We start from the raw sequence: 144,179 nt of genomic DNA, 5'->3' as shown, positions 1-144,179 counted from the left end.
AGCCCAGAAACTACTTTAGGTCTGGCTATCTGAGAAAGTGATGGCCGGGTAAAATGTGCAGCTGCTCTGAAGGATGGATTAAGCGCAAGTTTGTTGGGCTTGTGTCACCAGGGGAGGCATAGCTGCTTAGCACGGTGAGCATGGAGGTGGTGACACACGAGGTGAGGTCATGTCATCATTCAGGCTGCACATTAACAGAACCAAAGTCATGCTCCAGATGAAGCATTAGCCTGAAAGAACATAAATCTGTTGTCCAAAGGCCTTGACATCCAATTAACTCTCAGACAAAGGGACAAGTGCTGAGGCTTTGGAAACCAAAACTATAGCTTTTTCTTTTTTGCTAGGTTTTAAGGTCTTCCTGGTACGCAGCAATGCTGTCATGTTTACAACATGTCATGCTCCTGCGAGAGCAAATTTATGCATGATATCCTGCATACTACACAAATGAAGTGAATCCTGCATTTAAATGACCTTGAAAAGCATTGTTTTCCTTATTTGCATGGCACACAAAATATTACACTGTAGCTCTATAAAATATGAAGATTATCAAACATGAATTTTCATATCCCTAATGCACCAATTTATACTTGAGAGACAAGTTTGCACAAGCAATTATGAGATGATTATTGATAAAATCCTTGGCACAGGAAGCAAGAAAGGTGCTCAGTTCCCTTCATAAATGGATGGTCTAGTTGAACTTTATTTTAAGTGGACTGAGGTCAAAGTAGTGTTTTGCAACCTTGAGCAGAAAAATCAACCTTGACTGAGAGTTTTTTTCAGAGAAGTGCACTTTGCATGAGGACGATTTGATACACTAACAGATGTGTGGCGAATGCAAATGTTTACTTAAGAGGAGGTACATGCATCCTTGAGAGCGCAGACTGGCATGGTTTCATATCACAAAGGCATCTCTGGGTGGAAATACCATACAGAAATCTCCACTGATCACAACATATGACATCTGCAAAATGGGATGCTTTATCTGAGAGCACCATGAAAGCCATTATTCCCAACAAATCTGCACTTTGAGATCAGATTTTTTCCTGCTCAGTGCTGCAGAACAGATAGCACTGTCCTTGGTTATCACATCATATTTTTTCCTCCATACATCACAAATGGTTAAATGCCAGATCACATCATTTTGACAGCCTACTCAAGCATTTATAAACCTATTCATACCATCTGTTAGCGGCATGCAGCATTCTCTGCTAGCCTTGTATTTACTACCCTGCTCTGGCCCACAGCCCCCATACTCATGTTCAACCCCATGCTCCCATTCAGCCATTGTTATTTCCATGGCTTACAGAAGATCCCTTTGGACAGTCAGTTGCCTCAACATCAATGACTGGAAATGACAATGAGGCCACTGTTGACTGGACAAGAAGAGCTGCTGGTCTGGAAAGTATTCTTGGTGTTTTATGTGATAGGATTTTACATTACTGGTCAAACACTAGACAGAAATAAAATGTAAAACTAACTTATACAATCAGTGCATCTCACCATTAAATACAAAGGAGAGGTATCTCAAACAGACTCTGATTTTCATAGTATAGTGTATGGTAGAAGATGGCTGCACGATTATGGCTAAAATAATAACCACAATTATTTTGATTTGTCCTTATTTACAGTGCAAAATACAAATAAAACTATGCCAAAACGTTTAACCCAAAATTAAAACAACAGTGCACTGCTTTCACTCACTGCTTACCTTTGGCCAAATTAAATGTGATTGCATTTATTATTTGAGTCTTGCTTTCGCAGCTGGATGGATATGGTGACATGCTGAAACACACTGTTGTTATGCATGAGCTGATGCTAGACAAGGACGGGAATTCAGTGAGGTAATGGTAGCTTTGTTACTCTTCTTGGCCCTCATGCATTCATCCTACTGCAGTTGGTGGTGTTTTTTTCAGGTGGTTGAACAAGTTAGTTGTCATGTTTTGTGGTGAAGACACAAGTCTCATGCACTCTTTGCATCTAAACTTTTCTTGCACATCACTTGCACTAAATCTGAAATACTTCCAAACAATTGATCTCTTCATCTTATGTTCCAGACATCTGACTTTTGTTTTCCCATTTGATTTCTGTTGTTACTCCTGAACTCTGAACTGCCACTGCACTTAGGTATTGCTTGCTGTTAGTTCAGGAAGCATTTGATTTGATAAGCAGAGGAGTTTTCTATGAACTGAACCCACATTCTAATTATGTTTATTTAATTGTAGGAAGCCAAAATCATGAACACAGTTAATCTTCAATTAAATGTACAGCCCTAATAAAAGACATGCATGAAAACATGCATTTGCAAATTTACATATATATAAGTAAACAACAGTCTTACTAAATAGTAGAGTCTATAGCCATGCTAACAGCTGTGAGGCTATAATTAGGCACAGTAGAGCTTTGAGCATATAGCATGCTAACAATTTTTGATTGGCACTAAAGATGAAGCACAGCTGAGGCAGATGGAAATGTCATTAATTAAGAGGTGTTTGGTCCAAACAATTGGGCAATTAATTTTTGACCCTATTGTGGCATTACAATAAGAAGATCATCAAAATTATTAAGATTCATCCTCTGGTCACCATGAATTTCATCTCAGTCAATCCAGTAAGAATTGAAATATTTCACAGAGGTAAAAAAATAAATAAATAAATAAACATTCAAACAAAATATAAATAATAAAAACTGAAGCAAGAGTCCATCACTGTGGTACATAGTAAGCTCTCTGCGCAGGGACAAACTGCTACTGTAGCTCAGAGAGGAAATGCCAGCAAGGACTCTGGTATGTTTCCAAGAATAAGAAAAAGAAAGGAAAAAAAAAAGTCAAGTGGACATTTGAGTGATTCGCATGAAAATGTCAGCCAAAGTGTGTCTAAAGAAATAGCAGCATGCGACAATGTAGAATATGTATATTTAACAGTTAGAGAAAGTTCAAATAGCGCTAAAGGTCATTGCAATGAGTCTGGAGGCCAACCGGATGACATCTGACAGTATGCTAATTATATTGCCACTGCAGCTGAGGCTGCAACACCACTGCAGTGCTCTAGTACTGCTTTCAGTGGAGCCACTATAGTCATGGGGTTTCACAAATGTACTTTAAAGCACTATAGTAAAATATTAACATTTAATTTATGCCAGTTTTGAACTAGACAGTTGAGAGGAACTTGATTAATTTTACATATTAAGATCAGTTTAATCACCATGGGTACTACTCAGCCTGTGAATCTAAAATACTGTAAAATGTCTTCTGTGGCTCTGGAAGAGTTTTATCAAGTCTGAGGAAATAACTGTATAATGTCATCAAGGTTATCCTGGCTTATGCTTAAGATTTAATTTTTTTAATGGAAAGTCTGTCTTACAAATTGGTGGCATGGCTGTTTACCAGGGGAGAAGACCCTGACAAAAGATGCTGTTGGGTTGTATTATGGTTCTGTTGATAGACTTAAGGTCAGTATATCTCATTCTCTACAGCATCCATTTTGACAATTTGTTTTAGCCACATTGCACAGCAAAAGCAGTTGGTTGATTTGCTTTGGTCCAGACTGAAATATCTCTCCAAATATTTGATGCATTCCCATAAAAAGTTGTACAGACATTCAAGGTTCTTACATCTAGTTAACATTCCATCTTGTCATATTTGCCTGAAATGCTATCGTGGATGAATAACCGGGCTAAAAAACAACTAGACAGGTCAGCATGGGTCATCTAAAGCCAAAATCAAATCAACTTAAAAACTATGAAAAATTTATAGAGCCTCCAGGCAGTGGAACTCATTACCTACAAATATCAAACAAATCAGAAGCAAATACCTATTCAAAAAGTCATTCAAACCGAAACTGATTAGATAGACCACACAACGGGGATGATGACTCATCATGACTATAGTGATCCCCTGACTTTTCTCCAGCAGGTTGACATTTTTGATTTTAATTATTGATTATTATTATTGCAATGAAATTTGATACATATATTAATTTCTCTTGTGACCCCTGACTCATCTTTTTCCATAATTCATTTTAATGCTTTATTTTACAACTAAATACCTGCTAAACAAATGAACATTAACATTGTCATTGTGGGCACATTGCCAGATGGCTCAAACTACAATTGAACTACAACTTTAAATTTCGGATATAATTTTCTCTACTGAAAGGGTCAGTCAACAACAGTAAATTAGATGTAGCAGCTATTTGTTCAAATCCAATATTTTTAAGTACAATGACCCTCTCTCTTCCATTTTGCCTGTCCAAAATACAGGTGTGGTCCATTCTTTTAATAACAGAATTGGAATGTTGTGTGCCTATAAAGGGGCTGCAAAACCTTAACGAATTGAGTGAGTCCAATAAGTGTATGGAACTACAATCCTAAAACACAAGAAATGCCTACTTTAAGTTATAGTGTAGACTGCATTTTAGCCCTGATTGCAGTAGAAACTGATGGTTTTCTATGCTTCTAATGAACAAAAGTGATAAATATGTAAGCACTGTTTGGCATTTGTTTCTTGATCCATGACCTGCAATCACTGGGCAACTCACTCTTGTTTATTGTCTAACAAATGCAACAGACAGCATTTTAGAACTCAGACCTTTTGTCCCTTTGTGATTGCACAAAGTAGTCACGTGGCACTTTAATTGTGAAACAAGTCATTTACACTGCAACATAACTTTGGCTAGGTGGTAAACTGTTGTTTTAAATAATGGAGTGTTTGGCTGAGGAGATCAAGACAGGATCAGTGCGGCAGTCAGCCATGTCTCCCACAGGAGCTCACTGAAAAACACAAAGTGTCTGTTAATTTTCTTGCTGGCTGATGCCTCGGGGGTGGAACAACATTTGCGAAGCCTACCCTGGAAGTGTGACCTTGGGCCCTGGCCTAGTATTTCGACAGGGAAGACTAAACAGCTTTTGCATACCAAGAGAGGTGCCTCCTTGCTTTCAGTCCAGCAGGGAGCCACATAATAGCAGACCAGAGCAGGTCGAATGATCCCTCCCTCCAACATCCCCTCTGTTTACTTAGTCCTGAACACCTGCTGTCTCTCAGCCTGTAAATTAGAGGGTGCAACACAGGAGCAGTGTACTGTATATGTGCAGCACACAAGGATTAATTGCCAGCACAGTGTTAAGAGCCCTCCTTCTCTCCGTTTCTCTCTACCATCTCTCAGAGACTTCAGAACTGCTACTTCTACAGCCCTCCAAGCACCACACCACCTCTGCCAAAACAGATCCCTGAGAGTGAATGAGAATACATCTGTGATGACAGAACCAAGGTTCAGGCCATCACACATCACAATAATTTATATATTTATCTGTTAGTAGGGTATCTGCTGGTGACTTTCAGCTGAATAAGAAGAAGGTGATGAGTTGTACTGGCTGTGGGGTGGAAGCTAAGAAATGAGGAGAAGGGGTTGAAAATGCGATTCTCTCACTTATGCGGACCTTTGTGTCTGCTTGAGGAGTGTAGACCTTGAATGTGTTTTCCATCTGTCACCAAGCAACTGTATCAGAAAAAATTAGATGACTGCATTGTGCAGTATGTTATACACCCAACCAACCATTTATCCGTTCTGTGTACTGATCCTGAAGGTTGCGATGGTCTGACAGTACAACATACATCCCGGAGTTCCTCATAGGACTTACAGTGTTATGGCAGCCTCCCCATGTGTGTGTGTGTGTGTGTGTGTGTGTGTGTGTGTGTGTGTGTGTGTTTGTTTTGCTTCCCTGCAGGGGCGCAACGGTTGTGCTGGTCGCACCTGATTCTCATCAGCTCATCACTGTCAGATATCTACCCCGGTTCTCCACCTACAAGCCGCCAGGTTCTCCACATGGTAACGTCCGACCGAACCTACTGAGTTAATCTCAGAATAGTTACTTAGCGTTTTGTAGTTTTTCCCTGGCGAAAGTATTTACTGTTGTTTGCTGTCTTGTGCCTCAGCTTTGCCTGACCGGCGCTGCCGTCCACCCCTGCCTCCGGACTCAACTCGGTTGCCAGTCTCCCCAGTCTCCTGGCTGGTCTCCACACTTTCCCCGGAACATTCGGCCCGACACACTGGCCAACCCGGACTTGCTCCCCCCTCGTCACCCGGGCCCGGTTCTCATCCCCTCATCCAACTCTATAAATAAACCTTGGGATCTCTTGACTCCCTAACTCCATCTGTGACTGTGTCCCAAGTCTGCTTTCTGGGGTTCAGCCTAGCTGTAGCCTGAGCATGACGTACAGTCCTATACAATACAGCATATTATAGGCTACATACTGTAAACAGGCAAACACATTCATTTGGAGTTTTCACTTGATTTATCCTTACATTCACACATCAAGATTCATCACTAAGTCCTTTTAAAAGATTTTTAAAAAGTCACTAAATTGGTGACACTGAGTGCAGCCTCACATGATGAGTGCTGAGTTGAACACTTTTCATGATTCTCACTGGAATGAAACAAGGACAGGACCGACATAGTCAAAGTGAAATAAGCCTATAGTATGAGAAGTTGGTTTAACTCATGTGACCATCCAATTAGACAACAACAATATAGCTGCTACCAGTTGAAAATGAAATAACTTTTACAGCACTCAATCTCAAGTGGTGGTGGTTTATTTCATTGTCACAAAGCCAATTTGCCAGCAGCTTTAGAACCACTTATAATTTGGATTTGGAAATATGCATGTGGCTGATTTGCAGAAACACCCACATGCCAAATATTTTATTTTATTTCTGAATCGGAAATGAAGCATAAACAAACTTCACAGACATCACTTTCATTTAGAAAGTAGGTTATACTCATGTAAATATATTGATATATAGTATATTTATTTTTTACAGTCTGGTCCACATAACCCAGAATGCAAGTTTTATATGTTCTACCATCCATTTAATTATTGCATTCACCTGGGATCCCAAGTTCACAAGAGTTGCTGATTAGATGGCTCCGATTAAAACCTGCAAGGTCCCAAGCGCAGCGGGTCACAGTCAAATCCTTTAATTATGAAGTGGGGGCTTATGTCAATCTCTGTGTTTTTTCAGAGATTTTAATTAATTGTATCAGGGCATGTGTACAATATTTATGTATTATTTGTTCCACCTGTGCCTAAGGTAAATTACATTTTGTTTGGGCCACCCCGAGGCACTGAAAACAAAACAACACACACAAAAAAACAACAACTAAAAACATTTGAGCAAGCAGCAAAGTGTCTTTCAACTACAATGTCTTATTAACTCAGAACAAGCAGACCTTGCAGTTGATTTAATTGACACTTCCTTGTATGATGAATGCTGCTCTGGTGTGTTCTCTGATCATCTTAGCATTAACACATTTATTTGTCATTGAAATGTTTCCATAAATACATACAGTTATTCAGATGACACACAGTTTTGTTTTTACATCAGCCCAGTCTTCTTTAGGTGTTTCAATCATCTTAGATGATTTAGCATGACATAATTTCCAATACCTTATGTTAAAGATCGGATGTCTGAACATTTCACATACAGTACACACAACCTTCCTGCAACAAAGCCACTGTTTCTCTATACTTATTCAGTCATATTTTACTAAATTTCAGAATATTTTAAAGCCAGCTCTTGTACTCTAATAGTACAGATAAAATGAGTCATGCTTTTATTTTCTCCTTGCCTGAACTTAATGTGCTATAGCTCAGCTTCCAATCTGGGCAGAATTCCGCAGCCATGATTCCTACTATGACATTTCTTTTGCCACATGGCCTCAACTTCTTTGCAGTGCCTGGCAATTTCTGTCCAAATTCACTTTAAAATCACATACCAGACTTAACATGACCCGGTAATGGATTATTTGAGTGAACGTTTTACCTCCCTGCCCCAAAAGATCTCTCAAGTCTGGTGGTTTAAGTCTATTATCTGTTGCAGAATCCAGGTTAAAGTTGAGGGGTGATTGAGATGTTGCTGTACTGGCACTGGAGCAGCACTGTCTCTGTTTTTAAAACCTGCTTCAAAACATATTTTTATAGATTTGCCTTTCTGACTAATGGCTGTTTTGTTGTTGCATAATAGTGTTTTGTCATCTTATCACATCCGTCTGTTGGTTTTGCTTTTATATCTTCTATACAGATTTTTTTTGATAGATTTGTTTCTTTGTGCAAAAGTATTTTTTTACTTCTTTTGTTCTACAGATGCTCTTATGATACTTAATATTTTGTAATTACATTTTATTGCCCTTCCTCAAAGAGCATTTTGTATTTCTTGATTGAAAAGTAAATGCGACTGTTACTGTTATTACTTGGGACTCAAGTTGTCAGCATCATAAAACTCTGCAGCTTTAACAACGCAACAATCAGAAGCAATTTTTTGCGCTCATACACCTGCAACCACAATTTTGAAAAGCTGGTGAAGTGGAATTTGATTTAAGTGATCCAACACAGCTTGCTCATTGGTGATAATGAGGCGCTTTTTGAAAGTGTAGATTCTTTTCCTCAGATACCCAAAGCAGAAAGATGGAGCTGCCTTAGTCTTTGTATTTGATTAAGAGATTGTTTAGCGTAGGCATCATTACAACTTCTCCCAGAATTGATTTGACAGTGCTAAGCCTGCCTCTTTTCATAGCTCACACATACCGTCTGTTTGTCACCTCTTAATATGAACGGAGTCGCTCATGCTGAAAATGTGTTGCTAGACTAATATTTACGGAATACTAGTTATCCTAATGTGTGCAGCATAATGCCTGAACATTGAGCTTATAGTGCACTCGCCATGACAAATGCACGCTGGTGTCAGTGATATATGTGATTAGAAAGGGCCCCTGAAGCATTACACAGTCCTAATGGAGATGCAGTGTGCAGGGCAAAAAGGCTGGACCATGGTTGACTGTAATCATTTAAAGCAGCAATGATGATGCAATGAAAAGTGTTGCTTTTACATGGACAGTCAATTCCATTGGGTAACATCATTAATAGGTCATGGCCACCTAATAACTACAGTCGTCTCATTCATCATTTTAACCTTCATTCCAATATGGCTTGAGCCAGTGCCACTCAACTCTATCATTCATCATTTAGCACAACAGACATACAGTAGTTGCCTAAACAATATTAATCAACACTTCGCATGCTAATTTTATATGATGATCTCTTTTAGGTGGAGAAAAGGGATTTTATTTTCCTGAGTGCACATTTACTCAGTTCACTGCAGCTGAAAATGGTTAGTAGTTAATCATCTGAAGATTGATTTAACGTTTTTCCCCCAGACTTGCTGGCTTTAAAACCTCACTGAGCATTTTAATGGGACCGTCATCAATTCCTGGGAAAAAAAAGCATCATTACTGCACTGGACCAAACTGAGGCTTTCAACAGGGCAAGGGGATATCGAGACCTGATAGAGGCAAACTTCAAACCCAGAAGCTTATCTCATATTAAATTATTTACAGGCAAAAAGAAATCAATTTTCAAAGGTAATGGCAAATCTCTTCTCCTGTCCTCTGAAGTACAGTCCCCATCTTTTAGTTCCCAGCACACTGTCAGAACCTTTTCAGAATCACATAAATATAAATCAGCAGTGTTTTTATAACTGAGCTATTTGTAAGACCAGGGACAATGATGATATTATTCTGATTCTCCTCACAAGTACAATCCCATTTAATGTGCTCAGAGCACTGTCAGAACATTTTTAGAACCACATAAATATAAATAAGTAGAGATTGCTCTAACTAACATATTCTGGAGCTGCTGCAGAAGCTCTGATCATTTTTTTTCACAGTAAAGCCTGTATGTTTTTCTCATGTTTCTGTTTTTACTGAAGCAGAGTGCAAATATGGATACATTATCTGTATAATAACATCCAATTCTGGTGCCTTTGCTTTTACACCTGGTATCAATAATAATAATTTTCATTATCGCAATTGCCCTTGCCTTGTGATCAGAACTCATATATGCAAATAAGGTACACAGAGCTGGCAGACTTGTCAACAAACACGGTACATCTGAAATCAAAGGAAGCCTTGAAGGATACCCTTGAGAAACCACTTCGACCATGAATGTGTTAAGAGAAGTAGATGCTGTGTGCCAAGATGTAAAGTTTACCTCAGGCTTCCAAAAACATCGGTGTGAATCAGTAGTACACAATGATGTAGATTTGTTACATTGTTTTTATTGTACAAAAAAGTGCAAGTACAATTTTTTGTCATAAATGAAGACATTGATAAACTCAGCTGATGAGCACATAATTGCAGTCACTTGCTGAAAACACCTTCTCCTCATAAGGTGTGTTTCTTCCAACTTCTTTTGTCAATGCATTAAAAAAAGAAAAAAAAAAAAACAAAATAAACAAGGTTGAGGTTGAGAAGTTAGTGTATCAATAATACCTTAACGTGATGAAATGCAATGGAAACAAATGCAGTGACTACATTATGACATACATGAAGCCTGCGACTGAAACATCCACTGAGGCTTCTGATCCACTGTCAAGACAAAAAAACCACAGTGAAAGAAAACATCAGATGAAGATCAGACATGAATCAAGGTAAAACATCTAAGTGCGAGGTATGGCTATTAAGTAATGAGACTGCGCTTATGAGGATAAAACCATGTGGTTCACAGTCACACCGAGTGTTAAAATTAAAGGTTGGGTATTCATGCATTCATGCAACTGCTGTAAGTTTCCAATAAGTGACGTCTGTAGTTCACTGCTAGCTAGTGATTGAAGTGCATGTGCTTTTGCTAAGGCTTTGGAAAATAATTAGCTTAAAAGTTAAACAATGCATTAACTTGAAATTTTTGAGTGATTTTTGAGATTGAACAAAAAAGCAACAAAATCTTTTCATACATTGTCTGGGGAACACTGCATGTGACGTGCACATGTGTTTGAATGGCACAAAAGATTTTGTGAACGCAGAGAGGATGTCCAGGACAATGAACGTTCTGCACGCCCATGCACATCAAAAACTTCTGAAAACATTCAACAAACTGAACAAATCGTCCAAAATGATCGACAAGTGAGTATAAGAATGATAGCAGAAATGGATCTCCATTGATAAAGAAACGGTTTGGCAAATTAGGCATGAAAATTTGAAAATGACAGAAGTCCCAAAACTTCTGCACACCAACTCACACCACGCTCTCAGTAAAGCAGTTTCTGGCCAAAAAACAAATCACAGTGCTTGATCACCCTCCCTATTCACCTGATCTAGCACCGTGTGACTTTTTACCTGTTTCCTAAGATCAAATCTGTGCTCAAAGGAACACGTTTTGAGTCTGTGTCAGAAGTTGAGAAAAGAACGACAGAGATTCTGAGACAACTGTCTGAAGAAGACCTACTGCACTGCTTTGATTAGTGGAAGACCTGAATTCAGCAGTGTGGTGATGCAGAAGGGGAGTATATTGAAGGAGAAAGACAAAAAATGTTTATGTTCAATAAAAATGTATTACAGCATTAGTCTCATTATTTAATAGCCATACCTCATATGCATTGAATATTTTTTTTCCAAAGACAATTTCTGTTGATTTATTTTGCTAGAAGTTTACTTTTAATAAGTTATTTGATGCTATAAATACTGTGGCTTCACTGCTGCACCCACTCTGGTTCCAAATTACATCATAAAAATATCCAGGATATTTGGATATTTGCCTTAACATGCATTTTTCCTTATCCAGATGTGGATCGCATTAATAACAAGTGTAAACAGGATCATACAGTGAGGTAGCTTTTATGTCTAAATTGGTGTGTTATGCAAAAGTGTCTTTAATTAACCATGTGTAGCTTGATTCTTCATGTGTATCCAATCATCTCACTTGTCAAGTAAATGCATGATCTTACTCTAAGACACTGTGTCTTCTCTGAGTAAATGTTATCACTTTTGGGACAAGCAGCAGATTTTTCACTTTTGTCGGTGAATTATAAATGGAGGAATGTGCCAGTGATTTTATCTACATGTGAGGGAACTGAGTGTTAATTAATTAAACAGCCCTGTCTCTTTACTCAGCTCTTTAATTACAAGTGAATTAAACAATGCCCAATGTGAATTATGTCTAATCAGAGGAATAGATTTCACCAATTAAAGTGCCCTCCAGTCTGGAGGTGAGAGTAAAAATATGTGGCAGATTTGCTCATAAATCCAAGTATTGATTTGAGCACCAGGGCGGGATGGTTCAATAACTATACCACAGCTCTCTCTGTGCATTGCAATGTCAATTCCTATACACAGAAAGAGACAATGATTAGGATTCATTTAGCTGACTGCTGATGGCATCAGGAGCTCAGGATGTTGATCTTAATGTCAGAGAAGTTGCTGTGGCTTTTGATTTATGAAGTTTTAATGAGAGACCTTTAAATAAATGTTTAAATAACACTATGTAGCACTCATCAAAATTTGGTTTAACAAGTCTTAGCTAATAAAAATGCACACAATCTATAGGTGTTGTATATGTTGCATATGTAGTTGCATATGTTAGACCACATGTGCACAGTTTTCTAAAGTGAGCACAGTTTTATATAATTAAGTGGAAAATAAAAAAAAACACTGTGATAGACATAATTTAATTATAAAATACTGTTTGTTCAGGTTGTTCACTAATTTCATGGATTGTATATCATTTAATTGCACTCTACACAGGGATTTATCATATGCCTATTTAAGGCTTTCAGTTGAAGCAATTATGAATTTTCATGATTATCTTTATTGCAGGTAGGATTTAATTTCCCTGCATTTATGTTCTTTTATCTGTTTGTAAAAGTTTTTTTTCCTTAAACAGCCTGTTTCAATAAGAGTGATGATGATGGGATGTCACTGCTGATGATGGCTTACAGGTTTTTAATAATAATAGTAATATATATATATTAATACAGGTTCTATTAATATATACTACTGTGCATAATGGTTAGTGTGCAATGACAGCTGACACTGTTGATTGACTTGGCTGTTATATTCAGTGAAACTGCACCTTTTCTTTTGTCATTGACAGGTCTTAATGATGGTGGAGCAGACAGAGGTATGGCATGGAAACAGATGATTAACACCTTGTTTCCACACAGTTATGCTTTGTGTCCATAATGCTGCATAATATATGGATCTTCCCTGGTGTTCAATGTAAGGAAATGCATTTATTCAATCTCATAGAGATACATACTCTAGGCAAATTCCAGAGGGAAAAAAAAAAACTAAACTTGAGAGTTTTGCAAAGACATCAGAGATCACAGAGCTTTCATACATACTCCTGTTCTTTCATAGCATGTTATTAATGTAGTATGTAATGTACTACTAATGTACTGCTAATGTAATGTAGTATATACTAGGGAAAGAACTGAAGCAAGTACAGACCCATGGAGAATATCACAAAGATGATCTGAACTCTGCAATGACCGCAGATAAAATTCTGTGCAACAGAGAGAAAGCAGCCTAAAGCAGTGGCACAAATGCCAATCCAGAAAGTAGGAGTGAATGATCGCCAGTGTCAAAAGCTGCACCAAGGATCTAGGAGAACTAAAACAGGATTTTCCACCTTAGTTACTAAAAGCAAGTCATTCATCACCTTCAGAGGAGCTGTCTTGCTGCTTTGAGGGGCATGAGAGGGAGACTGAAATGTCTTCAGAGACTATTACCACTCAAAGGAGTAACTAATCAGTTCGATACATTCAAGAATCTTGAGCAGAACAGCGATGTATAGATTAGTCAGTGAGTGATTGTGAAACAAGGGTTAAGATTGGATTCAAGACACACAATACACACATTAACATCAGTGATAAAACATAATCAGTTAAAATAAATAAATAAATAAATAAATAAAATCTTCAAATACAGAAATGCAATCCATGTGAGTGTAGTAAAAGATACATCTATTATCTAATCTGTAATACAGACAGGTGACAAATTACAGGAAAAAACAGAACACATGAATGGAGAAACGTATACAAATAAAGATGCCGCCACACAGGTGCACTGCATGGTATGATTAAGCAATTAACATCCAATCATGCTCTGTGGTTTATAAAAATGCTGAGCAGGCCCAGCTGATTCTGATTTTGTATCATGATGGCAAGAGAAAAAGTTTTAAGTGACCTTGAGAGAGGGGTCATTGTAGGGGCAGAGATGGTGGGAGTTTCAGCCACAAAGACTACTCAACTGGCTCATGTTTCAGGATTTAGTATCAGGTTTCAGCAACAGTGACTAAAGTGACATCTGCATTTAGATCTATGAAAGACACATCAGTAAATAATGGAAATTGTCGACAGAGCACATTTGATGACAGTGATGTTTGTGCATTCATGCAATTGTGAGGAAAACAAAGGCGCAACTCTTCCTCAGGTGACTGAGAATGTCAGTGCAGAACCTGATCAGACTGTCAGTGACTCCATTATGGTGTGGGGGTCATTTTGCTGGCAAGGTTTGAGTCCACTTCTTGAGGGTCACTACAAATCAATACAAAGTTGTCCTGAGTAATCACCTTTATTCTATGATGAGACAGTCCTGTTATGATTGGAGCAATCTCTTCCAGGATGACAATGCTCCCATACCAAAGGCACAAGGGGTCATTGATACCCATTTTCCACCAAATTAGCTGTGGTTCTAGAACTGGTCCTGTTCAGGATTCTTGAAAGCTTGGTGCTATCCAGCGAACCAACCCACATTTCCACTAGTTTTGAGCAGAACCACTTTAATCAAGGTGCCATTAACAGAGGGCGATGCACAATGCACACCTAAAGTGAACAGTAATAGCAAGATGGTGGATCACATTGATTAACCTGCAAGTGTTTGTACTGTTATGACAGATACTCGTTGGCAGACTGCTGAATTCTGTTGTCTTCTCCATCATCTCTTTCGAGCTTGTAGAATATGACATGCTCACTGATGTTGTTTCAATTCGCACTTGAAAAGCTGCTTTTTTTTTCCTTGTTCAAGCTGGGAACCAACTTTTCGGGTTCTGAACCAATTTATTTTTTGTTGAGATGCTCTGAGTTATTGATTAGGCAAGTGAACTGGGACAGAACTCATTCCATGTTGGATGGAAAAGGGTAGTAATGAGTGAGTATGAAAATTATATTAGTGTTCCATTTTTTTCTTTTAAAAGGTTTGAAGACATCCATTAAGGCATTTCATCTATATAGCCACAATGTATCAGTTAAGATATACATCTAGTATATTTAGTGTAGCTGAAGCTTGATATGGGAGTTATGCCTAGACAACTTAGAATTGCTGGCATTTCAGAGCCAACCAAAACTAAACTAAAATAATTTAGCAATGTGGTATTTAAATGGCAAGAAAGATTTGCTTTTCTTCTCTCTTTGCTCTCTTACAGGGTTGTCAGGCTCCATTACAGCAGGAGACAACCTTCCAACCTCACCTCCCGGGGCACTCGTGCTGCTCTACAGCACACCAGTCACCAGCCATGCCTTTGCTATCTAATGCATAATTTGGTACCTAATTTGACAGTCTTCACTTGAGCCTGTTTTGCCTGTAGCTCCTCAGTCAGCAGAACAAGCTCTGCATGTATTGCATGCTATTTTTATCTGAGCGCACATCTCTTGTTGATAGGTAATTGTCGAAACCCTTCATCTCATCATCATCAGCGTCTGGAGGCCTTGCATGGCATTGTAACCTATTTCTTCTCACTGAGGAGGGGATTTTTTTGTCCAATAATGATGTGGTATAAATAAAATAAGGTCGCAACAATGTTTTTATTTACAGTGCTATTTTAAGTTTTAATGGTGGTAGAGAAAGGTGTCTCAAGAGAGGGAGGAAATTGAAACACATAGAAACAGGGCACTGCATCAAACCTTCACCCCTAATACTGTGTTTCTGCATCTTGTTTGGGAAGCCAGTCCAATTACTAAACGTTAGCCCTTCACAGGGGAACTGTTGCAGATGTTTTGTAAATATCTTTTTACAGTCATGAACCAAAATCCTCCCCAATCCTATTTGTTGATAACCCCTGCCTGTGCTTGGCTGAAGAAATATGAAATGCAACCTGGGAAACAGTATCCAGTAAAGTTGCCACTCTCTCCAGTAAACACAATGCCATTATATCTGCCTGTAATGAAATCGACCAGCAGAGGCTCCTCCGTCTCATCTGCAGTCATTGCTGGCACTCTGGAGATGGACTCCCTGTACGCATTCACTGTGTTGAGTGTTTTATCAGCAAACAATGATTCGATGCTTTGTGGTCTACCACAAGCTGTGCTTCTCACACATCAAGTGGAGTGCTATTAGAGAATACTTGGGGTGAGGAGGGGTAGGGGTTGGTGCCTCAGGGACAAAGTCTCTTTGCACTGCAGGAATTGTGCTGACTGAGCCATTCTGATAGACAGGCCATGTCTGTATTCAGAGCTCAGTGAGGTTCAGGAGCGCTATGTGACAGCAGCAGTGTTTGCCAAGGGGGGAAAGGCCAGGGCAAAACAAACACTCTGCTTTAGTCCGGTGGAAAAGTCTGAGTGCTGGTTCTGTTTGTCAAAGTTCTCAGCTTGGTCTAAAATGGATTTAGACGTTTTTGGAGAAAGCCATATAATATAGCTGTATAGTAAAGATACACTATCTCATTCTCACTTTTTTAAAATATAATCTCAAATGTCTGCAAGCTCCACATTTGACTTTTGACACATGCATTTGAGCATGATATATGGAATAAATTTGAGTGCAGCCAAGTCTTTTGAAGTTGCAGTCAGACAGCAGTACAATGTAGTACAGAGCAATATTTTGTTTCTGCAGCTGCCATTTCATTTGACCTTGGAAACTCTTTTGTGAAGGAGACAATTGACTGGTGGACATAAAAACCCAATATGTGTCACACTTTAATTCCCCATATTGACCTTTGGATGAACTGTTTACTTTTCCACCCAAACTCTCCAACATAATGTTAGTTAGTTAAAAAAAAATGTTAGTTAAAAAAGGGAGCACACACACAAAAAAAGAAAGTTTCATAAAATATTTTGTATGCTCTCTGTGGGGTTTATCAACCAGCACTTCAAAGAGACAGGTAAGTTTCTGATCCAGCATGAATATTATGCACTAGAAATACTTAAGAACTTTAGATATTCAGATTTCCTGTTGAGTTAAGAATAGAAAGGCAGATTTAGGCCTGCTGACTTTGCCAGCACTTAACAATGTACATTATAATTCAGGATATCTGTCAAGAGTCAGTGCCTTACATGTAGACAATGAGAAAATAACAAAAACAATTCCAATAGGTTACATCACAGCCCTAGCATGTAGGTAAATGATTGTCACACTTAAAGAAGAAACTGCATGAGATGGTGTGCTTTTTCAGGTAGCTTGGTTAGTTTTAAGGTACATAGATATTCACTGCAAGCTTTGCATCATCTCAGTCTATACTAGTAATGCTGTTTGATCATATTTGCCTTCTAGGTGAATGTGCACTTACAAAACTATAAACTACTCAAAGGGGCAGAAACTGACGCAAAAGGTTTCATTTCAAGGGGTCAAAATCATTCTCTTTTCTCTCTCAAAAGCTGCCACATATTTGCTCTGGGTTTTTAAAACTATCTCTTAAAAGTGAGCTGATGTTAGAGAGACCAAACCCTGCTTTTAGCTTGTGATTTTTTAAATAGAAGTTATACAACTTAAAAACAAGATTTAAAAAAAATAATATATTATATATAAATAATATATATTTCTTCTTCACAAATCTAATAAATGGACTTTGAGTGAAGATGTTTTTATTTTTATTTTTGTCAAAGTAGTGAAAGATCATGAATGAACCTTGAAGCTCCAAATGTCTTCCAGAGTTTTGAACACATTTATAAATCCACATGTGAATGATTTATACATGTTTAGAACATATAAATAGATCACATGAAGCCTACAGAAATACCTGCAGGTAAACACAACCTGAGACCTACTCTGTTAACTATAGTTATTTCCCTCTAAAATCACAAGTGCAGGTCTAATGTTAATAGTGTAATGTACAGTATATGTACCATAGTAACATTAATGGATAACTCTTACAACAGTAGCTCATGCATTTTTCATTTGTGGGAACAGCATGCTAACGCTAATTATCTGTTAACGCCATACTCCTGTTTCCATAATGTAATCTCCCATTAACTACCCGTAACTGTGGTAAATACTGTTTCATATGAATACATTTATGGTGACTGACTCCGTGTCTGTGTCCATTCAGCTAACAACCAAGACGTGTTATCATTTTCAGTACTGTACTGATGGTTATGAATAAACATATATCGATACCCCTGGTACAGCTGCTGAAATTATCTTTATTATTTATTATTCTTTTATTATTCGTCTGTTAAAGAGGGAGTGGGTCGTAGTGATGGTTGTTTGTGAAAAGCTTCAACCTTCTTGTGTTTACAACTCAAGAGGAATATGTCTTCTGAGCAGTACTACTTCTTCAGGGCAGTTTGGACGCTATAGTGAGTTGCTAGCATAGCATAGCATTTGCATTGCTTTCCTCTGCTGGAGACAGATTTTTGGCAAGTTGAAGGAATTAAGCTTGATGCTGAACTCACAAAACGTTTCTGATGCTCAACAAAAATGTTAGTTGAATAACATGAAAATAAGTAATCAGTCAAATATTGGCTTTAGATTTATTTATATAAGTGAGGCACATAGCTATCTTAATAATAATACTACCTCCAACTTTGGGCTGCAGGAGACTATATTATAGTGTGTTTATAAAGCCTTTATTAAGTGTTTATGTACTACTCAAGAATTATAAATAGGGATGGGTACAGTGTTACCTCCAATTTTTTCACTGTCAAGCCAGAGTAGCTCACTAGCCAGATGTGTTGTCACTGCATGTCCTTTGTATCTCTCTACACCTCTGCTACAGTGTTAATAATTTATCGGAAGTTAAACGTATAAGGCCAGTTTTAGATGTGTTTTCTCTAAGTGAGGCATATAGCTATATTTAAAAAAAAACAGTTAGTAATAATTATTCTGAAACCAGTGTTATCAGGTTGTATTTTTTATCAATTTCATTTACTTTAGGACACATTCATAAAAAAATGTTGCATCTACAATAAAGCACTGAGGTGTAACTTACTGCTATCTCAAGCTCTGGACTATATTATTGTGTGATATAAACTCTATATACCGTTTACAAATGATAAATAGGGATGGATAAAGTATTACCTCCATTTTTTCTCTGTCAAACCAAGGTAGCTCACTAGCCAGATGTGTTGTGACTGCATGTCCTTTGTATCTCCCTCCACCTTGGCAACAGTGTTAATAATTCATCGCAGTTACATGTATAGGGCCAGTGGCATCTATGTGACCACTGCACAGATCAGGTACAGCCCTGGGCAAGAGAATCCTGTGTCAGTGTATCATGGGCTGCTGCTGGAGAGTGCTTCACATGCGGTATACCTGGCCCCCTTGTCCTCCCCCTTCACACAGAAATCAACCCGAGATTCAGGCGTTCTCCCATTGAATTCCCTACCCTGTACTGTGGCAGCAGTAAATTTATGAGGCAGCAGACAGATTGACAGCAATTGAATAATCCACAGTATTTATGAGTGCAGGGGAGGACCTCCAAAGTAGTGGCAGATAATGAAGGATGATGCTGATGTTGTGTGAAAACACAGAGTGGAGGAAATATGACTGATATCAAAATAATTTAATTTTGTGGAATCAAATGCATATAATGCTGTATAAAGGGAGGAGGTTTGGCTCAAAGTAGTATGGAGCTGTCAATTCAATAACGTGTCCTTTCTGGTGCAGAATCTTATTCAATTCAGCAGAGGTTAAAACCTCTAATATGACTAGACAATTCTCCCACAGATATCTTATTATTCCTGACAGTCAGGAAAGACCACCTCTAAATGAGATACAACAAAACAATGAAAGGAGTAAATGCCTGCTGCTTTGTTGAATGAGTGGATAAATATACATTCATAATTTGTGTAAAGTCAATTTGGAAGCTGGAAGCAAAAAACAAGGTGTAAGCTTTCCCTTTAACAATTTGAATTTTGATTTTAAAATCCCCCCATAATAATCAATCAATCACTCGGTCAAACAAATCACTTTATTTGTCCCCAAGGGGCAATTTAAAAGGGCATGAAAGTAGCTAAAAAGTAAGATAAAATTAAAATAAATAGATAAAAGAAAAGAAAAAAACACATCAAACAAGACACAAAGTCAACACACAGTACAACAGACACCATTCACAGAATGGAATAATAATAATAATTTATAAAGTGCATTTTTAGATGAAATACATTTCTTGAAATGATATGCTTCATAAATCCATTCCAGGCAGCTAGAAATTGTTTATACAAATGGACTGATTAGTGCAACAGTATACATTTTGATGCTGGAACATCCCCATCTGACAGCTTGGAAAACACAGCATGCCCGGAATGTGAAATCAATTGCAGCCTTCATTAGAGTCGAGCAAAGATCTCTATTGACACATACAAATGTACTGAAAGTGAAATGGATACATTCAACAATAACACATTCTGTGTATGTGTGTGTGCATGTGGGGGTGGTTGGGTGTGTTAACCTTAGACCACATGCCAACAGTGGAGAGTGCGCTTTCTATGTAATGAGATTAGCTGATAGCATATGTGCAACAGGATAGGCTCTATTGCAATGCACTCCTCACAGACTCCACTTGCTGGTCAGAGTTAGATGCCAATGGCTTCCCAGTACAGTAATGTAGTATCCATTAGCTTTCATATTATCATTAAATTAACTATTATTTCAACAGATACAATGGATTATTTTGACAGGAGATGAGAGCAAACATCATCTCTGTGGACTTAAGAATTGATTTCTTAACACCTCTCTATGTAGTGAAAACAGTCCCTAAGTGCAAGATGGTTCATATAAGGTTTGCTTGTTTTCTATATTCTTACCAATACCTTCTGGCTTATAAATCTGTCATATTATGGTGGTTTGCGGTGGTGGATGAGGGCTGGGGGTGGGAGTGGGGGAAGGGATGCAGTTGGCACCCGAGTGTGTGCATGTGTGCGTGTGGGCATGTGAACTTGGCAGAGAGATGAGATGAGAAAATACACTCACCAATTCTATTGTCTCCTGGAGATTGTACATCACAGTTCAGCCTGGGTGGTGTGTTTCTAAGCTCTGCGATGCATTTTACCGTCCAAAGAGAGGATTAGCAAGGAACATGCAACAGGATTTGTCTTTTCTCTGGAATCGCTCAATTTTCATATCTCCTTCAGCAGAGACTCAAGTTAGGGTTCAACGAATGGTCAGAATCGCGAGATTTGTATTTCAATGGATTCTTAAATACACTGAAATGTGTCATGGTTATTGAGTAAATTAGCTGCAGTAGATAGCATTGATTTCTGATATTGACCAATAAAACTCAATCATTGTGCTTGATCTAGGTGGTGGTAATTGTTGAAGATGTGTAGAATTTGTAAAATTTTTGGGCTTTCTAATAAAATAGTGTATTGAAGCCCCAAGTGTTCAAGTTGAAATAAATAATGTAAGTTTTAAATAATGTTTAAATAGTATTAAAAGTATTTTCATTATTTTTATTTGATTATGGATTTGTCTTTTCAAAATGCCAGCTTTCAGAAGTCTTTTTTCTCTTCACAAGGCCATTACACTATTTTCGCATGTCACTTTCATAGTGTCATTTTTTATTTCCTAGTGACACTTCATGACAGTGGTGTTGTCGATGGTAACTGCCCATCTCTTTTCAGGCAGTCATGCACCCTCTGCCTCTCTTTAACAAACAAACTCAAAGCATTTACCATATTTAGCCACTTAGTACTTGTTAGCTGTAGAAACAACCTATGTCAACGTAAATCTGAACCAGCCAACTAGGCTGCTGCTGTAAATAAAGACAGGACACAGAAACTAAACTCTCCTTTTATATAGCTTAACAAGGCTGCAAATGCTACCTAAGTAACTACCTAACAATAAGCTGTGTTGTGACCGTTCTTGAGCAGCAAAGACACAGAACTCTGTGAAGACCAAAAAGAGTAAGAAGACTATTCTCTTACTGAGCTAGCTAAAACTGCTTACTCTGGCTATTCAGAGTAGTACAGTGTACTACTACTGTACTGTACTTAGTTAATTTCAGAATTGGTTTGATATTGTTGTTTCTTTAGTTAACTGGTGCAAGCTTGCTAAGTCTGGTATCAGCTTGCTAGCTTGAGGCAGGGGGCAAGTGACTGGCTGAAAGGTTGGAGGGCAGTGACTTGTGACAACTCCACACTTACAAGGAGTGACATTAAATTAAAAAAAGACATTAAGTACAAGTGTCACTGCCAATATGAAATAAGAGACATTTATAAAAAATAAAAAAATAATATATATATATATATAAAAAAATAATTGTATTCATGTTATATATTAAATGATTATGAACAACCATGAGTGAGCTCAATAAAGGGTTTCTTTTAAAAAAATATACATGATAATGCTACAGAGGCATAATAGGCTATGCATAGTAAGCTTAATAAAAAGTCAAATAGAATATTATATTTCCCATCTCATCGTGTATTACTTAAGTAACCATTAACAGTATTTCAGTATTTAAAAAAAGAGACTTATGTTTTGATATGAGAGAAATTCAAGATGCTGAAGCAGAAGTCAGAGGAGCACTTGGGTCCATTGCCTCCATCATGTTTCAGACAGTGTTTGAAGTGCGTGCGAGCTGTGGTGAGGTATGTCTAGGGTCTTTGCGGTGAACCTTTGAGAGAAGGATTAATAGGAGTGGGGGTCTGCTGATGCATGCTCTTGCTCCTTCGGGTCTCCATAATTCACACTGTCAGCTGAAGAGTCGGTGCCGAGCGCCAACCCGGAGCTGTCTCTCATCATCACACACAGTCAAGAGCCTGTCAGAACAGATGAAGCCACCGGCTCAGCACTGTCGAGGAACATTGAGCCGTAATTCACATTCTCCTGCCCCGACAGGCCTCACTAAATCCTGGTCCTGCCATGAAACACTGGCGTCTGATCAAGGAAGCCCCTGCATTGAAACCACCGGAGAGCCACTGTGATATGAACCAGATTAGCAATGATCGGCTTGCTCTGCCTTCCTATCAAATGATATTGGCACCAATAACTGGTATGTCACCTTTCGCAGTGGTTCAGTGTGTGCCTGTACATGAATTCTCACACTGTAAAAAAGAAAATTAAGACATATCGTTTCAGTTCATGGCTTATTCAGAATGTAGCAGATCTTGGTGACACATATAATAACTTCCTCTCTGCAATTTTCTTGTGTAAATTGTATTTCAGAGATCTCAAAATTAAAATCTGAGGGGTTGTTGGGGATTAAATTAGTGTAATGATGCGCAACATCACACTGCAATGTCCTTTTGCCACAGCCCAAAGAGGCGTGTGAGTTCATCTGACCCAGTGTGGCCAGATCTCACAATTATTAGCTGCAGCAGCCTGATATTTGTGCTGATACACACATCTTGGTAGATGCATACAAAAGCTACAAAGCCCCCATGTCCCTCTTACAGCAAAAAAATAAAATAATAATAATCCTGTGAGTATATTTAACCGAGAATTCAACACCATCAGCATACAGAATCCACATCTGTGTTTGAGTGGCTTAATTAAGCCATAATGAAGAAGTGAGGATGCTACATCCAGCTCAGGGATTTCTGGTGCCCGGTGTCAGACCTCATTTATACCACTAGGCTCCATGATTGACACCTCAGTCTTCCGGAAACCTCAGGGCAACATGAACACCGGTAACAGATTGAAGAAATTATGTTACCCAGGACTACAAGCTACAAGCGAGACTGAAGACCCCAGATTTACTAACTGTAAGAAATTATGGAAAGAGATCTAGTAGCTAAAACAGCAATCCTTTGCTGAGACAATGTAATTTCCCTGGAAGATATTTATCATTGAACACAGATGACTGTTCAAGAATATATAAATAAAATTGCTCTTGTGTAGACATCGGGTTGATTTAACATAACAGCAGTTTAGGAATGTTAATCACCACACCATCCATTGCTTTAGCATGCTGCTGATACAAATGTATAATTCAAATAATTCAAATACATATTTAATTTGCTTCAGGCTTGTATGCAAGAGAACAAATTACAGTGCAGAAAAAGAACTGACATATTAACATACGTCATCTGTCAGGCACTGGTTTTATGCTAGCTGCTCAATTAAATGCCTGTTCTAGTTCTCCATGCGTGTTTCAAAAAGCTGTCATTCAGACCAATTATACAGTACCAGACCATGTAAATGGCTTGCTATGATGCATACAACTCATAGGGCTGTACTGCTTGTGTTGCATATGAATACATGCTTCTTGTTGTTGCATGCTGTACTCATACTACATAGGATATGTCACTGATGCATTTGGTCCAATAACTGTTGAAAAATCTGGCAGAGCTGTGTGATTTAAGTATTTATTTATTTATTTTTTTGCTACTCGTGTGTGGGAAGCTAAAAGGACATCAGCTGAAGTTTCACATGCATGTGCTGAAGAATGACTCTTGTGTGCTTGCTCTGGGGGCCCAGTAGCAGGAAAGCATGAGGGGGCCCACATCATAAGAATGACTGCAACACCACCTTTGAATGCACTACCCAGTTCTTCTTAATACATCTATGGAAAGCACCCAGTATTATGATCCTATCCTCTGCAGTAAGCAAAGCTAAATGGGTATTACATCTCACTGTGACAGACGCTCACTATCTCAGTGAATAAAGGAACATGATTACTTTAGTTATCAATTGTGACATGGTAAGATTCTGCTTTTCACTAGCTGGACAAGGCAAACATTCCTATTGTTTCTTTATATTACAACATGAATGAGAGAACATTAAAGCTGCATCAGTCATCAGTTATTCTATAAACAATGGCTATTTGTTTTGTCAAATGGTTCCATTGTAGAGTTAGCACCAGCGACTGTTTGTTTTGACAAACCAACTTCTAATACTCACATAACAGCAGAGGATGAAACCATACATTAATTAGCATCTTCTTGAATGTTAACCATTTTGATGGAAACCTGCAAGCAGGATGCACACTTTTACATTCTTATGAAACTCACTGGAAAAACATGAGACTCATGTATGCTCATACATGATTCCACTGCTGTATATAATTCAATTATGACACTATCTGATAATATATTATATCCTTTTAGTGTCTAGTGGTTGCGCTGTTAATGGATGAAATCAGTATTGCATAACATGTACAATTCCACCTTACTGTCATTATCACTTGTAAAAAATAATTTTAAAAAAATGTGTTAAACCTGAAATTCTCTCAAAGTGAAAATCTTCAAATGAAACACCAGTAACAGCATTTATGCACAGATGTAGAAAGTGTGATATTGGTTAGAAATATGATTGCATACAGTATTAACTACTGGTTAACAGAATCATCAGACTGCCTAAGTAGCATTGTTTGGCACTCAGTGATCAACCTTTACTGGAGCTGGTGAGTTGGCAAAAGAAAAGAAAACTTAAACTGTTCTCCTCATATATTTATAAATGAAGTTATTAAAAAAGTTATTTTTTGAGTCCAACAAAGTCACTGAGCTAAATGACGTATTATGTGAAGTTGAAGATTTGTCGATACATTGTTTCTTTAACCTATTAAACTCCACTATTGTGATAATGAACTTTTAAAACATTTGGCATGATAACCCACAAAAAACACAGTTCCCTATTTTGAAAATATTAGGAAACTTAAAACTTTTTTTTTTTTTTTTTTACCACTGAGTATACTGAAAGAAGTATAAAGTGTCTAGGGTGTATCAAGTCTATCTATAATTTAGTTTCAGCACCTTATTGCTCGGATCCAGAGAACGATTTATCATTAAGGTTTATTACTTCTAAGTTGTTTTAGTAGAAAATTTCTCACAGTATAGGAAAAATATATAAAAATATATAAAGCATGAAAATGTTCATCTATCAATGTCTTGATCACCAAGGTGCATGTACTGGCATAATTTGCTACCATGCAATGCTCTGCAATAAAACTGGCAATGGAAATATTAATCCAAGAGGATTCACCTAAATGTAATTAGACAAGTTCAAGGGGGAGGGGAACAGGTACATATACTATAAACATCAGCATATCAGCTGCTTTTTTTCTACCTTTGCTCTTTTCAAAAAGGCACATCTGATGTTACACTTGGACATTATGTTCAGGTGGTAGTAGAACAGAAAAACAACATCCAGTCTGTAAATTGGGCGGACATATGTACAGCTCTCGTTGACATATACAATATAATCATCAAGTATCCAAATGTATAGCTGTTTGTTACACATTAGCTACCTACTGTAGATGTTGGATTAAACTGAACAGTCGTAAATGACAGCTGCTTCCGTTCATCCACTGTAGAGTGATAATGAAGCCGGACACAGAGGATTAACACTTAAAGCAGCTATGGCTCATGAAATTGATTTACTCAATTAAGCATTTTTCTGAGGTAGATCCCAGCAGAAAATGAACTTCCCGACTGATCAGACTCAACTAGACATACAAAAGACGTAAAGCTCAATTCCAGTTCATAACAACCCTGGTTTTAATTTTTGCACTTAATTTATACTACATTGACTGTGTTCTCTCCAGGACATACAGTCAGTTATTTTTAGTTATATTATTAGTTATTTTATCTATAAACCACAAAATCACAATTTTGTCATCTTCCAATTCTAGACACTTGATATCTACAAAAATATCCTTTAACAACAGCAGTAAAGAGATAACAGACTACATACAAGAGGCAAGACTCAAAGATACCATCAACACAAAGGGAGAAAAGAAGCCATTTAGAGAGTAGAGAAAGAGGCAAGAGAAGCCAAGAGAGGATGAAGACAGGTAATTGCAGACAATACATAATATAAGAACAGTTTTGAACAGAGACAAAGCAAGAAATGTTTATGCTTTCCTGACAGGGATCTCTTGTGGCTGTGCAAGTAGTGTGACATTGTTATAGTGCCACAAAACCTCTTGAGGAGAAGATCAAATGGGTGGTTGGAGTCAACTGCGAATGTGGTCTTGATATTTAAAGCCACAGTTTGCATCCAGCCTGTTATTAACAGTCCACATTGGTTTCTTTTAACCAAGATGCCAATCTCTCAATCTTAAACTAGTTTTACTTGTCTAAACCTCACAAATATTAACCATAGCAGTGGTAGGTCAACACTCATGTGAATAGATAGCCATTTGGAGGGCAGTGATGAATAATGTCATCTTTCCAGTAGAGATTTTAGATTAGAATTGCTTATATATTTGAAAAGCAGTGATAAAATAACCTGTTTTAGCAGTCAGAATTTCTGTGCAATGAGGGACATTTGCTCTCAGTTTTTATTTCTCTACTAAATTATCTTCAACACTGACATTTCTTTTGTTTTGGCTGTACTGTGCTAGTAATGTCTAAATATATATGTATAAATATATATGTTGGCCCTGCAATGGACTGGTGATACATGCAGGGTGTAAACCACCTCTCGCCCAATGTCAGTGGTATAGATAATGGATGGATGGATGGATATATGTCTAATGTAGCCTCTAGCTGCTAGCCTCAAGCAGTGATGAGGAGCAGGCTACAGAGCTAGGTCTGGTAAGCTCAATTCTTTCTAACTCCACTAACTACCCTTTTCATATTCACATGTGTAGTCTTCATACCCAACGGACTCAAGTTACATTACTTGAGGCAATTTATCAGACATCCTGTAGCTCCCCCTGGAGCCTCAGAAGTCTTTTGCATATGTGTCGTTGTACTCGAAAAACACCTGTAAGCAGACTTTGATGTAAAACTGGCATAACTCCCCTTTAATAAAGCTGGATCATTTGGTGAGATTAATATATGAACTTCTGTTTCCAGGTAGAGAATGCACTTTCATTCACTCATTAAAGTGGAATTATCCTCTTAGAAGAAAATTGAGGTTAGTTAGTTTCTGCCTTTTCTTTAACTGGACCTTTAAAAATTCATAGAAGGTTACAGAGACTGCTTTTTAATCCCTTTAATATCCAAGTCCTTGTTTGTTCACATTCTGAGCTTGAGAGACCTGATTTATCTGATCTAGGCCATGCTTTGAAAATAAAACTGCTGTTAGCATTCAGAGGCATGGGCTAACCTTGTTTTTCTAATTCCTTATCTCTCATCTATGTAGAGATAGACGCCATGCATCCCACTCAGTTACATTCACACAAGCTGCCCAGCACAGTCACAGTCCTCCGTTGCTGGCCACAGAGCAGCACCTCAAGGGTAAATGGGGGTTAAGTGCCTATATCAAGGGCAGTTTTATGGTTGCTGTTAAGGAAGGGGAAAAAGAATCCTCAATCACTTTCCCAGGTTTTCTCTGCTTGTCTGGGATTTGAATCAGAAACCCTCTAGTTAGAAACCTGCTTGTCTAACCTGACCCTGTTAGAGAAAGACCAGTATTGAAATATCTGAAATGTCTGAAATGTCTTTTTAGTCAGACAATAACAAATCTCCTACTTCTCAACCAAGGTGGTCCTGTGTGCTTTTGCTGGATTTGCCAGTGGTTATGAAGTCACCCACAGAAACCTATAGTGCACATCCACTGCCTCCTGGCCCTCCATGCCTGCCCAGTGGTTTCCTGGAAGGAGCTTTGAATTTATCCTCCAGAGCTCAGTGAGATCTGAGAACTGGCTGGAGCCCCCTGTATGTCAAAGCTCCCGTATGAGGTTCCTTTGACCTCATTGGAGTGAAAGGGAGGACCTTGTCCCAGTTTGTGCCTCTTGTGTCATCATCTCTTTTACATTAAAGACTTTTACCACACATGGTTACATTAAAAGCTGAAATATAGGACACTTTTCAAGTATAAATAGAAAATAAATCTAAAAAAAAGAAAAAAAAAACTAAAACAAATTCTGTGGGGTTTTTTTTTTTGTTTGTTTGTTTTGTTTGTTTTTGTTTTTGTTTTTTTGATAGTGCATATTTATTTGTTTCCAGACTCCTCAAAGGCTCTTTCTCGAAAAATATTCAGTCCATGACACGGTAGATTGTTTTACTATTTTCATATGGTGCATCTCCATTCCCTCAGCTAAACAACTTGCTTGTTCATTTTCTGAGCAAATAGATAATGGCAATTGTTGGGGATCACCCAAAGACATATTTATATAGAATTCTTATGAAATTTTGTTTAGATATATACTGTTACCAGAGTAAGAATCCTGATGATTTTGGTGATTTTCATTCAGTGCCACCAGCAGCAGGTTCCCATATGGGTGTGCGCTTAGTGTTAATTAGCAAATACAGGCTAACTGGCTACATCAATTTGGTGAACTTTGTAAACATTACCTGCTAAATTCAGCATGCTAACTTTGTCATTGTGAACATGTTAGCATGCTGATGTTAGCACTTAGCTCATAGCACTGCTGTGCCATAAGTACAGACTCACAGGGTTGCTGGCATTTACTGCAGACTCTTAGTAACTAGTAAACTCTTGTTACAATCATATATATATATATGTATATATATCTGTTGAAAAAGTGGACTGTACAATAAGAAAAAATACCATACATTATATAAAAAAGGGAACTTCTATTCTTTAGTATTACAAGTTGTTAGAAACTAACTAAATGAAACTAAATTGTTGGCATTTAAAGTAAAAATTTTAATTGTTCCACCAGATCAAAATTGTGCTGTTAGCTTATTTGCATACTTCGTACTACACTGTAAATTCTAACAAGTTGAGTTTACTTAAAAAAAAATTAGGAAACCGATTACCTTGGGAAAAAGTAAACAAACTTAATTGTGTGAAGTACTGTGAAATTATTACAATTAAGTAAGCTGTACATTTTTTGAAGTTGTGAGCACTTAATGTGTCTCAGTATAGTTAAATTTAAGTTGTTAAAACTCCTACACTCAGGGTATCTTAGTGTAATCCACTTCAATAGGGTTGACAGGAACTTAATAAAGATAAGTCACATGAACTTAATATACTGTGCCAAAGTAAGTGAGTAGTACTTAATTTTAGATAAATTCACTTAACATACCTTAGTTTACCTAACTTAAAAAATAAGACTCACAAAATGGCATTATGAACACCAAAATTTATTTTGTCTACACTGATTGATCTGGGTTTAAAACCTGAATAAAACCTTGACTGAACTTGTACCTATATCTTCCAAGCAGCAGCAAATCAGCGCATAGCAATTTAACAACTTTGATATATATTCAACCTGTTAATACTTAACATAACATACTTTATGTTCATTTTCAACAGTTTTTACTCATGGACATTACTTAACACCTGTACTGACCAGCCAACCTGCACTGACCTAGCCAACCAGTATGGCTATCACCAGCTGCAACATCTAGCCCGGAAGAACAATTTTTTTTAATGTTTGCAGTTTTGGGCTGAGCTTTTGTTGTCCAAGGTTCAACAATATCTTCTGGATAAACTCAAATGTGTTCTTCATACCTTTGGGATTATCCAGGATGGAGTGCGTATATTAAGCCAAACAGAAGACAAAGTGCTTGAGAGGCTGTGGGAATCTCATCCATGACAATGTTTCCTTCAAGGATGATGGCAATGCTGTTAATTGATGGTGGTGTGTCCTCAGTCATGATTCTAAGAACACCAACAGGCACTGCTGTGTCTGTATCCTGCATTCAAAATAAAAATAAATGAATTTGGGCAGGATGTTATGACCCACTGTTATAGTGTGTTGTAATCAAGGTGAATAGTTGTTTAGTGTTGTGACATCCCCACTTAAATATGTTTGGCCTGCAAAGTGTGAATACATGCTGTAATACCTAACTTGACCTCAGTTTTAGCAAAGTTTACTATTTTGTCTGAGATTGTTTTGTGTCATGCTGTTATGCCCATTGCAGGGCTTGAAGCAACTAAAGACTTGTGAGGCTGAAAAGTTCTGAGAAAAATCTGAGAACTAAACCTGAGGTCTGATGATGTCATAAAATAAACACTGTATGATGGTATTATGATCATTATTATAAATGTACTTACTGAGCAGCTGAGGAAGAATTCGCTGGAATTATCTCCAAAGATACACAGGAAGACACTGTAGGACAGCAGTGCGTGTTGTGGTGATGTCTCACAATAAGACTATGACAGGCAGTGTTCTCAGGTTACAACATTAAATTCCAAGTGCTTGAGGTAGTTAAATAATTACTTGTACTGTAGTAGTGTAAGTAGTAGAATAATATTCTATATATAATAATTATTCTTACAGCTGCTACTACTACTTCTACTACAACAGTACAAGTTATTATTTAAAGGTACATTAGGTACATTAACTTTAATTATCAGTACCTGTTGTTTTGAGATCCGTGAAATAATAATGTAACGTTAATGTAATGTAACGTTATGAGTTGTTTTCAAGGCAAATGCATAGCCGAAACTACTTTCCAGATGGGCGGTTGCACGTTTGGTGCAGCTTCTCCAGTTCCGGCTATGCATTTGCCTTGAAAACAACTCTGTCTCGTAATGTTAGATTATTATTTCATAGTATGGTGAATGTGCAAGTCACAAAATGTCCATGAGAGTGTTTTGGAGTTGTTGGATTGTGTATTTGATGAGTTTTGAGGGACCTGTACCGTTCACCTCCACTGTGTTCACTGAGCATCAGCGTCTCTACCCCACAGATCTAAAACAACAGGCACTGATAATTAAAGGTAATGTACCTACTCATATGACTATATGGATGATTATTATTATTATGACAATAGGTGAATTTGCCAAAATGTAGAACTATTCTTTTGACTATCTCAAGCACAAGTAAGCACACTACTATAAGGTGATAATGATGAAGAATCTGAAACAACACTTACTTATGTATAGATTGGCTGGAGGAGGCGATCAAGTGATTGGCCTAGAAGTCCTTTTCTGGATTTAAAGAGGTCAATGAGACGGGTGGTGTGGTGGTCCAGAGATTCATAGAAGTCTTTCTTGAGGTTTTTACTGGCAACTCTGTAGAACTCAGCAAACACTTTAAGAAACAACAAAAAATAAACACATCCAAGGAATTGTTTCCTCCACCATAGTAGTCATTCAATGCCAATAGTCTGACTGTCATACCATACAGTTTCTAAAAAAGTAATGACCAGACTGCAGAAAATGACAATGTGTTAGGTCTACTAGATGATCAATTAATCATTAAAATAATGATTAATAATAATAAAAATAATAATGTTTAATAATGAAACAAAAGAGTAATCTACAATGAAAATGATGATTACTTATGGTGTAGTTCAGTATAGTGCAAGTGTAGGTGGACCATACCTGACTTTCTGTGAACAGCACAGGCCAACATTCCATCATCCTTTTGACTGCAGGCTGTTCCTCCACAATTTCTTTGCATTGCAAATATTACTATCACTATTATTAAGTACAATTTTAAGAGAGTGAGAGTCAAATTATATTTTATCTAGAGGTATTCAACATCTGTGTCCATAATTTCAATTCAATTTTATTTATACAGCACCATATCACAACAAAAGTCATCACAAGGCACTTTTCATATAGAGCAGGTCTAGACCATACTCTTTAAAATAGGTATTTACAGAGAGAGACCCAACAAATCCCACCATGAGCAAGCACTAGGCGACAGTGGCAAGGAAAAACCTTTTAAGAGGCAGAAACCTCGCGCAGAACCGGACTCAGGGTGGGCGGCCATCTGCCTCGATTTAATTTGAAGGTGTCACAATGCTTTTCCTGATAACCCAAGTTAACAGAAGCTGAAATTTAACACGCCAGCTGCTGCAGCACTTCACTCGGACTGTACTCCCTTTTCTTTACTGGTTCGGTTATGACTGCTGTAAGGGGCAGGGGGCATGTACAGTTGAGCCAGAGAAGAGGATCTCAGTTTGAATGTTGTGTCTACAAACTGCTAACAAACTAACTTTCACTTAACTAACGTTACACACAGCTTCTGGACTGACTTTTGCTAAGGTTTACACCCCAGCACGAGCATGAGTGCACCCTGACTCACTGACACTGACTTCTGCTGCCTGTAAGTGAAGCACGGAGCCGCTCCCTCCACAGCCGTTAAATTAGGAAAACAGCTAAATTAGCAGCGCGCGCTAATCCAGCAGCTAACAGACGGTAGGGCTCGTGTAGCAACAAGTGGAGATATGCTGCAGATTTACAATACACTGGGGCTCGTTTCAGGAAGTTTAGACCGAGTCAAAGCACTTTTATTCGGATTCACTCATGTTGAATTGCTGCCAAATTTTTAACGTATGCTCTGTGTACAGGTGCGCGCACGTACACATACACACACACAATCTAACATGCCAATCCCGCAGGCTGGTTTCTTCGAACAACTCTCATTCCAACAAATGAATTATATTGATTATAGATTGATAAACAAAAGCTTTACACATACCGAAATCAACTTCTCCTTCTGTGCTGGCTTTGACCGCTCCCTGAGTTGGCCTCCTGCTTAAAGTGGTGGATGCGCGCTAACCGGAAATGGGCATGCGCAAGGGGGAACATAGTTCTGTAACTTAGGTCTCATACCACAAACCAAGCTACACACTCAGTTAAACCAAGTACATAGAATTAAACGAAATATGGAGTATGTGGATCAAAATTACAGAAAACTCAATGTGAGCAAGTAAACTTAAAAAACTAGTATGAATTAAGTTAAATGCACTGTTTTATCTTTAGTCAGGACAATGTTTGCATTTACAGTGTACGCATTGCACACAGCACACAGGTTTGAGTTAAGTTAAAACTGAAAATATAAATCAGTTAAACTCAAAGTTTAAATTTAAGAAATTAAATTAAATCTCGCAGCTTGCCTTTATTTTCCCTTTTATTTTGAGTTTTCTCAACTTTCTCTTTTTACAGTGACAGTATAGAAGAGCATGCTAATGAAGTATGCACACATTATGTAATTCATGATGATTTTATAGTGGTGAAACAGGTCATTTTGTGGCAGTGATGTCACACTTTACTCAGTGTAGAAAAATCAGCTCATAAAAAAGCAGGACCCTATTCCAATAATATTACATGTTCCCTGTAAGCTTAGTGTGACTTAAGATGATCCTGGATGTATCCAGCAGTTCATTAACAGTAAATTCTGGGGTCTGGATTCTAAATATTTCTGTCAGTGGGGGTGGATATAGTGACCAGAAAGGTCACAGGATGATATTCAGGGGCTCTTTAAACAGAAATTCACTCAGGCTTTCACAAACTGAATGTATACTGTAGATTTGCCTTTTGAACAGAAGAAACCATTAGTATTAGGTTTATATAATTCTCAGGTTTATATAATTATATGCTCTTTGAGATGATGATTTTCCTTTCTTTACTTGTGCTCACATTAAAGGTTGCCTCTAAAAGCTTTGCTCTGCTGGTGTCTCCACACAGTTTCCAGAGTGATGGATGGAACTTGCCTCTGATTGCGCCTTCTCATATTGTTCTCTGGCCACATAGGGCAGATACCCCCTCATTAATAAACCTCAGTGATTAATTTCCAAACCTCCCTCCTGTGTCTCTTCCCTTGTCGTCTGTAAGCAAGGCGCCCTCCTAATTAGTGCACACTGATGGAGCATCTATAATACTCAGGGACAAAGCTAAAGAGCAGTGCTGTTGTTGAAAAGAAATCTATGAAGACTCACTGTGGCAGAACCCTTCATCTCAAGTCTGGTGGATGTGGCCTGAACATACATATGATTTTTATTTTTTTTAAAGAATTTTGGAATTTCACAGCCTTTGGAAATGACTTGGAATATCATGACAGCAACGGATGAGGTTATACACTGATCAGCCATAACATTATGACCACTGGTGGATAAAGTGAATAACATCGATCATCTTGTTATAACACAATGTTCTGCCGACATTTGGACATTACTTTGTCACATACCATCCACCTAAATATTGTCACAAACCAAGCACACACCCCTCCAATGGGAACAACACTCTCCAATGTCAGGGGCCTCCCCCAGCAGGATAATGCTCCCACCACACCACAAAAACTGCTCAGAAATGTCTCGAGGAACATGACAAGGAGCCAAAGCCCCCTCATACTGGCAAAACAGCCCTGACCTGTTGGGACTTGGACATGGGATCTCTGAAGATCTCCTGTAATTCAATTCATTTCAATTCTATTTGATTTATATAGCACCAAATAAAAAGTCATCAAGGCACTTTTCATATAGAGCAGGTCTAGACCATACTCTTTAAGAGGGGGTATAGAATAGCAAGAGAAGGACATAGCATAATGCGGGTTCCATATAAAATGTAAGGTGATGACAATAATACAGTAGTAGTAGTGATAATAGTAATAATTAAAGTATTAAGGAAGGGAAAAAAAATTCCTCAATCACGAGATCATCATCTGATCTTGTCTGTAGTGTCTGGCACCGGGACATTGGCAGCAGATCCTTTGGATCCTGTGGGTTGCTGGATGGGGCCTCCATGGATCTGACTTATTCTTTGTGTTTTTACTTGACAAAGTAATGTCCAATTGAATGTCAGGACCAAAGGTTCCTCAGCAGAACATTGTGTTACAACAAGATGATTGATGTTATTCACTTCAAAATGATTACATATATATATATATATATATATATATATATGATTTTATAGATATATAATCATTTTCCTTGTACATAGACGCTCAACATTCTCTCCTTAATTATGTGCAACAACAGTCTTATGACAAGAATGACCTGAGGCCGAGGTATTCCATTGTGTGCGAAAAAACACACTAACCAACACACTACTAGATTTGAGTTCACATTTGTACAACTGCTATATACCCATTAATTGTAAATGGACTGTACTTATATAGCGCTTTTCTAGTCTTTTCGACCACTCAAAGCGCTTTACACTACAGATCACATTCACCCCATTCACACACATTCACACAGCACATATTCTATATTTAATGTGCTTTCTAAACACATTCACACACATTCACACACCGATGTGAAACACACACATCGGAGGCAATTTGGGGTTCAGTATCTTGCCCAAGGATACTTCGGCATGCAGACTGGAGGAGCCGGGAATCGAACCACCGACCTTCTGATTGGTGGGCGACTGCTCTACCTCCTAAGCCACAGCCGCCCCACAGAATTCCTGTGGAGAGCAGTAACATTGTTACTGTTGTGTAACCTCCTATAACAACCATTACTGCTGTGACACTGTACTGAGGTTCCTGACCAAGACCTTAATTATAAAACTAAAAGAGATAAACATACTATATTAGGAATGACCTTGAAAGCATGAAGTAACCTTGGGTTATTCATAAACATCTCAACTGTAATAAACAATTTGCAGTGCACAGATTAAATGTGTGTTTACACTACTACTGCAGAACTTACTGCTGGCACTTTTTGTAGAAAAAAAAGTTAAAGGAACTAATTTAGAATTTTTTTTCACATGAGTATTTTGTGGTAACTTGAGAATGAATGAAAATATGCACAGCCCCCCTGTTGTGCTTATCACCATATTTTAAAAATAATTTCCCCCAACTGAAGGAAATAACACTTTGAACAACTAGAATAGACCACAAGAGCATGGACAGTATTGCTTTAAAGAAAAGCTTTCATATATTTCTCATTACAACAGGATGTTCAGTGGCGATCATTTGCATTAATAATAGATTGCATCTCTTCACAGATACTGTAGAAACCAAACAAGGAGGTCAACAAGGGCAGAAAGCAAATGAACAACCTTTTCTGACACATATGCAGGAGTTCAAATAACACAGCTTGTGTATTACTTAAAGACAACCTCTGGTCAGACATAAAGAAACATCTATTCTTCACAGATACTGTGTCTGTGTGGGGCTAATGATGGGTAAAATGCAGTGCGGTGCAGAAGGCAGTGCAAAGCTGTGCTTTGATGAATCGGGTGATTATATTCTGAAACACTCCTTTGCTCTACAAACTGCTGTGGCATAAAGTAATCCTGTTTGGATCTCACTGACTAAAAAGGCCAGCTTGCCATTGATGTGTGAATCTCACAAGCAGAGGCTTTCTGCTATTCTTGCCTTGGATTATAGGAGGCACCTGTGGTTGAATCAAGCATTGCTATTATACAACTTATACAACTTATTTATATTAAAGTTGATACATTTCATTTACTTGTGAGACAGATCTGTAAAGTCCCAACAAGTAAATGTTGCCAGTTACTTTACTGCATAGTCTAATTGCACAATCTATTGTACTTGTGTAGTAGTATGTAGTAGTTAAAATAGATCATTTATAGGTCTTCATTTATCCCAAAGAAACCCTTAATCATCACTACGTTTGAGAGGATGCATGCACTTTTAGACTACAATTAGCCTCAGCTGGTCTCACTCTTCATGCCTTTTGATTTAGTCTTGTCTCCAAGTTCACTGGACCACCTTGGGTTGGTTGGGACTTAACTTGACATGGGATTATGGCTCAATGTAAATTCAATATTACTATTTATCTTTTAGTATCAAATGTTGTCATTTTGATTAAATTGTCCTATAATCTCATTGTTTTTAAAATGTTGCCCAAATAAATGAGTCCAAAGAAGGTGTTTTTAAAAAGAACTGTATAACTCACTGCTTCATACATTAGTTTGATTAGTTTTATATATGATTTATATATGATTTCAGCATACCTTTGCCATTGTGACATGTATTGATAACATATATAATAATCATTATTTCAAACGTATCACTCAGTACACGACTGTTAGGAGGGCAACAAGGCAAATATTTGCTCCTGTGCCCATGTAGAGACCCCTGTTGAGCTCCTTGCACCTCTTGGCAGTGAGCATTTTTTCTCTGACTACATATTTCCAATTATTATGTTACACACAACAAATGCTGCAGTTTATTTGCCCAGAGATCCAGAAACTAACTAGCTGTCCTAGCTGGAATAACAATGCCTAGACTCTGGTTTTGTGGTAGAGTCAGGCAGTTTTTTGGTGGTTTTGATTAAAAATAAACTTTATTCAGAATATATGCACAATGAGAAGCACATGGACAAAAATAATACAACTCTTCAAGCTAGATTTTGACAGAGAGCACAAGGGCTTAAGATGAGCTAATAATGCAAACCCAAATTAGTTGATATTGAAATCTAAACACACAAACTGAAGATTTTGCTGAGATTAAGTAACCAAAATCAACAGACAGACAAACAGACCACTGGCTGGAATAAACATTTTAATTAAGTTATAGTTTTAGAAAAAATCAAACACAAATTCACAAACAATGATTAACATGCACAATTTTAGTATACAAGACAAACAGTTACTTTTCAATATGAAAATGCCGTTCTACATGTCAGTATCTCACAGAGATCATTGATTAATACACCAGTATTAAGGTCGGAGAACACACTATATAAAAGCAATAAGGTTGTCTTTGATGGCCGTGTTTAAAAAATATATGCAAGCTATTTACACTGCACCAGATATGCTCCTTTCTAGCCACAACAACCACAGAAACCAATCTAACCGAACCGACCTTGTGGATATAAATAGATATGTTGTTCTTCTGTGATCAATGCATTTCAAACCACTACAGCTGGTGGCTCCAATCACTTTCTGAATGTCCTTTAGATTGAACTTGTAGTATTTATTAAAGCACAAAGCCAGAAACAATAGTTTTGCTTTCTTATGTGAGCAAGAGCAGAGGAAAGAAACATTAGGCTGAACTACAGCTATGTAAATAATAAGAAAGCTCTGAGAAACTGCCACACATTTAAGCACTGTAAATTAATAACCTATTAGCCTGCCAGTTGGCGATGACGTTACCCTAATTTGGATATCAACGGAAATATTAACACCACTTGAATCAAGTATTTGCACACACAAGCTGCTTTGGGGCCCGGTCACACCAGGAAGTGACACAGCAAAATTCAACCACACATCTTTGTGGGGAAAAAAGCTAGCTACTGTGGCTGTTGAGCAAGTGGCTATACATACTAGACAGCTGGGAACATCCTTGTGTCAGTCAGTCACAAAGCTTTCTGAGCTTCTTTTTATTTTCTCTATATTTTATTTATTATTATTTCTGTACTGTGCCATTTACTTCTTGTTCTCAGGATTAATTCAGCAAAGAGTAATTGAACTGTGAAAAAAAAAAACTCTCCAAGCTAGCTAGTTCCAAAACTGTCAGTTTGCACGCTCATTAGCTAATGCGACAGTAAATACAGTTTACTTATTATAGATATAATTTTACCATCAAAATATGGTATATGGTATATATGGTATGGTATATGGTATTATACTTAGACAAAGAAAGGTTGAGTAAAAGTGGATGGACCAACAGCTAGTAAGCTATGTCAGCTTTCTCCATTTTGGATTCTCTGGCTCTTTGTTCCCAAAGTGTACTGACATTTGCCATGAAATTTCACTGTTTTAAATCCTGGTGTGACTGGGCTTTTATGCAGATACAGTAGAATTACTGCTGGAGCACAACAGGCCAACAGTTTTCACATTCGACGTGTAACTCATAAGAATCAACCAGCCAATCAGTTGCAGGTCACTGCTCCAATTCAAAGTCACAATCTACCACTACACTACAAAATACTTGTAAAATCTGTGAAAAATTGGGCAAGTACAGTGAGATTTCTGGTAAAACCAAATTAAAACACAACAAAAAAAGAATGCCTAAGAAGTCATCTGATAGGGAGCAAAATAGTGGAGGGCATCTAAAACATCACTAAACGTAACACAACAGAACAAGTGCAATAAGAACACGGCCATCAGTCAATCAAGCAACTGAATTGTGACAGCTGTAATAATGGGGCAGGAAAATCAATATCCCATTGACTGGTCTGCAGTGGTCTAATCAACGAGCACAGAGCTTTATGAAACCAGTCAAGGAGCAGATAGGACAGCCTGATTATGTCGGCCGTTTGGACTTTTTATGAGGCCTCTGGGGTCTGCACACCTGTTCCTATGGCTAAGTGAGGACATCCAGTCACCTTGCATCAAGTCCTTGTGCTTTCATTCGTCTTTGGGGTGGGGTTGGGGGGATAGAGTGCAAAAAACAGATGACGACGACGACAGCCTCCGAGCTAATGACCACACACAGCCCCATGTTCAGCAAAGGCACAGTGATGTGTAGCAGTTCATTTGACTATATCCTTCCACATCCACATGAACATTGTCAGGACCCCAGTAATCACACCTCAGATTTTACTTGAGTGGCTTTTGACAGAGCCATCCTCATGATAAAACGGCATGAAAAGTAGCTCTCTCAGCAGAGTAGCAATGTTCTGTTGTTACAGTTCAGTTTGGTACGTGTCCAATAGATAGTGATGGGGTGGATGTAAAATGACAGCCATGCCTTTCGCTCCATTTCCAGTCAGGGCCCTCTTCACCACGGTATTGGCATCAATTATTCTGATGCCTTAATAGCCCATAAATTATGCTACGGATGGAGTCATACATTTATTATACCACAGACCGTAAAGACTGGGACCAAAATTTCCACCATATATCTCAATCCATTCCGGCTTTCCTAAAGCTTCCAACCCATTTTGTTTAGGTGCTCCTGTGTACTTGTCTCAATGAAAATTTAATCAACATACCCTTTCCAATAATGGGCTCCCTCTAAATTCTGAGTTTCCTGTCCTTTGTAACTAATTCCTATGAAAACAAAAAGCAAACAATAATGCCTGCTCTGCAACATGAATCTTTCTCCTAAGCTATCTGAAAAGGAAAGAAAGAGGAAAAAAAATCAGAGAGAGCTCTAGTGAAGGCACTGTTATCCTGTAGTCTATTGTGCACTGGGCCAGCTGGTCATCTGGGGTGTAGATGGTACATGTTCTGTGATATGATATACGTATCTAGAACACAGGTCATCTAAATGTAGAGAAGGAACAGTACACATGGGATCTGCTTGACATAGTAACACCACACATCTCTATTCTCTGCAATCCCGGTTTTTTCACTAGACTGAGAATGCAGACTGTGATAGGCATTTATTATTTAGAGGAGCATGAGATAGAGAGCAAAATGCCAAGATCTATCAGAGTATTGTAGGGTAGCCTAAAGCTCAGGAGCATGTGGCTCTCGAACAGACTTAATTTAATTTCTGAACGCAGAGATAAGTCGGGTTTAGGCACAGTTGATCAATTTTCTATGCATCTTTCATATATTTAACAAAGCCTGGTACAACTTTTAAGTCTGCAATGGATGTTCTGGCAAAAGCTATAAAAATGGATGTGGTTATTAGTTAATGGTTGTTGCTGACCTATAAGATTCATTTTGAGATATTACAATGTGGATGTAACCAATGATTATAGGTTAATCTTTTTGCTGAGAAGTTGATCTTGAGAAGATAAAGTCTTGTTGGTACAAAACATTTTTTATAGAGGGTTAAAGAAACCATAAAGCAAGCAGCCTTTGTCACCTACTTTGGTATGGACTGTACGTGTAAAATGGGTTTTAAGGCATTAGTATCTCCAGAGATACTAAGGAGTCATATAGACATCATAACTTCTAAAAATGAAACCTAGAGCATGGTGGCACTTATGACACTGGAAGAAATACCAAAAGATATCATGCACGCAAAATCATCACATCTCTATCTGATGGTCCTTTAAAAGAAGTGGCGTGGTCCCTTTAAGAGTTCGGTGCAGTCCAGTCCTTTCCAGTCTTTCCCAGTCCTGCCACTGAAGCCCGGGCCTTGTGCCAGTCCAGTGGAGGGTTAACGTAGGACAGGCTGACTGAGGGGACGGAGGGGAGGAGGGATGGCGCTCCGTAAGCTCTGATGAGACATCACCAGATGGAGCAGAGCAGTGCACTGATGAGGGCTGCGGAGAGGTACAATGGGCTGAGACAACTCGCTCCTGAGCCCCGTGCTCCCATGCCTGCAACCAAAACCAGCAGAGCAGCTCGTGAAGAATCTGAAATACCCCTCCGATCAAAAGAAGAAAACCTGCACTCTATTGTGCTATCCCCTAAATTTCTGACAATCATAAATCAAAAGCCAACTGTGAATTTTTTCCATATCTGTATTATTACTGGCTTTCAACAGGAGAGGCTATTTAAGTATCCTGAGAAGATAAAGTTCGTATCACATCAAAGAAGAGAGTGGCAAACTGAGCTGCCTCACAATTTTGCACAGCAGCAGGATGGGAGCACAGCACTGCTTTATATGCTGCAGCGTTGTGCAGCCAGTCAACAAGGAATAATAACCCAATGGCAGAGATGGATGACACCGTGCACGCATTTCTAAAAAGGTCGCTTTTCTCGCACTCGAAATAAGTCTATTACACACGGTTGGAAAGGGATGCAATGAAGCCAAATTAAATGTTCTCTCTGAATTATTGAATCCTCACTTAAGATTTATCAGTGGTCAAAAAGGAAGCGATATGAAGAAGGAAAGAGAACAGTAAACTCACTTAATTTGTGGATGTGGATAGGTTCACTACCCACACCTTCGCCGCCCTCACTCATGGCCTTGATCTGAATGAGATAGTTGTCATTGGCAGAAAGGCTGAGCGCCACAGTGGTCTTGTTGGTCAAGATACTGTTGATGTCATTGTAGCGGTGCCTCTTCAGCAGCACCTGAGGTAGGAGAGAGCAATGCAGAAAGATAAGCTGATGTGAAAACCATCATCTTTGACTCTGAAGATAAATCAGAGCTTTGCAGCAAACTGGGACCTACCAAATATCCAGTGACCTTTGACTCTGTCTCCATGGCTACTACAGGATCCCAGTGCAGTGTGAGCGTAGAGCCAATCATGGTCCATTGTATATTGAGTGGAGCCCGATCTGGAGCTAGAAAAAGAACCAAAGATGTACAGTAGTACAGGATGTGAATAACTTTTTCCTATGGCTGTTGTTGGAATACACGTGTAGAAATCTACATGTACTTAGTTTATATATTAGTTCCACTTGCAAATATTTTGATATAAAGAACTCTCATCAGTCTGAATAATACAGCAGAGCTCCACGGTAATTAAGAATTAAGAATTCTACGGTGGCCCTGACAGCTCAATGCACTGCAACTTAGAAAACACATGCAAATAGACAAAACACAAGCAAATGAAGAAAACATCTTCACTAATTTAACAGCACAGACACAGCATTTAGAAACAAGTGTTGGCAAGGTGAGAAAACAAAAATGAGTCACCCAACAACAGAAGTTTAGTCCGGGTGGATGTTAGGCATGAGTGTCCCCGGTTCGAATCCTGTCATATCTCCACTATTGCTTCATAATATGGTAGAATTTTCACTAACAAAGCTGTAGTGTGGTCACTGGCAGCAAATCTCTGGCTACAGGAAATGAAACAAAGGTACAGCCAGAGGGAAGCTGAACTCCAATCCTTTTGGTGTCATGAAACATGAACATGCTGTATTTTTTTTTTCTTTTACTCATATTGCATAATGTCTATAGTCTGAAATCCCTACATTTCAAGAATCTAGCTTTTGCAGCACTTGTGTAGTTTAGCTTTAACATCACTCGTCCATTTTAAATACCTGCATTGTCAGTGCTACTACATTCTCCTCTCCACTCACTGATTAACCTTTTTTTGGACTTTGTTTCCTTCTGAGGTAAATGGAAAGCTCTCTTGTCAGATTAAATTCTAGGAGCACAACTACCAAAGCTGAAAAGATGCTATGTCTATCATGTTGAGGACAGTTCAACTTCATTCGAGTGGGGCTGACATGGTCCACGAGCAAGCACCATTTAGAAATGATTTCAGCGCTTATAAGGGTTTAGACTCACGTGGTTTCTTTGTGGTGGTGTTGATGGGTGCTGACTGCGGCCCGGGGCCAGCTGTATTGAAAGCAGCCACAGAGAGGTAGTACACTGTGTTCGCTTTCAGCCCTGTGATGTTAACCAGTGTGTAGTTTCCAGATATGCGTACTTTGCCAACAGTGTCAGGCTTGGTGTCATCTTCCCAGTAAACAACCTGTTGGAGAGAGAGAGAGAGAGAGAGAGAAAAAAAAAGAAAAGAAAAAAGTCATTAACACGGGCACAAACAGGCAGATTCTAGTGGTGCATTTCACTGCATTACTGAAATTCATATTCCATCATGAAATCTGAAATGCTGTTTGTATTACAGAAGGGGAGGGAGGGAGGGATGATGAATAATAAATTTTTTCACAAGTGAAGTCTCAATTACTGATGCACATCCCCTCAACCACCCCGGTCATATAAACAGGACATTAGTGGGTCATATGATAAGTGACCCAGGAGGAAAAATTCATGTCTGTTGCCTGTTTTGTTCATGAAAACAACCTCAGCTCTTACTTTTGCCTGAGGAAAGTGGATGTTGAAAGCGAAGAGGTAATGGGTAAATGTTACAAGTATTTCAAAATGCTTTATCTGTGCTAACAAATCACTACTTCCTGTGCAAGCAATCCTGCACTCTGTAAAACAAGACCCAGAGTTTACTTCCCTTCAGGCTATTAGCCTCCAATCAAGGGCACAGGTGAAGCGATATTTGATAAAGCTATACTGGATAATTTGGCACTTGCTTTGGGTCATCTTCAATATTCATATCTAGTGTTATGTGACATAAGAGTTAAGTCAATATATAATTTAATTGAAATGTGAAGTCTGCCCCTAGGGATACTCCTGCTATTCCATCACCCATAAATTATTGTGTTTCAAATTTCTGTATCAATTAAAGCCGTGTATGATAAGCACCAGAATTCAGTTTACAGTAATGTAATCTTTGAGCAGTAATAAGTGATTACATTAAACTGAAACTGAATTGCATTTAAAATCCTAACAACATCTAATTAAAGCCTGAGCGTCACATGTCCAGTCTATAACTCTGGACCTATACTATTGGTGGCCTATTGAGATTCAGCAGCTTAAATCCACTTCAGAACCGCGTTTGGAGAAATGAGCTCTGTTCTGAAAGGACAATGTGGCCAGCACTATGGCAACTGGAGAGCTTTGTGCCGAGGGCCAGAGGTGACAGATATTGAAAGAGCACCAGGGGGCGGGGGGGTAGGCAAAGCCCTCTTTGCATTCTTGAAAGGATAAGGGATTTTATTTTCCTCTTGTGGGTTTGCTGTTGTGTTCAGGTCATTTCATGAAATCTCTGCTGAGATACATGAGACAAGAGACAAACTAATTTAAAGAACAATGAAAGGATGGTTACCAGCTGATAAACAAGCCACAGGGAAAAACTCAATTATCATGTTTTTTTTTTTTAAAGTAAAAAAAGTAAAAAATGATTTTGTAGTGAGTCATACCGTACCTCATATCCAAGCACTCTTTCAGGGATTGCAGGGAGAGCTTCCCAGATCACTTCAATTTGTGCTGCAGACACACTTCTAGCCCTAACCCTCTTAGGAGCCACACTGGGGACTGCAGAAATAGAGCGCTGGTGAGAATCCCACAGACTCATCCAACAGCATCACACACACTAATAGCAATAAGAGGAAAGGCACAGAATAGACCTGTAGTTTCTGAAAAGCTATTTCCCCCGCTCTCTTTTAATGGGATCTGTGACTGACATAAGGGAAGACTATCTGCCCAGCAAATTCAATTAACAGGATACCTCCCTGACAGCACGGTATGGTAAGTGTCTGCTAGGATTTCCTGTAATCTACCAGCATGATAACTAATATCAAGTTGACATTCCCAGCTTGAGAGGGGAGGGAAATAACAGCACTGGAACTAAAAAACTAATTTCATCATTACTGTTCAAGGTCATAGTTGTAAGGAGAGAGATTATAGCTTATTTAAGGATCACTCTCTGCTGGTGGGCTGTGAAGTCTGCATCGTACCTTCCTCTGCTGAGTACACAGTGGCGATGGAGCTGAAGGGCCCCTCCCCTCGGTTGTTGTATGCCCCCACTTTCACGTCAAAAGGCGAGAAGGGTGGGATGGTGTCGTTGCGAAAGACATATCGCGCCACACCGATATTTGAGATAACGGCTCTCGTCCACGTAACTGTGCCCACGGGCCTGAAGGCGATGATATAGCCGAAACCCTCTCCATTCTGCAGTTCCTCGGGCACAGGCTGGGAGCGAAACACAAAACTATAGTGATATTAAAACACATACAGACAAAGACACAGACAGGCCCGTCTCTGCACTGCACCTCCACAAGAGGCTTCTGTGATTAGTCACAGCCTCTTTCTTTGTGGTTACCACCCAGAACACTCCACAATCACCTTTTACCTTATCTTTTCCTCTTGCATGGCTATGTAATTGTGGCTAAAGTGCAAAACTCTTCAAAGGAAATGCTTTTGGAGGGAGAAATGGCACTTGGAGGCTGAGCCGGAGGAGAGGTGTCTCGCTCTAATGTGGGTCATAAAAGTGTTCCGTTCAATTCTGCACAATTAAGCAAAACCATTACTCTGTGATGGAGAGAACAGTAAAATGTGACAGATGACTTACCTCCCATGTTATCACTAATTCAGACTTTGTGCCGCCTCCACCTCCAACATCAGTGGGAGCTGTATCAGGAACTGAGAGGTAAAGCCCAGAGGGGAGCAATTAGAACACAGTTTACAAAGCTCAACGACAAGTCTCAACTGTACTTGCAGCCTTATGACAAGGCTGCCTGCTGCAGATACTATCTTCTATTTTACACCCCACAAATCCCTCACTGTGTGCAAACACAAATATTTCAGAGAATAGTGAATTACTGATATTGCCCAAATGTCACTGTGCATAAACCTCAAGCCAAGATTTGTAATTTTTGCAAATGACATTCGATTCAACCCACTCCATTCCTGTTCCCACTCAGCTGTTTGTGCACGACAGTGTGATGGCAAAGCTGATAGTAGGTGGAGGAGCAGTCGTGCACGTCCTTATAGTATCCTTTAGCAAGTGAAGCATCACATTTAATGTGTCATATCAGCAAACAGTTGGAGCAGCATTTGTGTCAGATGCCCATGTGTGGCTGCCTCGCTGGGTTGAATCCTGGGAACTGAGGTCCCAATTTTTCTCTAGAATTCAGAAATAAAATAGCAGGAATCTGGGAGTGGAAACAAAATTGCTTAACCTCACTAACGCTAACATGTCACAGTAGTAGTTATATTCTGCCATTATTATGATAATATAACTCATGTGACCCAAAGTCATGTGACACCAAATAATAGTAGGCAACAATGCCACTCTGATGAAAAATACAGCCATTTAAGTTACTTAATCTATGACTGTACAAAGAACAATGGTGGAATACCAGAATTTACAGCACATCTTAGCACTGATGTAGGTCTATGGACATTCAATAAAGTGTAAAAGCCATGGTTAGCATTGCTTTAATGGTGGAAGCTCAAACACACATACGTCTCCCACATCACTAAATCTTTCACATATGTTAAATTTCACTTTTCATTACGATACCATAACTCTGGCAGGGGACAGGGCTTTTTCAGAATCATCAGTCAGTAATTTATTTAGTAATCATGAGTGCAATAATTTAATTTAATTTAACCACAGGCCATATACAGTTCTCCATATTTATTTATCCTATCTCATTCTTATTTTATTCTATTTATAGTTTGTATATTTAGTTAAGAGTTTACAGTGTATTTTTTTTATCCTATTAGGAGTTTACTGTTTATTGTTTATTTCTTTATTCTATTCTCTATACCTGTTTGCAAGCAGTTGCTGTTGTTGTTTGCAAACTGTCCTGTGTGCTGCTTCTGTCCATATAAGCTGCTGGAAACTTAATTTCCCTGAGGGAGTCATCCCAAGGGATCAATAAAGTCTAAGTCTAAGTCAGTCCTAATGTTATGTTTATTGCCCACAACTGTTTGTATGTTTGCACATGCTATCCACTAACCTCATTAAAAACCAGTAGCTGTTCTATCACAATGAGTGTGTGTATCTCATAATTCAGAAAGATCCAGTAAAAATTTTACACATCTGAAACAGCATCCATACACCACTTCATTAATTATTTACATTTGCTGGAAAAGTCAGTATCTAACATTAATTTACCTTCAGTGTGAGTACAGGTAAGCCTTAACACAAAACTTTAAGTTAATCCAGTGAAATCATCGTTTTTTGTTTTGTTTTTTTGTTATACACATTTCTGTGGTTAAAGTTAAATTTAATTTATGGCAAGAAATCCCAGGAAAACTGGGAAGTAATTTCAAAATCACAAAAAATTCTTCCATCTTATTGTGTGTGTGTTGGGTGTGTGCAGTCGTGTTTGGTTTTACATACTGGCATCCTCTGTCCTGGTCTTGGCTGAGGCTGGGCTAGGTTCTCCCAGGCCTACGATATTGCGAGCCACCACCCTAAACTCATACTCTACCCAGGCGTTCAGACCCACCACTGTGGCTGTCAGCATGTTCCCATTGACGACCTCCGGCACTGCAATGTGAAAATGAGACCCTTTTAAAATCAGGCTTCTGCACAATTAGACTCATATTGAATGATAAATAAGTAAATACCCACATAAGGACCCACATGAGTGCTACAAGGAGGACAAGAGGAATGTTTCATGCTACCTGTGTCGACAGCCTGCCAGCCCACTGTAAAAGGTGTTCGGGCCTGGATGATGTAGCCGGTGATGGGGCTGCCATTGTCTCTTCCAGGAGTCCAGGAAAGCTGGGCTGTACTGTCTGTGATCTCCTCCACTGATACTTTGTCTGGAGGACCTGGCGGACCTAAATCAGGAGGGTGAACATGAGGTAATCACCCACTCCAAAAAGCTCCTCACTAAACTCATAAAGTCCTCCTTGTTACACCTTTTAACATATCAAGGTCATGAAACTCCCTTTAACTGAGGGCTTCATCTGCTATTGTGTGCATAGAGGGACTTCATTTACTGTGTGTGTGTGTTGTGCAGAGCTGTATGGTGATTACTGAACATGAGATCAGCAGCAGTAGAGGGATAACCTGGATGGGATAGTTACTAGGGGTAGACATACATAGAGAGAAAAAAGAAGCAAGTGTTTGTGACTGCTTTACAAGCTCTGGCTTTACCATGTTGTTTGCTCTGCTGCCCCATTATTTAGATGCTTTCCATGATATTTTGCCGATGTGTAAATGAGCCAATTATAGTCATTTTCTGTGATAAACATTGCCTTCTCAAAGCACCTGGGACAGCTATTACAGTTTGTTAAGGGCTTGAATACCAATGTAAATCACCAGAGATAAGCCAGCACACTGAGCCTGATACACCCAGCACATATCAACAAAATCTACCTCAGCTGAGCCCAAAGCCACACATGCCACTGAGCCTGTGCCATGTTAAATTTTAGCAACACGTACAGTATACAATGTAAACAGAAGCTGACATAACTCTCAAGCCTCAGGGAGTTTTCCACATCTTTCTCTGTCATATTTCTTACTCCCCAAATACTTCAACAGACACTTCAATTCCACATTATTTCCCAGTAAATATATTTGGGTATTCATACACTAACACACAAAATCAAGCCCTTGAATTAAATTGATTCTCTTACCTTTGACAACCAAGATTGCAGAGGTGGACAGGCTCTCCACATCAGTGTCAATAACACAGACATACTTCCCTCCATGGTTCAGCTGGATATTACGAATCATCAGATCCCCTGATATACTCTAGAAGAGAATATCATTGTTGAAAAAAACAAACTTACAGCTATGTTAGAGATGTAGTTTTGTTTCATCACTCAGCTTTTGGCTCTGGGATGTTTTAACATTTATAATACTTTACACAATCGCATCGTCTCCAGGCCACTGATTTTTGCCTCTTTTCAAACACCAACAATAGACATGGCAGATGTACTTTGCACAAATAATGCTACTGGCTGTCCTTCAGGCCACCCCCCACCCCCACCCCAAAACAACCCAATACAAACAGCTACCAGCTATACACAGGACACACAAAACAAACATAGTCTAGTTAATTGGCAAGACAATCCTAATTATTCTGTAATTACATAAGCTCAAGCAACTATCGAGAGAATAACTCCCTGTGTAAAGAGCAAATATTATTTTATACAAGTGCATGCATGTGGTGGCCATGACGGAACAGAACAAAACATCACAACAAATATAGTTTATCATCTATGAAAGAACAGTTGTATTAAATATGGCTGCATTAAGCACAATTTTTAAGTGTTATTCTACTACAATGATATATTTTTATATGTTTAAAAATGTGAAAAAATCCCATGACAAAAAAACAAACAACGATATGTCTGTCTCTCAGTTCCTAACCTGTCTTTATCACTCAGGCCCAAGTCAGTTGTTTCCTATGTATGACTTGCATATTTTAAGAACAAATAAAGCATAAAATTCAGTTTCTAGAAAGACTAAGTAATGCCTTAAAATATCTGGCCAATGTATTTTAAGCAAATGTTACTCAAACAGGAATAAATAGTTCAGTGGTTGGTGGTTAATACACATTTGGCATGCTAATGAGTATGAGTATTACAGCACAATCAGTAAAATGGGGGATTGAAACAAAATAAACTATAGCACCCATGTTCATTATGTGTCATTCAGTGCAACAGTGTGACTCACTGATGGTTTTTTTTAAATAGCTTTTGGACAACAATAGAGCTCGACAGCACAGAGGAATAAGCTATGTCATGGCCTATCTTCACTGTGTAACTTTGAGCTGTTCAGATTGATGAAACTTGACAATTGTGAGGGGAAACATGGCAGGGGAATCATTCCAAAATGGTGGTCCTAAATCGTACGGCTAATTTTTGGACTTTGTGATCAGAGACAAGTTGTGGAAAATGTCTTAAATTTGGACCCAGTTCACATTAAATGATAGAATGTGACCATGCACAAATACTGTACATATACCATAGATCCCAACTGACTTTAAATGAAGTTTTTTTTTAATACACATTGCCAATGCTATGGTCAAAGCTTCTGTTTTGCTGCATTTTCAAAACATGAGACATTACTGTAGTACAATTAACCAAGTGTTCACCACACAATCTGACATCCCTATGACACTGAATTTGACACTGATTGCAACCAAGATATTATTAGACCCATTTTGCACAGTGTGACATGTGCTGAACCTGTCAAATTGCTTTAGCATAGGATCAATTCATTGTTGGTTTTGCTTTTCTTGTTGGATTCTTTGATATAAAATAGGGAAATTATAGAATATCACCTGCCTTATCCGTTAAAGTAACATGTAGAAGTAATACGTAATTTATAATGTTATATTAACACTTATATACCATTATTCTGTTTTCATTTTGACCGTTTATAGCGATCTACCTCCTGAAAGTCACCTCTTGAAGCTGCCTGTCACCAAACATGTCAAACATGTCAGCATGTGGAAAAAGAGTGTGTTGCTTTAGAAACATGTAACCTGGGGGTTAACCAGGTGAGACTAGCCGCAGATTTCATCACCTCCAGCCACTAGTGATCATAGTGTCACTCTGCAGCAACTAGGCATGAATGCACGTGGATCTCTACCTCTCTGAAGTACCTGACAAAGCAGAGCCGGGCTGAATGGCACTTCTATGTGGCCATGGGCGAAAGAGACTACCTCTCTCCCTCTCTCTTTTCTCTTTTCCTTTCATCTCCTCTCTTTTCACCTGACAGTTTTTACGCGCTGCTCGCCATGTCTGATTTTCTCTCCAGTGTCAGCCGCCACCTGGCCGACCTGAGAGCTCGCAATTGAAAGCAAGGCGTCCTGCCTTGGCAGGAAGGGTGTGATGAGGCATATTTGCTTTAATTATGTTAATTAATTCATCAGAAGCTGTTGAGCAGGGGGCTGGTAATCTCTGTGGACAGGGGAAACAGATTCTGTGAAAACCATATCTCATTGTATGCCTGCGCAGTTCAATGTCATTTGTAATTGCAATTTGCATTCATGAAGATATGAATTTGGCATGTCCACAACAATGTGAGGGCATTTAGATATGATGCCAACCTTTAACATGTTAATGGAAGTGATCAGACTGCTGACCTTGTGATGATAAATTACACTATAAAAAGCAAAGAGAGTGTATAAAGTAATTTCATACTGACAAGCTCTGAACAGTTGGCTTTGCCCTTCATCAAAAGGAACAAATATTCAACAAAGAGTCATCACTTATCATCATTTCAAGACATAAGGATTTCAAATGAACATTTACTGGTGCCAGGCCTGCCCTTGGTGAATGCCAGCCAGCTCATTACTTAATTATTTTGGGGCTCAAGATTCATAAATAGGTATGCAAATTAAATTATGGAAGAGGGAGATGATAAGAAAATGTTCTCCCTTGAGGTACGGGAATTAGAAGTTGAAGGGATGAAAAGTATAAAGACTTCATTAATGAGGGCCCTCTGTATGACTGAAATGGCATTTCACTAATATATTTTTAGAAGTATAACACATGGCAGCTCATACAGCCAATTCACAAGGTAAGGATCCCGATTACAGACCTGATAGTGCCATTCATTGAGGATTTTATGGCTAATGAATGAAAGAATGTAAGTGATTCTTAACAGATATCTCTTTCTTTTTTGAAATTCCATCCACCGCTGACCACGGAGAAACTTTCAAATGGATGAGTCTTGGCATAAATTTCTGTGCTTGGGTATTATTGGTGTCTTTGAAGCCCTCAGCAGGGCAGTAGAGCATACCCTTGCACACAACACAGTATGTCCCAATTAATCCCAGAATAGCCAGAAAGTAGCTGAGTTTAATGCTTGGGATGACTCACCCCGCCCACTCTTTCAAAATGATCGCTGTCTCGCTGGAAGTCGATGAGCTGGCCGTTGAATGCCCACGAGAAAGAGACATCCAGAGCTGGATCGCAGGCAATCTGGCAGGGTAACACGATGCTCTCGCCAACAATAATCTCCATGTTAGTAGGCCTCATGGTGATTCTGGTGGGCTCTGGCCAGACAACAGATGACAGTGTACACATGTTAATATTTCTGCCACGGGAACCTTTAACACCACTGTGACCTCTGCAACTGCCATTTCACTCCAATTCATGGCTAAATCAAGCCGCCATCATTAAATTACCGATGGATGTGTGCTTTCCCTGATTTTAATAAGCACTTAAATTCCAAGCCTGTCCATCAGCAACATTTAATGACATCTCCTGGTTTGTACTTTATGTTCTAGGATCAATTTGGAAGAAAATGTTTGAAACAGGATGATAGATATAGAAGCACATTCCCACCGGTGACTCTGGTGGATTGGGGGCCTCACAGTATGTTGAAGAAAGGTCATGGTAATTAAATTTTATGACATTAAATGGTTCAGCTGTCAGTGTATGAGAAGAATAGAAGCTAATGAGAAAAATAAGTCAGGTGGTTACACACACAACAGATTAAACTGGAGGACTACAAGAACATGATATGTCACTGCATTCATAAATAATGACCTTTAACTAAATCAAGGATAATGTTTTGTTGCTTGCTTAATGGCTATTTTGCATAATATATACCAGCATATATTAATTTGACTATAAACTTGGTTGTTAATGTTACACATGCAATATAACTTGCACATAAAACAATACAAATGAATACTGCATTTCTTCAAATAGTGACCAGGGCATTTATTTACCTCAACTTCAAAAGGTAATGGGCCTTTACTTGATCAGAGACAGGGATTTCTTAATTCCCTCTGTTTGATAAGTATAATTGATCATATTTTAGGACAGAGCCTTGTTTGTTCCAGTTTGCCCTGTTATAGTTACTGCATTATGCTGCCAATACAAACTCGACACTTCCCTTTCAAATTAAAAGCCTTCTAGCATTTAAGTGGGGAGAAACCTTTCATTTCTTAAAGTTCCTCCTCAGACATCGTCAAAAAAAAAAAAAAAAAAAAAAAACTTTGTTAACTCTGTAAAGGGGCTGGACTACACTACACTTACTTCCTCACTGAGTAATTCTGGATATTTATATAGTCCTGTGTATATTGCTGCTTTGTTCATATTTTTATTACATTGTCCTGTTTATACTGTTCTTATGTTTATATTTTTTATAATATTATCTTGCTTATACCTTGTCTTTTACTCGTATTTATGCCTTTTTTCTATCTTTTCAATCTTTGATGTTGCTGCAACAATGTAAATTTCCCCTGTTGTGGGACAAATAAAGGATTATCTTATCTTATCTTATCTTATCTTATCTTATCTTATCTTATCTTATATATGAATATACCCCAATCCCACTGCTACTTGTGCTAGGTTGAGCAGTGAGAGAACAGTGTGTGTCAAGATGGTTAGCATTAGAGGAAACATCAGAGAGATTAAACCATACATGTTTGAGCCTCAGTCAGACCCAGACTCAGATGATCTGTCTGTTGTACACCAAACCAGCATACATAACAGAATGGGAAATGTAGTTATCATCTTTGTTTATATAGTTTTTTAGCTTGTTATCTTGTAACTGGCCATGGCTGACAAGTATTAGTGATTGTCCTGATGTAAACTCTCGCTCTTTGTACTGACCAATCAGCTCTGCGCTGGACGTCCCAGGTTTCTTTTGCAACACCCCACAAAATGACGGAATAGGTTCCTTAGGTATGTGATATATGAAACCCAGGTTGTCTAAATCAGTGTTTTTGAGACTGTTTTTGGCACAGCCATGGCAATGATTGGTTATTTAGGTCAGGATATGTCATGTGTCATAAAACACCATGTGGACATTTCAGCATGGTTAAAAACTTGATTTTCTTTGGAAGGGGTCTTTAACAGGGCTTTTATTGTGAAACGTCGGGAGACATAACATATGCAACAACAGCCCGACAGGATTAATGGATGACAAAGCAAAGTGGATCAAAATGAATCAAACGCTACCATTGTGTAAGTTCAGACAATAATACTTAAGATGAGAAATCATGAATAACAAATTGTTGACAGCATTATAGATATGCTGAATTTATTAAATTAATGCAGTAGAAGTGTACATAATACTTAAATGGCATGCACATTTTACGAATCCCACTCTGTATTTGGGGGCTGGCCTTCATTTTTTCATGTTGCCCACACCACCAGCCGTTACTAAAATCTGCTAACAACAGCCATCCAAATCAACAGCTGTCAGTTAGAAATGAGAAGATGCTTTTGTTATCTTCTGTTTGAAATCAAAAAGCCATTGTTTCAAAAATTACAAGAAATTGTGGGAGGCAAATCTATCACCATTATCAGTGGAAACAGTGCAGAGTCAGACTGGAGAGCTTGTTAGGACCTAGTGAAAGGTCAGTGAGGCGTAACTTCCTTTTTAGGAGAAGAGCAGGACTCACCAGTGATAATCAGCTTCCCAGTTGTGCTTGCTGTCCCAAACTGGTTCTTAGCGATGCACGTGTAGCTGGCTGCATCTCGTCTGGTTACATTGGCGATTTTTAATGTTCCATTGGGAAGCAAAGTAATCCTGAGGGAAGCAGAACAGCTTTTTATTGTATTGACTTAAGGTGAAGAGAGTACATTTAGACTGAAGTGCTGAGCTTTGTAGTGCATTTGTCTGTAGTCATTATTGTATAGTGATATTCAATATCTTCACATATTAGGGTTGGGGGTGGGGGGGGCTTGGTGTTTGGTGGTGTTTCTACTTGAATCACGTTCTTGTCAAAATGGAAAAGCCTCTGACCCTGCTACTTTAAGGGCCACTGCTACAGCCCCAAAAATTCAATTCTTTGAAGTGGGTTAGCAGCAGGCAGGGTGACCCATCACCCTGACTCAATGGTAAGCTAAACTCAGGGACACATTACTAAATGAAGAAATATTTTACAAACAGCATCACTGAATAATTCAATGAATAAATAAAATGTGCTTTACAGGCTTTATGCCGCTAAAGTCAGGAAGGAACCTCTATCATGCTGGGAGGTCACTGACTGACTGGATATTTAATAAAAGCCCAAGACATGCTGTAATGTATAAAATAATACAGTGCTGCATAAACACAAGTAAAGCAAGACAGTTCCTCAAAACATTATGATAATCACATAAGTGTCCTTTCTGATTACAGTTGTATGAAGTTAGACTTCATATTAATGACACCATGTACTGTTGCATTGTTACTTTTTATGTCATAATGTTCATTTTTTCTTTGAAATAGCCTTTTTTTGAAAACGGCATCAAATTTCAACACACTGAACTTTTGCTAAACAGCAGTTAAGCTACTATGGCTTACGCAATGTCAGTGAACTATAGATCATTATACAGCAGCATCAGAGTGCTTCTAACATCAGTCATAACATTATAAGTTAGTGGTCATAGCAGACGAAGAAAGACTGAAGAAGTAAAACATATTTTCACACTTACCTGATGTGGTTTCTAGTAATGCAGATAGTTTCAGATATTTTTTATTTGTCCAGGTATTTGACAAAGATATCTGCATCTGAGTGTTCTGCTTACATCCTATTCCATGAATAGAATTTTGTTTATGGTGTTCAAACAATTGAAAAACTACATAGAAAAAAAATCAACAGCAATCTTTCCAGAAACAACTGATAAATCATAGATTTCACTGTAAGTGCTGTTTTCATTGGAGTCACTTTCTACCAAAGAAATTGTCCAGATAAAAAACTGCTGACGGTGTGATCTGTAGATTATCCAGGGTAACCAGGGACCATAGGGTGGAGGCAGATATCTCAGAGATAGATATCGCTACATTAAGCCAAAGCTCTCTATATCGATAGACACCACCATGGGTAATTATGAAAAGATGTCTTTCATAATTTGGGTGAAACTACCTTTAACAGATGTGGCATTTAGTGACAAAAATGTGCACTCAATCCATTTTCTAAACACTGCTTCAATTGACTGCATATATGAGCAAGCACTCCCCAATCCTGTGTCCTCATATATTCAGAGTTGTGCACCTTGAAAGGGTATGTGGGCTTCACATACAGTGTGCTAAATGTCATTCAGCTTGGGAATTTTACCAATTTTCTGCAGCTATAGCTGCAGCTCCCCCTCTGGAGCCAACTAAAGAGCCTCAGCGCTGTTTTGACAAGATGCTTTGCTTGTATTGTTCTCTTTCTTTTTGAATAAGCAGCATGGGAATGATTCAAACAGCACAAAGTTACGCAGTTCTTCACTGTGTTCGGATGCATGTGTGTTTGAGTTGTTTTGATTCACTCTGCCCTGCCTGTTGTGTGTGTGTGTGTGTGTGTGTGTGTGTGTGTGTGTGTGTTTGTGTGTGTGCTACGAATTCTTGATGTACATGACTTCCAGCAAGGTTTAGTCACCACCATTGATGCTTTTCTTCTCCCTCCAATCAGGATGATGAAAAGTGTGGCGACAGATTGCTCAAATGTGTTATTTCTTGCCTCTGATTTGCTTTTGGACTTCTCCACCTTTAATTAGGTGTTTAGTATTGTGTGAAATCTGTTCAGTAGCTCAAATTCAGCTTCTGGTGTTTTCAATAAGAAATCAGACTGAGGAGGACAACAAACTAAATTAAGCGCCACTTTAGGCTGCTTTAAGTGGTGCTTGAAGTTTGCTCATTGTCTGCATCATATCTGTGTGTGGACTTTCTAGTCTGGTGAGACGTCTATGCTCTCAAATCCACAATCAGGGTTTTGTCTCTGCAGCTTCAGTGATTGCATGAATCACATTGTATCATGTTAAAGTAGAACATTTGACACTCAGGTTATTATAAGTGCAACAGCTTCAGTTTTACTTCTTCTAACTAAAAGCAGATAGACTTTTATCTTCAGCAGTGACTCCATAATCTTTTATCTTAATCTAAATATTTCATGCATGCACTGTTGATACGACATCTTTCACACCAGGCTATTTGCACATGATGGTGCACAAAGTATATTAGCCATGTGCAGTTTTTGTGGTGGATGTCCTGCTCTCATTCTCCTCATTAGCCTTTCCCTCTATGCATCTGCACAAATGCCAAATATACTATTCAAAGAAGTTGGTGGCTGCAGTGAATGTGATTGAAAGCTGCTAGGAATATGCACTTGGACTTTTATCCTACCTTTCAGTTCTCTGCAGGATCTCATTGCCTTTCTTCCACAGGCTAATTGCTGGGGGCGAGGCCTGAGGCTTGCATTCGAGAGTGACTTCACTGCCTGAGCGAGCTTTTACCAAGGCTCTTAACGGACTTTTGGAGAAACTGGGAGGTGAAGCTGTATGTAGGGGGAGCAGAGAAAGGGTATGAGATTTCAAAAATACAGGCAACCACACCTATGAAGATAAGCATGCTACATTGAGGTCGACTCTCACTCAGTGTTCAGTGAAATCTTAGCATGAACTTAGCAGATATGGGGCTATGGATCCACCCACTACCACACGCTAAAAGTACACAAACACACAATACACCCTTATCATGCCTTCCACCTACAGAGGTTATAGCCATTATCCACACTCATCATCACATTTTGTCAGCTACCATTTCGATCCAAGTGTCATCACATGTATCAAGACAGAATTTAATTTTTCATTAAGCTAGTCAGATAGAAGTCATCAAAGGATTGCAAATAAATCAATACCCCATCTACATGAGAAAGCATGCACAATGCCACAAAGCAATGCATTTGTAGTATCCAAATCAATATGATGAAACGACTGGAAGTAAAATGAGACACTCCATCAGATTCATATTTTTGCTAGCAGAGCCTGTAGTGACATCAAATGAGCCTGCAGACTGATTGCTGAGGAGAGCTATAGCAGGCTGCTGGTTTTTATCTTAGGAGATGATCAAACGCACAGACAGATAAGCAGGATAAAAGCGGAGGGAGGGAGGCAATCTTACCTAACACCATTAGTTGGGCACTGGAATAAATAATGCCATGTTTGTTTTCTGCCACACACTGATACATCCCAGAATCTGACAGGTTTAACGCAGCTATAGAAAGGGCCCCGTTTTCAATTTGTACCCGGCCCTGAGGAGGAAAAAGAAACAGTTCTGCATATCCATTCCAAGGCCAGTCTATTATGTCCAAAGGCACAGCAGCAATTACTGGTGCACCATGAAGGGAGGAGGACAGCAGGAGAGGAGAAAAAGAAAAAAAAAGCCTAAAGAGCCTTGTGGCATTTTACGTATGTTCAGACTGGAATGGGTGGAAGAGATGAGGAGAGAGTATGAGTGGCAAAAATTGCTAACCTGCATCTTAGATACACAGAGAGAAGAAGAAATGTTGACAATAGCACCAGCAGCATATTAAAAAGTCATTTATTTTCTGTGGTTGTTCAGTTGGAAAAACTTTAATGATAGCTTGGATGATTTGAAAATGGTGTGATGATTTTTAACACAATGAGCTAGTTAGAGATCCTCACTGCTGCACGGGGTGTGGCTTCTTACTATGCTATCTTAATTAGAGATTCATATAGAGGTTGTGGGCTCAGTAAAACTGAATATGCTAGTGAGGTCCAAAGTCACCACATAAATAATATTAACCTTCACAGTGAACCAATAGAGTTTTGTTAAGTCTGAGAAAAGGATGTCATCTTAGGCTTGGATACAAAAACAAGCCCACGATAACAACAATAAGCCTGTGTCAAAAAAACTCCAGATGCGGAGTATAAATTTATCATTTTCATGAAAAGATGCCTAGCATTGTAAGAAATGTAGGAGCCAGAATTTGACTGAAGGTGTGCTCAGATGGAAAACAAGGCAAATGAGAGCAAATATGAATTTATCTGCAAGATCATTCATGTTAATTTGCGTCAACAACTGTATGTAAGTCATAAGGAACATAGACACTGACAGTGGTATTGAGTGTGCCTGTGTTAACTGAACTCTTGTCCCCCTGCATAGTGAAATAGATTGACACAAGTTGAAACATTTTCAGCACATGGAAAACTCTAATTTACTTTTGGTTACATCTTTCCACTGACTTTGTATACAGTCAGGCTGCCCCTAAAACTGGTAGTCTGAACATTGAGCAAGGCCCTGTTTACACCTGGCCTTAACTTGCTATCTGTATTTGGTTTAAAATGCCATTTGTACAGTGCTCTTGAGATAGAAAAATATAACCATCTGTCTCTTCCTCCTAACTCAAAGCAAAGCTACAAGCAGTAACAGTAACTAGTCAGTCCCTTACAAAAGTGATTTAAAAAATGAATGCTGATTACAGGGGGGGAGAATAATACCAAGTGTGAATACAATGGGCAGTGGATTGAATGTCATTATCCAGATGTATCCAGATACAGATGCAATGTTGATGCCAAGTCAGGATATCTCTGTCTCTTTTTAAAATCTGACTCATGTGAGTCCTCCAGTGTTATGAAAGCGCACTGCTAAATTGAGTACCCATTTAATATCATGAACAGTAGCAAACGGAATATGGATGAGAGATTGATTCAAGCATTAAAAGCAGTTCTGATACAGAACATGCAGTCGTCCAACAGGTAATAGCTTCTTTTAATTTTTTGATTCAGATAAAGCAGATCTGTACTAGCTATGTTACCTCATCACATCTCAGATCATTACAGACAAAATGAAAGCTGTGAAAAAGAAGAGTCATGATTTAGCTAAAAAAGATTAGTCAAATGTGAAGATGAGTCATAAATTAAATGGACATAGGAAAAAAGGTAGGGGAGCTGTTCAAGGTGCTGGGCTGGGGCTGACAGGAAGTGTTAGTGCCTTTCTGTCAGTCTGAGAGTTGAACATCATTCTTTTAAATTCTGTGTATTGATGATGGTGGCTAATGCCCCTAACTGTTCACTTAGTGACTGTCAAGGCCATAGAATATGATACACACCATTTTCATACTCATTAAATGATATCTGTCTCCATTTATTATATTTCTCCCCACATTTGGGGTTTTTCTTTGAACTTATCTGTTAAATCTTTTAACTGATCACCCATCTGCGCTACAGTGAGGAAGAAGAGATCTCCATACCTCAGCCACTGGCTCCCCATTTTTCAGCCAGCTATAGGACGGTTTAGGCTTTCCATTGGCCTTACATTCCCAGAAGAGATTTTCCTCAATGGACAAAGCCGTGTCCGTCATTGTCTGGAGCCAGTGAGGTTTAGCTTGAACAAAATGAGAGGATTACATTTCCAAACATGCGTTTTAATTATAGAGGCAGTGTACTGGTAAAGAGTGATATCAGAAATCATAAAGCAGTTAAAGCAGCCTTGCATTAAATCATCAAGTTCAAACTTAGCAAGTGGATGATAAACATGATGAAAAACACAGGTTTGTAAATAGGAGATGAATTTGAAGCCTATAACAGAACATCCACTTTTCACATTTGCAGCCAGGATCCATAGCCTATCCTGCAATTTCATGGTGACGTTAAGCCCCTCACGTTATAGACAAATAGGTTTTCTGTCTAACAAATGAGATTCTAACTGCTGCATGTTTCATGTCCAAATGTGGATATCTGTTACAGGCACACATTCATTTCTGTATCTCTACACGTTCGCTGTCATTCAATTTGAAATGGTTCACTGACCATGGAATGAAATACGACCCCGCACAGCATTTTTGCCTCGCCTATTCTCTGCCATACATTCGTATGCGCCCGCATCTTCCTGCTGGAAATTAGGGATTTCAAGGACGGCGTTTGCATTCTTCATTTTGACTTTGCTGGGGAAAGGGACACCGCTGGTTCTTCTCCAGCTTATTTCTGGGACAGGGCTACAAAAGAGGAACAAAAAGTTCCCATGATGGCAACTGTCAGTCGCTGTGATCAAAGTGTGATTAAGCACAGAAGAAAAGTAGCTACAGCAAAAGCCTTGTGAATTATTGTTACCCACAAATCAAACTGTGATTGCTCAGATTTCAGAAGTTCTTAAAAGAACTCTGATTTCCTCTCCCTTGTCTTTTCTCTCCCATGTCTTTTCATTCTGCGGCCTTTGCTCTACTATGGATTAATGAATCTTAGGCTGAGTAATGTTATGCTTGTCCATCCTTAAATCATCTTGAGTTGTACTAATTCATGCATGAATGTGCCTATAGCTTGTGTCACACGCACACAATAGGGCTGACTTACTTTCCCAAAGCGAAGCATTCCAGTTTCACCACCGATTCCTTCGCAGCTGGAACTGAATCAGGGAAATGAACTTCTATTTTGGGTTCATATTCACCCATTACTCCTACAAAAAAGAGACAATAGATGACAAGGTTTTTTTACATCAGTGATTAACAGCACACATTACACATGCTTTGGATAAAAGAGAGAGCAGCAACACAGTAGGACAGCTAACATAAAAGTCTTTACATGTATGGAGCAAAAGTGACCACTGAGGGGCTGGTAAAAAGGAAAAAAAAAAAATCAGAGGTGACTTATAAAAGATTCAGCGAACACATCAGGGAAAAGTCTTGCTTAGCAGAGATTTATCACCTGTGGCAATGTGACTTCATTTATGACTTTATTTATATTCACATCACTAGAAGGGGTCAAAGACTTCTTCGCAGAGATAGTAGTATGCCCTTTACTATTACCAATTACAACCCCACAGTCTGGCAGCAAGAACTGACTTGGGGTCCTGTGGACATTCTCAGATTAAAAGTCACTGCGTCTTCCACAGAGTGTGGAAGACTGTGGAAGATGCATTTAACATGCATGAGTATGGCTGCATCTCGTTCAACACAAACCAATATCCCAATCATCTAAATGCTTAGTTGTTAGTGATCTGTGACATGTTTGTGTATAGAAATGTCTCTGATAGATACAACACAGGAGTCATTCAAACACTAACTCAGCTCATGAAAGCTGACATTTTTGCATTTTATGCTACAAAGCAGGAAGACAAAGCCAAAAGGGATTATTCACAACCTGGTAACCCTGTAGGCACTCCGAGGAATAAGACGTAACTAATCTATGAAGTTTCTGCAAATTTTAAATAACACTTGTTCAGCTATTAGTTACAACTCACAAACCATTTATAAAGGGTGGCTTGTAGAGAGCAGTGCCACAAATACAGTGCTGACCACACTGTGTGACTAAGAAGAAAAACAGAACAGTGCAACTGCAATGATTTTGTGATTTGCTGGTCAAAGAAAGTTGGTTTAAATTTGTGTGTGTATATGTAAAACAAGTGGTACTATCTTGTTGAGCTACATTCAGTGAAATGCTATTCAACCACTTGTAATACATGGCAGTTACCTCTTTTGATATTGAAACTGGGCAGCAACTTTATTTGTACTGTAAACTCCATAAATAGCAAAGTTTTAAAAAGCTGTTGCAAATTAAAGGTTAAACCAAGCAACTGTTGATTCCTCTGTGTGTAATGACAATGTTAGCCAGTATAATATACTCAGCTGTGGCTAATTATCATTAATTCTTTGACTTGGCTACGGAACAAAAAAGAAATCTCGGCTGTTGTCCTGTTAACTTTCTGAATGCTAGCATCTGTGCTGTGCTTTAGGGAAGTGGAAATGCCACTCTATCATTTTCAAAAGAATAAGCAGTCTTTTTTTATGGCTTATAACAGATGAGCAGAGTGGCAATTTTTTTTCTAGATTATACAATCTAGGTCATTGGCTCATGTTAATCTCAGACAGCTAGCTATAGCAGTTAAATGAGCAGTTGTCAGAATGTACTCAGTAAAACTTTTAAGAACATCATGTCATCATTTTAACACAGCAAAAGCTCTGAACGGAGTCTGCCAATGTGAGGCAGTCTGTTCTGTTGGTCTGTGATGAAGCTAGCCTTAATGTTAGCTCAAACAGCTTAAGGACAGAGCTGTGAATGTATTGTCAGATGATTTTTTCATTATTGCCATAACTGGCAATATGAAGCTGTTCTCAAGCTCAATCAGTGTAACACCAATTTTACATTTCACAATCATACCTGAACATTATTTAACAATGTCAAGTATAGTAGTAGAGTAGTCTTTTAATAGTTCAAACAATGTGCACTAAAGTGGTCAGTGTTTCTGTAGAAGTTTACTTAAGAGATTGCTTTTCACCGACTGACTCTCAATAACAAACATTGCCACTGCATATATCATTATAAGATGTGTGCAATGAATGAGATGATACATTATGAGATGAAACAGCAAACTGATGCTTGCTCACAGCCACAGATGGGAATTATACTGAGATGAAGATGTAATAAACATGGACAGCATTACAACATTTATTTAAATGAAGAGTGATACATGATATAAAGGTAAAACTCAGCCTAGATTACTGTTTAAACTATATAAAACTTGAACAAAGCCAAAAATAATAATGAAAAGAGTAAGTGACAGATTATGAATGGATAGTGAGATGAACCAGTAGGATTACCATCACTTCTGAGGACCAGTGGTGTTGGAGAACTGAGCACCTTCTCCCTCGTGACAGTGTTGTTCACCACACATGTGTAGTTTCCTACATCTGAGGGCTCCACTTTAGCAATGTACAGACTCCCAGTCTCTTGAGAGATGAATCGCCGACTGTCTTGTTGGACAAAGTACGGGTATTCATTGAAGATCCATGCAAAGGCCAGCTCTGAAAAGGAATACAAAACAATTGTTACTGCAGTGCTGGTCTACTGCCACTATCTGTTTAAAGCCTGACCGATTCCACACATATTCTTCTCATGTCATGTCAGTGGCAGGGACAACTGAACTGAAAGAAATGCTGCGGTGTAAAAATGTTAGCATATCATTTTCCTCCCGTTATCTTAGTTTCCTTGGGAAGAGATACCAAGACTTGGCAAATGTAATAGCTATCAGTGCAGAAGTAATGGAAGACCTGAGGAAAGGGAGCGAAACAAAATGAATTACAGTGCGTCATTGGCCCTCCCCTGACACATGGCCTCCATTCCCCTGGTCCCTGAGCAACTTAGTTCATGGGAGGCACAAATGGAGGAATGGATGGACAGAGGGATAGGCAGATTGAGGTATGGAAGTAGGAATACACTGGCATGCCCCTACACAAGCAGCAGGTCTACCATAAGAAAGGAGAGACCTGCCATGATGAATTACCATGTCATCTTGTGAAGTGCACACTGCACAGACTTGCAAGACTGAGGAGGTGCTCTGTATAATCTACCACTTCGGAGGTGAGGGGCTCCAAGTCAAAAGGTGTATGCAGTGACTGGCATATCTGATGCCCCCCCCAAGGGACCCAGCCTCTCCACTTTGAATGAGATTGAGCGTCCGAGCTGGGTGCAGCGACGCAGATACAATGCTCCTTCTGATTAGGCAAGAAGGAGCCACAAAGTTCAGCGTCAGCATAACCTCCATCTGAACTATGTGGCTGTAATGAGAAGTGATAGAATTTTGCCAAGCAATTGTAAGTCATGGAAGGAGTGGGATTACAACGCAAGGGCTTTTATGCAACAGAAAAAGGGAGCTATATGGCATAAGAAAAGCCCTTTGAGTAAACAGTTGTCTTTGCTGGAGTACAAAGTCACACAATAAGAATTCATTGTGACAATACTATATTTAATTTGTCATCTGAGAGATGGCACACTGAATGTGGTAGTGGAGAAGAACAGTTTTGCAGCATTCAGAGTCAATGAAGCGCACTGAAAACCAGAAGGTTAGATAAAGTTCAGTCGAGTTCAAGGTTATGTAGCACATCAATACTTTCAAAATTCAAGATTGCCAAAGAAAAAAAGAACCAAAGGACAGAAAAAAGAGAGAAAAAGAGCGAGATACAGAGAGGGAGCAACAGGGCGAGAAGGGAAGAAAGGGACAGCAGGCTCACACTGCTTTACTTTCATTCACTTCAGAAAATGTGAGAAAACAGTAGTGCTACGGTTGCAGCAGCCAACCGCATATAAGCCTATGTCAGAGAGGAAAGCTGTCAAACCGTATTTCACACAGAGTACTCTGACCCATTATCCCATAGACCAGCTGTACAATGCACTGCGCTACAAACTGTTCTCTTGTGAAGGAAATTGGTTGTTCCAATGTGCAAGCTACTGTATCAAGAAAGAGACAAGCTAGGCAGCAGTCATTGTCCATGTTCTCAGTTTTCTGCAGAGTGGTGGGTTTGAAGAGTCTGTCTTTATCTCCCATTTGTAGCATCTCATTTATAAAACACTTTTTTTTCCCCAGTGGAAGAACTGAAGTATTTTTTGAATGTGTGGTATAAATATAAAACAAAAATCGGCAGCTGATTAGCTTAGCATACAGAGAGGAAACAGCTAGTCTGCATCTGTCTGAACGGAACAATATTCAAAGTAAATTCATAACAAAATCAGAATATGGCTATAACACCTGTAAAACCTGTTGCTTGTCCACTTTATTCAAACTTTTTTTGTACTGAATAAGCAAAGGACATAGCGTATTAATTAGTGAGCCTCTGACGCGCTGGTATGCAAATATTGTCAACTTTGGACAGAGCCAAGCTAGATGTTTCCTCCTGTTTCTACTCTTAATGCTAGGCTAAGTTAACCAGCTATTAACTGAAAAGTAGTTTCATATTTAATGGAAAGACATGAGAGTGGCATTGATCCTCTCATCTAACTCTCAACAAAGCATATTTCCTGAATTCTCAAACTATTCCTTTACTACTTAAAACAAAGAAAGAAAACCACCTGAGACTTGGTAGTATTCTGTAAACAACATAAGGGACGGATTATTAAGCATTAAGCATGTGTACACATAAATGGGTGTAAGAACAGATTAAGTTTGGAGTAAGGGAATAATCCTTTATCAAAGGTTGCCATGTGAGTGGAGGTAATTCCTATGAGTCATGTGTAAAAGATACAACAGGCACAGACACAAAAGTAACATTTGGTAAACTTACCTCCAGAATGTGCAGGTGGTCCACATAACAGAACCACTCCTTGGCCCTCACGGACATTGACAGCACTCCTCACTGTTTGGGTTTTGAAGTTATCAAGATCTGATGAGTCAAATAAGATCAAAATAGAATTAGCCTGCAGCTCAAAAAAGTAAAATCATCAGCAGCACAGATGATGTGTATTTCTATATAGTCTATATTGTCAAAGGTTTCTTTGAAAAGCATGGCTCTGAAAATAGGGAACATATGTTTCCCCAAACTCCCTTCACTGATTCACTGAGGCCTGTTTTTCATGTTATATTTTGAGCACTGGGACTTTAATAGGGCATCATTGATTGCCCTGGGACACCTCATGACAGCCTCCAACACTTTCAAAGGCATCTGATGAAATAGATGGACCTGACTTGGTGACGTTTGCCCTGCAACACTACACTTTAGCACAAGGAAGAGATTAGGCTGAAATAGGATAAGATGAGCAAGGGTGGAAGGAAATGCTATGTGTGGACTGAACAAACACAGGGGAGCGTGCATGACAAATGACAGTTTGCAGTGCCAGCAGCAATAAGTAACATCATTATTAAATGTGGTGTAATCTTGCACTTAAAAGCATTAGCTTCCCCATCAATACTCTCAGCACAATCTATCCCTTGCAAATGAATGAACAGTTGCTGGCAGAAAAGAACCTAAACCTGGGATGATAAACCATCCCTGGCTTCATGACTGATGGAGGGAAGCTGCCGCAGTCCGCTCTGTACTCTGTCTGCACCCTCTGGCTAACAGCCTAGAGTAAGCCTTCCAAACACAAACAAAAGAAAGTCAGTGTGACCGATAAGGGAAATTAGGAGAAGGAAGATTATGGAGAGAAGTGGGACAGAGTGTTGGTAAGATTAATGAGCAGCTCTCTGATGACCGCAGTGGAATCAAACAGAGCCAAGTCACGGCAGGACACCAAAGAGGCCACAGGAGGAGAGGGCTGACTTGAAGTGCAGACAGAGGCGATGTCCTTCTGATCTTACCAGGTTGTCTTAGTAAATACAGAGTTCATCTCCTAAAGACATTTAAGATTCTGAGGAGCAAGATTCACATACCCAGCTGACTGAAAAAGCCAGATATAGCAGCAGTTGAAAATTATAACAGCAACACTTTTGGAAACAGCAGGAGATGAATCAGAGAACTACTAAAATTACTTAGTGGACAAAGGAAAGAATGACCCCTTCATCCAGATCACGCAAAATGGCCAAGAGAAGGTTAGAGATGTAGCTGGGCTTGGTCCTGGAGGGGATACACTTCTCTTTTCTTTGGCCTCTGTGCAGAAGAATAATGGGCTTCACTGGAGTGAACTGACCACACACTGTAACTCTGAGAGCTAGAGGCTAAACTCACTGTAGCTGCAGTGATTCCTTTGTAAGCAGAATCAGTCTCTGCCATATAAGAATGGCTGGCCTAGAGATTACAGAGAGTGACCATTACAGCTCGATGATGATTGGTCTGGGCAGTGGCGCCGCTGTAGAGACATTTCCTGTTATATATTGTGTCCAACAGAGTTCTGGATTAAAGATACTTTTACCTGCTCCAGAGGGTTCACAATACAGCCCTCTTGATGAATGTTTACTATATTAAACAAAAATATCTGAAATCAATATTTGTTATAACTTGGGTATTATTTTTGTTACTTTGGCCACTGTCATTTATGATAATGCTGAAATCATGTCCAGAATGGGGAACAGTATGACATGACTACAACAAAGTCCAACAGGGTAAAAGTGGTGACATGGTTATTGTTTTTTGCAAATGGTTGTTTATTCATATATTCAGCAGACCTGTAGCAACATAAGCATTCATTTAGTCATGTTTATAGCCACATGTCATTGTAGTCATATCATGTCTATCCTTTTAGTTCTGTTGCAACATCTACTGACTCTAAAGCTCTACTATATTCACCTGCCAATAGCTAACTGTCCACCAGCTTTTTCATGCTGGGCAGGTGGTGCACAGTGGGGTTATTAGACCTTTTACATTGAAAAGAGTTGCCTGCTGCAGCTGAAAATGAGGCTGATAAAAGCGGTGCGAGTGAAAAAAAACATTAAAGTAAAAGTACAGTAAAATTCAGAGTAGGATGACACAATATTCCCCTCTCACTGTACCTACCCATTTGACCCAGTTGACCGCACAGACTGTATTAATGTATTAAGGGAGCTGTATAGGGCAGCCGTGCAGCTAATTTGCCTTACTGGTTACTTGTGGTATTGCAACAGAAAATTGCCTGTGGCCCAAGAAGCATTTTCCTTTCCTTTTTCCTACTTTTCATAGACCACCATTATAAAACAGATAATCTACAAAAAACAAACAAACAAAAAAAACTGTTACGGCACCTTCAAATGCAAATATGGTGATTTTTTTACTCTGTATCATGACATTTCAAATAATGACAGTTTTGTATTTGCAAGTTTCCCAGAGCCTAGCCTTTTCAATTTTTAAAATCCATGGGATTGTGGGATTAAGTGGACAGGATTATAGAGAGTAACATTAATGCATATGTTCAGTGGGCTGCACATCTTGGAGGCAAGATGTACATGATGTATCAAGAAGCTAGAAAACTTTTTTCTGTTTCTAATCTGGACAAGTCATTATCAATCAAATTTTTTTAAGTCTAGTATTCAGTTAATGCACCCTTTGTAAACTGTGGTGTATATTTACAACACACAGCTTGGGGAATTGATTGTCTCTGTTTTATTTCCAAATAAGTTTGACTAGCCTAAGAGTGCTTATTTGTAACCTATCAAATTTGCTTTAGGAATGTCGCCATGTTCTCAGCTGTCAGAATGAGTACAATGTTATCATAACTTATAATAGTGGTCAAAACTATGAAAAAAACACCCAGCTTGTGTAAAACCAGAATGTGTCTTCAAGGCAGAGTAAAAAAATATTACAATAATACAATGCACTCACTGAACACTTAGGAATGCGATACCAATACTGGGTATTTCCTCCCTTTGCTCTCAAATCAGCCTGTGACTGTGTCACATCGTTTCTGCAGATCTGTCAGCTGTGTATTCATGCTGCTAATTTCCTGTACTGCCGCATCCCAAAGGTGTTCTCTTGGATTCAGGTGACTGGTTGGTTAGGCCATGTAAGAACATTAAAGACTTTTGCTTTGGGACATGTTGTATTATTATACTTGAAGTATCCATTAGAAGATGGTAAATTGTGGCCATAACTCAATAGGCTGTGGCATTCAAATGATGACTGATTGTCTTAGGGGCCCAAAGTGTGTCAAGAAAACATTCCCTACACCAATACACCACCAGCAGCCTGGACTGTTGACCTGAGGCAGGTTGGGTTCATGCATTCATGCTGCTGACGCCAAATTCTAATCCTACCATCTGCGTACTTCAGCAAAAATTAAGGTTTATGAGACCAGGCTATGTTTTTCCAGTCTTCAACTGTCCAGTTTTGGTGAGTGTTTGCCCACTGCAGCCTCAGATTTCTGTTACTTAGCTGACAGGAGTGGATTCTTACGTGGTCTTCAGCTCAACTGCCTCAAGGTTAGACATGTTGTGCATTCTAAGATGCTTCTTTGCCCACCACAGCTGTAAAGACTGGTTATTTGAGTTATTGTAGCCTTTCTGTCAGCTCCAACTGGTCTGGCCATTCTCCTCTGACCTCCATCATTCAACAAGGCCTTCTGTCTGCTCACTGGAATGCACCATTCTGAGCTCTGAAGACTGCTGAAAATCCCAGGCGATCACCAGTTTCAGAAATGCTCAAACTGGCTGATCTGGCACCACCATTTTCACTAGGTTCTGCACTGTAACTAATCCAAAACAGCTGCTATGAGTCTCTATATATACATATATATTTTTTATAGCCTTATCTTGTTTTTATTTTGCCCTTACTTGTATTTATGTCTTTCTGTCTTTTTCAATCACTTATGCTGCTGCAACAATGTAAATTTCCCCACTGTGGGACTAATAAAGGATTATCTTATCTTATCTTAAAAATCATGCCACAACATCAAAGTCATTGAGTTCAAACACCCCCCCCCCCCCCCCCCACACACACACACACACACACATTCTTATTTTTGATTTAATAAATATTGAATAAGCAGGTGTACAGATGTTCCTAATGCTCTGTGAGTGTGTATTAATGCTGAAAATTGCATGTTTAATTGTACACATTATTTTAATTGATTTTATTGCAAATGTGAGCTGTGGGAGGACATGTTAGCTTATAGTGGGTGCAGCTGAAGGCAAGCAAAGCAGCAAAGAAGGCACAACATTTCTATCTTAGGGCAGTGGCCTCATTACACAGAAAAACAGAGTATCAGCCATGCTGATCTTCAAGACCTCCCTAACTGTGCATTAGGCAAGACAATAAATGTCAAGCAGCTCTGTTCTTCACCCGGTCCCCACAAGTGAGATTCATTACTGGGCTATAGGGATAATGGCAACCCATCTCCTAAGAGGAAGCAAAAGGCTCTCTATCCTTGGGACATGATCAATAGTCAGCAGGCTTGATCAAGAGAGGAGAGGTGCCACTACAGTGCTTGTCTGGAAGGTAGGATCCCACTCCACAGCATCACCTGCCTTTTGTCTTTTAAGCATTGGGCTGGCAGAGCAGCAGACAGCCTGTCACTCCCTGATCTGCTTGCAATCTGCTGTATATATTATACATAAAGAAGTGGCTGGTGATTACAAAGGTACAAACACTTCTTAAGCACTATTTGTGTTCATCCGCTTTAAAGTCTGGATCACAGGGGCTGCCATATCACTCGGCAAAATATGAGTCAATTCGGACTGAGCATAGATGCTGTCAGAGTTGGAACCACTAATGAGAATCAATGGAGTTGTGAGGCAGTCAGAAGCTGCCTCACCCACTGTGTTTGTTGCATCTGACATTTCATTCGATTACCATTTCCCCTCTCGAAAATCTATTCCCAGGCAATTTAAATGAGGAATCGGAATAATAAATGAAGAAAAAAAAGGCCTGGGCCACAAGCATATTACACACATGTCAGGCTGAGATACAACAGATACAAGAGATGCCAGAGTGTCAACTGTGTCAGAGCCATGCCAGAAACGTGTTAACAATTGTGGGATCACTTACATGCAAATTGGAGGCTGGCTCTGCGGCTGAGGATGGAGCCCCATGTGTTGAAGGCTGTGCACTGGTACACCCCAGTGTCTTGGTCCTTGTCCAGGTTGCTAATGATCAGGCTGCCCCCAGACATGTGACGCCGGTAGTCATTCCCCAGATCAATGAGTGTTCCGTTTAGTGACCATCTGGAAAAACGCAAACACAATCAGTAGCTGAGCCCCTTGGAGACGTGTGCTTGCAGTGTTTTCACAGAGATCAATTTGATCGGTCCGCCCACATCATGCTGAGAAGATAAAAGGTGAGTAATAAGAGTAGGGTTCAGTATTATTAACAGAGAAAAGTGGATGTTCTGAAAGTCCCTTCCAGCAAGTTAAGAAGAAAGAAAACATTTATTGACACCGTGAACAGCTACAGCTCCCAGTTTTCATCAGTTTGACTTTATTTAAGTATTTTATTTTGCCACTATTTCAGGCAAAATTCCAAAACTTGATCAAATCTGCTGTGGTGCATATTTATTTTTCTCCTTCTTGCACAGTGAAGTAGCTTTCATTTCATCTCAGTTTTATTATTTCAAGGAGGTTGTGCTTTTGGTCCAGTTTGTAAGCCAGTTAGAAAGATATCTCAAAAAACATGTTAACAGATTTCAATTAAATTTGGTGGTAATTTAGACCATGGGCCAAGGAGCAAGTGTTTTTGTGCAGATAAGAATACAGGAAATTATGTTTCATGCAGCAGTAGAAAACATAATAAGATATTTTACCCAAGTAAAAGTGGTAATACCACAAAAAATTGTATAAATAAAAATAATAATAATATTAGTATAAAAAATAAAATTATAAGTTTTATATTAAATAATTATAAGAAAATTATAAATTATTCAAAATCTTACTTAAGAGAAAGTATGCAAGTATTATTTGAAAAATGTACACAAAACATAAAAGCAGAAGTAGTAATAGGCCAATATCTGCCATTTTTTAAATATATTGTTTAGGATCTAACTGTCACTATGAGCAAGTTTTTTGTTATTTAGCTCAAAGCACCACAGTGCTGGTGTAGTCTTGTTTCCATTTGTTCATCAATCACTGCACGCACTTGAACGAAAAATTAATCCCATGACTGTATCTCCACTCTATATGCATTTTAATGTGAATTTGAATCCCAATGCAGATTAAAAATGTCTTAACATTTTGTATCATTGAAATTACAAATCTAAAGGATTGTGCAGCCTTGGTAGAGTTATGCTCTCTCTGAGTGATTTCTAATTAGTTTATGCTTGTGCTTTTGTGTTTCTGAATTATTGCTTTGACACCTTCATATTGCATTGTCTACAGACCATTTCCCTCAAGGAAAGGTCACGAGATACTCTGTCATGCAAGCTGAGTTTAGGAAGTGACGGCTATTAATCACAGCTACCAGCAGAGACAAAACACTGAATAATGTTCCCGCTTAACTATGAAAACACTTTATATCTCATTCTCTGAAATCTACTGTCTGTCAGTCTGATGCCGACATATATGAAAGATATAAACTGAGTGATACCTATATAAGAACTGGGGGGGGTAACTTTATCTCAGAACATTAACACAAATGAAAAATTACTTTTCCTTATAGAATCCGACAAACAAAGTATTGGAATGCTGTGTGTAAATCTGCCTTAGTGACAGGACTGTGAAATGACAATTCCAATGATAAGGGGAAAAAAAATCAATGCATTTTTTTCCCCTTCCAGGCAAACTAATAGGCAGTTAGAATGATGCTTCATGCAGTCTTAAAGCCAGTCATGGCTCTCCCTGGTTTCCTGCCTGACAGACTACAAAAGATGACGCTGTCTTTCATCTTGTAGCCTGCATTATTCATCTAACAGTCTGTGCCAGTCACTTAATCTGACTGATTTTGTCACTGTTCCAACAATGATATTACTTTTAAATGCTCTACACTTGTCATGACAAAGCTAATCTTTCTATGAAACAAAAAAAAATAAAAATAAATATATATATATATATATATATATATATATATATATATATATATATATATATTATATATAGGATACATAGGATACATACTTATTTCTCCATTTGAATTCTTGGATTATTGTATGTGCAAGAGGGGAGGAGGTTAAATGGGAAAGGATGAGAAGCTAGTTAGATTTGCAGCCACCCAGCATGATTGAACTTAATGGGAGAGGAAGGTGGGCAGCTTGGACCAATCACATACCCCTGGAGCAGACGGCTGCCCGGGTGTAATGGTGTCTCGTCACCATCAACACAATCAGTAAGGCCACCTACGTACTCTTGCTGCAGAAACACCTGAGACAGGCTCTGATATTGGAAGACATGGGGAATCTGTTATCACAGAGTTTATTAGCTATGTGCCTTTTTCACGTGAGTGCATTTAACAGGAACAAACAGGCTGCTGTCACTTTTGCACAGACTGATACTGAACTATTTAAAAGGTAATTTTGAAAGAGAAATGCAGCTGTGTGAGTCTTCACTGTGACTGACCAGTTGTGAGCAAAATAATAAACCTGCACTTGCAACTTCTCACCTAGTGATAGTGAGAGCTGAGCAAAAAAATGTGAAGCTTCACACTTAAAATGTGAAGAGGCATCAGCACATTACGCTCATCTTATATACCCAACTTGGCTGTAATCTCTTTATACCAAAGGGATGAGACAGAAAACACTAGTGACGATGTGCTCTTTCGCTGCACTGGGGGATTGTTTGAATTTTCATCAGATTTTTAAATTTGACATTTTAAGTGGGCAATTTTCCGACCAATGATAATACACAGTTCCATGACTTAATTTAGGCAATTGGGGTGAATATCAGCCTCAGTCTCTGCTGTAGCCATTCTTTGAGCTCCACCTCTTACACCCACCATCACTCAAATATAGGGAATTCTACGCAGATGACTATATTGCGTGTTTCTAAATTTACCTTTTTTGGGTCGGCAAAACACAGGACTCTAACACAGGAGAGAACTGTTCATTTCCCATGTGAAACCATCAACATTGTTTCTTTTATCTTTGACCGTTCCACAACCTTAACCGCATGTTTATTATTGTAACCATGATGACAAAGGTCCTCTACCCTTAAGGAAGTACTTGTTTTAACCCAAATTGTGATTGGGTTAAAACAAGTACTGACAAAAAGGTCTGGTAGGCCTGCTGCTTGTATGTTTCTACAGGTCATATTATTACCATTACATACTGTTGTTACTAATAGGTTATATCAGAGGGTAGGGACAAACAAACTATATGGTTGTTAAATTTGGAGGACCTTTTGTAATTCTAAATGCTCATACATTAATGAAGGTTAATAAACCATAAAGTAAGAAATTGTAAATGTCCGTACGTCATTCATGAGGGGTTAGGGTTCTAATGTAAGTCAGTAGGTGCAAATTTTAATGAGATGCTATAAATGAATATAGAGGAATCTAAATAGCCAAAAAAAAACAAAAAAAAACAAACAAAAAACAAACAAAAAACAAGTATCTAAAGGGGGATTTTCCACAACCTGGCAACTCAAAATTTATTCTAATTAATGACTAACAATTGACCAATAGAATACCAGTGAATGATTCAGCATTAATATGGCCAGATAATTTGAGTCTATATAATTCTTACTCTGCATTCAGATAGCAGTACAAAATAGTGACCACACTATCTAGTAGACTTTACTGTGATTTCAGAAGATGTGAGTCTTAATTATTTATAACCAACCTCCAGCTGCATTATACTATATGTTCCTTCCTGTTCTATAACCTGGTGGTTCAAAACAGGCAGGTTGGGACACCCCAAGGGCCCCCAAGACAAATGTTAGAGATTGTAGAATAATTAAAAGAGTAAGACATAAAAAAATATATATTCTGTTACACAAAACTACAGTTTTTCAAATTTGGACAACACACTCTCCCCACTATAATTCCTTCTCAAACTCAAACTGCTCCAGTAAGACAGGTGAGTCTTTAATGTTAGCGCAGCCCAAACTGAAACACAGTGGATCTAACAGCACATCAGGCTGAGAGGAGCTTACAGTAAGTCCCACAGAGTCCAGGGGAGAACAGTCCTATTTGCTGCGTTGTGCTGCAGGCGCGGGCTGATCTGAGCATGCTCTGAATGAACTCCCTGTGACCTTGAGGTTCACATCAATTTTGCATGAGGTCTCCTCATCAAATAGACTGGGGATTGTACTGCAGCACTGGCTCACCTGGCTTTCCTTGAGGCCAGACACCCACAGAGACGGCAGTGACCACACAGACCACATACTGTTCACACACGCGCACACACACACGCACACACACATGCAGAGCCTTAGAGCTGATAATGGAAATTCAACTGCTGACCAGGGTACTCTCTACAATTATGTTTAGTAGGTTATTGCTGCTGCTTTTTAATAAATTGATGTTCATTTGGCTTGAAAGCCAAATGTAACACGATAAATATTCTTAAAACCACCCTGTGTCAGTGTGAGTGTTTCTGTGTGTGGGGGTTTGTGTATGTGTGTGTGTGTGTGTGTGTGTGTGCATATCAGCTTTAAAAAAAATCCTGTTATTAGTGAAATGCTAACAGATATACAGTACTTGGCCACAAATGTATACACACTCATTGTCACAAGCATTTGTCAGCAGACATAATTACATTTACCATTGCAATTTATAGTCTGGATATGATGTTTTTATTCAGATTAAAAGTAAAGGAAGTAAATAAATGTTTATTCATCAAGAACCAACAGAGTAAAAACAAAACAAAACAAACAAAAAAAAAAACATCAATGTCCATAGATCTGCCCTCTAGAATTCAAAAACATAGCTGTTATTTCAGCCTACAGTCCCCTATTTTTCAAGTTTATCCTATTGGTTTTAAAATGATCTCATAAGCCCAAGGGTCACAGAATTCTCACCCTGTAAAAGGCCAAGTAACCCTCCAAAAGATAAAAATCAATTCAATTTGAAACAATTTCTACATCCAGCACCGTTATCTGGCTCTATGCTGCAACTGAATTCATAACCAAAAAACACAACATCTTCTAATCACAACCTCCTAAGTCTATTTATGTCCCTGTTACTCTGCACCAACCCTTAAACAAAGGTAGAGTCATACATCTGCCTGAAGTCACATTACATGATAGCAGACGCCAGCCAGAGTGCTTTTTTATTCCCCCTTTCCAATCACTGCTGTGCCCTTGATCCTGCGTTACAGCACATTCATAGTAAACACAGTGACAGGTGTATTCATAAAGCACAGCTCTGAGCCCTGGAGTGCGCTCTGGTGCTACACTGGACTATTTGTCAACTGAAGAACTGTCATGGTTCTCGTTCGTATATTCGCCGTGTCACTGAGTGGGCGAGGTGAAGGTGGAGCAGAGCGTCGGAGTGTTGAAAACAAAATCATATGGTGTGGAGCTAACAAGCAACCGTAACTCACAAGGGTTATGAGCACAGACACAATGACAACTTGAATTCTGTTTTCATCAAATCTGCTCTCTGCACTGTAATATTTAAATCAACTAGACAGAATTTTCAAACTTGTCAGACAGCCTATTAAAGAACTTATCAACCCTCATATCACTGTTAAATATCACCAATCTGTAATTTTCACTCTATTACAGGCGCAATTATGTGAGGAAGTTTTTATTTTTAGGTTTCAGTTCCACTCTCCATCTTCCTGCATTTTCCAGAATGCCAGTCTGTATTGCATTCTGGTCTGCTGGGTCTTTTTCTCTGATGGATTTTTCCATGTGTGATTGCTGAGCATCACTGCAAACTGATGAGTCTGTAAAGGCTTTAAAGCTCTCATTCTTTGATTGACAGCTCAACACTGACACTGCTACTGGTTAATAATTATATATATATATATATATATATATATATATATATATATATATATATATATATATATATATAATATTCATTCTGTCAATCAATTCCATGAAAAGATCTAAAAACACCCAAAAAAGAAAAAAAAAAAACCACCAACAATGAATTGATCCTAATAATAAATACGTTCTGTGCAGCCAAAATCTGGTGTATCTTATTCCTCTGAGTCATTGAGCCCCATTGTTGTCCAAAAACGATTAAAACACATCAGTGAGCTGCACGGTTGCACTGGATGACATGTTCCTTTTTTTCCATGAACGTGGGCGCTGTCATTTATTTTGAATCGATCCCACATCCACCACCCTGCTGCTGTAAAAACCCACTAGTTCACGTGTATATTATTTCAGGGCAGAAAATAGTCCCTAATAAATGTATTATTTTGTCCTGTTTGATAAAATATACTCTCTCTATATATATATATATACACACACACACACACACACACACATATATATATATATATATATATATATATATATATATATATTTTATCAAACAGGACAAAATAATACATTTATGTATTTTACTGTAAAGATCTTTCATTGGGATTTTTGGATTTTTTAAAAAGTAGTATATTGTAATAATGCTCAGGATTTCATCTGAGAAATGGGTGTGATAATGTATAGTTGTTAGTGTATAATATACATGCTGTCTAAAGAACAAAAACATATAATTGCCCAGTCCACGTGGACTGGGCAATTATATGTTTATGACACAAAAAATATGTTACCACACACTGTATTATGCTATATGTCTATGACATTGTGTACGTTTGGCTACACTGAAATGGATTCAGAAAACGGCTCAAGAAAATGTCATGGATACAGATAATGGTAATGATAATGGTTATAGTAATAACTAATAATTCAAACAGTGTTGTGATTTCAACACTGTAGGATATGAGGGAAGGTGAATCACCCAGTTCTAAGTGAAATGACATGCTCAATGCTACAAGCCCATTTATGGCTCCCCGACAAGGTTAACATCATCTTTTCTGACAAATTCAATATTGGGTGGCCCAATTTTCTGTATGGATATTAAACCAAATGAATGAATTTCTCTTTCTCTAATAGCTGCAGTAACTGAGGAAATTAAGCGCGCAGCTCTGAATGTAATACCCTCTCACTTGGCATATCTAATTATACAAATACTGTTCGTTTGCAGGGTGTAGGCCCATGCACAGTTTGTAGACTGAAAGTCACAGCATGACCACTTCCTACAGGCATTTTTTTTTCAGTCTGTTCAGACATTTTGAGGTTCTAATTTCACTGTTAGTGAAATAAATTGCCAAGAATTTATGCTTTCTATTTTATCACCAGGACAAAATAAAGTCCTCTCCTTGCCCGAAGGGAAACAAGTCAAGGACAATCAGTGTCAGAAAAACTGATGCAACCCAAATAAAGCTCAAAAAACAAGTCCTTCCTCAAAGTAGAATTAGGGGCACAAATCTAGTGTCTTTAAAAGCATTACCAGAAATGTCAATCCACAGTGGTAAGAGATTGCTCACTCAAACATCAGTTCCTCCCTTTAAACCTGGTCTAAGATTTTTTATTATTCATAATTGGGGGCACTGACTCCAAGCAGTGGAACTACTGACCTAGATGAATATCACCAGTGAGAGATGTGTGTTGTTTTGAAGCTGAGTACTCCTAAACTCCAGGTACCACAGTACAAAAACACTAAAAATGTGCAGTGTAACAGAATAGCCACACAAGACAAGCAGGTTGGCATTTCTGTAGCTCTATATGAAATCAGGGAAACAGAGGAGGCAGTAATTTTATCACTAAATGCCCTAAAGATAAATAGAATAGTTCTGTTGTGTATTTTTTTTTTCAAATCTTAATATTAACGTTACACTGTAACACATTACTGTAAATTTATGTGAAAATATCAACAGTTTAATACTGTTATGTTTAAATAGAGTACATTACGGTACATTTTTCTCAGCTTTTACAGTATACATATTATTTACGTATTTACGTATATTCGCTTAAATGAAAGAAAACAGTACATTACTGTATTTTTCATTTCATTTTTGAGATTAGAGTCAGAGCCAAGACACAAACATCACAGGGGGACGCACACTACGCACAAGCTGAATGAGTACTTTGTCAGCTAACATTAGCCACTTCTAAGTACTGGTCTGTGAAGTTGCTAAGCGGGAAAAATCCTTCTCCTGTGTCTGAAACCATAGTAAGAATTTAATAGCGACTTTTCAACTCCTGTTTCAGTGGCAGTTTGTCACCGCAGAGGAGCTGGACCTTGGATCCTGATCCTCCAAAGTACAGAGTGAGTTTCACCTTCTCATGTTCACATTACTTTGCGTTATGTTAACGTTTGCCAAGTCCATGTCTCTAAACAACTTGGCTCGGTTTATGTAAACAGCGGCTCTTTACTGTGAATGTGGTGCCTGAAGAGCTTGTTAGCTAACATTAGTTAGCTAGCTAAACTACAGTCAAAACGTTAATTTCGGTTGAACTGTTACTGTGCTTGAAAAACTGGACTGTGTTGGTTGAGGCTGGGGGCGGAATATTCAGAAAGGATTATTAATATAATACAGCTGCTGTTCAGTTGTAGCTGGTCTGTGGTCTGAATGTGTTATTTAGCCTAGCACAGAATGCTAATGTCAGATAGAACTGAAGGGAGCTAGTAAAGGTGCTCTGGTAGAACCACCTCTGTTTACATGTTCTGTTCAGACTCAGTTTTCTCTAATGCCTTAGTTGTGTTAACTTTCTACATTTTCAGCATGTTTCCATGTTTTTACCTTTTACTTATATATCATCCTTATGTATGTATCATCCCTGACTCCCTAAGAACTTCCAAAACTGTTAAGGTTCAGGCATCACGAGTGTGTGATGGAGTCCAGAATAAATCTGTACCTTACAATACACCTAACATGCCATGTTCACTTTGTAGTGCCAAGTGTGATTCACTGACTCAGTCTTATTTCTAACTGAAAGTAATAAAGTGCTGCATTGACTTGAGCTAGTTATGGAGGAGTGTGGAGGGACCAACATGGAGTTCTTCAAGAACAAACCCACCACTGCACATGTCTGGGAGTCCTGTTACTGAGTCTAACCTGCTGTCATTCTGCACCATTCAACTGCTGATGACTCACTTCTCTGAGACCCTAGAGGAGCTGATGCTTTTTGCAAGTGTAAGTCATGTTTTTTTGTTTTTTTTACATTACACCACACACGTAATGCAGCAAATACTCATCAGTTCAGATCAGTCCATGATCAATATAATATTAAAAATACATTTCTCATTTTAAAACAACAGGGCTTCTCTATCAATCAGTTTCCTGGGCATGGTATCATTTCTAGTGTGGCAACAGTGGTTTCAATGCTGAAATGGGTTTCTCTTTTTCTTAAGTTTTAGGTGAAACAACGGGAAGCTGTTTTCACCACTGAATGATCAGCACATCCAGTCAGCTTTTCTGTCCAGGCTTGCCTCTGTCTTTTCTACTACTACAACTTCAGGCATTGTGTAATTCCTAAAAAAAGATTATAAAATGTATCACTTACAGCTAAGATAGTAAAGAACAATGTTGTTGATAGGAGAAAATATTTGTTATATAAAAGATTTGTTATTATTATCTCAATTAGTAAACTTTTTTTTCACACCAACTCTTGTGTTTCAGGTGGTTCAATGGGATAAATCCAGAGAGAGGTTCCAAGATTGGATGTCGCAAAGTCACCCAGAAAAAGATGACATCAGTCAACCCTTATGTCTCCAGTCTACTAAAGAAATGAATGGACTTTGAGTGGGACTTTATATAAATCAGTGAACACACACTCGCACAATAGTGTAATGGTCCAAAAAGATACTTTGAATCTGTGTTATTCGTCTTAAAAGTTGAAGTTTACTTTATGTATTAAAACATGGTGTTTTATAGTAGGACTACTAAGGAGTATTTTATCAAATCACAAATCACAAATCTGTAAATATACATTGCATCTTGTTAAGTGCAAATATCGGTAATTAACTGCTAATCCTTTCATCAGTATTTTACTGTGAAAGAAAAAATAACAGTTACTGTAAATTTTAGCAACAGCAGGATACTGTTAAATTTATAGTGGCCTGCTGGCAAATCTAGCTGCCAGTAGTTTACTGTTATTTTACAGCAACCTGACAAATGTAAGTACAATATCAACCCTCCTCTTAGCTTTGTTTTGCTAACTGCTGTCTACCCTACTGTGTTCACTAGTTAGTCACTAACTGTCTGTCTGCTGCAATTAATGACAGCAGTGAAACTACACTGAAGTGTGTAAAACTAAAATAGTGAGCTAAAAGACACAAAAGTACATGTATAGCCACTAGGAGCTGCAGAACTAGTCATAAATCTGTGGATTTGTGGGTTGTGAGCCCTTTTATATTACACAATCATTAGATCCATTGTTTAGCCAATACAAAATATTGATTAGAGCAGCTTTAATATGAGGATAACATGTTACACTCTAGTAATGATAGTCTCTGCAGAGCTACTTCTGTAAAATTACCCAGAACTGTGCTTGCTCAGCTCAGAAAAAAGTTGCAGATCCTATACTGACAACACCATTTCTCACTATTGCATTAACACCACAAAGAACCCGAAAGAAAAAACCTTAACAACGATCGTGAATGTCAGAATGCTCTAAGTTGCGGGTGAAATAATACAAGCGATGGTTTCGGCTTCATCCTGGGATAGCTCAGGTTGCACAATAAGAAGAATGATACCCCCTGCTGCTGTGGCTGGACCATGTTTTCAGCGCAGACACATTATAGGAAATGTAAGCATTTAGCGGAATGTCACTCACAAGGTTATTGCCTCTCTCCCCCTGCTTGCTGTGCATCTACATGGTGCTGACCAAGCTCCGAAACACAATCTACCACAAAAAACACACCGCCAGCTGCCATTTTCAGGCAGGCTCCCTGCACCGCCAGGGAATTGCCAGGGAGATATCAAAGGATCTGTGGTGCAAATGAGTTGCTGGAATCTCCTTTTCTCTACTAATGATTTCTTAAGCCATGCACCATATTATAAATCATCAGCTTCATCCGTACCGTGGCTTAAATCTTATCATTAATAAAGTTAACCTCGCTCATATCCAAGGTGTTGGCATATTCATCAACTGCAGTGGCGACTCTGTGACTCCAACTCTACATCATAGCTTCAATTAGAAATGGATGCTCAATTAAGCAGTTGTTCTTTGAAGCCTGTCTTTTTGTTAAATGGTGTGTAATCTCTCTCAAGCATTGATGTCCAGAGAACAGTGTTCTTTAACAAATCAATAGCAATCAGCATTATCGGTACCCTCTTTCATTTCCGTGGAAGCGGCAATGAAGATTCACAAGCAATTAAGCAGCAATGGATTTTCACCATGTGATGTGGATCTGGAGCCAAAGCAGGTAGACAGTTGAGCTTATGCTTGAGGGGAATGTAACTTTGATGTGGTAATTTACCTGTACTGTGGAGGAGGGCTCCCTTCTGCCTCGCACGTGATAGTAGCTTGCTGGTCTGGGGAGCTGATTGGTAAAATGAGGTCACTTGGCTCCGTCCTCCATCTTGGCCCTTGAAATATGACATCCTCTGTACAGGCTAGGGAAAGGGGAGAAAGTCTGTAGTAGTACAAGCCAGGAAAAATTGTCATTTTGACCTTAGAAACTACTAGAAGAATTCAGCAAAAGCACTGTGAGGACGAATAGTTAATCTTGCTGAAAAACAGCACCTTTCTGACACTGTGTATATTACTTTTTCAGTATATAGTATATTGTCCCCTATTCCCTGAACAGTGTTGCTTTTTCCAAAGAAAATCAAAGGAATGCATTAGGACAATCCCCATGATGTGTTGTGCACATTATTTGCTTATATTTCTATAAGTAAAATAAATTCCATTTACCCTTGTTAGGCTGCTAACTGCTAATCCATTTCCCTGTGTGCTGCATTTTTTCTGATGAACCAAATGATGATGAACAAATGAAATGGTAGAGAAAAACCACTAACCATGGCAGTTGTGTGTATTTATGTGTGTATTCCAATTTTGCATAGAGGGCCTGTAAAGTGTCTTTCACTTTATCATGATAAATCATAATATTGTAAATATGATTAATCTCCTCCCTTCAAAACTCATATATAAAAATGCAAGGAAATAAAAAATACTGTAAACAATTCATATAATGTTTTGATTATTGTGAGAATATTTAGCAAGGTAAGCTGTTTGAGATGCTTTAATGCAGTTACACTGAGTTCACATACCGAAATGATGCAACTTGACTGAGGTGTTCAGTGTTAATTACTTGCCAGGAACAATATCAAAACCATAGATGTTAATAATTAAGGGCCAAAGTTGAACACTCAAGTTGAACTCTGATGCCAGTTTCATGTATTTGCTCAATAATTAAACTGCTGCTAAAAGATTTTTTTCTAGTTGTTACTGAAATTTATGTAGGGTAAAGTCTCAGTCTACTCTGAAATTAAAGCACAGAACAAATAATAAATAATAAAAAAGGAGTCATGGAATCTTAAATCCTAAATTTAATCAGAAAGTTTTGACTCATTCTGAATTCACTACTAGGGACTTTTTTAAATAATAAAAATGACTGTTTGGAAAATTTACATGTTTACACTGTTACAAAAGTAATGTGCACACAAATGTGCTGCACTTGTTGGCTGCTTTGTTTCCACCTTCTGTCCAGTTCATCCCCAACCATCTCCATGGGGTGTAAGTCTGGAGACTGCTGGTCTTCCATCATTCCATTATCTAGTTGTTTTCTTCTAATGTTTTGGGTTATTATCTTGCCAACAACCAACCAGTCTGTCTTCCTTTGTTACTTGACTTTTTCTCATCATTCTGAAATAGGTGTTCTAAAACTTTGGACCGGTGGTGTATTGACTCCCTTTTAGTGACAGGTTTGATAAATAAGGCAGACTGATCTATTTTCAGAACATCTATGTCATACTACGCATGCACTGGTTAATTGAGGCCATAAGGATGTACTCATCTGCCAGCAGCTTAAAAGGAAAGGATGCGGAACACAATCTGGTACTAAATGAAAGCGGAGTCAACAGACGGTCAGAGTAGGCCTAATTAATATCCTACTGCTCACAGACTGCAGCATGTGGCTAGCAGTTCTACATGTGGTTTTAACCGGTAATAATATGTCAAGCAATCAGCACATATTTTACTGTGTGACAGGTTGAGAAACAAGATAGGGCAATGAATCACAGCAACTTTTAGTGGTTGTCTAGGGACACAGAGAAAATTGAATAAGCTTTTAACCAAACTACAGCCAAAAAAAAACAAAAAAAAAAAAAAACAAAACAAAAAACAAAAAAACAAAGTTAAGTTTAGGAGGAATCTGAAACACAGTCAAAGTCATTTCAAAAGATTGTTGTAGAATGATCTATTAATAAATGATCAAGCAACTACTATCACATCAAATTTATTCAGCTTTGGTTTAGCAGCCTCTCCCTAATATGAATTAGAATAAAATGTCATGCAGGCCAACATCTAAGGTGTCAGTTTATTTTGTGAATTCCAAGAATATTGAGCCAGACAACATGTCACTTCAGATGCCATAATAATTGTTATCAGCTGTGGTGATTTTCGAAGGTTTCCAAGCATACAATCACAACTCTGAATAAGAGCGAGCACCTACAGGCAGCAACCAAGGCCCTGTTAAAAAACACTTGTCCGCTAGGAAGGTGAGACTGCTTGGATCTTGCTCCCATGAGTACTGGGCGTGAATTACCCATGAGCCAATTTGAATAACATTCATTGGGATTTACAATGTCATTTGAACAAGGGCTGACATTCTGGTAGAGTGTCTGTGCCTCTCTTGCTCGAATCCCAGGTGGCCACACAAGGGCGGAATGAGGCACGGTGGCAAGTAGATTGTGCTAAAATGCGAAGCTGGATTCATTGCATGGATCCTGATAATGATCTGGACAGGCCATAAACAGGAATAGGATTGGACTCCCAGTTGTCCCTGACAGTGTACTGTAAATGTGCTGCAGGACACTGCTCTAGGGAACGGTGAAGGACATCACGCTGGAACGCTGTAGATGTAATGACTGCAACTTAATCAGTGTAACCTTTTTGGTTGTGACGATTTTTCCGAGGTTATTTACCACTGTTCTGATTCTGTCTCTTCCTCACTAATGGATGAAACTCTATATTGTATGTAAAAACTGCTTGCTGAGAATAAGATGCTATTTCTAACATCTTACCTTAGAGACATGCATTTAGTCTGAGATCATAGAATAACACATTCTTCTGTTTTTTATGTGCATTAGAAAACACAAATTTATCAGAACAGATGTTGTCATGACATAAACCATGAATGCAGTGAAACTCAAATATAATATGTGTTAAAATATCTTACCTGCAAGGCATCCAGTGATTGATAGCAGAACAATTTGTTTCCATGGTAACATCATCTTTAGTTGCCGAGGGCTAATAAGACTCTCATCCAATTGCTTGTGAATGGAATGCTCTCCCTTGAATACAAGAATTTTAATCTGAGGAGAAAGTAATTATGGCTGTGATTAAAATGTGACATTTTGATCCAAATACGACAAGCATTCAACAGAAAAAACATGATTACAGCACTGCTAAGTTACATAATTGGTTCTTATTATTCTGGAGTTACTGCATGGGAAGAGAGAGTGAATCTTGAGGAAGTAAGAAGTGATGGAAAAAAAACAGCGGCAGCGACAAAAACCTAAGGATGCTAACCCCGCAGTACAATTTTCAGGTGGCCCAGAAGACGAAACAGCTGCTAAATGGGTATGTTTTCTTTTACTGTGCGTGTTTCTCATCCCGCCTAACAAGCTCATTTCTCCATATCTAAAGAGGAGTGAGGAAGGAAATGATTGACCTCAAAAGATACTTCTCTCTCCCTATTTGACTATTAATAGGAGCTGGCAGACTGTGTACTAGCACTCCACAAAATGCCACTTCATACTTTAACAAAGGGTTTGGTGGCTGACTGAATGTAAGCAAACTGACTGTTTTCATTTTTATATACATGTATCATATTCCCTTAGATCAACAGGAAATACAACAAGGCTATGCACTATAACAATAAAAAATGGTCTATTTCACTGTCAGCTGTTACTCTTGACTAACAATGATATACACATGCCATTTCTACTAAGGTAGTTATCCCTTTAAAGGAGCACTGCAACAATTTCAAACATCAAGATCAATTTACTTGCCATGGGAAGTATTACCTGTGAAAACAGCTGCATGTCTACTGTGGCTCAGGAGAAGCTGTGTCAAACCTGACACAATGACTCTGACTATGTCATTACAGGCATTACTGTCATCAAGAGAATACTGTGTAAAGGCAGTGATGCATTCCTGAGCAAGGCTACACTGCAGTACTGTGATTACCAGTGGTGTAGGCACTTTACTAATTGCATTACAGTTACTTTTCTCAGTAATGGTGTTACTTTGACATTTTGGGGAGGGCTTGTTTAACCAGGAGTTGGATTGGCAGTTGATGTTATTTTTGAGATTGATCCAGGGCACATTAGCTCAGTGCAGGGGCATGAGGTGGGAAGTAGTTAGCCTCTGCAAACAGAGGACAGGAATATACTTAAGGTACATAGCTCATTTGGCTACGTTTTGAGTGTTCTTACTTGGTTTTGTTCAGAGTTGGAGGTGCATTAATCACACAGCTTGTGAGTGGGGATAAGTAAACTGTTGGTCAGTAAAGGTCAGTAAATATTATGGCAGTCACCTTCTATTCAAAATTAAAACTACAATTAAACATAAGAAGAAAAAAAAACATTTTCTAATTCAAAACTGACAATATAGACCCAAAAGACCATGTCTTGTACTCCTGCAATTGTAAAATGCACTTTCACTCTGACCCTCTTGCTTTTTTAGTAAACTAGGCTAAATAATAATGACTAACCCATCTGAGAAGTAGCATTTTAGATTAGACACCATTAACAGAAAAAATGTGGATACTGGTGAGGATGTTAGCTTACTAAAATGCAGCTTCCTGATGCAATCTTAATGTGAAATTAATAAAAATGTGTGCTAATAGGCTATAGTAGTCAGGTTCAAATTAATTCAATGACCAGTGTCTCATTTTCTTTTTTTTACCTGTTAAATACATTGAGGGGATGTGGAGAAGTTGTGCAGTTATTCAATGGCACAGAGCTGTTGACAGAGCTGAGGTCATGTTACAAGTGTCTAATTGCTTTTTTGTTGAGCAATTGTTAATGTAATTACTTTTTCCTCTAAAAATAATATGTATTGAGTAATTCATTACAAATTTCAAACAACTTTCCAAAAGATGTATACTATATAAAGCCTGTGTTACAGGTGTGGAGTCAAAAAGCATTATGGGATTTGTATTGGATCTGGTGGTTTTGGAGTTTGACCCATACAAGGAACTAAAAGTCAGGAAATCTCAGCCTCTGCAGCATTGATTTTGGCCATTCTTTTTTAATCTGTCTCTTGTGAGTCCTCCAACTTTATTGAAACATGATATTAAATTGTCAAAGTAGGCTATCCCTTTAATATCTAATATTAGGCCACTGTTGGAAATACTGCAAAGGGATGAAAAGGAATACTTTATGGTAGATTTTTTGTCAGGTATTTAACTCATTGGATTAGAGAAGGGGAGACTTTTTTTTTTATCACAATATCAGTTGTCATAATAAAAAGTCCTATTTTGATCTACATCATTTACCCCCTTTTACTTATTATTATCACGAGGAGTGATTTGCTCCATCAGATACCCTATCAAACTGGTGATCAATGACCTAATTGGCCATTAAAATTTTTCTAATGTGGAAGAGGAACTGAGAGCTTTAAAACTGTAATTGTAGTATCAGTAGCACAGGAGGGGCTTTGCTCAAGCTCTGACCTACATCACGGTAAGTAGAAACTGATACGCCTCTCAGGATTAAGAATTCAAGCTAGCCCCTCATCCTTACAACACAACCCTGTTGTGCGGATTAACCCAGGGCTATCTTTGGAATTCTTGAAACAGACCTAAATACTAACCACTCACTTGTTTCACCAACTTGTAACTGTAGGATTGTGGTGGTGGTTTGACATGAAAAGCGCGGCAGCATAATCTTAAGGAGGAGTGTGAAGCACAGCAGAATCTACGGGGAAGAAATCATCCCATTTGCCTGATCATAACTAAATGGCCAATGTTGGCTTATAGCTCTACTGTCCTGGTGCCAGTAATTGTTCCTCATCTGGTGTAATTGCAGGCACAGTGAGATTCAGAGTGGATTTCCTTGTGTCTTTCAAAATTTAGGGGGCGTTTTTCCACTCTAAAAACCCATCACATTGGATTACACGGTGTGAGATTCTACTGGAGCAAAAAAAAAAAAGTGTGCTGCATTTTTCACTTTGAGTGTGGTATTAACTGCCATCTGCTTTCTGGAGGATCCGCCTTCGTCATCCCAACCCATCAGTCCAAAAAGCTTCAGGATCGTGAGAGGAAAATCTCTTCAAAAAGACTTTCTTGGCAAGTTGGGTGTTACTCAGTTCATAGCACAGTGTCTCTGCTGATATAATGGATGTTTGTCCCTGAGCACAGCTTCATTCTGCAGCTTGTAAAACCTGTACTGACATTTTATTTTTTTTGCATTTTCTTAGGGTATTTAATTCTGAATTAATGGCTCTCTGAAAGGCACAGTATATGGCAGTATTTCCAGCCATTGTGTAAGAAGGGTGTGTCACCCTGCCTTGAAGAATCTCACTTTTAGTGGACAGCTTTTCAGTGGCACTCTGTGGAGAACTAGTGTCTTGCTGCGCTCCAATAGCCATTTCAGAGCCTTTTATACAGATCTAACTTATCCTCATATGGAATACAGTAAGCACTTTAAAAACAGAAATGCTAAAATAAAGGAAAAGGGAAAAAAAGGTGTCACTTTTGACCTTCAAAAAGCTGCCAGTGTCAAAACATTCAGAGCTGAATATCGGCTGAAGCTTCAGCAAATCCAAAAGAAAAAGAGCAAAACAAACTCTGGACGCAGAGAAAACTGAAAGCAACCCCCTCCTGGGTCTTGTGGCTGATCAAGGTGAGGCAGCATTTTCTTTCTTGGACTTTCTCAACTGAAATGATGAGCAAAAGATTGCTCTGCCAAATGTAATGAGGCTTCACGCTCACACTCTCACCTCCACAGAAGCTAAACCTAATGGAAGTCATTGGCTAAACACATTCCCGAGTAAATGAGATGACTTCTTGGTTAGTGGGGCCGTTGTTTGGCACATAATTGATAGGAGAGGTGGTTAAAGGCATCCATTTCCCCCCTGAGGGCAGCATAATTGCAAAAGAATCTAATAAGGGAGGGAGGAAAGGAGAGTTTCTATCATACCGGTGTGCGCCTTCAAGGTCTGTATTCAGATCACATGCGGCACATAAGCAACACAGACCTAGGCGATCCACATATACCTGATCAGTAGCACAATGGGTATGAATTCACTACAGTCTGTGATGCATTTATTTCCATTCAGTTACTGTCTTTATGACTATGTACTGCCATCTCCATTAAATCATTCAGCAAGAGAACCTGGGAGACAAGGATCCACCACCAGGGACGGACTCAATCTGAATGCACAGCTGCTCTGTGCTTTTGCCAGTGAATGGAGAATTCACAATCAACTGTGCACTGATACCTCCTAATTTACTCTGACTGACTGAAGACCTACACAAGTCTATTCCACATGAGCTGTGGAGGATAAAAAATAAATAAGTAAATAAATAAACAAGTGAGGTGATTAACAAATAAACGCAGTACTTAATATCTGTATGTCACATCTTAGGCTGCAGCGAAATAGTTGTGAAATGAAAAGGAGAAGAAGCCAAAGGAGTGATTGTTCAGCACTGATTGCACCATAACACTGCATTATCTAAGGTGAGTAGGCATGCTTCACATGGCGAATTATGCATTAAGGTTTCAAGTTTAAAAAAAATAGGCATTTCATGTAATTGATCCCCTTCAAACTCAGTCTCAACAGCTGTTAAATTAACATTCATGAAAGAATTGGCTGAATGCATATTCCCTCTTGAGATGTTTCTTTCAGTTCATTTCAAGCAGCCTCGCAGGCTAAAAAACATAGAGTAGCCACTTCACATGTGTGAGTGATGTGTCACATTGCATGTATGAATAAGACCCTATGATTAAGGACTGTAGCTTAGGTCAGGTTTGAATGCTGGAAGACAAAATATGACAATAAATATAGGAAGGAGCACAATGTGACTAAATATGTCTAATTGTGAAATGTCACTTGTGAAAACAACCGACACTTCACACTTTGTATGAACATTTTTAAAACAAAAGGCATAAAAGCTGTAATTTTATATTCACTTCTAACATATCAAATATCTGTTTACCACAGCATAACTAAACATCTGCGCAGGACACACTGCAGACATCATCCAGCTGTGTATTTTCATGCGAAAAATCACTGAATCCCTGGAAGACAGCCGGACGCCCCCAGTGACTCTCTCCGATGTTAAACACGGCTGCATCCCTCAGCTGCTGCCTAACGCAGGGGCAGGAGAGTAAGTGCACTTAAAAGAGAGGGGAGCGGCGATCCATTTCTCAACCCCATCATCAGCCAGGCACATCCCCAGACCCTCATCCTAGATACAGCCGCAAACACATGACTGGAGGTCAAGGATGAGGAGCAGGAGACACTCAGACAGGCTCTTTACGTATTTTTTTTCCTTCATTCAATCCATTTCTCAGCCCTTTCCGGAAAAGAAACTGGCTGTACAATGTAATTGCCACTCTGGTTCAATCAAAAGGGGATTTCAAAGCAAATGGTGCTACAGTACAAACTCATCCCCTGCACTGCCATGCTGGATATTGCCGCGTTATAGAATAATTCACTGCATGGCTTCAAAGAAATGTTTCACCTCTCATTTGACTACTGCTTGTTATTCTCCAAATATGTGCAAAGGATCTATAAATAAACATGAATAGAAGGGAGAACGATTACAATCCCCGCTGAATACTAGGATACTTTGAAGATGGAGCAGGCTGAGTATTTTCTCTCTCTGTTGGGTCTGTCCTTTTGCAGTCTGAATGAAAAAAAGAGCAGACCACTGGTGGCAAAATATTTGGTTTTTCCAGAAAAAATGAGAGTAGGGCTGAGCTGTTAAGATCATTTCTTTAATAACACTCCCCAGTACCCTGCAACTATCATAACCCTGTGAGATTTTTTAAATGCAACACATATATCTGAATATTTTTATTAAAGGACATTCAGACACAATTAAATGGCCATTTAGAAAATCCACATGAGCTCAGACTCTTTTTTACCCTCTGCAGAGATTGAAATAATTGGCTTAAACAAGTTAGAGAGAGAGAGCTTTCCTCCAGGCAGGCAGTCCTGATGCTGTTGCTCTGTGTGGCTGAGCAGAGCAGCACCATATGGACTTTGTCCTAGATGAGGGAAATGAGCCCCAACTGTAGAAATCCCAGTAGGACCATCCAAACCATTTGAGGCTCGCCTAGAAACGCAATCATCAGCACCATGCATGTGTGGCCACTATCAGCATGCACACTCTGTCTTAGTGCCCCCTTTAAGAAAATGAGATAAAAACATCTCGCTACATGGGTGAAGCTTTTTAGGTTATTTTATTTTCCTTTGTTTCACAGTAAGTTAAATTTGCCACAGTCAAAGGCAACAAACTTGGCAGAACATAGTTTTTTATATATTTAAATGAAAAGGCAAGAAAATAACGTGCAAGCGTGCGTGATGATTTCTGATCGGATACTTACTTGCTCTAAGATGGATTTTTTTTCTCTTCATTAAACTGTTATGATTGTAATTCCACTCTTCGTTAGATGCGTTCTCTCTGGATCTAGTGAGCGGATAACATCTCTCACAGCAACTCTTGTCTTTTTCAGAAGCCAAAGAAGAGGTTGCTCTCTGCTCCAGCAGTGTTTGCGCTCTGTACTTAAATTCTGCTCCGTCTAAAGTGCGTCTCCCGGTCTTTGAGGATGGGACTAACAGTAGCTTCTACCACCTCGGTAAATTCCAACAATCACTGAGTGAATAATGCTGGCTGAGGATGATAACAGCGCTACGCCGGGACGTTCCTCGACCTCCTCAGATTACACTCCACAAGATGCTGCCAAGAAGCGGAGAGGAGAGGACAGCGGTGCCTCTGAGCGGAGGACTCACATTGTGCGCATCCCCGGGCTCTGCTCTCTTTGTGCGCAGGAAGAAGCGCCCACTGGTGACGCGTGAAAAACACCCATCGCAGCAGAGTAATGCGCCACCAGCCTATGGGCACCTGCCATTCCTCTGCTCAAGTGAGCGCACATTTGATCTCGACGTGCTCATCGTTAGGATGTGCAGGGATTAATAAGATATTTCAAGAGATATTTAGGGGGAAATAAGCGCTATTTCGTTTTAAAAAAAGAGAGAAAGAGAGAGAGAGGGCGATAAGCACTCCACTGACCATTAGGAAAATGAACTAAATGTGAACATTCATCACCATAACCAAACTGCCTCATATTCGATCTTGGTTAAATATTTTACAGCGTGTTTATGGTGAACTAGTGCAGGGATTTTGCAGTTAGATTTAGTAAATTATGGCTTCGGCTGACCAACCGCTACTGATCAAAGAAAGCAGGGGAGAGGGTGGGTTAAAAAAAAAAGTAATGTGTAATGATGAAATTGACTCAAAAGAGGCTTTTATTAGGCTTACACGTCGAATCAAACATACCATATATTTCACTCAGAGCCTCTATAGGATGTGAGAGGATTTCATCCTGAAACACTATTCTAGTCAGAAGTACAGTACAAACTAGATGTGCGGTAGAGGACCGCACAGACAGGTGCTTTAGTGCCTTTTGGTCTATAAATATGGTGTCTCCTAATTTAAATTTCATTGTTTTCATGATGCAACCATCCGAAATCGTACAGTGTGTTGGTGAGTTGTTTTCTCTTCTTTTCACAGCTCTTTTTAAAGTATTAGCTCTGCAAGGGCATTCAATCACATGCTTACTCTAAAGGCGAATTAAATTGAATTCTTGTCACTGTACACACACCCGGAAAAGAATACTTGTACTTGTTGGCCAAGCACATGGACACAAATGTTCCAGGAATTTCAAGAATATGATCTTAAAACTGTATATAAGTTATCTTTGTTTTATATTAGCAGTGGATTCAGTTGCTATGTAAAGCATTTTGAATCAGTCATGTGTCCTAACACCTCCAACACCCTAACAATTTATGCACTTTCAGTGACCTTCTTTAATTTATCTACTTGTACTATGCCTTCATTAACAGATGTAGTGCTTTGTACTTTGAGTTCTCCTACTGTACTGAAGCTTTAGTGTTGTCCCACACTTAAGTTGCGTTGGATAAAGGCATCTGCCAAATGAGTAAATGTAATGTAATTTTAATTTTAAAATAACTAAGTAAAACAATACTAAAGACACAAGAAACACATGCATGTACAGAGCCTGTGGACATTGAAGAAACAAAATATTGTGGAACAAGATCTATTCGTGCGACGATTCGTAATGCGTGGAATGAGATCACTAATCATGCATGCTTGATAAGTTGAGGGAACGAGATCAATGACTTGTGGCCACAGTAAAATTGTTATCAGTCAGCTGTTCATTGTCTTACTGTCAGTGGTATCATCAGCAGCTGCTTGTAAACATGGACAATTTTGACTTGATTTTATTTTATTTTGACCTTGGTATGAATTACAATGACATACTAAAGTCACTTGCCATTAGGCATGGAGTGATTATTAGCAAGAGATCTCAGTCACAGAATAGGATCTCGTTCACATGCATTATAAACGTGTGGCTGCACAATATTTTTTTTCCCTTTAGATGTCACTAGAAGGGCTCTGTATGCATGAGGAAAAAATCAGTTAGTTAAATATTAGTATGCACTGTAGATTGCTTGCTTGGGCTATTACAAGGTTGCTGATAAATGTAGCAGCATTATCCTTACTTTTTGAAACCTATTCATACCAACCTTTAGGTTTCCAAGGTTTCTTATGTTACTTTTGTGTTGCAACAGACAAGGCCAGCACTTCATTCTGCAAATAAGACATGATTCCAGTGAAGTCAGCGTTCGCAAGCCTCATCCCCGTTGTATCCGGCAGAAGCATGTGGCAGTTTTCAGCCAAAAACTCAATGCACAGCAGACAAAGTCAGCCACTAGCTGGTGAACATAGCCTTAGCACCTGAAGAACCAGATATTTTAATCACAATTTGGTAGAGACCAAAACAGAGCTAGAAGGAGTGTGAACATTGAACTTACATTCATTAGGTGTCCAGAGATACAACTCCAAATATAAGATCATGTTGCTCTGTCACTGCTGGATGTGTAAATGGGCAACTCTAACACTGTGAGATGATAACATATCAATACTGTGTTGCAGCTTGTTCTGCTTCCTCCAAGTGGCCAAAAATAATTACTGCTGCTTTAAATTTATCTAGAAATGAAGAATCATCAAAGAGGTTTCTTCTTTTATCAATGATAATACATTGTACATATTGCTGTCTGATATGTGTTATATCTTACATCCTTTCACAGGAGAAGAGGTACACACAATTACATTGCCTGGCTTCATTTTACCTAAATGCAAATAAATTCTGTGATTATGCCATGTTACAGAATCAATTTAGGCTATCCCAAGTAGCCTGAATAATAGCAAACATGCAAGGCTCGTTATCATCAAATCTCAATAAAAACAGGGCTGCCTCTTTAGCTCTTTTAGCCATTTTATCCACTAGGATCTACTGGATGGCACTACAATTCATAATTTTCATGTTGTCAGCCAGTCTGAAAAGGATCTGTGTTACTTTATGGTTATCTAATTTTCAAAATCTTCATAAGCGGTGCCAACAATTCTCTTTCAAGTTAAAGGAAGCCTTGAAAGACGCGCTGTCGTCAAAAAAAAGAGAGAGAGAGAGAGAGAGAGAGAGAGAGAGAGAGGAAAATAGGCAAAGAGGAGAGCGTGGCAGACATTCAGCCTCATGTTTCACCAATTGTCACTCACCACACTAAATAAATCTCCCTATCACTGCATAGATAATTGCTGTTAGTTTTATCTAGCACAATCCATTTGATTGACTTAAATACTAAAATGATGGAGATATGAATATTTAATATTTCTGGGCACAGGAGAACTCCATACAGAGAAGGTGAAATGCCATTAATTAAGGTCATTTGGCATCTTATTGGTTGAGGAGAGGTGTGTAGGAGTGGGGGTTTGTGTTTGGAAAAATGACAATTGAAGGTCAGCAGAGATATGAGGCAAGTGCATACATTACTACTGCAGAGAATCTTCCTTCATTCACGGGTGACTAAGGTGATGAAATAAGTCATGTAACTATTGGTAACTGTTTTGCATCTGCAGGCAAGCATCAGCTTCAATCAGCATGTCCTGCTAAAGCATCCCTAATTAAGACACTGCAGGTCAATCAGAGTTCTTTTATAGGTCAACCTGAACTCTGATCCTCCTGTGGGGAAGACCTAAAGAAAATGAATGCTCTGTTACAATTAAATATTGACATTGCAATGTAGATTTTGAAGCAGTATTAAGCATGTAAAGTGGCTAGACCAATTTTAACAGTTAGACCGATATCACAATTTCTCTATATGATTTGCATATTGCCACATTTTACCGAGTATGAATATATTGCATCTCTGCATTGAAATTTCACCTTTTGATGATGACAGAAAAGAGTGCGACTTATTATAAATATTATATTATTAACCTTTTGAGCCTTGGGGCTCTTTTTGCTTGCTTGTCACTCCATTATATACAGGCGTATGGTATTTTCACATGCCATGTATTACTATTTTCAGAGTACTATGGCTTGGGCTAATCAAAAATGTCATCAGTTGGTGTGACGGCACACAAGGCCTAGGAAAAGTGAATACTTCGGAAGTGTCCAGTCCGTTCAATCCACCATGAATCTGACCTCTGTTCAGCAGTCACTGTCCTCAGTGCCAGCTGTCCTGTCAGCACTGCAGCTTGTGCTGAGAGGACAAATTGTGTTCACAAGACTGGCTAATGTCACAAATTTACTGGACAAATATATTTTTCAATTAGGCTCTAGAAGAAGAAGAAAGAAGAAAAGTGCATTGCTTTTGTTTATTAATTCACTGATTTTATTTTGGGTGGCAAGAAGGTTCTGGGTTCAAGCGCCAGTGGAATTTGCACATTCTTCCTGTTCCTGTGTGGGTTCTCTCTGGGTACTCCGGCTTCCTCCCAAAAATCTGAAGACAAGCAGGTTAATAGGTGACACTAAATTGCCTGTAGGTGTGACATGAATATGAATGGTTGTTTGTTTATATGTGTTGACCCTACACTGGACTGGCGATCTGTCCAGGGTGTACCCGCTTTTCGCCCAGCGTCAGCTGGGATAGGCTCCAGCCACCCTGCGACCCCTAAAGGATATGTGGTATAGATAATGGATGGATGAATGATTGTAGCCTTTGTGGCAAGCAGGGAAACTTATAGTGTATTCAGAAGGCTGATATATACTTGTGGCCTTGATCAATTATTATACAGTATAGCACAGATACTGTTAATAGGTTCACAAGATACAGCACAACCAGCAAGAGATTTGTTTGATTTGACTATCTGTAAAGATTGTGCTCAATGTGCCAGAGGAAAAAAAAAAGGCTCAGAGTATAAAAAACATGGAGGGTCGTGGAGTCAGTGTGGGTTGATACATTTGATTAAATGGAGGCGTATCTGCTTTGTGTGTCAAGCGGGTGAGAGATGTCAAAAATGCTTTGGAGAATGGGCCTTTAGTGTTCTATGATAATAAGAATCATGTTGATATAGCATTGTATGACTCAGTACAGTGACATGTGTTGAGAAATTATTTTCTATTTGGGATGAGCACGTTTCCAGTTTTTGCCACTGAGGTTCCTATCATACTTTGGGACACGTAAAAAAGGAATGTATTGCTGAATGGAGGGTCTGTCCCAGCACTCACACTTTTGCCACTTACATGCGCATTTGTGTTCCTCAAAGTAGTGAGTAAACATGTTGCATGTCTGAAAAGTGGGAAGGCACAGTACCTCACATGTGTTGCACACTCCTCCTGATAATGTTTAAAAAATAAAAATAAAATATGAAGAAGTTGAAGTTTATGACATGCCTGGATTGAGCATGCATATTATTACTCATGACCACAATTATGGCAAAAGCTCCACAGATGGTTTTCACCTAATATTGAGATTGATCATTCTTGATAAGACAGATGAAAGCAAAATTGCATATGTGAGGATTTTAACACAGATATTACATATTATAATCTTTTGTCAGTGATTATGAAAAATACTATAATTTCCTAAAGTCTTTGTCAAACAAGAATCATTCCAAATAATATCATGTAATGTCCTTTTTAAAATGTACAATAGACCTATGTGCTTCTAGATAACTTCATTGAATGGCTTAATTAATGTATTACTCCTCCTGGCTCCTAAATGTGCTTTTGCTCTTCACTGAAATACATAAAACCAACACAGCATTGAAGCTTGAGTGAGACATATATTTGCATTCAGTTGAGTGATGGGGTGTCCTCATTAACCTAGTGTGCTACATAAACCCCTTGGGTGCTGTTGGTAATAACTGGGCATACATCACATAAGTCACACTTGATTGCTGGCAAATACATTTTATGGGTATGGTAGGCAACATCAGACACATGCTTTTTAGCCTGATGATGAATCACATTATATCATATACAACTGCAACATTTCTATATGTGTTTCTAACTGCAGTTAGGTTGATAGAGGCTGCTGCACAAAGTGGGGAATTCTTTAAGAAACCATATGTTGGCATAAACATATGCAAATCAGTTAAGAAAGAAAAAAAAACTCTTAAAAAAAAAGGTCAAAAGACAAGTGTTGAGCTTGCTACCACAGTTCCGAATGTTGTGCTGTTCTGTAGCTGACTGGCTTTTCTGATGCCCCCTGAGCATGGAGTATACACGGAAAGAAATTTTTCTATGTCTAATTATTAAAGGCTTATGCTACTTTGCACTTCCTCACTCTTTTCCTTCTTAGAATTGAACTTGTTCTACTGAAAGGACACTGTATGTGGAGAGAAGTTAGAGAAAAAGAAAACAAGTGGAAAGTGATCAGAAAGATGAAATGCACCTGAAGGTGTATAGTGCTTCCCAGAGAGATATACAGCTTTGACTGAGAGACTGGTGGGTTTTTTTCAGCTCCAGGCTTGGCAGCACACAGTACTGTTCTCATTGTTGTTACTGCCAGTTCTCTAAATTTGGAGGTATAACAACATCCACTGGCGAGAATAACACTTTATGTTCTATTGGTGCACTTTGGGTCTGCGCTGCAAAGACAAACCAAGAGTTGTGGGTAACACCTCAGTGTGAACTTGTCAAAGGTGAAACAAGTGGGAAAAGTAGAAAAAAATGACAAAGAAAAAGAAGCATTGAAACATTGTTAGATGGTGTATTGTGTTTCCCATGCAATGCAAAGGACACCAGAAGATTTAATGTATACAATTACAAAATAACTTCAAGCGTAATGTAAGACCTACTCAGTTAAAGGCTTGTAATTTAACTGGCTTTAGCTGATATTAGTTTTGTCATATATCGTCAATATATTTTTAAATAGTTTTTAACACTATGATCATTAATAAGTAATGATAAATTATGAGTGTGTATGTAATGTTTCAGATAAATCAAATGGTCCCAAAATGGCTTAAATATCTACATTAGATTCACTTGAATTGAGGACAAAGTGTTAAATAGAGTCACAACGAGAATGAGAATTGACTTACACTGGCAAATCAATAGAGGAGGTGCAGAACAGCTTTCATATTAGTGTCAGCTGCTGTGAAATGATGTGTTTTGAAGTGTCTGTGGGCACTATAAATGTTAAAATCAAGTATAGCATGAAAATGGGCTCTGCTTTCAGAGTTGATCTCTGGTGACATGATGACATCTTCAAAGTTTGGGTTTTAACATCAAAATCCATGTATTTGACACAACAACCAAACATCAAAAGAGACTGAATTATAGACACAAAACAAACAAACAATAAGCAAAACTGGAGTGTCAAGGAAGGTGATAACAGACAGAGACATCATCTAAGACTTAAAAAGGTTTGTTTACTCACTGTGACCATGATACACATGGAACTACATAAATGACCAAAAAAAGCAACTAATCTTCAAATTAGGCTCAACTGAGGAGAACTCAACCAATCGAACTCAAGAACTGCCAAAGAACTCCCATTAAACAGGCCTTTCAATCTACTGTAGTAGTCAGTTTAGGCAGAACTATTTAGAATATGGTCATTTGGAATAAAGAAACTCAATATCTAAGCAACTGCAGATTACTGAACAACAACTGAACTTAACAAAACGCATCTGTGCTATGATTTAACCAGAAAATAATGACTCACTCAAAGGTGTAGTTGCACGTATAGTATACACAGGTATAGAGTGTATACTCATCTCTGGGCAGGGGGGATTTAATACATCCACCTAAAAATAGCTACAGGCACTTGTCATTGCACATCTTGCAGAGTAAGACTACAGTGAATCAGTTTACGTTCTTTCCTGTAATCTGTGGTGTTTACTGCATAGTGAAACATTTGTTCTCTGAATTTAGTTTTTAAGGCAAAGTCTCCTCCTGAGGCAACATGAGTATCCAACATAACCGTACCAAGTCTGGGGAGAAGCACTGTGTCAAGGACAAACTCAGGAAACTAGTGTCCCTTCCTTTGTCGTTCCATAACTCAAAACACTACAGATATGAAATGAACGCATCAGGGCATTTTTAAACTTTGTCAGCAAGTAAAAACGCTCTACTGACAATTACACCATCAGTTGTTACGAGCGAGAGGGAGATGCGCTCATAGAAAAAGACGAGGCATTGGGTATAATATCAGATGTTACGCCAGAAGCCACAGCATCACAGGGCTGCGTGCTGATAAATGGAGGAAATAGTCAGATCCTCAAACTAGCAACACTCCAATACAAAAATATTCAATTCTATGTAAATGTTGCGCACTGAAATTGTCAGCAAAATGTATTTAAAATATTCCTTAATGTAGAAAATGGCCCGGCGAGGGCTATGCTACTATGTGTTATATTATTAAGTTATTATTGCTGATGAATTAATTTGGAGGCAGCAATGTACTGATGCAGGCATTAAAGGTAGAGCTAGTTTTGATTATTTGATATACTGTTGTACAGTGTAGTCTATAAGAGAGCATCATATTTTGTCAGCTCATCATTTCTTTTGTCTGTAAAAATTCAGAAAATAGTAATTACAGCTGTCAAATAATCACCCCACGTTCAACACTGATGAAATGACCAGGTTCTACCATGAGGTGTATCAAAGAACTATTAACATAAGTAATATCAAAGTGACTACAAGAGCAAATTAAATGTTGAAATGGAGAGTTGGCACTCTTTTGATTATTCACTTATGTGAGAGACAGCATTATTGATTCGCCAGCTGCTAGTTTTAAATCATTGAGTGAGTGTATGCATGACCTGTTCTTTCTTTTTGTGGACAAGTATAGTTCAGACCAGCACAAGTTAAAACAGCATCTTGGCATGAACATTTGGCAGTGAACTGCCCACCTGCATGGAATTGATCTGTTACTGTAGAGCACGCGTCTGCATCTTGCTCCATCTTCAGGTAAAGAATACTGCCAAACTTGATTACATACTGAATGTTGGAAAGACTGAACTACTTTGAGGAGCTCACTTACACCCCCACTTTTAACGTGTTAGTATTTGTATGCATGGGTGGATTAAGAGACAATGGGCCCAAGGAGTCAGATATAATGGATAGTATACAGTGGATTACAGGGCACCCAACCCTTCAACATAAGGACAGCAACAAATTCAAAGACGCACAAGTCATTTTTTGTCTCTTTGTAGTTGCGTTACATCTGTTTTTCATCATTTTGTATATGTTTGTGCTCATTTTGTGTTTCTCTTTGGTCATTTTGCATCTCTTTTTTTAATAATTGTTTGTATTTTTAGTAGGGATGGACAGTGCACAGTGCTCACACACGGCGGAGAGGAGAAAAAGTTTTGCTGGGTGGAGAAGCTCCGAACTAAGAGATGCTGCTGAACCTGGGAACTCCCTGCACTTTTTGTTTTTGTTTGAACTTAAAACAAAGATAAGTGAAAGATAAAATAACATTTCAATTATATTGAAATTTTGGAAAACTTTTACTATTTACTGTAGAAAACTTTAACTTTGTTTAAGTTTTCATTTAACTTTATAAGACATGCTGCTGAACCTGGGAGCTCCCTGCACTTTTTGTCTAAGATAAAAAAAAACCTTAACATGTTGCAAATCTGAAAAGCTGTTTAATAAACATATGCTTAAAGGCATTTAAACGAAGTGTTTGAAAGAAAGTGTTGGAGTTTGTATTTTTTTAAATTTTGACGCCAGTATTTTCACTTTTACTGCAAATGTATATCAGCTCCAAATATTGGTTATTGGCCTCCTTGACTACTAATAATCGGTATCAGGCCCTGAAAAAAACATATCGGTCATCTCTAATTTTTAGACAATATACACCTCTGTTGTCTGTTGTTTTTGTATCTATTTTTAATCATTTCATGTCTCATTGCGGTCATTTTATGTCTGTGGTTGTGTTGCATCTTATTGTCTCTGATTTGTCCCTTTTTGTCATTTTACATGTGATAATTTTGCAACTATTTCTACTCATTTTGCATCACTGATTGATTTTTAACAAGAAATGTTAACAGTCTCTTCATACACAGGCTCTGGCTCTGAGCCTGGTCTGCCTGTTCAATAATCCATCCATGTTCATATGTGAAGACAGATAGACTGCAAGTGCACAGCTCCATCAGTTCAGGCTGCACCAAGACTTAATATTGTTAGTCAGTAAACCTGAACCCCACCAGGATTTGTCCTTGTTATTAACATCCCACCACTGGCAATATACCAATAGCTAATTCTGTGTTTGTTGTTATACAACAATTAATCAAGTGTTTTTTAGGATCAAGCAGCACTGTCTGTGTCTAATGTTGTGATGTCTTCCCTATAAGTATCCCCTCTGTTGCATATAATATACTGTAAAGTAATAAAGATTGACAGTGTATGTATTTAATATACCAAAAAAGTTGTTGTGAGCTAAGTAGGAGCCCCTAGTTTCAGTCTGAGACAAGAGTTTGACAGCTGTTTCGTCACATTCTTGCAATTGCATTGCCTCTCATTGGGACACAGCTTTAGGAGAAAATCCAGCCCCCCGTTTGTTATTGCAATAGCCCTAATGCTCACATCATGTTTCCACATACAGTATTCGCTAACCAATTCTGTCAGCAAATATGTGGATTTGAGAGTGAATATTAATGAATATTTGTTTTGTATTATTTTAGGGTGCATTACACAGTGGTATTTAGTACCTAAGGTACTATCCATCCATCCATCTATACTGCTTATCTGTTAAGGGTTGCGGGTTGGCTGGAGCTTATCCCAGCTGTCATTGGGGGAGAGGTGGGATACAGCCTGTACGGATCGTCAGTCCATCGCTGGGCCAACACATATAGACAAACAACCATTCATACTCACATTCCCTAAGGTACTATGCCCCTTGTTAAAACATGAACAGTATTTGTCCTCACTGAACTTTAAGCACATTTATTGGCATCACGAACAGTTTAATATTTTCCTCTGTGCAGCTGATGCTGTGAGTCACCTCGGCTTCTCTGTAAATTGTCAGTTTACACTTCCTTAAGTGAATAAATGGAAAGCTTTATTTTGGGATGAGGAGTCAGCTGCCCAGTGATGCACCAGAGATCTATTTCTGTGGGAGCTGTTGATATTTATCATTTCAAAAACATTTGAAATGAGAGGCAGGGTATACACTGGACAGATCGCCAGTCCATTGCAGGGCCAGCACATATGGACAAACAACCATTCACACTCACATTCACACCTATGGGCAATTTAGAGTCACCAATTAACCTAACTTGCATATCTTTGGACTGTGGGAGGAAGCCGGAGTACTTGGAGAGAACCCACACAGGCACAGGGAGAACATACAAACTCCACACAGAAAAGCCCAGGCAAACTGGGGATCAAACCTAGAACCTTCTTGCTGTGAGGTGACAGTGCTGCTGAGAAGGTTACCATTCAATACCAGTCAAAATTTCTTAGTGCAAATGTGAAACAACATATAGATAGATAGATAGATAGATAGATAGATAGATAGATAAATAGATAGATAGATAATGCATGTATACTTGTTGTTTAATCAGCACAAAAAATTATGGTGCTATGGGAGTTACATCAAGTCCACTGTCACTGACAGTCATCTTGCAATGCCTTAGCAGTTACTTTGGTTTGTAAGACAGCTCGTATATAAATAAATAGACAGACATACATACTTTTGTATTCAAATTCTTTGTTTGTCTTACTTTTCTCAGTGCAGTGATTCTGAGAGTCTTGTTGCATTGAGGTTGCAGGCACTTTAGAAATTCACTGCTTCAGTCCAAGTAAATTTCCCCATTGTGGGACTAATAAAGGATTATCTTATCTTATCTTATCTTAGGTAATAATTACCCACAAGCCCCACCTGTAAAAACATATTTAATTTTCTTTGTCATATGAATCCACAATGTTTCACAAGGTCCAGACTTGGTGTACGACCTACCAGCCCTTTAAAATAGAAACAACTGAAAAATCTGGGGCACCACAGTCCCTAGAGCTGATCATGTGATTATTGCCTCTTTTTTTTACAACTCATTATGACCTCTGTTAACAGTGTGACTAAGTCAAAACAACATGAAGCATGTATGACAAGCAACCTCGTTTTCATCATCTTGAAAAACAGGCTTTGTCAAACTGTAAAATTACACTACACTGTACAAACAGCTTAATTGTCATTAATTATTCATCACCACTAAGCCAACAATTGCCAGAACATGTCCTAGTCATGCAAACTTAATATACTAACATGTGCACTATGTATTAGTTAGCTTTAGGAATTCTGAAGATCTATAGTACATAACAATAGACTGAGAAATGGATCAAAAACTGTGAAGCTAGGACATGTTTTCTTTCAATGGAACATTTAAATTTATTAGCTGATTTGGCTTCACTCAATGATTAGTCTTATTGAATCTGCACAGAGTGTATTCATGTAGGCTCTGTGATGTCCTGAGGAAGTGGAGCTATTAATTCTTTTAATTATACATTAAAATTTCCCATTATTTTTTATTACAGTATCTTGGAAAGCATTTGAGGGGTGTGCAGTAACAAAATACTCTTCTTAAAGTATCAGAAGTAAAGCCAGGTCTACCTTTTAATGATGCATAATTTGTGCATCTCTTTAATGTTTAATTGCTGTATGTATACTCCGGAGCAGCTGGTGACTTTTCTCCTGGGGATGAAAAGTCTTATATCTTACCTTAACCTGTAATTAGATCATAGATCATAGATCAAGATCATAGTTTTTGTTGATTATATCTTCTATTATTAATCTGACCCTACAATGTTTTCCAATAAATGTAATGGAGCCTATCGAACCTTTGTGAACTTACAGTGGTTTGGCTTGGTTTTTAGCTTTGGTTTGTAGTGTTTTTGTAGTGTTAGTAATTGTCATATTTTTTGTATGGTAAATCACATATCAAAAAGTTAAGATTCCAGTCTTATCTTAATTTGGCCACATATGTAACTGCACTTTTCTTTTGATATTTTACATTTTCCTAAAAACTTACAATAACCTAACAATAGCACTGCGCAGTGAGTGCAGCAGAGACAAGTTGAGTGTATTCTCAATCTCATCCTTTAGACTAAATTACAGTCATGTTCAACTCTGATTGCTGTGTTCACTGACCCGTGCATGAACTTGTGCAACATTTTATGACCACTGAACCTCTGGAGTGCTGCAGAGTCCTGCCCATCAAATGCTGCATCCCCATTAAATGCATAAAACAGCAAAAAGCAGAAAGAAAGGGGCTAGGAGGTTATATAAGGAGGTTAGGGAGGCATAAAGATGGAGATAAAAAGTGAACAAATTAGACTGGCTGGAAAACATTAGCCATTATACACCTCCAAGCAGCCTTCGACAAACTAATTCATTGCAAGCAGACACTGGAATAAGAGCAGGGGGATTGTAAAGATGGAATGCAGAAAGAGAAATACATTTAGCTAAAGTTTGGAAAAGAGCTTTTAACTTAGAAAGTTAAAGATTTACAAGAACAGACTTCATGCTGAGTGAAGAAAATTCAAGGATAAATAAAAAGTGTTTTAAGTTGCGTAAGTGGCATATAAGAAATCATATGCCTGCCACATGTTACTTATTGGACATATCACATTAGATGGACTCATTATGGGCTGCACATTGAACTTCCTTACAGATTTCACTGTATCTGGGTCAGTGGTGTCCTTTCATAGCAGCTTGTTTCATCTGCTGCCTCTCCCGTGGGTTGTGCTCTTTCCACATGCAACATGCATATTTTAATATTTAGACATTTTATCACATTTGCGGCCAATGTTTTCCTTCCTGCATTCTGACATTGATAAATTAGCCTTATCTTTAATTTGATAGTGTCTTTTGTTTATGCTGCTTTCTCTTAGAGGCACTAATAAACAGATTGGAAAACTTGGTGAAAATAGCTGATATGTTTACTGGTGTGAGTAAGTCTTCGAGGTGCATAGTGGTGGTGAGGAAAGCTAATGCTATTCTCTCCTGCACTGACAGCCCCTGGGTGCCAATTTAGGTGTTAATACAGGACTAAAAGAACCTTGTAGGCTGTTTTATTTTAATATGTATGGTTGCAGATTTCTGTGTTTGTTTTCACATTGATGAATCATGAACATGTTTTTTTTTTCTTGTTTGTTTTTTACTCATTTACACATTTGGTCTATGTTTTTATTATTTATAATGGGTTTTTTTCTGCTCATGTGTGCTGCAAATCCTGTCTGCAAACTAGATTTCTTTTGCAGGAAATTAAGATTAAACTGAATTGAAATAGAAGTCTTTGTCATATGTGCACAACCTTGTCATATGTAAATCAAACTGTCTTGTACAGGCAATGATAGACCATGTTAAATTATGACTACAGCACAGACAAACATAAGTCTATGAAATGGATGTTTATATCTGTGAATGGTAAGGAAGAGCAGAGACCTCTTAGGGAGAAATATCAATAGTACATGAAGCTGAGAGCCTCTCAGTGATCACACATGGCCTGTTCTGCAGATGTTGATACACTGATATTCAGAGATGTACTGTAAGAGATTCCGAAAGACAACCATTGACGGCTTTCATCAGAATTTGCCAGGAAGGAAGGATCATGAGGACATTAATTGGTATGATTCACTCCAGCACTGAGCACAATAAGCAGCTGTGTTTTCACATCGGAGTGAGACTGTGGGGCTGTTCACAGCTGTTTTTCTGTACCTGCTTGTTTGAAGGTTGAGCTGAGACTATGAAGACGTTCATGTTGTTCTATCACATGGCCCTGCCAAGCTGTGGCCTTTGTTCCTTGGCAGCATGCCACCCTACAAACCACTGCCAGAGGAACTGTGTCATGCCCCGCACAGTTTGGTTTGTAGACAGGGAACGTGGGGAATAATCCATTCCATTTGATAGCTCTCTGGCATGAGTTTGAGTGGCTGTCACGGCAACTTAAGAACAGATTTGCTGTCAAAACTGAAATATTATGTATATCACCACCCATCTATTAAGGCACATGTTCACCCCTGCGGGCCTTACTGCTCTCTGTAAGCTGAGAATAGCTATTTATCCACAATCTCTGCTTGGCTTCAGCAAGAAAGTTGGAAAAACAAGAAATCAAAGAGCAACTTTCAAGAATCTAATGCATCATTCTCCTGTAAAGAAAAGCAGTCAGCAGCCTTCTAACACATTGGCAATTAAATTAGAATTAGAAGTACAATTTGGGTGTCCAACTGTAGAAGGAGAGGAAAAAACAAAACTGATCAGACAGTCAGTCATTAGAAAATTTTCCTATAGCAAAGCTAAGTCAGCCAGGATAGTATTGCACAGCTGAACTATTCCTTCTGCCGCTGGTTTGTCAGTGATGTGGAGAAGTAGAAACCTGGCTGGCATGTTAGAAGATGCAGGGTGGGTGTCAGGGTCGGGGTTATCAAGTGAACAGTCCTTACAGCACCTCCCGCAGGTTCTCCACCCCGGTCCACTCTCAGCCAATAACAACGGTACAGGTAACAACAATCACAACATTAATCTCAATAACAGTAGACTAATGGAATGGCTGGCCATGCTGGAAACAGCACATTTGTCACTTAAGAAACCACATGGAACCATCGAGGACCAAAGGCAGGGCTCAACTGCTAAATGGTTTGGGCTCAGCAGTAATTACTGAGGTACAAGTGTTCAATTACGCAATTCATCAAAAGATAAGCTGTGGAAAAATGCTAAAAGACCACCAACAACAACAAAATTTCTTGTCCTAATTCCAAAACAGCAATACAGTGGACCCAAACAAACATACAGTTCATTTCACCAAAGGATGACTACACTTGGCTGGTGTGAGCAAACCTCTAGAACTCTATGGCTGAATGAGCACCCGTCTTCCCTGACTTCTCACTCAGAGTCCTCTGGAGGTCCACTGGTATTAATTAAAAGCAGAATTCTCAACACAACTCTGGCACAACCTCAGTCCTCCTCAATTAGCTGCCAAACAACTTGTCTTCTTGGTGGTTTCTAAGGTTACAACAATTTCAGAGAAATAAAGTGACTCAGGAGACGTCTGGGCCTCCAAAAGAAACAATGTCAACACATTCTCATTGTTGAGTTTTCTCAGCATGTTTCTTCACTCCTTTGTCCTTGTCACTGCTTCTCCTTATGCCACTGCTTCTGCTTATTCAGTGATAACGCTGTACTAATTGCAGTTGGTTGATTTTCAGTTGGCTGTTTATCAAAGCATTAAGGGTATTAATTTATGCTTGAGAAAAAGAGAAATTTTTTTTGGTCATATCATATGATGCCTTGAAGGAACAATGGTGTCCTGTATTAGGACCAGACAGATGTTTTATGCTTGAAATCTTGAACCAGAGAAACACTTCTCACAAAATGTCTTACATTGATGATACTACATGAACTAGTGTAACTAGAGTTGTTCTATCAGTTGCAGTGTAATATATTCAAATCACCAAAAATTAATGATAATATAACAAATATAACAAATACATAACATGGCGTTTTGCAGTAAAATTATAACCTAAAACAAAATCAAATCCACTTCTTACAGGAAAATCCAACAAAACAAATCAGTACTGCACAATAAAAAACGAAATCTGTGGCAAATGTTACTTAAAACTCTAAAGAAGTAACTTACATCATGTAAATAATGGAAATACTATAAACATATAAGCTTTATAAACATAATCCAATACATAAGTTTAGGGGAAAAAACAGCAGATATCGATTAAAAACGAATCTGTCTTCCTTTTGATTTCCTTACATTATCATGGAAAAAAACAGTTCTTGCACCTCAGCATAATTTGGCACATCACCCCATTACAACATCTTGCTTTTAGGGAAACATAATTTTGCTACCACCATCCTCCTTGCCACATAATTGCAGCATTTCATTCACTTTTATTCAGCACAAAAAAAGCTTCATACCTGACCACTCTTCCACACTTGATGCTTGGTACTGTATTAAAGTAGCATAGGTAGAATGCCAGAGATCTACTCCACATCAGCAGCTATATCACCTTGCATGCTCAAGAGACATTTTTGTAACGAAGCTGGTGGTTGCCTTCTGCAAAGAGTAATTTTGAGTATCTCTGTATGACGTAAACTTACAATTTTAGGGTTCTGGAAATTCAGAAACTCTGACTAATAATTTCTCTTTCTGTGACAACATTATTGATGGCAGCAGTAGCCTTCAGTCATTGGCTGTACTCTTAGAGACATCAGCCCATGGCAAGTTTACACTTCTGAACTTTTGGCACAGAATAGTATGTGCAGCCTGCCACAAATAGACACACACAAAACCTGGCTCCAATGATGTGTGTAAAGTGAAGTGTGGAAATAAAGTGTGAGCAGCATGTGACAGATTACAGTGCTATTTATGGTAGCACATACTATCACATAGTAGTACATATATAAAGGTGACTGCACAAATTATTGTGCAGCTGGGGGAGTGAAACTATTGTGAAAGTAACCTGTCATAGACAGACAATTTTTTTTCTTTAAATGCCAGTGTTTTTTTTTTTTTTTTTTTACTTATTACTCCAATATTCATAGTCAGACAGTCACAGTAGTTACACTACTTGCTTAAGTTTAAGGGAAAGCCATAATCCTAAAATGTATATTATTGGTCTAAGACAGTGGGTTGATGATGAATGTTGATTCTGGCATCAAAGAGAAATCATGTCCACACCCTTCCTTTTCTTCATGCTACATTGTATAGCCTTTTTCACCTTTAGCCCATTGTTGATTTGTGAATAAACTATTCTGCTGTATTTAAATGTTCCACCTGGAGGGGGTTCTAACCAAAAAGCTTAAAAGAGTTTGTGGCCAAGGATTTATGCGTCAAAGATGATTTTACACCATGGAGACAAAATGAAATGTGCATGTAGATGAACAGCAAGTTGCAACTAATAGTTTTCAGCTGGTAGGTTTCTGTGCGGTCTAATGATTGAGTTGAACCAGCCTTAAACAGACAAGTTAGGGACAAGAATATGGGGAACTGGACCACTAGGTTGAATGTATTCAGCTACAGGAGATCTGTTGGTCACAGTAGGTACACAGTAAAATCACTAAGGTCACTTATGAAATGTTGGGTGCACTATTAGTAGTTTAGCTTTAGTCAGTTTTTTCTGCTGTTGAACATGGTTTCTTGCCAGGAACTAGTGGTGGTGATGGTCACTTGCCAAGATCCCCAACCACTGTTGTGTTTACAATACAAGAGGTTAGAATACACACTCTGAACAGTGCTACTTCTTCAGGGATGTCTGGACACTACAGTAAGACACTATCAGAAAGTGACTAGATCCAGACCAGGCCAACTGGTTAGCATGCTAACTTCAGTAGAAGAAAAGAAGTGATGGAACTTGAAGACAAAACATTGCCATTACAAGAGACAGCTCTTGGTGTGTAAAGGAATTAAGTTATGCAGAACTTTAATGTTTCTTCTAGACTGGTAAGTAAACAGCTGTTAATGCTAATGTTATCTATGTAGTGATAGTACAACTTACAAATAGCTCAAGTAGTGTGTAGATTGCATGGTTAGGCAACAGCAACCAAAAATAGCATACTGCCATGGTGAGTTCACAGTTAAAGTGTGAGCATCAGTGTTGTGGGGGGTTACAGTGACCTTGCTGAAGCTTTAGCTTTAGCTTTTTGTTGCTTGTTCAAGTCTTTCCATTCACCTGGAAATCTAAAAACATGCAAAATCCAAGGATAGGTCCTGGCAGGAATTGAACCAAGGATGTGGCAGTTTTATGGAATGTATTGCAATTCCTAAGCTACCAGAAAACCCCAAAACAATGCTGTTTTGTGTGTTGATTTTAGCATACTTTTTGAACTGCAGATAATATGATATCCTTATCTCTGAATCATTGCACATCTCTGATCTGTACAGTAACTCAAATAGGTCTGGTATGTTGGCTTTAGAGCTTAAAAGTTGGGGTTAGCTTTAATTTCATAAAAATTATTATAACGTTACCCAAAGGACTCCAAGGACTACATACATAGTAACAGACTAAACTGAATGAGTGATAAGCAGCTGCTTCATCAGTGGATTAAAGTAAAGAGCAAGGAGCAAGGCCATTTAAAGCTTTATAGATAAGTCATCTATTCTAAAAGGTATAGCTGGTGCAGTGTCTTGACCAGTGGGGTAATGTGATCTATTTTCTTTGTTTTATGTAAGACTCTGGCTGCAGCATTTTGTGTTAAAGTTTTCTTATAGACTTTTTAGGTAATCTAGTAAAAAAAAAAAAGAGGGGGGGATTACAACGAGCAAAAGAGGTAAAAGCGTAAATGAGTATTTCAGCATCTTTCAGTTAAAAAAAGGTGTGACTACCAATTTTTCTGAGATGAAAATAATATATTTTAATGATAATAGTAAAATAAGAGTTAAAATTAAGATCTGGGTCTAGAATAACTCCCAGTTTTGTGATTTGTGTTTTAAATTGTTAAGACCTCCAAGCACAGAGATCATTTTTTTCTTCAAATTTAGCCATACCCATCCATGTATTAATATCAGTGAGACAGGCAATAGAGTGTGCAATGCATTGGGGTCATTTGAGGAATCAGAGATGTGCATTTGTGTGTCATCAGCATACACATGGTAGTTGACATTTTGATGGTTCATTATGTTTCCTAGTGGGAGCATACAGTAGGTAATGAAAACAAAATTTTGCTTCCTTGAGGAATGCCATATTCAATAATATTCAATGCTGATATGTAAGCACCCAGACTGACAAAACAGGTAAATGAGAATGAAGCCGGGCTAAAACATGGCCAGAGAGACTCACCAATTTTTCTACTCTGTCAATTAAAACTTGCAAAAAAAAATGCTGAATGAAATTAACAGAGCTGAACAAGTTGTTATTTGGTTGAAAGCAAACATACCTCATATCAAGAATTTTTTTTTGTGCAATTCTTGTGTAGTCAACCATGTAGAGCCACTGAAAGATGCAATGCATGTTATTGGGCAGGAAATAGAAGAAACTATTTAAGTGTATTGTACTTTCAATAATAGAGCATGGCTGGAGTCAATATCTGCCAGTATACGTAATGTAGATATTTCTACCCTATATTAAAACTACAAAAACCCTTCCCTTTAAAGCAGTTAGATTGCACTGGCCAGTGGCCAGTAATGTTAACTGCTGTCACATCCCTCCAGGGCTAATATATAAGCACTATAAACCCTGTACCTCACCACTTTCCTTTTAAAACACATGAAAATAAATGATGCAGTGGTCCAAATCACTTACAGATAACATAATAGTCAGACATTACGCATCCATGGTCCAAGTTTTCTTTATAATTATTGCCAGTGCTGTTGCTGAAATATTAACCGTACATCCTCCCACTACATGTCAAATGCCCAGTGGGAAAGCTACGTTTTAAGTTTATAATCTTCTGCATTTTGAGATATATTTCTCTGTTCAAGAGTGCCTAAGTCTCAGTTTTGCACCATCACCCAGTGCTAATGCCTAGGGCAATGCTGAGACATGGGGTTATAAACATATCGTAGTGTCTTAGATTTATCCTTTCAATACAAGATGATTTACTGACATGTCTGGTGAGGTGAGAATACAGGTTCTTTGAGGTATAAATCCTGACTCTGAAAACTTCATGCCGTTTTCCTGCAAAGAACTGTATTGCTGCATTGGCCACTATCTAAAAACCCCTGCACCAGATTCAAACATCCATCCTATCTGAAAGATGTCAACATGCAAGCAGTGCATCATTAGTTCAGAAGAGAGGAGGTGGATAAAACTTATCATCAATGCACCATTAACCTTTAATGAACTGGTGCTACATTTTCAAGACAAAGCTGTTCTGAAACTCCCCTTCCCAGGAGGTCAATTTCCGCTCGCCAGGCTGTCCTTGTCAACAAGAATTTTGCCTGACACTGCATCAGTAATAGAGTTAAAGAGCTGTTTTTGGATGAAAATGTACCTGAGTCCACACTGTTTGTTAAGTTGTGTTCATAAGCATGCAACATTCTGAGAAATAAAAGGCTGATTTAAACCTCAGAGGGATCACACAGTGATTTACGGTGTGCTCCGTGCTGGGCTACACTCATCAATAGAGGCATTCCGTTATGTTGTAATAGCTGTTGTTGATGTTGATGAGGTATTATTTTGCACATAAAACAACCCCACATGCTGACTATTTCAATGCTAATTATGTTTGGCTCATTTTTGATGTCTCTGTCGCAGTGGGTCGGCTCCGCTCACAGTGCCACTGTTAAAGCAGTACCTGAGACTTTTCCACCTAGTCCCTTCTTTTCACAGTACGAGCTGACCCATGATTCAAGTTCACCACGTTAGAAAGGATGTGATCTGAACATGATCTAATTAAAATGTACCTGCTGCTGTTGGACTTTAAAATTGACTCCTGGTTGTATCATTAGTGAGCAAGTAGCAAACTGATATTTGGCCTTCAGAAATTAGCAGCAAGCTGGGGAGAAACAGCTATGTGTTAATGTTATACACCTACAGTACTGGGGATTCTCATTGGCTCTAATAAACAGAATTGTGGGAACCAATATTTGTTTCATGCATTATTTTTACAGCCTCTGCCTACATACAGTAACTGCTATGGCATTATGACACAATGAATTTCATATTTGTTTACATGGTAATAATGGCCCACAGTCCCTCCTGAAAGGTTATTATGGTATTGCACAAAATTTTTATGACAAGCACTGTATTTGACAGCTATATATTGTACAGTTAAAGGATAACTCCTTATTATCCCATGTTTTTGGGTGTAAATAATTGACAGGGACAAAAATATTTCAAATTGTAACAGTATTGAGCGAAAACAGTGTAGCCAGACAACAGGAGTAGCTGCTGAAATATAATCCAAATTGGCATTTGTCAGCATTAAAGTAAGTCCACTAAAGTGTTTGTAAAGTTTCTTTTTTTTTTCCAGACAGACTCAGATCGTTGTTTCAGTAATGCTAACATTATGGATAGATTCCTACAGACAGACCTTTTTTTAAAGAGTAAGAGCCTTTATGTTTAACCAAAAACATTTCTACTGTCTGTATTGGTACCAGACTCCATTGACAAGAGTAATTTTACAGAGCAGAACACCAGAGCTGCTGAAATACTGCTGCGTAAACTGGTTAGTTTGTTTTTGGTATTGTGTGGTACTTTTACTTATGTAAAGGAATACTTCTTCCAACACTGCAAGTTACAATAATACAGAAAAACATCAAGGCAGCAGTATACCACCAACTTCCATGTTCTGCAAGGTAAAATTACTCGCTTTGTCAATAGTGTCTGGTAGCGGTATATATTCCATATCCATAATATCTTCTCCATAATCTTGTCAGACACTTACAATAACAATCTCAGCCTGTCAGTGGCAAAAACAAGTACTTTAATTGACCTACTTTGATGTGGACTATTGCATATTGGATTGCACCGAAGCTGCCTTTTGTGGTTTCCAGGTATACCACTCTTTCTCAATACTGCACCAATTCCAAATGATTTACGCCCAAAAACATGAGAAAATAACCCCCAAGTTAAAAATCACACGAGTTATCCATTAAACCTTAACTGTGTTATAATCTTTTTAACTTATTTAATGCATTAATGTGAAAAGTATTACAGAGTTTTTCTCAAATTACACACTGAATGAGAGAGAAAAGCCATTTGTTTCCATATACAGCTGTGTATGTGGCGGCATACTGCAGCATCAGGTCAGGCACATTGCTCTTTTTGTCTGTTGCAGCCCCCTCAGTAGCCACAGTGCACTGGTTAAGCCGAGGCTGATTCCAGTCTCTGTGAATGAGTAGATAGGGAGGTGAGTCGCATATCTCCATCCTGACAGGCTCAACACACCCCCACCTCCTGGGACTCTACACCAATCATCCCTGATAGCACACGGCTCGCTTCTCCCCTCATGCACTCAGGCGCACACACACACACACACATACCCACACATACACTACCACTCGGCAAGACCCGGCACTTGCCTTTTTATTTAAATGCGATAAATATTTAATTTGTGAACGTGTTGTGAAAGATCACACGAGCACGCACAAAGGACCCTCAGCTGAATATGCAACGCTCTGATAAATATTTCAGTACTCCATTTCCCCAACCCCCGGTTGACTCACCAGGAACCTGGAGCTGATCCTGGCGAGAATTAAACATGTTTTTCTTGTAATATTTATTCTTTAAAAACAGCCACTGCTTTGCTGATTCGCTGATTTCAAGAGGTTACCGTGACCAGGTTCGAGCTGGTGTCCATTCAACAATGCTCTCTTTAATGACATAATATGTCTTTCTAACTCTTTCTCATGTAGGTTAGTAGCACAAAACTAATAACTCCAATAATCCTCCCACTAACATAATATCCCCCCACTGCCTTTCTGCACCTATAAATAGTATCACACACACTGTAAACTGTGCCTCTCTCTTGTTCTCACATACACAACACTTACATCACAGTAGCACTACAACCTGTAATTAATTTATGTTTCCTACAGAGCAATGTAAAAGTCTGAGGTTTATTTTATTGTGAACAATCTTGAGCCTCTAATGCTAATTCCAAAGGCTTTCTTTGTTTAACGGTTGGATTTCACATTTATTTCTCCACAGGGTAAGTAATGAAACAACTACGGTCTTGCAAACCACATAAACCATGATTTCACCTCTCCATCTAAAGATACAATTCATTTTTAGAGACTGAGAAAAAAGGCCAGTAAATAAAGAAGACCAGTAATTTTCAAGGGCAGCCATCACCTACACAACTTCACTGTACTAAATAATAATAATAATAATAAAATTAAAAAAAAACAAACAAACACACAAACAAAAACAGCTGTATTAATTTTGTTGTGCTGAAAAGTTCCATGCCAGCCTGGTGTGGTGGTCTTCCTTGTATGAGAGAAATTCATCAATAAAGCAATTGTTTAAGCTCCCAGTAGGTTCCAGCACAGGCTGTAAAATTTATGAGCAGCAGTACAAACAGACAGTGGATGGATCGAAAAGGGTCCCGGAGGCAGCCGGAAGAGAGTCCTTAGCAATAACAACACAATCAATCACATCCAGCACACGTCACATCCAACCCCAGGCTCCCCAGCAGTGCATTCAAAACATATTCCCACATTCACATGATGGCGGCTCTGTCATCATATCTTACTGTGGGAGCGCCTGTTTTTATTATATGTGCGAGGTTATACCGAGCCCTGCAATCTTCATATGCTAATATTTATCTCTCTATCTGGGTGGGTTATTCAAGAACAGGCTGTTTCTACTGTGTAATTACATTTTGTCTGACAGCCTGTCAATGCTGTGTATTTTACACTTTCTATTTATTTGAATGTTCAGTAATATAAAGGACTTTATTTTATTCAGTTTTATTATTATTTTTATGTGTAGTGGGAGCCCCTAATGTGTCTTCCAGCTTCTAAAAGCCAACAATTAAAGTCAAGGTTTGAGGGGAGAAAACAACCTGTAGGTGTTTAACACTCAAAAACTGCTGATGTGCTTCACTGACATTTGTCTGGCCACCTCATTTGAGCCCCATCCAATTAAAACCAGTGAGAGTAGCACCAACAAAACTCTTTCATGTGGGGTAATAAAAACTGTTGGAACTTTGGTAGAAAATTTGAATTTGAAAACAAACCCACAAAGAATTATCACTCTCCTCTAGAGTTCTCCTCAACCCTACAGAGCATTTTACCATCTATCAGCTCATCATTTTGGTGATTTTTGGTTCACAGTCACTGTTCTCATCAACCTCATTTCCAGCTACATCCAGCAGCTGTTATAAGTGAAAAACCCCTAATAAACCCAGTGTGCACCAAAAGACAGGCAGACAAAGTTAGCAATTAGCTGGTGAACACAGTAGAAGATTTAACAGCTTAGGAGTCAAATGTCTCCATCATGAGTTGGTGGAGACCAAATAAAAGTGGCAAATGAATGGAATGCTAATGTACCTCTGCATCTGCTGGTTGTCTCAAGAATCAACTGTCTCTGCAAGCATGTTAGCCTTATCAGTTTTATATGGTGATAATACGCTGTGTGCTGTTTCAGTTGATGCAGGTTGCTTTTTCAATCCAAATCCCAAAATTGTTTTTCCTCTGAACCCAATAAAATGTTAACCATTTTTAATCATAGCAGCATACAGTCAGAAAACACCTTGTTTTCTAAAACATTTCTAAAATTTTATATTTTCATACCTAGATTGTTATTTGCTAGCTAGCAGTTCTCTTTATCCCTGTCTTAATCTACATTGTGTATTGCTGCTTGAAATTATGGACAGGAATGTGTATTGTGTTAACTGTGTGCTTACTTATTGTACACATGCACATGGTATAAATAAAAAGTATACCACATCATCAACATAATGCTCTATAATACCACTTTGGGGTATCTACAAAGAGATGCTGAAACAAGTCAGTTGATTTTGTATGAGTTTTGAGATGTCACACAGTGTCCTAAACTTCAATGCAGTGTTCAGGTAAACAATGGACTGTGAATATTTTAATTAATTTAAAAGATGTGATATTTAAATTTAAATTTCCATATTTTTAATATTACCATAACATGTCTGTCACAGTACAAAATGTATCCGTATTAGCTTCAGCTTTGAAAGGCACATTCATATACTGTAGGTTTCTCCCCAGTGTATTTCATACCCACCCCAAGAGTATTTCATACAGTAATGCAGCAATTTACCAGTTATAGCCTCTTATCATGCTTAAACATGTCTCAAACTGTATTTAATCATATTCCCTTATGTCTACAATCCTTCGGCGTACTTGGTAAACTTCCGGGGTCTCTCTCCTCACGGTGTTCATGCTTGGAGACACACATGGAGGGCAGATTTGCCTCTGGCATGCTCACAGAATCAGCCAAGAATCTGCTCATTATTCTTCCCATACAACAAGTACAAGTAGCAAGGCCCAGATTAGATCGGCGGGCCTGGACAACAATTTTAGCCCACAGAGCTGAGGCCAGATAGCCCTCTGATTTTTGCACATGAATTTACAGTGGGAACTGAAACAGAGAAAGAGCCCTGCGATTACAGCCGGATGGCAGGGAAATAACAGCAGAGTGGCATGATGCACTGGTTTACTGCATATGCTGCAGAGCTGTCTTGTTTCACAGCAAAAGTGAGGATATGGAGGGAAGACACAGTGAGAATAGAACGATAGATCTCTGTGTGCACTTTTAAATGAAACCAGATACCATGCTTACTTACACCTCGTTGCTTTGTCATTATTCATATCTCTTTTGAAAGATTAGCACAGTACCATTCAACTGTATCTTTTGCGATGCATACAAATCACAGCTGAGTCTGTTGTATTAATCATTTGATATTGTTCCTCAGATATGAATTTTACCATCGTGTACAGCCAATGCAAAATACATACTCCAGACTTGACATGATTCCTGAAAAATTAAACACACCTGCAAACCTTTTTTTTCCCCCTAGAACTAAATCTCTTTCAGTGACATGTTCATGATGGTTGCATGCTGTAATATCAGGGAAGATTTATTTTAGCATTTGAATGTGACTGCCTCAATAGGCATATTTGAATAAAAATGCCTGCCTGGAATGATTCACAAGCACGACACAAAACTCATTTTTGCTGTGGGATTTTCAAATATCACACCCACACGAAACTCCAAATAAACATTTCAGAACCTCCACACTTCTGATCAAATGTTGGTATCTCACAATGCAGCGCTGTCTGTGTTACGGCCGTTTCCATCACAAGATTTCTGTGATATAAATCATAGGCTTCTACGGTATAGTGCTGTTGCTGTTTTTATGTGATACAAAGCATAGCCCACTCAAAGTGGTATTCACAGTGCAACTATAAAGAGGTCTTGCATTAGTAGTGCTATAGTCTTCGTGAGTGTAGTCAGCTGTTATAGTTACTCTTTATCTATACCATTTCACAGTTTTTCATTGAAATACACTATGAAATCCAGCTTGTCAGGATATCAAATCCACAGCTTTCCTAACAGGGAAAGGAATTCTGCTAGCTTTGGTGCCTGGTTTCACAGAACTTCACTGCTGCACCTGTAACTTTGTCATGCCAACCACTCTGGAAAATCCCTCTGTCTCATTTATTTCACTCTCTCTCAGTCAGTCTCTCTCTTTATGCCTCTCTACTCTCTGTCTCTGTCACTCTTTCCCCTGCAGTGCAACACTGTAATCATAGTGTGGAGTTTTGTCTGGCAGTGTGAGATGTGACCGACCCAGCAAGCTGATCCTCACACATTAATTCCTGTTGTGGATAAGTATCATTGTTCCTCCCAGTTCAATCATGTCTCTAACAAGTTACATTTATAAGCAACTGATCTGCCACAGCAAACTTGGGAGAAGTGAAATGCTGCTCAAATTCTATTTTTTATCAGGATAATGAGGAAACACTGTTAATTGACATAACGTATTGCAAAATGTTGATACTGAATGTATCAGTAAAATGTCCATCTATAACGTACATACATCTGTTTACCTCTAAAATATCAGAATGTCATACAATATCTGCTCGCAGCAAATAAAGCATGATTTTATGGTTATTTTTAGGCACTAGCAGCACTTGGTTTAGACTGGGAAAAGATCAATACCACAATCTTTCAGTAACTTTAACCATAACCTTTTGTGGCCCAAATGTAACCACAAAAAATCCTGAAAATCCTGAAAGCTCGACACTGTCACACCAGTCATCAGAGCACTGGTTTAGCTGTCTGAAAGTTAATTGAACCAATAGTAGAGCAGCAGAGACAATTCCTGCCCCTGAAACATTTAGCCATTCAATGTAGTGTGACCACACTAGCAAGTGCAAAATTAAAAACTGAAATGAGACAAACCTAAAATAAGTAATGCAAACCAAAGGACAGGTAATACGTCTTTTTGAATTTCACATTGTAACTCTTATATTGTCAGTTATATTTATGCTGGCTGGTTTTGCAACTCCTCGTTCCTCTGAACACAGAATGAGTAGAGGTTTGTTACGGGACCTGCTTTTGGATATTGCTGCTATCTATTTGTTGCACTGTTGTTTGTATGTTTGTATGTGTGTATGCTGGACATTTCTTGGGGGTGTGGGTGTATGTATGGCATATGTAATTTGTAATTTTTATTGTGTTGGATGAGAAGTCAAAGACAAATTTCCACAAGGTGGACAATAAAGTTAATCTAATCTAATCTTTCTCCTTTTCATTAATAGACAAAAATAAGCCGTATGCTTAGACACTTTTAATTCAAAAATTCAAACCTTCACTCAAAAAAAGAAAGGATCAAATTCTAAATTTACAGCTAAAGGAACTTGAAGTAGTAGTAGTAGTTACGATCCAGCAGAAGGTGCTAAAATTCATTATCAATTTGACCCACTGTATGTTCTCGTGACTTGTACGTAAATTAAGCTAATAAATAATAACTGAGGAGGTTACTAGTGAGCAAAGCTGTGCTGATCATCACAACACTGAAAAATCTGAAATGCAATGAGTGGAAGTATTTTAAGCTACTCACAGTGGATGGCAAAATCACCAACAAAAATAAGGCTGTTCGCTGACCAGTTGTCTTTGGGACTCTACAGTGACAAGAATCTAAGACCTCACCTGCTAGCTACCACTCAAATGAGGCAGCAGCGGTACCAGAGATGACTGGAGTAATGTCAAATGTACAGTGTCATCTGATCTTGTCGTACTTCTCACCACAGTCATCCTCAGGACTCTTGGCAGAAGCTTGTAAAAAGGCCATCACGGTTATTTAGATTTATATGCAAGTTTATTGGCAGTGACATTGTTTCAGGAGAAGGTTTTCAGGATAATGACAGAGGTGGAGGCATGACATAAAAGCCCAGTCTCACCGCAATCTCTACATGGGTTCCATTCAAATTCATTCGTACGAATTATGCATTAGTTTACATTTGTTTAAATTTGACTTTTTGAAATGTAACAGCCTGAGTACTGATGTGAAAGCAAATTATTGTTGGCTAATGCTGACATCATGCCCATTTTCTCTGTTTTGAGTTGACATGGAAATTACTGTAAGTCACTGTGGTGCATTAAGATATATATATATATATATATATTTAAACTCCTGTTTCAGCATCGATTTCCAGTATATTACTGAAGGATGTCAACCTAAAATTTGATCTTTAAGCAGTGGGCTGAAATCATAAAAAGACATATGATATATAACAGAAAAAGATCTGTTACTGCATATGCACCCAACCAAATTCAAATGTTAATTCCAGGTTTATCACAATTTTTATTTTATTTCAATAGGTTTGGCTTTCATTCTCATTGATAAATATTTAATTTTGTACAAATTCAGAAGGATTTTTAGTGTATGGGGAATAGAGAGACCATTTTACCTCCCTCAGTGGAACTCTTATCCTTTGTCTGAGCAACATTCTTTCTCATTGGCTCTATCCGTAGAGCACCTCTCTGTCAACCTTGCAGGCACAGGGCCCAAGGCTTCCAGGCTGGGAATGGGACTCACCCAGACAGTCTTTCTTTGTAACATGACTGACACCTTGGAGACAAGCACACAGCACTGCACGTCTCATCATTGCTGTTAGACAGACCAACACCTGCAGGCTGCAGGTGGGGGCCTTGGCTGATTTCAGCAGAAAGTGGTGACTGGAATCACTCGGCTTCACTTGCCATGAAGGCTATGTTCTATGTCTGCAGCAGAAAAACAGAAGAGAAAATAACTTACTGGCATCATATTTTTTAAGAGATGGACACAAAGTACACAAGTACTGTATTGCACTGAGGACACAATAGAGCTTTAGCTTTGAAATTTGAATGAAATAGATACTGATTCAGAAAGAACTGTGTAAAAACAATTTGCATGCCAGTGGAGTTTAAATCTCCCTGCTAACACTCCTCATTTTAACTATTTGTTCTGCAAGTAGTAAGCAAATTTTACTCTTAAATTTTAAATTACAAAAACAAAAGCAATCTGCAGGAAAGCTTTTTGTACCCCTATGCTTTTAAAAGCATTAGGGGCTGTAACCAAAAACTCTCATAAAAAATTAATTGCCCATGGGGAATAACAACACTTTAAACTGCAAAAAAGCTAAAAAAGTAGGCACTAAGTCCGTTCAGTTTATAAATAGAGTATTTAAAATACCAGTGAAAAATTACACCTGAATGCAAACTGTTCTTTTTTCTTCTTGGTCATACAACCGAGGCATTGAGGGGATGATAACCTGGTACTAACGAGAATTTGTTGGGTAGGTTGTTTCTTAGAGAAGAAAAAAAATCTTGATACATTTCAATCAATTCTTTACTCTGAGTAATGATTTAGCTGAAATAAATAATGAGAGGTGGGAATTGGAGCTCTCTATTGCAATTAGTCATTTCATTTCTAAATATAATTTGGCTTCGTTGAAATGCCATGGCTGTGATTTCACAGTGTCTGTCTCCAAAGGTCAATCTAAAGGTTCTTCTCTTCTCTTGTCTTCTCTTCTCTTTTCTTTCTTTCTTTGTTTCTTTGTTTCTTTCTTTCTTTTTCCAGTTTTTCACAATTTCAAGTAGCATATAGTCCGCCCTGAGAAATACCACCATATTGTTTGGGGGATTCTGGCACTCTATCTGCAGCAGTGTTACAGTTACATCTTTAAAGCAGCCCACACAGGAACAACATTGCTTTGGTTGCATTCATACAGAAATTCCCATATGGCATAGAAGGGACATGACAGAGTCAGGGAGCTGACAGGTAATATAGGAATGATAAATGCCAGGGGCACACTCAGTGTAGGCTTGCAAATGTGCATGATGCAAAAACAGGATTTCACATGGTAGCAAAAGCAGATTTTGGGTCCTAATTGAGGAAGAAATTAGGCTTTTCACCCATTTCAAGCTACTGTATCAACAACAAAAGCTGACAGATTCAATTCCTTCCTTCCACAGAAGCATCCTTTGGGATCAAAAGAAAGTGCAACCTTTGAAAAAAAAAAAAAAACACATCTCATCTTTGTGAAAGTTCACTATGACTGAAGTATTTGTCGTTTCTATCCTAACCTAAGCAATTCTGAAAAGCATTTCTTGTCAGAAACAAGCTCACAATGAGATCCTTAGAGCTTCTAGCTGTCTTCTGCCATTGTAGCGCCATGAGAGCAGCACTGGCGATTACATGGTTTTGCAGTCTCAGATGGTTGCTCTGAGAAACAATTATCTGATTGCAACTTGAGGCTAAGGGATAAAAGGGTGTTCAATCTCCACAGGGGCCTGTTGTAAAGCAATATCAGGAGCAAACTCCCAGTCACAGTGGCAATGCACACCACAAACCAGTTATATTGTTGCAGAATATAACTCATAATCACTATGAGAATTACCAGTAATTTGCTATAAACAGTTAATGGCTGCTGGATGCTGGCTCCAAAGAAGACTTTGGCTATAGGGAGGTCTGTAGAAAAGGCTATAAATTCTTTCTCAAAGTACAAAGCTGATGATTTTTCTTCTGCAAGAAAAGGGATGCATTATGAGAAACTTACTTTTCATAAATCTGGGTCTCTGTTGTGCATACTGACCCACAAACTTTTGTGGACTGCCTATATCAGAAAACAACATGGATTTGACGAGCCATTCAAGCAGGTACATAGAATTATACCACCCTTAATGTTTTCTCGCAAAGGCCAGACTCACTAGTATCATGTCCAGGCCAAGAACAAAAGCATGGGAACTGCTCTGTCGTTGGCTACACTGACAAGCATACATTGCTGAGTGGATAAAAGAGCCGAGTGGATCAAACTTATTTTTGATGGCAACATACTACAGTACTACTACATACTACAGCAAAAATCTGTACATTTGTAAGCCATTTTGTGACTTGTTTCTTCTCCTGCCTGGGTCAGAACAATGCAAGAATGGCTGCAAGAGGCTCCTGGCTCCTGGAAGAGGAATCCCATACCAACCATCTGTGGGAAAATGGCAGATAAAGGAAGTGTAAGTATTTACTTACTTAATTAGTTTTTTTTTTTGCCATTTACCACTATGTCATCATGCTCTGCCAAGACAGCTGAGCTAATGTCAGTAAGGTCCATCTTATCAACATTCTTGAATTACAAGAGTAGAATGAGTGAAAGGGTTAAATTCCTGTAGTGTTTCTCTGGCCATTGATTTTACAGATGTTTATAGCAGTTTAGGAATCATAGATGTTATTCCACTCCCATCCCTGTCCAACATGTAGCTGTAGCCATTTGATAGCTACAATTGTGTTGCTCTCAGGTAACTACACGTTGTGCCATGGGAAAATATGCTTTGCAACCTGTGCGACGTTGTGCAATATGAAGGTATGTAATGTTTGTGCACAACTAGTAGCCTACAGATAAATCTTTAAAGCAAACATGAATATTGTTTTGTTCAAGCTTATTGTAGTGTTTTCACTAATTGGCTAATTGTATTCAAAGGTAGCTACTGCTAAGACAATTCATTTAGTGTATGTATGTATATATATACACCGATAAGCCATAACATTATGACCACTGGTGAATGAAGCGAATAACATCGCTCATCTCATTAGAACACAATGTTCTGCTGAGGAACCTTTGATCCAGCCATTCATTTGGATGTTACTTTGTCACAGTACCACTCACACCACATGAATTACAAACACAGGCAACAACCCTGGCATGTGTGGCCACACCCTCCCAGGAGCCTCACAGATCCCCAGCAAGATAAAATCACACAGATATGTCTGCAAGAGGATGTGACTAATGAGGGTGTATGACAACAAAGCCGCCAGACCTGCCGCCAGACCTAAATGGACAGAAATGAGAAGAAATATGAGTGTTTTGTGTGTGAAATGAAAAATCATACACAAATGTTTTAACACCTATTTTTATTGTACAATTACCTATTAATTAATCAAATGTTTTCTTACCACTACACTTGTGGTCCTCCATAGTTTATTGCAAGTTAAAGTCTTAACATATAATACCTAGGATGTTTTTTTTTTTTTTTTTTTTTTTTTTAACTGATTGTCATTTATTAAGTCATAATGTTTGATGTTAAAGTTTTGAAACCAATTTTTTTGGGCTTTAAATCACATTCATCTGTAACATCCATTTGCTCCCTGCATTACCTTTGTATTTTTGGTTTCGACAACTGACAAGAGCAGTAGCAAGTTTAACTCAGCTCCAAACTCCAGGGACTAAAATCCCCATTTCCTATTCCCCAGTAGTGTTTCAACATAAAACAAACACTATAATGTAATTTCTAGGGTATGTTACAGTATTATGGCATGGTGAAAATGCATCTAACAGATGGCTCTGATTTAAAATGAGGCACATGGCAGCTCTGGTTGACCATGACTGTTGTTTGATGTTAGCATTCACCTTTACATGAATTTTCATTGTGGTTCCAGGTTGCTGTATTAAAATTTAATCAATGTTAAATTTTTTTGCTGGGAAGTGTGGCTGCAGGTTCCCATATGATTAGCACTTTGGCAGAGAACGGATGCAAATGAGTTCTCATTGTGCCAATGAACTGAGGCTGGATGCAGAAGGATATGAACACAGACCCAGGCTTATTGACTTCACTGTGTTGTCCTCCACAGCCTTCTGTCCAAAAAACAGATAAAGTCTCTCTCATTATGGTAAGACATGCCAGCTGATAAGATACTTTTTTTTCTTATTTATTGGCTGCTTTGTTATCGGTTCACTCCCAACTCTCAAGGTACTATAACCTCAGTGACTAGCTAGACACATGCTGCAAATAAATACATAAATAAATAACAGAAGAAACAGACATAGAGCATGGCAGAATGCTAACATTTAGCATAAGGGACAGTATGTGAGGAAAGCAGGGATTATGTGTGGCATTTCACTATATTTGCAATGGCCTACTGTACATGTCCCATCTGGGACAACAGTGTGTAGGAGGTGCTGTGATCTTCTCTTGAGTCATCCCATCTTTAGGTACAATTCACCATTTGTCTGCTACTTGCCATTCTTCAATCATTTAAAATTAGGATCTCATTTGGTGCCATGCCCATTTGTTTGGTTATAAACAACTGATTACTAAAATATCAATTGCAACAGTCCAGGGCCTCCAAAAGTGTATGGCTTGAAAACAGTTTGATACCAGGCACGAGAGAGTACAAATAGCAATTACCAGGCTCACTGACTTGTGACAGACTTTAACAAGATTTAGGACGGAAAAGGACAGATCCAGCACTATTGTGATTTTCAAGTCTTTGCAGTGGCCAAGCAGTATCAAAAATAAAAAGACAAGCAGCCTCTCCTGTCAATACACACTTAGATTAGTGGTTTCACAAAGCTGCAGAATCCTGAATGAACTTCTGTGTTTTATCCTGCTGCTGTCACTCTAAGTCATATTGATATGTGTTCTAAAGAAGCAACCAAACACTATAACCGTATCCTGTAATTAATTAATTACTATCCTTTAATTAATTAACATCTAAATTTGAATTCATTGGACCCCCTCCTACTTTATAGTCCCATTAATCATGGCAGTCAGCGTACCAATCACTCTCTTGGCAGTGTTAATTGTTGAACAGTAATGAAGCTACAGTGGTCTTATGAGAATAACAGTGAGTTGTGATTGATTAACAGTTAAAGGATCATTGATTTACTGGTCTCTGGGTGCTGAATAAGCACCATCGACAGTCAGCACCAGGATATTCTGGCTCCAGCTCTGAGCCCCTCAACACAGAGGTACTGTACTGTCTTACTGAAATTTAGAGTCCTACTAGAAGTTAGAGCAGTTAGTTAACACATATTGCTGCCACTTCCTCCTGCAGTGGAGCCAGCGGGTGTTAATGTCCAAATCCCAGCCTGAGAGTATGATCAACACTCAAGTATGACTGAACACTGATGCAGGATGATCTAAAGTGAACATTTCTTTCAATAACATTTTAAACATCCAAAGCCAGCCTTTAAAAATCATCTCTACAAATTATGGATGGTTAAAGCTGCAATACTATATTTATATAGTAACAGTGGAACCTATAGTTATCGTCCAACTCTGCAGCTCCCCTCAAAATTTCAGCATCCTTAAACAAATTGTTTTGGTTTTATGACCTGCAACTTTTAATGCTTCACTCACACATCACATCAGTGTCGTTTTCGGCAGCTGTTTTCAGTGACAAAGCTCTAAAACCCACTGTACACCACCTGCTCAGCACTACACAGCAGACAAAGTTAGAGACTAGCTGGTGAAGAAAATGCAGCATTTAACTCCTTAAAAGCCAGGTATTTTCCCCAGGATCTGGTTGGGGACAAAACAGAGCTGGAAGGACAGTGAATAACGGACTTACATTCATTAAGTATCAAGAAAAATAAAGAAATATTCACCATATCAACTTAATAGATATGTCAATGTTGTGTTTACATCTTATTTCCAGTGCCCCACAGTGACAAGAAATCAGGTTTAAGGGTAAAGAATGATTGTAGTAATGTAAACAAACAAACAGTTACAATATGACTAAGGTAGGACAATCACAGTATTTGATTGGGTAGGAAAAAATATGATTTTTCTATGATTAGAAAAAATGTCTGGTCAGTAACAGGAAAAAGACTTATTTTCTGTTTACGACGTAAAGGACACATTATTTCCTACCCTGGCACTTAAGGTTGGCACTGATTATAAATCATGCCCAATGGAATTGGCTGATATGAACATAATTCCTCTCTGTGCTGAGCTGCAGATATTCCTACAGGAGCAGTAAAATGTGATAATGTAAACTAATCTAATCATAATATTACTTGTGATCTGCTTTGCTGGCTCAAGAACAAAGCATTTTAGCCTTGTTTGTAGTGCCTCAGTTATTGAGCAAATGCCAGAATGGTGGGTGGTGGTGTATTGGGATTTTGAAACTCTTTTGGGAGAAGAGAAAGCAGAGGGTGCATTTTTTTAAAACCAAAAATCTCAACATCTGACAAAGTAATCGTTTAGCCACTGGGATTGATCAACAGTCCTGCAATACTGTGGATCCTGGTCACTTTATTCAGTGGAGCAGCAGAAATGTATTATTGCAGCTTTCGGGGCAAAAACATTAGAAATGCAATTGTTTTAAATGAACACTGACTAAATGACTGTCACCTCCAGTGAGTTTAATTTGATTTTAGAGCATTAATAGAGCACCAAAACAGCTGCTTTTTGGGGAGGATTGTGTCATGACCTAATATATTTTCATGGCACTGCGCATCTTTATAATTATGGTAAGTAGGCCACAGCTTGCCAAGACATGGATGAAGAAAAGCTAATTAACAAAATCAAAAAATGCCCAGAGGTGCCACAGTGTGGCTCAGTTGGTTTGCACTGTTGCCTCTCAGCACAAGAGGCCTAGACTCAACTTCCAGCCCAGTGGCCCTTTCTGTGTGCGTTACTCAAGTTTCCTCTGGATTCTCCTGATTTCACCCAGGGCATGTTGGGAGGGACTCCAGCCTCACATAACCCTGGAGACGAATATGTGGGCAAAGAAAATTGCGAATAATATCTGTCTGTATCTGTGTACATTTGTACTAAACATGGTTAAGAGCAAGTCTGATGTATGGATAAAACAATAACACAGTAATGGCTCTACTAGCTTGTCTCCTGTCGCCTGTGAATCAACATGCTGAGGAGCCCTATTGATACGAAAATATGATACAGTAAGGAAACTCATTGTAATGGAGGAGGAGTCTGCTCCTGCCAGATGCAGTGCATTATACTGGTAGTATCAAATGATATGTCAATAACTGCATTTATGTAAGTGGTCAAATACACTCACTCAAGAGATTTCAGTGGATATTTGGCTTTTGTTTTGCACAACAGTCTATTTTAGAATTCATATGGAAATGTGTTTGCGAGTTTGTGTTTGTCAACCTGTAAGTCTCTCAGGGTTACCATTCTTTTGACAGAAAAAGCCCTGTCTTATTCAGCCCTATGGCGCACTGTCAGGTGAACACACCACAGTATCAATCAATATCATATTTCACTTTGAGACATAAAGTGTTTTGTTGTACACTGTCATGCATTGCTTCTGTGGAGCCCTTTGTATAATACATCAACCTTCCCTGGCAGCAGAAACCGAAAGCAAAACCAGCAAAATAAATATTTTACCTGTTATGTGACAGTGTGCAATGCATCAAATTCTCCTGTGTGCCCAAAGGATAATAAGTCAGGAGAGAATTATTAGTGAGCAGCCATGAGGTGGGAGAAGTGGGAGGGACGTGAGACTGCTGGGTAATGATATTTCTCATCTGGCATCTCAGTCAGTGGCCACATGAGCTGGGGCACTAGCCAAATCTCCAAGCGTAGCAACTTGGACTTGTCTGGAACATTAAGCTCTCTGCATGTGCAAACCTAATTGATGAAGATAATAGACCTTTCTCACAGCAGACATTTTGACTTGTCATGGGAAAAGCACAGGTGCAGTTATTGATATAAAAGATTACTCAGATCCTTTAAGTGTCTTGGTAATCCATAGAGAGTCAGCATGCTCAATACCAATGTCTTATTTTTAATGTATTTCTATGCCTTTGTAAAGTACTTTGAATTGCCTTGTGTCTGAATGGCACTAAATTAACTTGCATTGCTTTGCTTTATCAGGACCTTGGAACTGACCTCTCACAAAGCCCCATCTCCCCCAGGCAGTGCTGCCAAGCCTTTCCATTCTCACATGGAACATATGCAGCTTAAAGGTAAACATGGGGCAGATTTACCACCTCAAATTCTTAGTCATTTTTTGAATAATGGGTGTTGGATTTCAGACAGTGGCAGGCAAAAGAGGCTTCTCTTTTCAAGGTGGAGACCACTGATTTTGACAATAACTGTTGCTAGCTAGCTATGCATGGGCTGATTGAAAACACTGCCCTCTGATGTCTTTTCTTTCCTCTTAAATCAAGACTTTTTTTGTCAAAATAAATAAACTGGCTATACACACATAATACTGAGCTAAAAGGCTAAGGCTAAGGCTAAAGCAAACAGGTCCCAGGTAAAAAGTCAACACACTTGTCACCATTCCTTCAAGGAAGACCTGAGCTAGTTAGCATTAAGAGTAGAGATAGACCGATATGGTTTTGGCCAATACAGATACTGATTATTAGTAATCAAGGAGGCCGATAACCAGTATTTGGAGCTGATATTCATTTGCAGTAAAAGTGAAAATACTGGCGTCAAAATTTTGAATAATACAGACTCCAACACTTAACTTCATTTAAATGCCTTTAAGCATATGTTTATTAAACAGCTTTTCAGATTTGCAACATGTTAAAGTTTTTTTTTTTTTTTATCTTAGACAATAAATATCTTTGTTTTAAAATTCTAACAAAAAGTGCAGGGAGCTCCCAGGCTCAGCAGCATGTCTTATAAAGTTAAATGAAAACTTAAAGAAAGAAACAGCTCCCAAAAGTTTTCTACAGTAAATAAAGTTTTCCAAAATTTCAGTATAACTGAAATGTTATTTTATCTTTCACTTATCTTTGTTTTAAGTTCAAACAAAAATAAAAAGTGCAGGGAGTTCCCAGGGTCAGCAGCATCTCTTAGCTAGGAGCTTCTCCACCCAGCAAAACTTTGAAACCAATCAGATGGTGCTGTGGGTGGGACAATGCTGGAGACAGAGTAGTGACTGTAGACAGAGAGGCGGGGCTGCATCAGAGCCATAATCAGCTGCCGTATTTAAAAAAAAGGCGATGCCAAAATGCGACAAAAGGGCGCCAATATTTGGCCCGGCCGAATTTTGGCTTCAGAAAAGCTAACAAGCCATTTCCAAAGTCTTTACATGCCAAGTATCATTCTTGCTACAGTCCCACCACTTCAACATGTAAAGAAAACCCAAATTTGACAGATCTGCCATGCCTGGTTATGGTTTCTAAGCTCTGATTGGACAATCAGTGTTTGAGGGAGGAGTTATAGTATGGAGATGAGTCAGGAAGATAGATCCACACCTGGAATGGAACCAGTGATGTGGTGTCACAGTCTAGTGTAGTGGTGACCTGCTGCTTATACTCACATCACAGCCTGAATCCAGATATAGCTTCTAAACGCAGGTGCTGCTCCACATAACTATATCATGCACTGCAATGTACTGTAGAACATAAGAATAACTGCTACTACCATGCTCTGAGAGAATTGTTCTTGATGAGTCATCCAGAATCAGTGTACATGGAACAGTGAAAGGTATATGTACAAAGATATTTTTGTAATAAGATGCCTAACTACCTGTACAGTGGAACCTGCGTCTGTAACAGAATATCTGGGCATGTGCTCAAAAGAAAAAAAGTATTCACACATGTATCAATAAGCTTGAGGCCACAGAGAACATTGTTGTAAGACCTATAAGTGTGTAGATTTGTTCACTGACACACACACACACAGAGACTCATCAATCACACCCTCTCGCTCTCTCAAATCTTAAAAATGTTGCAAAGTTCACACACTCATTTTCAGTGCAGCAGTGACTGTGGGACTAAACATATTCACACCCAGATACCCAGATGGTTTGCTGCAGATTGGAGTTCCATTGTGGTCATGGGTGGTTTGTTACAAAAACACATTTTATCATCTTTTAATGGTGTTCTTGGATGAATTAGGTATGGAATGTGTCATGGAGAGAATATTACACTTCAACTTCTGTAGAGCTGTCTTTAGAATACAACATTCCTCTTAAATATATCTGGTAGGGTTTATGAAATTTTGTCTCTCAGTGAACAAGGATAGACTCACAGGTGCTGTTCAGGGTAACATGTCGATATAATTACTCAGCATTGGTTGTTCATCACAGAAATATCAAAGTCAAGATAAAAAAAACAGCTAGATTTTTTTCTTTAAAATGTAATTTGGACAACTTGCAATCATAAGATATTTTGTTACACAAATCTTTGAATGAGGAAGCGTTCAGACAAGTTAACCAATGTGGATGAGATTCCTTTTTTCATGGATTCTGTCATAACACTGCAGACTTACATAAATGCCAAAAATAGACTCTGAATAAAAATTACATAATCAAACTGACCGTAATTAAAACACAATTTGCAATTTGCCAACTATTTATTAATTATTGTTTTCATTAATTTCATATTACATAACAATTTGTTAAAGGATAAGATATGTGTTATTTTTTTATTATTTTCTTCCTATTAATATCAAACTTTCTCATAAAGAGACCAAATCGACAATGTTTCAGTTCACCTCTTAATACTTATAAAAAATAAAAATTCCCTATACCTATATCAGCCTCACACTCAATGGATTTAATCTCCAGAAAAGCTTAGTCATTGTACCTGGTAATGTCTCAAAAAAATGTTTGAGTTTATGCCAAACGTGTATATAGTGTGTTAATTTGTTTTCCACTGTCATTTTAACCCCTCCTACATACCTACACATTTAGTTGGTGATTTGTAGTTGCAACCCACCTATAATAAAAGATGAAACAAGAGGTTTTAACTGTGGAAAAACACGAAATCAGAATTGCATCCAGCCATTTTGCATGATTTTTCTTCAAAACTGGAGGTTTTGGGTACAATGAAGGCAGGTCCAGATAAAAGAGAAGGTGGTCTGGATGATAAAAAAGAGAAGAGAGAAGAGAGAGAGAGAGAGAAAGTTGATTTAAAAAAAAGGACTACTAAAAGTAGTCTTAGACATTTTGTACTTTGGAGATGTCCCAATTTCTTTGTATCAAGTCACAGAAAGGAGAGGGCGAAGATCCACTATGAGATCATGGGGTAAAAATAAGGGCATTGTTACATCAGTGGAGTAAACAAATACGATTGTAAAAATTCTAATTCTAGTTCTTATCTTTTCAGGGCACATTCCACATCTCTGAACAATGTGTCCGTAGTGCAAAGATGTACCTGTTTTAGGTAGGTTTTGGACAATAATAGAGCTCTGTGGCACAAAGGAATAAGTTACACTATATCAGGCTTTGTACACAGACAATACTACTTAGAACAATTCAGTGTTTATTTTGACTTTTCATAGGATTTGTTGACAGAAAGAAAAATATGGAATATCACCAGACAGGGAAACTACTGTATAGTGTCTGAAAGCTCAGTTGCTTAAGGTCTTTTTCTGATTGTAATCAACTGAAATCTCCAATTTCAGACACTTGATATCATCTGTCCATGCATGACTGCACCATACACCCAAGTGACCATAAGAAGGGAATTAACTGTGTAAGCAAATTCAGGAGTGTTCTCTCATATCTATCCAGTAAATATGAATTTACAGCCAGCAGCTGCTTCGCTTAGCTTAGCACAGAGATTGGAAACAGGGGTAAACAGCTGCTCTGGCTCTGACCAATGGTAACAAATCCCTCCCACAAAACTTCTAAAGCTCACCAATTAACACTTCATATCTAGTTTGTTTAGTCCACATACGAACCAAGGTGTAAAAAACAACACATAGTGGTTTTACAAGGGCTTATGTGCAAGACTATTTCTTGGCCGGGAGCAGTAACTTCCTGCACAGAGTAACAAACATGATCTATGCACATGTTCACACCAGGGACACACAATACCTGCAGTCTGCACCTACACCTACACTGAAACTCATGCAGCCACCCACCAGATGCTTCAGTGGGAGAAAAGAATATACTTTTCAAGAATCTGAAGGTTTCAGAGACATTTTCTTTCAGGCTGTCTTCACCTTTTAGAAAGGTTTTGTGTTTCATTAAGAATTTAATTCCACATTTAGTGAATCAGCCGCCATTGTTTTGTTTACTGACTGAACAATGAAGACTTCACTTCTTTGGTTTTGAATAAATGTGAGATATCATACATTATGCAGCGGTAACTGGATCTCTACAGCTGTTCAACATCACCCTGGACACCGAGACCGCCACTAAATTAATATGAAATCTGCCTTCCATTATGAATGAGGGCCAGGTGTGCCTCATTAAATCTGGGCCCTCTGTCACCAAAACATACATACACACACACACACACTGATACACAGCAGATCGTGGTGTGAAGTGCGTGCTGCCCTTGACTAGCTGGTGACAGGCACAGACAGAGGCAGAGAGAGGACTCAGTGGAATTCATAACATGAAGACAGCCACTGCACTCTCACTATTATAACAAAGAAGCAGAGGATTCATTTATGGACATTAATTATTGCTGTTCTCTAACTGCACAGTTTAAGAGGCTGGTCTGATCCCTGTGTGGCAGTAGTGAGATATTTGAGGAAACACTGTCAAATAAATCATGCTGTACGCACTGATGCATTACAGTAAAGTAATTACAGTACATTATATGCCAAGATAGTTAAAGGACTACCACGCTCGCTACTGTTCAGGGTCTGCAGTCTACACCTACTGGTTCATTTGTGTCAGGCACGAGTCTGTCACATGGAGTGCACCAGGACATATTGTGCATTGTCTGTCTTTCCATCTGGAAGAGCAAGTTTTGAATTCACTGGTGGGACCTGCAGCGACAGAAGCCAGATGATTCGTGATGATTCAAAGCCCAGCTGGTTGAATCCTTCGGAGCGGCTGCCTGAGCGGTGGGAACACAGCACTAGCTCACATAGTCCTCCATCTGCTGTCCTGGAGGAACCACTTCAGAGAGCTGGCCAAGGCCCAGTGCAAGCCCTGGGCCCTGCCCAGCTCGTCCCTCCCGCCCTGGGGCCTCATCTGAAGTTGTCAGGCCGACCCCTCAGTGGCACGGTGCCAGCTGTACTGCTGGGATCGCAGCTGAAAATAGCCCACCAATTCATCATAGAAGCTTGCCAGCAGCATTTGTGCTGCATAGGCACTTCTCTTAATTTTGGGATCCGTTTCAGAGTGACCCAGAGAGACCGCTGACTACTTCAGTAATACCATTATTCAGTGCCATAGCTGTAGACCTCCTTTAGGGCACTTAAAAGCCGCAGCATCAGTAGGCACTGGTGGTCTTAACCAACAGATGTACAGTATATCACTGTAGAGCCATTAGTATCTGCAGCCTCGGTGATGCTCTGCACCTGAGCAGGGTCAGATCTGTGGCTCAAGGTCATGACCTCAGGACTGTGCAGCCAGAGCCGCAACAACACAAACTGACTTTTCAGATATGTCAGACTCCATCAGCTTGACCCCAGTCTGCAGGCTGCAGCTGTTGCTCCTCCTGCTCCACTTAGCCAGAGAAGCTGGCTGCCAGGCCTCCCCTGCATCATCAGCAGCTCATCAGGGTTGTTTGGTACCCTGATTAGAGCCCTGCCCAGACTTCACAGAGCCCCAGTGCTGAAGGTAATCAAGCAGCTCAAAAGGAAGGTACCAGACAAAAACAAAGGAAATCTCAAAGAAAAAGAAAAAAGCAACTCATTACAGCACAAACTGTGTTACTGTCATCAATGCATGTCATTAATGCGTTTTTATTTTTATATCCTTGATGGCTGTATTTATAAAGTTGTTGCAATTAAACACTTGACAAACCTGCACAAAAGGCTACAAAAACTAATTTATCCAGTGTCAGAATATTTGCAGATAATTCATTTTAATGTATTGGAGACAATAAAAAAACATAATTTACTGATTAAACTCAAAAACAACAAAAAGTGTTCTTGCAGGACAACATAAAATGCATTAGAGGCACTGTCTGCACATATACAGTACATTGGCTGACACTATTCCTGTAGAGCCTTGTTCGAGACAGGAAGTATGCTGCTAGCACCCCTTTGCCCGTGAGTTGATAAGTTCCTGCCTCAATACTTCACTCATTTTGATGAGCTGTCTTCCTTGAAACAGCAGCCAGCCTACTAGGGTAACCTGTGTCTGTAGAGAAGACAAAAGGGAAGTAGATGAAAAACAGTTTGTCTGTTTCTTGCTGCTTTCCTATATTGGTGATGTGTTTATGTCTTTGTTTTGAGGCCACTTTGAAAGCCACAGCCCTATGAAGAGTGTGATGTATTGCATGTCTTTATCATATGTACTGCACTTTGATGTTAAAGAACGTAAGTTTTAAGGTCACTGTTTTATGTTAGACACTTATTCAAGAAAGGGTCATACACTCAGATTTCACCAAAAATTTTGTCTCATTCATCAAGTTCTTTTTGTATGTAGGTATTAAATAATGATAAATAGTTGAGAGCTTTTGCATCATTAGAATACTGAGGTAAATGCAGTCAGATACATCATATGTGAGTGTCTTATTTATCAAAAGAGCCATGCAGTTACAGCCAGTAGGGACTCATCAATACAATCTGCAATCCCCGCCTGCTGTGTGGAGCAAAATTATCACAAAGGCTCATTAATAAATATTGGTCTTTTTCTTTTAAGAATTTAATCATAGTCTACATTTATATTTGTTTATTTACTTTTAGTGAACTAATACAGTGCAGCTTGCTGGATTTTTCATTTTGTTTGTGGTGAAGCCACAATGCTTTTCCCACTACAGGCTTCCTTGTAGCTATGCCTGCTTTTCAGGGGCAAAGAATTTTCCTAGAAAAACTGACCATCACATGTTGCATGATCATAGGAGGAATGTTGACAGGCCTTCTCCTGGTATTTGTGCAGTCCTCTATTAGGTAAGGAGAAAGACACTGTGCAAAGCACGCACATAAATGACACAAACTGTGGCTCAAGCCTTGCGACCCTGTTTGATAAATACAGCACTTATGTGTGGAGGACAGAATGTGTCAGATCTGCAGCAAAGGCACAACATGTACATGGTGGCCTAAATGTGAACACACTGTGCGTTTTTTTTTTTGTTTGTTTGTTTTTTTTTTGTTTTTTTTGCTTTTTTTGTTGTTTTTTTTTTTTTTTAAATTGATCTTGTACAATATGCTAACATACACTGCACATTTTAATTGGCCTTTCTGCACAGCCAGAACATGCGACTATCTATTGTCACTGTACAATCAATTGATCTGCTGCTACATGGCTGCTCAGTGTGAATGCAGTCAGTTTTATCCATTGACAGTTCCAACAAAGTTTATTTAAACAAGCCGACCACATCCTCAACAATGTTGACAAAAAGAGAGAAAGGCAGCGTCACTTTGTGCCATTTTCCTATGAATAGAATAACAGAGGGAAAAAGGAAAAATATGGAGCCACAGATGGCTTGAATATGCAAATAATATGGTCTGTCTGTTCTGCAGAATTCATGCAAGTTCGGTTTTATATCACAGCAGCGTCTAGATTTCCGTTTTAACCATAATTATACTCCTCAAAAACATCAAAACAAAAAATCCATCTGATATTCTGAGGACCAGATTGTTCATTGTTCAGACAGTTGATCAGGCATTGTGACTCCCCTAAACAGCATGTCAAATAACAACTGATCTGATAGGAACTTTGGTCTGAGTCTAAAATTTGTTGATGGCAACCAACTTACCCTTCGCTAAGACCTGCCCTTTTGCTGTTCGCTGCTGCTGGTCCGTCGAGCTACCGGAGCTAGCATGGCACACAGGCTGTCACTAACTGCACTCCCTGAAGAAATATTAAATTTTTGGAAAACATAAAAATTGAAAGCAACTTCAGAGAGAGGCATTCAGGAGGTCAGCAGCAAAAACACTTGAAAAAGCTAAAGACAGAAATTAAAGCCACAGATCACAATGCAAAAGTGAACAACCACATCACCCAGGATAGGTGTTTATTAACTGTTAAAATCATTAACAAAAACAAGAGCAGCACGTTCAGTATACCTTCAGAAGCTACCATAACATTGCATAGAAGTCCTAGTTAATGATTGATATGCCTGCTGTGATTTTGGTTTTGGAAAAGGAAAGAAATGTATATCCCCTTCCAACCTCTCCAAGTATCACACGTTATTATATCTGCACCAGGCACAGTGTTTAACAGGCTGGATTTCAGCACCAAGTAGGCAGGAGTTTGTCATTAAAATCTGGCAACCCTGGTGAAAAGAAGCAACCATAGCATCACCATGTGTCACTGAGTGAGCTTTGCAGAAAAACAGAAGAGGAGGGAAAAATATTATGAATATGTATATAATAAATATTACAAGGGGTAATATTTGAAAACAAAAAATAAATATTTAAACAACCACTCAGTCATTTGTTAGCTTGGAAAAAAAGTACAATGGCTCTATTATGGAAGATTATTGTTGCTTAATGGTGCTGGCAAACCAAGAAGAAAAAACATCAGATGAAAAACTTGGAGAGCAAGAATGGCAGAGAACAATGGTGTGAACATTTTAAAATGAAAAGCTTTGAAGCTGAACAAAGGACTTGGTAGTGATAGTTGTCCAGTCCCCCCAGAAAGTACTTTCATATTTAGAGAGGATACAATTTATCTTTAGGATACAATTGATGTCTAATGACAGTGCCAAAAGTGCAATGTACCATTTTTTATATTTCATGAAATAATAACCGTGTTAAGGTTGGGTTGTGGATATGTCACCCAAATTCAGCAGTAACACCATGTATTCTTTAAATAGTTGAGCACTTCAGTAGTTGGCAAGGTAATAGTCTGACACAACCATACATTTTAACACTTTTTAATTCAATCCAAGGGAGAAAACTAATGAGTGTTGTTTAATTATACTTTAAGAAACAGGAGACTAGATAATCAAGCCTGCGTGCCACCCTTTGAAAGGCAATAACACACACATGCTCCTGATCGTATTTTAGAGGGAATACATAAATATTGTGCCGTATGTTGCGTGACTGTGCCACAGCTGTCAACATGACTCAGAGTGCAGGCAATTTTCTTGACAAGGAAAATAAAGGAATAATTGCTATCATAAAAGCAGGGATACATTTACAGTGGCTAATGTGTAAACAACAAACCAAGCACTATTACGGATTCAATCAATGACAATTTCTTCATTGAAACTGAGATATTAACTTCACACCAAGCTGAATCTGTGCCCATTTTCAATTATTTACTTTCTGCTGTATTTGCTCTGCTTCTGCTGCTGGGTGTTTCACCAATCCCCTTTAAAACATGCACCCGACTTGATGAACATTTATCTTGACAACACAGCTGCCTGTGTTAACAGCACGACACCTCATCATACCTACAATCTATTAGCTGTATTCTTATGATGTCCATCTCAAACAGCAGAAATGTAATTAGAATCCAAAACAAATGTCCACTGGACAAAGAGTGATACAGTATGTGTAACTTATTTTTACATGCACTACTTCTATTTACTGTTTATGGAACACTTCACTTGATATTCAGCCTTAATGCAGAGATATATCATATCTTCATAGTGAATACTATATTTGACATAGTGTTGTTTTATTTCAGCTCCAAAGTTTAATCATTTCACTTGCTAAGGTGAACCCTGCAGCTGTTGAGAAAATAAAACAGATGTGCTAAACAACACATTTTATAGTCCTTCTTGATCAAGTTTGCAATTTGAGCATCAAAGTGCAGCAAACAGTGCAAGACAGTTAATGTAGTGATGAAAATATGTTTTTTTTTTCTTTACAAAACGTAAGTTACATCATGATTTGTATGATTATTACATTGGGTTGGGTTTCAGAGTTTACAAAATATGGCTAAGGTCCATTTAGTGCATTTTCTGGAGCTTTCAGTCATGTAACCTGATCATGAGCAGATGGATTTTTCCCAGCTGTCATTGAATTGTAGATGTTCAAATTTTTATTTATTTTTTTTATCTTTTTTTCCAGAGAAAGTTAAAGACTTCTCAAGTAAAAGTTGAGTTTCCAAGCCAAGGGTTTGAAATCAAATTTTAGAGTTTCTAAGGTCAAGAATGAACTTTGGAACTAAACTTTTAAGAAGTTTAAAGAACTCAGTCTGAATTTTTAAAAAATGGAAATGGAACATTTTCAGATGCAGTTTTGGCAGCTGATTTGAGGTATACAGCAGCAGCTGATTTGAGGTGTACAAAAACTGTATCTGAAAAATATTTGATATTTAATGGGCACTGAGATTCAACTCTTAATCAAATCAAGTTAATACACAGTGACAGGTCATTTACAATAGCATTAATTTTTATTTACATGCCATAAACCTACCTTTTGTAGATCATTGCAGTTGGATTACAAAACATGTTTCACTTTCAGTTTAGCTGTTTTAATCATTCATATTGACAAATATATTTGAATGTATTTTTAGATATAATATTTGGCAGGTCATATATATGGTATCATATACGAGGGTCATTCAATAAATAAGGTGAATTTTTCGGTATAAGGACTTCTAATACAGATAGAAGCTTACTTTTTTTTATTTTTCATCATAGTCTTCCAGCACTGTCACACACTTTTCCCATCTGTGTACAAGCTTCCGTATTCCCTCAGCGTAAAAATCTTTGGACTGATGTCTCAGCCAGTCGCTCACAACACTTTTGACTTCATCGTCACTTTCAAACTTTGTGCCTCTCGTGAACGCTTTCAAGGGACCAAACAGGTGACAGTCTGAAGGGGCAAAGTCTGGGCTATAACGGGGATGAGGGAGCAGTTCCCAGCCCAGCTCGTTGATGGTCTGCACCGTTTGGGCTGCTGTGTGAGGCCTTGCGTTGTCATGATGCAAGATGACTCCTTTTGACTGATGACCCCTGCGTTTGTTCTTTATGTCTTTCTTGACCTGCCTCAGCAGTTCACAGTAGTTAGCACTGTTCACAGTGCTTCCTTTTTCAAGGAATGAAATGGTGATTGGGCCTTGCATATCCCAAAAAACGGTGAGCATCACCTTCCCACTGCTCCGTCCTTCTTTAAACAATTTAGCCCACTTGTAGACATTTTTTTGGCTGAAACATGTGGCACCATACACAGTTGACATTCTCCTATGAATTTCAATGGGTTTGCACCCTTCAGCAACCAAAAACTTGATAACTGACCGCTGTTCAATCCTGGAGCATGCTTTTTGGTCGGCCATCTTTGTTAATCGCCAAAACTCTCAAAGTTTTTTTTAATCTGCAAAAGAAATTAAATCCATGTGAAAAAAAAGTAAAACAAAAAAAAATTAAAAAAGTAAGCTTCTATCTGTATTAAAAGTCCTTATACCGAAAAATTCACCTTATTTATTGAATGACCCTCGTACATATATTACAGTGAAAAATGACCTGTTTCTCAGATTATTGTCACTGTGCACACTTAATACTGTATTGTTTTTTTTTCACTTTAAATCATGCTCACTATGGGCACAGATAAACAAAAAAAAAAACACCTTCAAGCTGAAATTAGCATAGAGGGGTTCCTAATTACAAATTCAAATGTAATAAGGAATGTCAGGATTTTTTTAAGTCCTTTTAGGTGTTTCTATTTTATTGTAGACTCAACACTAGTGTCTACTTTACACCAGCAGAAGCAAAGTCAATGCTGTAAGTGCTTATAAAACACTGTAATGTTGTGTTATTTTTAAGTCTATACACCGGCTATATGCTATTAAGTATATTGCATCAAGAGCAACACACCTGCAGGGGTGAGTTGTGCCTGCAAGGCCAATGCATTTGCACGATTCCTTTGTCTTTCCACCAAACAAGTGGCAAATTAATACTGGACCAAAACACTGTGTGGTCAGGCATGTGTAGGCACCCAGATGATACATGCAGTACTGCAAGGAGAGGTCATCTAACATTTATTAAGATGTCATCTAGACTTTATCAGGATGGAGGACACTAAAGGCAAGCACATTGAAAAAAACAAGCTGTTTGGTGGAGGAGCCGTAGGTGAGCTGAGTGAAAAACTGCACAATGGGCACATTTTGTGAAAAGGTTTTTGATGGTCAAGGCTACAGTGAGGATGCATTCCATCTGATGTTGGCTATAAAAATAATAGGATAATGAAGGCTTGTTTATATTGTGATACTCACTCATTTATCTGGTCTTTGAGTCAGTTCACAGCTTCCATATTATGTAATAACAAAAGTTTGGGTTGTGCATTAATTTTCCATGACTGAACATATCAAACTGCTACTGTATTTTTTTAGTCTCGCTCAATAGAGGACAGTTGCTGTCTCAAGATGTAAAGTTGCTATGCTGAAATGGCTCTGCTGAAAAGGATGGCAGCTGTTATTATTCTCTGTAAACCTGAGATAGTACAAAAGGAAGCAGGTGCCGGAGAATTTGTCATCTGTAACATGAAGCCAGGATAGAGCAGAAAGAGAGAGAGAGAGAAAGAGAGAGAGAGCAATCTGCTCTGAAACTCCAAAACAAAAACCCCTCACACTGTTATAATAACTTCACATGAGCTCCTTCTGAAATGTACACGCTTCAATACCTTAAGTCACCATGAAAGCTGAATTATAGTGTAGTGCTGAATGAATTCAAATAAGTGCAGAGCTTCAAGTCTTTAGTCCTACAAGGAGTGCTTATTGCTGCACCATGGCTATCAGCTCCCTGTTAGTGAGGAATGGCCTGAGCCCTCAAGGTGACCACAAACCCACAGAAGCTTGAACCTGAAGTGACACACTGTAGTTTAAAACTCTGGAAGTAGTCACAGAATATGCCAGTTACCTTTTAAAAAAAAAAAAAAAAAAAATGTTGGCATTTGTTGTTGAAGAGGAAGGAAAAGGCACTGAGATCATACTCCTTTTTAATCCCTGACATTTTCTCAAGAAGTCTTATAAAAAAATATTATGTCAGGTAATGTCAAGAACTTTTTTTCCCCATCATAACAAGATACAGTACTTTCATGTTATAATGACATATTTTTCTCATTATTGAGACAGGCTACAGCATTTCATCATAAAAAGGAACTTTTCTCATTAAAATGACAAGCAAACCTTTGACAACTTTTTTCTCATAATAACATAAGTCAGTATACTGACATAGCATAAAGTTTTATATGTGACTACAACCATAAAATGGTGGACATCAGAAACAGTGACAATCAAGTAATTTTCTTTTTTTTTTTATTATTCTTTTTTTTTTTCTTGTAATTTGATGATAAAGCCATGTCATAAGCCAAATTCATTTTTGATGTTTAAAGTGAAAAGAAATTAATTAAAAACTGCAGAAAACACATCAAAATTTCTTCAAATGTTAATACACCTTCACTTTTTATTTCATGAACATAAAAAATACACCCCCCAAAAAAAAGGAATGTGCAAAGGCTATGGGGACCATTCTACACATTAATATGCTAGGCCTTAATCGATTGGCTAGTACTAAGAAGGCAGGTCGAGAATTATCATTAGAAATTTTCAGCTGATGGTACTTCCAGAGCTCATATATTCTCTCACTCTTCAAACCTTATGGTAACACTCAACAACACTATACTCCTTTATACAAGTGAGTGAGGATCTGAAAATGAAGCAAGTTCATGCTACAAAGCAGGAGAGGTTATAAAAAGACACCAAAGCACTTCCACTTACAACAGTCTGAAATGTCATTATTGTTACATTAAGGGGAATTGTGGAAGTCAAGACCTGATCTGGATGACCAAGAAAGTTCTTTCTGCAGGTCTGCTGGGTCTGAAGGCAAAGCCAAACCCCTGAGTGACTGCAAGGACCTGCAAAAAAGCTCAGCTGACACAGGAATGGTGGTGTACCATTCCATTGTGCAGAGTTGATGCACAGACAGGGTCTACGTGGAGGAGTCATAAGGAAACCTCACCTGCAACCACATCAGAAATGTCTGAAGTCTACAAAGCAACATCTGGATGAGCCAGCGCAGTTTCAGAAACAGGATGTGGTGGATAGATGAAGTGAAAACTGAGCCTGTTGAACACACTCACCAAAGGTGTATTAGGAGGAAAACAGCAGCAGCTTTCAATGAAGAGTAACACCATTCCAGTTGTTGGTCATGGGGGTGGAAATATTGTACTTTGCTGCTGTGTGCCAGTCAGTGGCACAGGAAACTGGACTGATAGAAGGAAGAGTAGATTCCACTGAATATCAGCAAATTATGGAGGTACAACCCATAGGAATGTCTCCTGAAATAGTGCCCCCAAAGACTCTTTAAAAAATACTGTACTGTAGAGTGTCCATACTTTTGCACCAACGTGTGTCTTTGTTTACGAAACAGCTCAGCCTCAAACTGATTTCAAAACTTACCTGGCTCAAGTTGAAACATCTTCAGATTGTGCACATGAATCTACTTTATGCCACCCAGAAGACTTCTGCTTGCCTCCACTTATGTCTTTATATAGCAATCACTACATTAAAAATGATGTTTCTTGATTTTTTGAAATCTATTTTGATTTATTTATCTATTACATTAAAAACATGTTTTATTGTTTTGAGGAACAGGTATTGTTATAATAGGAACTTTTTTCATTATGATAAGAGAAACTGCAGCTTAGAGTATGATCATATATCAAACATTATATTAATATACTGCACACAGATAATTAATTGTAAGACATAATGGCTCATATAGATAGGAGAGAACCTCTGTTTTTATTAATCATTCTACCTCATATATTATATGACACACTTCACATTGGGTGCTTTCACATTTAA

General features: G+C 38.5%; 1 protein-coding gene across 1 annotated transcript; it reads right to left on the bottom strand.

The window, feature by feature from the left end:
- Positions 1–37,976: 37,976 nt before the first annotated feature.
- Positions 37,977–92,443, bottom strand: cntn3b (contactin 3b). Its single transcript, XM_018699003.2, has 23 exons — positions 92,012–92,443; positions 85,627–85,762; positions 82,705–82,840; positions 71,389–71,564; positions 66,283–66,381; positions 63,826–64,029; positions 61,583–61,685; positions 61,043–61,227; positions 60,484–60,617; positions 58,392–58,521; positions 57,615–57,765; positions 54,925–55,052; positions 52,385–52,560; positions 49,184–49,301; positions 48,224–48,382; positions 47,937–48,086; positions 46,155–46,225; positions 45,541–45,775; positions 45,009–45,118; positions 43,520–43,706; positions 42,455–42,567; positions 42,189–42,354; positions 37,977–41,654 (listed from the first exon to the last, which is right to left on the bottom strand). The coding sequence occupies exons 2-23, from the start codon at positions 85,679–85,681 to the stop codon at positions 41,563–41,565; spliced, it is 3,078 nt and encodes a 1,025-aa protein (XP_018554519.1). The 5' UTR covers positions 85,682–85,762; positions 92,012–92,443; the 3' UTR covers positions 37,977–41,562.
- Between the last annotated feature and the right edge of the window lie 51,736 nt (positions 92,444–144,179).

The sequence above is a fragment of the Lates calcarifer genome, linkage group LG12 (assembly GCF_001640805.2).
Source record: "Lates calcarifer isolate ASB-BC8 linkage group LG12, TLL_Latcal_v3, whole genome shotgun sequence".
NCBI classification, from domain to species: Eukaryota; Metazoa; Chordata; class Actinopteri; family Centropomidae; genus Lates; species Lates calcarifer.
Note: the sequence above shows the minus strand (reverse complement) of the source record. Positions and strands in the feature narration are given on the sequence as shown.

Bases quoted from the DNA above. Each gene is read 5' to 3' on its own strand.
- cntn3b (XM_018699003.2), bottom strand. From the start codon at position 85,681: ATGATGTTACCATGGAAACAAATTGTTCTGCTATCAATCACTGGATGC. The intron at 45,776-46,154 runs GTAAGTCATCTG...TTTCGCTCCCAG, and splicing joins AATTAGTGATAACATGGGAG to CCTGTGCCCGAGGAACTGCA. The intron at 45,119-45,540 runs GTACGATGCAGA...CTATTTCTGCAG, and splicing joins TGTGTACTCAGCAGAGGAAG to TCCCCAGTGTGGCTCCTAAG.